The sequence below is a fragment of the Pelophylax lessonae genome (genome assembly GCF_965119305.1).
Source record: "Pelophylax lessonae genome assembly, chromosome: 5".
NCBI classification, from domain to species: domain Eukaryota; kingdom Metazoa; phylum Chordata; class Amphibia; order Anura; family Ranidae; genus Pelophylax; species Pelophylax lessonae.
Genome location: NC_138772.1, coordinates 321230874 through 321352769, shown reverse-complemented (window position 1 = coordinate 321352769; position 121896 = coordinate 321230874). Strand labels below are relative to the sequence as shown.

The 121896-nt window shown below is 44.1% G+C and overlaps 1 protein-coding gene across 1 annotated transcript; it reads right to left on the bottom strand.

The window, feature by feature from the left end:
- Positions 1-5253: 5253 nt before the first annotated feature.
- On the bottom strand, positions 5254-78591 carry RIPK1 (receptor interacting serine/threonine kinase 1). The gene is made up of 12 exons (XM_082258078.1): positions 78415-78591; positions 49382-49560; positions 37931-38087; positions 34470-34607; positions 32301-32541; positions 24402-24551; positions 20887-20963; positions 14703-14793; positions 12387-12947; positions 9713-9790; positions 7261-7401; positions 5254-6232 (listed from the first exon to the last, which is right to left on the bottom strand). Exons 2-12 carry the CDS (start codon positions 49558-49560, stop codon positions 5952-5954), a joined length of 2094 nt encoding a protein of 697 aa, XP_082114204.1. The 5' UTR covers positions 78415-78591; the 3' UTR covers positions 5254-5951.
- Between the last annotated feature and the right edge of the window lie 43305 nt (positions 78592-121896).

The following is a 121896-nucleotide window of genomic DNA, read 5'->3' as shown; positions in this document are numbered from 1 at the left end:
TTGGATACTGGGGTTGGTTTACTAAAGGCAAATAGGCACATTAACTTGGCAAGGGAAGTTGGACTGTGCGGAGGGATTTTCTCCAGAGCTTAGTGAATGTGGAGAAATTTTATTTTGAAAGGAAAATCAGGTGTAAGGCAAATAAAAAAATAAAAAAAGCATTTTTGCTTGCACATAACTGGATGGCATAAATCAAAAGAGCTTCACCTCATTCACTAAGCTGTGGGGAAAATTCCCTTGCAAAGCACAACTTCAATTGCAAATTGAAAAGCTATTTGCCTTCAGTAAATCAATCCTAGATCATTATAGAGATTACACAATACACAAACACACCAACAAAAATTTGGCAATTTAGATGGATCATTAGTACAGTACCTGGACAACGCAATAGTCCAAGACGAAATTTACACACAAGGCTGTTTGGTCATGTGATCTTAATGCAGTTGCACTGTAAAGCTGTAGGATATGTTGTGAACAGAGGGTTGGGGTTGACCTCCACACTTGCAGACCTTGTATTTAAAGTGGAAGTTCACCCTAATACTAAAAAACCTCTAAATCTAAATCTACAGGCATCAACAATCTAAGACTAACCTATCTAAAGAAGAAATCGCTATATATACCTTTACTGAAGCCGCTCTGGTCCAGTCTCCAGTGGTGGAAGCTCTGCTGAAGAGACAGCCCACAATGGCTGGCAAATGCCTACATCACCTGTAGAGTTACTATGGGGCTTCGGTTGTCAGCTGCCTCTTTTGCACACACCTAATCATTGAAACCGCCGCTGACAGCTCAGCTTTGGACTTCAGAAAAGGTATGTATAGCGATTTCTTCTTTACAGGGTTAGATAGGTTAGTCTAGATTGTGGATGCCAGCAGATTTAGAGATTTTAGTATTCGGGTGAACTTCTACTTTAACAAAAATCATCATTATAGTATTCCATTTGTCAGGTTTTCTTATATATTATGAAGATTAACATGATGCAATAATGTGGTGCATGACCTCGCTGGCCCTAGGTAGAAAAAGTTTCACTTTGGAGTGTACCTACATTCTGTAAAATTCTAATGTGATGACTCTCAGGCTTCAGTATTTTCTCAGTCACCGTTTCAGAATAAGTATGCAGAAAGCCAGAAGTCCTTATCTTGTTCAACGCCAGGCACTAAATGTACAGAAATAAAACAAGGAGTCAACCAGTATTTTAAAGCTGGCCATAGATGGATTGAATTACAATCCATTTATGGGCAGGCTGGTTGTACTGAAGTCGATCTATCAACTGTCTTTGGGACAACCAGCCTGTTGGTTTTATTTTGTGGGATCACTGTACAGCAGTGATCGTTGTATTTCGATGGCGGGGAAACCTCCCGCTGTCAGATTACAATAGCAAAGCGGGAGGGATTCCCCTATAAAAACTGACAGTGTTAATGGGGGAATCAAGCAATTTTCTTTCCTTCAACCAATGGTTGACGGAAAGAAAATTGCTTAATCTACGGTTAGCCAAAGGAAGAGGAGAGCAACAATGGTGACCTCCATGTTTTTCTCATACTATGTTTCTTTAAACTTGAGTACTCAATAATGCTCTACACACAGTATACAGTATACAGACCACCTCACAGGGTCAGTATAAAGGCAGTATATGTCCTGTAAATTACACCCGTTTGTTAGCAAGAAGATACATGAGGACCACAACCTCTGTTCTGTACAGTACATGGTCCTTCAACTTTCAGCCATTTCAATTGTATCTGTTTTACTAGCAAAAGACCTGCGTGCACATATTAAATAAAATATATTTTATCAGATTTTCCATGTTTCCATCAATCATAACAACAACATGGTTGATCTCATTACTATCAGTCTGAACAAATTCAGTCTCATTAAAAACAAGTAAAAACTTTTGGAGGGACTGTCTCTTCTTGAGACCAAATACCTCTGTCCCTTGTGCAGCCTCAGTTGTTTATCCTTTTGGTCTGAAGTGTACATCCCTTTACAAAATGTACAATTTTATCACCAAAAATGTTATGCTGCACTCAGCTTTTTATCCATGTTATTTTAAAAAAACAATATAAAAAATAAGGCACCTATGTGGTTTAGCCCATTGTTTTCTGTGTATTAGATCTTTGTGTTCTACGTAACGAGGGCTGTGTCATTTGCCCACATACCATGTGCTAAAACGTGTCCCTCGTTATCATTTCAGAAAATTGGGAGGTATGGTATTAATGCCAGAATAGCATGCTGCAAGATACTGGATGTTCTATATAATACTGTGGGAATTTTTTTACTGTGCAATAGTGGAAGTTTGAACTTCCAGTGATGCCATTTATTGGCTAAATAAATACATTATAGTCAAAGCTTTCAAAGCACACTGGTCTCTTCTTTAGGGCCCCTTCACATGGGATGTCCGATCAGGTCTGCCTGTCACTTTTTTAAGCTGACCTTATATGACCCTCTATTCATCCCTATGGAGCAGGGGATGACAGTGGTGACATGTCCTCTGACATCCGCTGCTATCCAATCCGATCCTGTCTGCAAAATCCAAATGGATGGTGGTCCTATTTTCCATCAGTCTGGCAGATCGGATTGGATAAGATCGGATGAAAACTGACATGCGATCTGTTTTTACCCGATCTCTCCATTAACCACTTGCCGACCGCCGAAAGAACATTTACTGCGGCAGTCAGCCCCGTACAGGCAAAGTGACGTAGTACTACGTCGCTCGCCTGCGAGCCTCTAGGGGGTAAGCGCTCATTCCCTGACATGTCCGCGCATGTGACCGTCGGACCCGATGTCCGCCGGTCACTGGCGATCTCCCGCCTGTCATTCTCCCTGATCTAACTGGAGAGATCATACGATCCTGCTATGTTGGATCGTATGTCTCTGTGGTTACATCACTAGCCACACCCCTTTACAGTAAGAAGCACGCCCCTAGGGACACACTTAACCCCTTGATAGCACTGATTACTGTAGTAATGTCTCTGGTACCCCCAAAAGTGTCAAAAATGTCAGTCAAGGGTCTGATCTGTCCGCCGCAATGTCGCAGTCCCGCAAAAAAAATTGCAGATCGCCGCCATTACTCGTTAAAAAAAAAAGCAATAAAAATGACAAAAATCTTTCCCTTAGTTAGTAAACGCAATAACTTTTGCACAAGCCAATCAAAATACACTTATTGCGATTTTTTTACCAAAAATATGTAGCAGAAAACAAATTGGCCTAAAATGTTAAAAAATTTTGATTTTTACATTTTTTTGGGGGGAATTTCATATAAAAAAATGTGAAAAATATTGTTATTTTTTCAAAATTGTAGCTGTTTTTTTGTTTATAGCGCAAAAAAGTAAAAATCGCACAGGTAATCAAATACCACCAAAAGAAAGCTGTTTGTGGGAAAAAAAGGACGTCAATTTCATTTGGGTACAGCATCACAAGACCGCGCAATTGTCCGTTAAAATCACGCAGTGCCGAATCGCAAAATAGGGCCTGGTCAGGAAGGGGGTAAAATCTTCCGGGGCTGAAGTGGTTAAGGAGTCCAGAACTGTGTCCGGCTGTGTCTGTGAGGGACCCGTCATCCACCTGCTCAGCAGGGATCAGTGGAGCAATCCCCCGCTGAGCAAGCGGATCCCTCAAAACAAAGGTGCCTGTGTGAAAGGAGCCTTAGGCATTTTTTCAAACTTCCTCTTTTGTTGATGACTAATACAGTACTGCACTCTGCTGCTGCTCCAATGCACAATAAAATAGAGCCTGGCTGTCTCACAGTAAGGACCTGGTCACATTGCTCCCACACTAAATTGAAGTTTTTTGCTGGCAGCTGGCAGTTTCAGCTGCAGTGAGCCATGGTGGGGGGGGACTATTATGTGCGTTTCAGCACATCAGTTCTTTTTTGTTTTTTACTTTCTTTTTTGTCAAATAGATTCGATGTGCACAAAGTGTCACTTCATTCATGTCCCCGCACAGCAGCGCAAAACACCGCACTGCTGTGCAATGACATTCAGTGCAATCCTTTGTGCTGCAATAAAATGCAGCATGTCTGCATTTTATTGCAGCTCACTGCACCGCATCTCTGGGCTGTGTTGTTTTCTATGTTCGTTAGTGGTGACTGGTGTTCTTCCAGTGCAGAAAAACACCAAATTACTGCATTATGTGTGAATGGGCCCTAAATACCTCCCACTCTCATTGATCAACATGATTTCTGATGCAATGGGGACTAGGGAAAACTAATACAAATTTAAAGTGTTGCAGAATTTAAAATGTGCATCAGGCTGTTACATAGTCAATTATACAACACTGAATGTTTTCTTAAGATCAGAGTAAAGATATGTACAAAAATAATATACAATTGCATTATTGCACATTAGCAGTCAATCCACCTAATAAAAATAGTTTTATTTTCAGTGGAGCATGGTGAACTGAGATAGCCATTGAATTCTTGGATACTTTAACAGTCAGATCTTCCTGGTCATTTCTGTTCAGTTGATAGATTGGAACACGCTGCTCTCTCATTTAATATTAAGCCGGTAAAAACGTTTACCTGCTTCTATTTGGTGACTTAAAGGAGAAGTACAGCCAAGCTCGTTTGGCTGTACTTCTCCTTTGGATCACAGGAGTGCAGTTCACTCTGCACTCCTGTAACCCATTTTTAGCTGATAGCACTCTGAAGTCCGCTGTCGGTTGATGTCACAGAGCCAGGACCATCCACCTAGGTAAATATGATTTTTTTTTTCAAAACCCAAACGCATACTTCCCTTTTAAACAGCTTCTCACATTTAAAAACAATACACTGTTCTGTTTCTAGAACTAGACATTCTTAAATATATGTGTATTTCAGTTACCTCATGTAATATAAAATTCACTGTAAGTTTACCACTATTAAAAAAATAAATTTGTCCAAATTACATACAAAAGGTAGAAGAAGAGGATCCAATTACAGTTTTATAAAAGGCAGATGGTCTAGGACCATAATGCATTAGTCAAATATAATGCTCTCTCAAAGATCTTTCTAGAATGGGTTCGGCTCAGTGATTAGTCAAACTTAGCTCAGCTTGTCCAAATATATTTAGCATTATGTGTATCTAGGTTATAGACACATGTGGCAGTTAGCTAGAGGACATTTTAACCTTTCCTTTAAAAGTCCTGAGTACGTTTCTAAAAGATATCTTGGAAAACCTTAAGGCTTTTATTAGATGTGCAGTTAAGCCAAGCCAAACCAATCCGCCCCCCCCCCCAGGCAGCGGATGGGGCGATTACATGACATAGTCATGATGCTTGGTAAAGTTTATCCAATATATAGCAATTGGCAAGCGGCATGCGTGCCGAATGCTACACATTCAAGCCAAGGGAAAACGCCGCACATGCCCCGCAAATGCCTGCAATGCACGTGGTTGCTGCACATTTGTCAGCAAAAATGGGGTTAAAACTGGCGGTGAGGATGCATCACATTGCTACCTTACCTCCTGTCAGTAGTCTCTGAAGCACAATCCAAATGCGGATTGGGCTTTAGGCTTTAGCGGAAAGGGAGATTTAGACGCACGTCTAAATCTCCTCCTACACCGTCAATGTTATAATATAAAATCTTTATTGGAACGTGATTGCAGATCTTGAAAGGATTTTTTTCAAGATCAGAAGACAACCAATTTGTGATTAAGATTCAACAGTCAAATGATATAATACCTAGAATAGTACTTAGAATTCCTAAAAACAGAGAATGCTGGCTTAAACTGACACAATCAAACTCACAGTCCGTTATAGTTCATTATGCATAGTAGGTATTTCATGTAAACGCATCTGGCCTTTCCATTCTCAATGCCTCATAATAAGTCATTTTGTTACAATTAGCCTCATTTTGTCTGCCTTTGCTGTTTGAGTTTTAGAAAAGTAATACGCTTGTTTGCCTTTTGTGATCCTTGTCAGGTTTTTCTTAAGATTCACAAACATTTAGTTCAAATTTGGCCTTCTGTAAGTGTTTACACAGTTTAGTTCAGCTGAATGAGTTGACTGAGAAGGTCTTCTTCTCCCAGATCAAATAGGGCTTCAGCAATCTTTCCAACTGTAACACTCCTAGATCCGACTTTCATTTTCCACTTGTATAACATTTGGAAAACTTTTTCTTTTAGTCCATCTCTTTCAAAATCATGGTCAATTTCGTCAATTTCTGGTTGTCGAAATCCAACTTTGCGTGCAAACTCCTTCCATTTCTTGGACAGGTTATCTCTCAAAAGCTGAAGCTGGTCATCTTTTGCTGATGAAGTGTTCTCTGAAACACACAAAAAAATCAACTTAGAGAAAACCTGAATAGGGAGGTGGTCACCACTGACCATCTCTCTTTCCAAAATTGCTAGTTGCCTGGATGTGTTGGTGACCCTTTGGCTTAAATAATTTCTGAATCATTGACTCAGAGCAGGTTGGTTATGTTGACTTGACTATGATCTAACTGGCTGTGTGCAAGTTTGGAATCAGTGACTTAAACTTTTATAGCCATAGACAGCCAGGCAACTAGAATTTTTGAAGGGAGGGTAATAATGACAGCAAACACATTTTTTGAAGTATGGGTTAAGTCAAACAAAACTGAGGTATCAACTCATATTTAATATACTGTACTGTGAAATCACAAACTCTGAAGTGCTGCAGTCTTAAGTGCATGTAATTGGACAAATAGGTGATGATGTGCCAAGGGCACTAACCCATTTCAGATTTTAGTTTAGTGACATTAGGTCAGTAGTGGATTATTTCTTATAGTCTGCTACAGGTACCGTACCTTCCCTATTAAAACATATTTGCAAACAAATTAGCATATTTCAGGCACACAGTGTGAAGACTAATTTCAACCAACCTTTAGCCCTGAGTCACACTGGGGCAATTTTAATGCAATTTGACAGTTCCAAATCACATGACAAGTCGCACACCATTGCCCGCAGTGGAAGCGTTCTAATCACCGTGACTCATGTCACAGAGACTTTGAAAAAGGTTCCTGCACTACTTTTATCTGATTTCATATGGACTTACATAGCCTTCTGTTTAATGAAGTCCCAAGCCGCAATAAAATCGGAAGTGAAAATCACACTGATCTTTGGCTTTGATTTCACACTGAAGTGGCAAGATTTCAAAGCCAGACTGGCTTAAAATTCAGTAATGAGATTATAACATACAATTGAGCCTCAACTACTTATAAAAATGTTGTCTTCAGTTCAGTAACCTGGCAGGTATTGCTTTGATCAATAAAATTAAGCAGAAAGGTGATACATTTGTGATGGGGGTTAAATCCATTAAACAACCAATACATACCAAACACATGTTGATACTGTTTGTAAGTCAAATTTTGAGCAACAGGCCTGCTTATTGCTCTTGGTTCCTCAACCGACATGTAATTACCGTTTCCAATCTGAATGGCTCTACTATTTGATATAGTCAGATTGACTGATTTATCTAAAGAAAGGCAAAACAAACAGAATAATAATCAGTAACATCTGCACAATTAGATGCAAATACTTGACAAAGTATAGATTTGTGTCTCAGTTTACACACCAGGATCCTGATAAAGGAAACCTTCTGAGAATCCTAGTGTTCTGACTCTATATGAACTCATTACAAGTCAATACAAGTCCTTCTAAATTGCCATTATAAGCAGCAATTGTATTGCATAGAGCGGGCCCTTACCTCCTCTTCTGGAGTCCCCCACCAGTGCGCTCCACTACTCTTCTTTTATGTATGCCCCCATAGCAAGCTGTGTGCTATGGGGGACACGTGCAGGCATGCTCCCAAGCTGGGCTGTGTGCGTCCACAGACAGACACAGTGCAGTTTCTTCCTCACAGGATTTGACTGACAGCAGCAGGAGCCAACGGCTTCTGCTGCTCTCAGAGCCTAATATGAGAGCAGGGAATAAAGAGAGAGTGCAGCTGGGCACAGCAATGAATTGACGGAGGACTCAGGTATACGTTTTGGGGGAGGGAGGGCATGCAGCAAGTGCGAAAACATTTTTTACCTTAACGCAGGGAATGTATAAGCCTAAAAAATGTTTTAACTTTAGAACCACTTTAATGGTTGGCAATACACATTCCTGTGTTCTAAGCCATTGAGAGTATGCCCCCACTTTGAGCTCTTTTACACAGGTTGTAATGCTTACAGCTTACAGGGTGATATAGAAGTGACTGGGACGTGTTCATAAGGCACTACTACTGTCTCCTGATGCCTGTTTTTTACTTTTTTAATTGCTGAACAGCAATTTTACATTGACCGGAGGCTAGTAATGTATTTGGAGTTAATAATGGGACACCATAAGGGTGATATATGTGTGTATACTTTTCAGGGTGAAGAATGGGTCTGGATATTGCCTATTGAGCCGGGAGCCAGGAAAAGAGAGAAGTCTATTTAAATGTTTGTACTGGAGAGTGAAGGGGCTTGCGTTATCTAGTTTGGTAATAGGTAGGTTTCTCTTCCATCTTCTGATACTGGTAGGCAATACCTATTGCTTGTGTATCATCCTGAACGATAGATCTGTATTATTAGGCACCAGTCCACCAGAAAGGATGCGGTGTATTTCCTGCACACACTGGATCCATTGTTCCCCCTAGAAGGTTCCATCAGTGTAGGATTATCCTACCACTAACGCGAGTAAGTACATATATGTTAGTCACTCCATGTGGGCAGAATGATGTCAGTTATTTGATAGTATCTATTGCCTAATATAGATGGTCCTTCCCATTTATATGGTGCCGGCGTCTGCCTCAGAGGGAACGCTTGGCGCATGTGATGGTCAGGTTCATGTTAATGTGCCCCTCCAATGTAGCTTTGTGCAATACACTATGATATACGTTTTGGTTGTAAAAATGATTGATGTATATATTCTTTTGTAGATAAATACTGAAAGGTCTGTTTAAAGCCCTGAAGAAGCCTGTGGCGAAACGCATCGGCTTTGAAGACTTACATCATAAACAGGGACCCTTTGTACTTATAATATTCCTATGTGGAATAAGACTGTGGTGAAACGCGTTGGATTTGAAGACCTACATCATAAACAGGGACCCTTTGTACTTATAATATTCCTATGTGGAATATTTATACCATATGTTTATATTTTGTATTCTGTGTAAATTATCTTTTTTATTCTTCATGGATGTAACAAAATGTGTTATTTTATATAATTGTGATCATCCCTCCTTTTGTGCCCCCTAAAATCCAACTTTTTCTTTTACGTTTTAGTCGGTATTCAAATATGGATGTTGGCCAATAGTTCACTGATTTTTTTGTGAAAGCAATTTTAAATTGCGGGACTGCGCTGCAATTGCAGGCCAAGTGTTTCGCTAGCAGTTGTGGTGCGGCCCAATTGATCTCAATGGGTGAGTTTGGCTGGCAGCACTGCCTGTAGCCTGAGTTAAAACTGCTGCATCCACACCATGTGTACTGCTCTGTCAGGCTGTAGTTTTAGAATCCTGATGGGCAGCTTGGGGGGCAGTAAAAACAGTTGCCAGTGTGAAAGAGCCCTGTCAGCTATAGCCAAGCACCTGAGAGGAAAGACGAGCAATGTAGAAATACATATGTGTCAGCCAGGTAGGAACAGCTGACAGCTGAAAAAACAGATGACAGAGTAAGTTGAAAAAATAAATAAAAGGAAAATAAAAATGCACCCAGACAAGGAAGATACAAGTAAGGATATATAATTCAGGGTTTTTACATTTAAATGTTATAGTTAATTTTAGAATCAGAATATATTATGTATGTGCTTCTCTTGGACCTTACCTGGAATGAAACTGTCCAGAGTATGACTGCCTGCATAGCCAAAGTTTCCCTTAGGGAAATGAGTATTCCCAGGTGTGCCTAAACAGAAAAAATATCATAAATGGGAAACATGAAAACAGAAACAATAAATAAATATATGAGGGTGCGCTTTAACCAAAAAAGAGTGATGGATGGGGGGTGGCTGCACTTGAACTCTAAGAACAATAGAGTGAGAAAATATATGAAAGAAAGATGCGCTCTACTTATTCTGGTATGTCCCTAGAGGCTATATAGGGACAAATTACAGAACCCCTGTGATAGGTGATTCAATTAAAAAATTGATACTTATTAGGAAGAATCCTTACAATGCAATTGCAAATCAATAAATATCAGCAAAATGTGAAAATAAATGTGGTGTGTACTCCAGTTACAGTTAAAAGTTCAGCAATGAAACAATCAATAAAACTGCAAGCAATATATACAAATGTGCAAATAGGGGTCTAGTATCAATCGATACACATACTCCACCCCTATTTGCACATTTGTATTTATTGCTTGCAGTTTTATTGATTGTTTCATTGCTGAACTTTTAACACAGCTCATCACCATGAATACACCATCCCCACTGTCAAACATGGTGGTGGCAGCATCATGGTTTGGGCCTGCTTTTCTTCAGCAGGGACAGGGAAGATGGTTAAAATTGATGGGAAGATGGATGGAGCCAAATCCAGGACCATTCTGGAAGAAAACCTGATGGAGTCTGCAAAAGACCTGAGACTGGGACCGAGATTTGTCTTCCAACAAGACAATGATCCAAAACATAAAGCAAAATCTACAATGGAATGGTTTACAAATAAACATATCCAGGTGTTAGAATGCCCAAGTCAAAGTCCAGACCTGAATCCAATCGAGAATCTGAGGAAAGAACTGAAAACTGCTGTTCACAAACGCTCTCCATCCAACCTCACTGAGCTCGAGCTGTTTTGCAAGGAGGAATGGGCAAAAATTTCAGTCTCTCGATGTGCAAAACAGATAGAGACATACCCCAAGCGACTTACAGCTGTAATCGCAGCAAAAGGTGGCGCTACAAAGTATTAACTTCAGGGGGCTGAATAATTTTTCAGTTTTTTATTTGTTAAAAAAGTTTGAAATATCCTATAAATTTCGTTCCACTTCATGATTGTGTCCCATTTGTTGTTGATTCTTCAAAAAAAATTACAGTTTTATATCTTTATGTTTGAAGACTGAAATGTGGCAAAAGGTCGAAAAGTTCAAGGGGGCCAAATACTTTCGCAATGCACTGTACCTAGTCCCAAAATGCCAACCAAATAGTCCTCTCCGTTCCTCCCAAAACCTCCTGATCTCTAGCTCCCTCGTCACCTCCAATTATACTTACCTTCAGGACTTCTCCCGAACCTCTACCATCCTTTCGAATTCCCTACCCCAATCTATCTGACTATCTCCAACACTATCCTCTTTTAGGCGATCCCTGAAAACGTTTCTCTTCAGAGAAGCCTATCCTGCCCCCACCTAACAACTGTTCTTTTATTATTTTCATCAGCTCCTCCCCCACAGTTATTACCTTTTGTATCACTTGACCCTCCCTCTTAGATTGTAAGCTATAACGAGCAGTATTAAATTGTCTTGTAACTGTACAATGCTGTACATCTGGCCTAACATTGTAAAGTGCTGTGCAAACTGTTGCCACTACATAAATCCTGTATAATAATTTATAACAGCCTACATGTTTCTCTCAGTACAGGTTTGCTCTTAAGAGGAAACTTTAGAGGCAGTTTAGGTCTCTTTGTCAGGAGTGATATAATACAAATCAAGTCTTTTAGAGACCTCAGTAATTTCAAAGTCTTAAAATGACAAGTTAAAAGTAATTTTACTTTAACTGTACAATACTACTACTTCTATTGATAGATAACTTGCTACAACAATGGCATACTGTACAACTTTTGCACTCTTTCAGGCTTAGGCCAGCCATACAGAGTTTGAATCTCGACCAGTTCCTGCTGAACTGGCCAAGATTAATGGGCAGGCTGAATGTACCAGTTGATCGATTGCTGCTATAGCCGCTAGAGATAATCACTGTTTTCTCCCAGTGGGAATGTCTTCCTCTGCCCTCCCCCAATTTGTGGTTGCAGGAAATAAATTTGTCTGTGTATGGCAGGACTTACTCTACAATTTGAAAAAAATGACAACATTGCTCTCAAGTGGCTGTTATGCTTTCTTAAAATCCCACTCATACATGTGTCCTTTTGATTGCCGTGCTGAAAAATTGCTAGAGGAATTGGAGCAAAGGGGCCCAAAAAGTTTTAGTGTACACAGTGCAAGTGCCCCAATTACCGTTTTTTTACACCTTTGTGTGGGGGTAAATACTACATTTAAGCTGGCCATTCACATTTGCTGTTGTTGGCTGGTTCCTAATGATCAAGCCAAGATTTTGGCCGTGAGTGGACCTACTGGCATCCTTTGACCTGAAAATTGAAAGAGCCGGGCAGAAATTGCCAGCCAAACAGTAACTGCACCTCATCAGCTGCAGTCACTCTTTGGGTATTTTGACATCCACATGTTCCAGCTGTCAGTATAAAATAGCCAGCAGCCAGAGATTATTTCATCTACACTGTTTAGAGTGGATTGGGAATTGATACATTTCTCTTGTTAATGCTGTAAGGGAAGCTGCAAACACACTTACCTGTGTAACTGACATTACTAGGATATGCATAGCTTGGGTTCTGTGGGTAAAGAATTGGCATTTCCGATTCTGCAACAGGAACTTTAGTAGAATCATATGGCATAAAACCATGTCCTTGCCAGCTATCAAGTTGCCCATGAGGATATGCCCCTGATTCAGGTGTAGTTGGTGGTATAGCTGAAACATGTGGACTGAACATTCGTTGGTGTTCATTAGGAATGTAGATGTAGCCTGGGTCCCCCTGAGTAGGTTGTTCAGGGCTATATAGTCCATTGGTAGGTATATAATTCCCTGGATTTTGTGGAAACACTTCACATGGTTCATTAAATACTTTACGACTTCTGAGCTCACTTAGAGCACCTTGGTTGGAAGGGTTAGTCAAGTTATCAATACGACTGCCAGTCTGATGATAATTAATTTCTTCTTGCAGTTTCCGCTGTAAGTCATCATGTTTTTCTTCCTCGCTCTCTTCTGGCTCATTGGAAGCCCTGAACAAATGCTCATTTATGTTTCTGTGTCCCAAGCCCAGGTTGCTATGAAGAGACTGGGGTGTATCTAGAAAAGGACAAAACATGTCAGACCTTCCAAAATAGTGAGCAAATAAAATTGTCCTATAATCAGAAATGTTGCCTAGCATGAACGATAGACATGAAAACAGATGAACACCAAAGACATGTTCCTAACCAAATTGTATCCTGCAGGCTGAGCAAAAAAAATCTGTTTATGACCAGCAAAAGTCTTCCTATCCAACACCTAAGAGGATACAAGTCCAACTGTAATTTATTAAATGCTTCTAAAACCTCCTTCAAGTAAGGCCTTTACACAAAAAAAAAAAAAAAAAAATTCCCATGTTCGGAGGTGATTAGACTCAATATGGTGAGTATTTTAAATTGAGTCCATGCCAGTCCAAACTTGTGGTTTAAAGCCACGGCAGCCCCTTTTATTAAAAAGGGAAAGAAAGTCTTAACACAAAGTTTCCCACATAGGGATTTCAGCTTCACACAGCAGAACAAGTAGCAGAAACAAAAATGTCATGCCACCTGGCTGTCCTATTAGTAGGACCACTGCACCTTACACTGGTCTCCCAGACCACAGGTTCTTCAGGCTCACCTAACCTTTATTCACAGCACCTTGCTGTACTGGCCCACTCCTGCCCTCTGGATAGGGTTTTTCAGCCCATCTAGCTTGGTCTCTATAGAGACTTCTAGATTCCCTCCATTCCCCTAGACCAGCTAGCCTCTTCAGCTTTCTTGGCCTCCAAGACCCACGTAGCTGTCTGGACTTTCCCAGTTCTTGGGCAAGGAATCCCCCTTGCAAGGGATGCAGTCTACAGCAGGAACTCCCAGTTCTCCTGATAGAGCTATGTCTGTGCACTTACACAGGCTTCACGTGTCTCGAAATTTCAGACACAGGATCGAAGGTTCCTTCCCACCCAAGACACTTCAGAACCTTCAAACTCAAGGCCCTGATCCAGGATTTCCAAACCTGGAGAAAGCTTGTGGTTGTAAAGGTTTAAAGTTTTTTTTTACTTTCCCTATGGATCACAGGAGTCCGTTCTGCACTCCTGTGACCCGTTTTCAGCAGACAGTGGGCTGAAGCATGCTGTCGGCTGAGGTCACAGTGCTGGTTCAGGCTCAGGAGACATGGCGACCATATGGTCGGAATCCGCCCACATGCCTAGACTGGCAGCTGGCTCAGCCTCTTAGCAAGCCACTCACAGCCTGAGTCGGCCGCTCCTGCCCCCTCCACAGCCCAGTGCACCAGTGAGTGTGGGGGGGCCAGAGCAGAGAGCGGTGACTGACAGTTCTCTGCTCAGGGAGCCCTGACAATCGAGCGATTGGCGGTGTTTGATAACTTCTTTTTTTTTTTTTTTTTGGTCCAATGCTGCATCCGCCTAGGTAAGTATAATTTAAAAAAAAAATCCCATACTTCTCTTTTAATATGACTTAAAAACAGTGCTTTATCCGCTTACAATCCACATGCTGAAGTTTCTCAGACTGAACCTTTGAGAATCCTTAGAGACCACAACATACAGGGGTATACGATGTACGGTTAAAAGCAAACACACACACACATCATAGGTTGAACTGGATGGACTGATGTCTTTTTTCAACCTCACTTACTATGTAACTATGTAATCCTGTGTAATCTCTGTACCAATTTTACTAAACTTATATCGTGGCAGGGCCTCGCCCTGTCACAATATGTGTATATACAGTATATACACACACAGCAATGTCATTGTATTAGGCTTCTAATGTTCCGAGGTCCTCTTTTATAAGGCTGTAATATATAGGAAAGGCAAAATACCTCTTGGTTGCATACTGGGAGGTTCTGCATCACAGTCTATCTGCAAAGATGCCATCCTTCGAACAAATGCTTCTGGCTCCGGGTAATCTTTCTAAATGTATGAAAGAAGTCTAATGAAATATCATTTACAGTATACTATACATGAGGAATCCTTAAATGGAGACACACAGTAACAAATTGTGAGGCAACAATTTCAAAATAAACCATAGGGTGTCCCAAAAAATGTATACACAAATTGATTGATTATAAAGTCAGTATAATACAGGTCACTTTTAATAATATTTTTAAACAGGATTTATATGTCGCCGACAATTTACGCAGCGCTTTGCTTTCAAATTTTCAAATAAAATACATAAATTTACTTTTTTATACTTAGCACCTGTTCTTAAAAGGATGACCATTCTGGTCCAGGCATTGCTGATATCTAATCATTCAGATTGTATATAAATTTTTGGGGCACTCTGTATTTTGCAGGCTTGCAAGAATGTTGAAACACCTTTTTTTTCCCTCACACTGCATTGTCAATTGCCAAAATATTCAGAAAAATACTGAGAAGCACATTATGCCTAGATTATGCACCCCAGCTCTAATAATGGAGCGTAGTAAACTTTTGGCCCACCAGCCATTAAGTTTGGCAGCTTTTTGCCTAGTCCAGTATTATTTGTATTCGGTCTATAACACTCTTGATCAGTGGCGGCTGGTGTATATGGAGTGCAGGGGCACCGCCCCCTATCCATGCATCCGGCCTCCTAATCTACATGCGGGGCACCAGACACATGGAGTTCAATGGGGATTTTTTTAACCATGTGATTAGAGCCAGAGGCTCTCACAGGGTAAAAAAAAGGGTCGGCCCACCCAGTTGTGTGACAATAGCGAATGAAAATTCGCTATTGTCACACGGATCCTACTCCTGGCCAATCAGGAAGCAGGTCATGAGGCCCGTTTCCCGATTGGCCAAAAGGAGAGGCCATGTTATTGGCCAAGGAGGAGGAGGAGGGAGGAGACGCCAGAGAAGCCGCCACCGTCACTGCCAGGGGAAGCAGCCGCCGGAGATGAAGCTGATGGGAGGCTTCTAATGGGGCCAGGCAGGAGTGTTCCAGGGCATCTTAACGATTTAATGTAAGTGAGCCGGTGATGGGGGGGCGGGGGGGGTTGCGACCTGGGGAGCTGGTGTGGTCCGGGGGGGGGGGGGGGTATGGTGTGGCCCCCCTGGCCCATGGAGCACCAGCCGCCACTGCTCTTGATAAAACCCTACTATGCACAGGATGTGTCTCTTTAACCTGTGATGCAACTCCTTTTTATAGTTACAAAAATACCACTCAGTCTGTAAAAGGGATTTCCCTGAAACAGAAACAGAAACAGAAACTAAACAAATATGCTACCTAACAAGTACGCAATTCTGAGTGACTGCACAGGGAACATAATATTGAACTGTGCAAAATAATTATACAGTAGCCAAAGTAAAGTACATAAAAAACTAAGCCATGGAAAAAGGGTCCACCAATGTTAACTGCATTTTAACACAGTTGTGTACCCTCATCTCCATTTAAAGAAATGCTGGTCAGTATTTTTAATATACAGGGTCTTAAGTTTTGCCCCTGAAATACCCAAAGGGCTGCACATAACATTAAATTCATTTAATAATACAGATAGCTGTCAGAGACTGCAGACCTGCTACAGGAGAAGGTCAGGTACTGTAGGAGATGGTCAGTTACTGTAGACATACTTTAGAAGTTGTTAAATCTGAGGACATGGTTATAGACTGGAGACATATATTCAAGAAAGCTAGAGATCACTGCTTTTACAGGCCTTTACAAATCAATTATTTCACATTTGTACTCCCTAAAACCGTAAAATCACTATAAAGATCAGACAAATAAAAAAAACTTAAAAAGAGAAAAGGGATACCCAAAAAAAAAAAAAAAAAATGTGTAAAAGAATTAAACCAAATCATTTAGGGCATAACTATACTTTTGTGGGGAAAATATAGCAAATTAAAAAAATATATAAAATATATATAATTACGACACAAGGCAAAATGAAGTTTAATGTTCTTACAAATTGCATTTTCTTTTTTAAATTTTCTGTAACATTCAAGGCAATTTGGCAATCTGGAGGTGTTCTGTAAACAGTTGGTGTACAGAACGCCTCCAGAAATATAATTTTCTGCCCATGTGATTGGCAGATTTTCCCTGAAGTCGGCACTGCAAGTCCGATTTAAGGCATTCTCTGCAACAAAAATTACATTTTTGGTGAGAGGCACCCAAAGGGTTGATCAATTCTAAGGGGTGCAGACCATGCAGCTTTCCTCATTACAGCACTACAAATGCATCGGCTGATCAATTATGAAAAAGTCACTCCCATCTAGAATCAGTATTCAAAAGACAGAAGAACAAACAGCTTTTTATTTATTTATATGTAAATTTCAACAACCTGGATTATGACCAGGTAGTGGCTATTGTGTGATCACTTTTTTATGGCTAGCAAGTTGATAGCCTCTCACTGGGTCTCACCTGATCCTCCTACCCTTGGGGACTGGATTTGAGAAATGGATAAACATGTAATGTTCGAGAAATATAGTTATGCTCCACGTAACACCTCTCAAAAGTAAAAAAAAAATAAGGAAAAATGGATAGATTCATCACGTTCTAATTTTAACTTGCAATAAAGTCTGGGTGTGCCTTTGGTATATTGGGTCACCCTGTCACAGAGAGTTTTTATATATTGTTAATAATACAGTATATCAGTTGCTCTGGAATATTTTTGAATATTTCTGAAAATATTTTGAATATCTTTGAAAAATTAGAAGATAATGATTTAAATGTATTAATGATGTTATTGCCCTGTCAGGCAAACTGCCTTCTGTTTAAATCTTTTTTTTTTTATGTTTATTTATTTATTTTTTGTGATTTGTTATCTTTTTTTCCTCTTTTTATTTTTATATATTTGTTGTAATGAAAACTTTAAAAATAAAATCAGATAAAAAAAAAATTATACAAGATGATGTTATGCCAAGGAAATGCATACCTGACATATTACAACCTTTAATGCTGCAGAAATTGTATCTGTACCCTTCCCCAGACCTGTGCCTCGATACAATCCTGAGGTCTACAGACAATTCCTTGGACTTCATGGTTTGGTTTGTGCTCTGACATGCACATGCACTGTGGGACCTTATATAGACAAGTGTGTGCCATTCCATTCCAAATCATGTCCAATCAACTGAATTTACCACAGGTGGACTCCAATCAAGTTGTAGAAACATCAAGGATGATCAGTGGAAACAGGATGCACCTGAGCTACATTTTGAGTATCATGGCAAAGGCTGTAAATACTTATGTACGTGTTTTGTTTTGTTTTTTGTTATAATTTGCAAAGATTTCAAACAGACTTCTTTCTTTTTAATCCATTTTGGAATAAGGCCGTAACATAACAAATTGTGGAAAAAATGAGGCGTAAAGAATTGACAGTGCTTCGCTTTTTCCACATTTTGTTATGTTACTGCCTTATACCAAAATGGATTAAATTCATTATTTTCCTTAAAATTTTACAAACAATACCCCATAATGACAACGTGAAAGAAGTTTGTTTGAAATTTTTGCAAATTATAACAAAAAATAAAAAAACAAAAAAAAAAACACATGATTTGGAATGGCACACACCTGTCTATATAAGGTCCCACAGTTGCATGTGCATGTCAGAGCACAAACCAAGCCATGAAGTCCAAGCAATTGTCTGTAGACCTCCGATACAGGATAGTATCGGGGGGAAGGTCTGGGGATAGGTACAGATAACATTTCTGCAGGACTGAAGATCCCAATTAGCACAGTGGCCTCCATCATCCATAAATGGAAGAAGTTTGTACCACCAGGACTCTTCCTAGAGCGGGCCGCCCGCCCAAACTGAGCCATCATGGGAGAAGGGCCTTAGTCAGGGAGGTAACCAAGAACCCGATGGTCACTCTGACAGAGCTTCAGCGTTTCTCTGTGGAGAGAGGAGAACCTTCCATAAGAACAAACACCTCTGCAGCACTCCACCAATCAGACCTGTATGGTAGAGTGGCCAGACAGAACCCACTCCTCGGTAAAAGGCACTTGACAGCCCATCTGGACTTTGCCAAAAGGCACCTGAAGGACTCTCAGACCATGAGAAACAAAATTCTCTAGTCTGATGAAACAAAGATTGAATTTGTTGGCTTGAATGTCAAGCATAATGTCTGGAGGAAACCAGGCACCGCTCATCACCTGGCCAATACTATCCCTACAGTAAAGCATGGTGGTGGCAGCATTATGCTGTGGGGATGTTTTTCAGTGGCAGGAACTGGGAGACTAGTCAGGTTCGAGGGAAAGATGAATGCAGCAATGTACAGAGACATCCTTGATGAAAACCCGCTCCAGAGCGCACTGAACCTCAGACTGGGGCGAAGGTTCATCTTCCAACAGGATGACAACACTAAGCACGCAGCCAAGATAACAAAGGAGTGGCTACAAGACAACTATGTGAACGTCCTTGAGTGGCCCAGTTAGAGCCCAGACTTGAACCCAATTAAACATCTCTGGAGAGATCTGAAAATGGCTGTGCACCTGAGACTCCCCATCCAACCTAATGAAGCTTGAGAGGTCCTGCAAAGAAGAATGGGAGAAACTGTCCAAAAATAGGTGTGCCAAGCTTGTAGCATAATACTCAAAAATACTTGAGGCTGTAATTGTTGCCAACTTATGTACATGTGATTTCTTTTCCTCTTTTTTTTTTTTTATAAATTTGCAAAGATTTCAAACAAACTTCTTTCACATTGTCAGTATGGGGTATTGTTTGTAGAATTTTGAGGAAAATAATGATTTTAATCCATTTTGGAATAAAGCTGTTACTTAACAAAATGTGGAAAAAGTGAAGCGCTGTGAATACTTTCCGGATGCACTGTATACCACTGAAGTATTAGCACAAATTTATTGCACTATCCCATAATAACTGCTTTAGCATTTGGATTTTACCATCTTAAAAAATTGGCATAAAGCTTAGACCTACATTTTGCACTCAGACACATTAGTATAAATTCCTCTATAGGAATGTTCTGCACTCAAATTTTTCTGCTCAGTACTGCAATGTACGCAGCATGTGAGCCAGGATGTGGGTACTAAACTACATTTTTAGGATGTTGAATCTTAACTGACTTGTGTTCTGTCTCAAACAGAACCTACCTATGCATTTCTCCCCCATCTAGAGCATTATACAGCTTAAAGACATAGTTCACCTTTTGCAAAAATGTAATCAATGCAAAGCAAGCAATACAGAGACTGTTCGACCAGCCCCACGTCTGTACAGAGATATGGACCCTCGGTTATGGGGCTGGAGGAAGAGATCACACCGTACCTGTGCCTCATTGAATTCTATAAATCTGTTTGCCACGGGGGGAAGATGAGACCTGTAGTCTTTTCATTGTCAAATCCTTGCAATTGTTTTGCAACCTTGCAATTTAGGCAAGTAGAGGTGCCTATATGAAGTTTGAGGGTGTATGTGAACATGCATTATGTTACACCCTTAATGTGGGTATAAAAGGACACATGGTCAGAAGTGTAGACCAGTGGTCTCCAAACTGCAGCCCTTTGCTTGCCTTTATCTAGCTCTTGGGGCACCATTCCTCCCACTGATACAAGGCAGTATTTCTCATACTGACACCAACAATGAGGCACCACTGATGCTAACAGTTGCACAAAATTCCTCCCACTTCCACTGACACCAACAATGGGACATAATTTCTCCCTTGACACCAATGACGGAATTCTATTCGTCTCACTGATACCAACAATGGGACACTATTCCTCCCACAGACAACAACGATAGGGCGCTATTCCTTATGGGTTACTCTTCCTCCACAGGTGCTATGTAATTTCCTTACTCCTAAGGCTGAGGCATTGTTGCTCCCACTGACACTTGGGCATTTTCTACTACCACTGGCAACAGTCTGGCCCCACTAAAGTCTGAGGACATTAAACTGGCCCTTTGTTTAGGAGACCCCTGGAGACTATGTTCTTTATATATATATATATATATATATATATATATATATATATATATATATATATATATATATATATATATATATATATATATATATATATATATATATATATATATATATATATATATACACACCCACACACACAAACAGTAATTTGACACTTACCTGCAATTTATCCACATCACATTCAACATCCTTCTCAAATTTTTCAGAATACACAGGCCGGAATCGTTTTTCACAGTCTGAAAAGTAAATTTACATAGAAGGAACATGTTTACCTAAAATTATATTATCGTTCACAAAAACGCCACTCCTTGCTTTCCTCCCATATTCATAATAAGGCTACAGACCTCACTGCAGATGTTGCATTGGTCTAGGTGACAGGTTCTCACAGCTCTCCAAGCTTTATTTATAGATTTTTTTTCCAGCTGGCTGGGATTAATATTTGTTTGTTGGGTTCATAGGATTCAGTTGACTAACTGTGGATCTGTCCAAGTATTGAAGTACGGGTAGCATATTAAAGTCTATAAAGCCAGTTAGTGCCTGTGTAAGTACTGTGCTCAGCTTGCTAAGAAGAAAAGAGCTGCACTTGTCTGCCATCTGGACCAATTATTCTAAACTGGTGTTTTTACTTGTTATTACTAACATTGTTGGCGGGTAAAGCGATGTGTTTGGAGAAAAAAAAAAAATCCAACTCAATTTAAAGATTTTATAATAGGGTTCACTAAATGGCGATCCGCGGTCCAGACACGGACCAAGCGACAGTTCTTTCAGGACCTTGGCCGTGCCACTTATCAGCCATGGTGTTCTTTCTTGGGTCCACCACTATCATAATCACAGCAGGTGGGGGAAGAAATTGCTGCAGATCAGGACAGAGAGTATTTTCATATTAACAAGCTGGTAATCATCTGCTTGTTAACAATAAGTTGGGCAGCCTTTGTCCTGTTCTTCAGCGCTTTCTGCCCCTCTGATTTTGAAAATGTATTGCAGAAGCAGAGCTACTGTTTCACTTCAATGCTGGCTTCACCAACTGCACATATTTACCTTTTTTTCACTCCCCTGTTGCTCAATTCAGCCAGAGGGAGTAAGGAGAGAGGAAGCCCAGTTTACACAGAGCTAAAGACTTTCAACTAGCCTCCATGTAACAACACTGGTTAATTAAACAGTCAACCACCAAGCTTCCCCATAACTGGAAGAACTTTTTTTTTTTTTTGCAACCAGAGTGGAATGTTATCAGAGTGATTTTATTTATTCTGCAATGCATTTTCAAAATCTGAGGATTATGAACACCCAGGGAAAATCTTTTATGTAGACTTGGTCGTTGGGGTTACCTACAAATGTGCTAATTCTTGCAATTCCCTAACCCTGCTCCAAGATGCTCAACTATCTCTCCTGGCCTGCACACACTGGCTCTCTGCTAAACAAGAAGGGTGAAGTGTGACAGGGTAATAGTTCGGGTCACCACAAAGATTAAAAATGGGGTTACTGTAAGGGAATGCCAGTACAACGACAAGAAATGAGCATAGGCACACCGCTTATAGGCATAAGAGCACACATGTGCATGCATGCGGAAGTGTGTTCACAGTTTTTGGCACCAGATGGGCTATTTAAGGGATGCTCTTACTCACTGTCAGTGCTGAGTGGTCTTCGGCTTTTCCTGTGTCCTGGGTATATTCTGTATCTCATTTCCATTTATGACTCGGCTTGTTACTGAACTGATCCTGGATTCTGCTTGTACCTATGCTCACCTGTTCCTGACCTTAGCTTTGTTCCTGACCATGCTTCCACCTACGCTTCCGTACCTGGTTGCACACCTGCTACTGACCTTGGCTACCCCTGTGACCTCGCTCCTGCTTCCAACTTGGCTTCATACTATTTCCGAGTGTCTGCTTTGGCTGTCCTTTATACCGCTCCAGTCATCGCAGTGTGTTCCTGCCTAAAGCCTGCTGAGAGCTTCGACAAGCCAGAACCTGCAGTGCATACGTAGTGCCCCTTTAAGCCCCATACACACGTACCGATTGTCTGCCGTAAATATTCGGCCGACAACCGATCGGCCGATTGTAGGCTTGTTAGTATGATGCTTCCGACAGCCGACAGCGCATTTTTGGCCAAACAGAATCTGTCGTGCAGGCATTAAAATTTTTGTTGGCCAACACCATAACGGCCGATTGTTCGCCAGTCAGTACAGATTTCGGCCGACAGACAGCAGATTAGCAAGACTGGGCATGCTCAGAAAAGAAAAAAGACAAGGAAAGTTAACAATCACATGACATCACTTCTGCAGTCGGCTGTTGTTGGCCGACATAATTCGCGTGCAGTCTTTTGCAGTTTTCAACAGACACGACAGCCCTGGACAAAAGACGGCCGATCGTTCGGCCGACATTCGGTACGTGTGTACGGGGCTTTATTCTCAGCTGGTCCAGCGTGCATCACATATGCTCCTAGCCTGATGTCATGACTGACTTCTCAACCCTGCTTCTCCTACTGCAAGCTCTGCTATCAACACCTGCCAGGTACTCGTGTTCCTCCTGTCCCTCAACACCATTTGTTCCAGCTTCAGTGGGGCCTGGGCTTGAGATACAAGAGAGGCCGACCTCACCAGTTCAGTCTCCTACCAGGTACATGACAGTAACACTACATTGTTGTTACCATATCGCCTTAAAGTACAATACTGGGAAGTCTAGCTGCCATGACCTTATGAGAGGACACATTAACCCAAACTGTTTTGGGAAAGCTCTACAAAAAAATATGAAAAACTGAAAAATGTCCACCCAAAATTAAAGCAGCTTTCCCGGAGTGGAGGGGGCCTTGGATAGAGTCAAACCTAAAGTGTAACTAAACCCACATCATAAAAAAACTATCAATAAATGGTGTATTACATTCTGTTCATACTCACTATGAGATTAGTTTTCTGTATTATGAAAAAAAAAACCTGGTTAATCCTGCTGCTCTTTCTACACCTTCTGTATATGTCCCCAATTCAGCTAGGGATTTTGTAGCTGTGGATGCAACATTGCACATGCTCAGTTTTCGGTGAGTTTTTATGCTGAGCATCTTTTCCCCATCTCATCTGTGCAGCCCACGTGCCTATAGACTCACACATGTGGGTGGTAAATGACAGCCCACCTACTCCCTCCTCCATGGTCACTAACCAGCTAAACACAATGCGGGCGGGATAATGCATGTAGACCAATTGAGGCTTCACCTCCTTCTTATGTCACAGTTTGAAAGGACGTGCCAGAACCCCACACACATACACAAACACAGACGTACACACACACAATGTTATTGCCACAAAATAATAAAGATTTGATTTCAAATATATGTTTGTATTACAATGTAAAACAGTTTGATAGAATTTATATATTTGCCTTTCTTTTTTTTTTTTTTTTTAGAACAGGAGACCAGTAGCAGAGGATTAGAAGCTCCTCCTGCTTATGTTTCCCTGCAGACCGTCTGGGAAAGAGCTGGGTCACGCGACAGCTGTATATCACAAAGAAAAAAGGAACTTAGATGTTTTCTTTAAATAAATAATTACAGTGCCATTATCCAGGGAGAGCATGTAAATAAAACAGTGAATAGTATCATTTTAAGCTATAATGCTTGAAAAAACGATAACCTTTTTTGCCTATTTTTATAGGGTAAACCATAAAAGGGTAATGATCTGTTATTTACTTTACCTTCAAAAGATGGTCTGGCTTCTGGATCATCCTTCCAGCATTCCTGCATGAGATTGGCTGCCTCTGCTAAGCTATTGTCCACATCTTCTGGGATACTTGGCCTTTGACCTTCTTTTACACATAATGACAGCTGTTCATTATTAATGACATCTAAAAAAAAACAACATAAAACAAATGAAAAACAAAGACACATATGAGTACATTTTATTCATACCATTCATTATATAATGTCATTTATATTGCACAATATCGTGAGACTTGCCAACACTTTTGGATTATGCAAATGTGCTTCATATTTAAAAAAAAGGAAATATTTAAAGCCCAACTTCAGCCAAATCTTTTTAGTTCCCATTAGAACAGCTGCCCTCCTTCCCGTAATCTTCGGGTTTGTGAAGTCTTTGTCAAAAGTCTGGGGTTCCCAAGCTATGGTGCAATTATAAACAGTTCTTCAAGCATGTACACCCTGTTTTGCTGTTAAATCCAAATAGAAAAACTTTATTGCAACTCACCAATTTTTAGATGCAATGGTTGGATTGTTTTTCATTTTTTATGCTTTTTTACTTTATTTTTCCAAGTATGACTGTTATTTTTCAACTTTCTTTAAAACTACTTCAGGTCTGCCCCATAGCAATTTTACTGCTACAGGGCGGCACCTGTGCACTGAAACACTTATATATACGTGATCCCGCTCTTCCGGGTAGGGCGTGGATACACGCACCACCGGCAGCTCGTTCCCGCTGTGATCAAACACAGTGGGAGCCCAGCGGCAGGTACCATGGGCTCGATGTCTGCCGACACCCGCCGATTGTTCAGTACACAGGCAGAACGGCGATCTGCATATGTAAACAAGGCAGATAGCCATTCTGTCAGTATAGAAGGCATTGATCCTGTGTTCCTGAAGGGACACGGATCTATGCCTTCCCTTAGTAAAAACACCCACAGTACACAAAATACCTAGCTAGGCACAGTTAACCCCTTGATCAACCCTGATGTTAACCCCTTAAGTGTCAAGTTAGTGTCTAAATTGTCCACCGCAATATTGCAGTCCCGCTATAAGACGCTGATTGCCGCCATTACTAGTAAAAAAAACCGAACAAAATACATAAAAATATACCATAGTTTGTAGACACTATAACTTTTGCACAAACGAATATACGCTTATTGGGCTTTTTTTTTTACCAAAAATATATAGCAGATTTATTTGATATTAAAACATTTTTTATTGGATATGTTTTATAGCAGAAAGTAAAAATGATTGTCTTTGTTTCAAAATTGTCTCTATTTTTTTTTATAGCGAAATAAAAAACTCTGAGGTGATCAAATACCACCAAAATAAAGCTCTTTTTGTGATAAAAAAAAGGACATACATTTTATTTGGGTACAGCGTCGTAGGACCACACAATTGTCAGTTAAAGTAATGCAGTGCCATATTGCAAAAAACATGCCGTGGTTAGGAAGGAGGGTAAAGCTTCCAGGCCAAGTGGTTAACAGGTCAAGCTGTCCAGCAAAAGCAGTAGTTAGATGGTTGAGACAAACCATTTAACACTGACAGGGGTGCCTTAAAAGGTCAGCTTTTAGTCAGCTATGTAAAAACTTTATCCAAAAAGTATAAAAAAAAACTTTTCCTGTAATTGCTTAAAAGCAGTGGTGGGATTCAAAAATTTTAGTAACCAGTTCCGACTTTCAGTAAAGGGGTCCGATCTGTTCGCCGAAAATGTCGCAGTCCCGCTAAAAAAAAAAAAAAATCGCAGATCGCCGCCATTACTAGTAAAGAAAAAAAAAAAAGACATAAATCTTTCCCGTAGTTAGTAGACATGATAATTTTGCGCAAACCAATCAAAATACGCTTATTGCGATTTTTTTTTTAACCAAAAAGATTTAACAGAAAACAAATTGGCCTAAAATGATAAAAAAAATTGATTTGTGTGAGTTTCACCTCAGGGGTCTCATCATCCCCGTTGGGCAGCAGTAGGTCCCCCAGAACCCCCTGTAGGGAAGGAGCTCCTGGTGGGAGATGGCCACGGAGAAGCCTTAAGGCGAGAAGGGGTCCCTGTCCAGCGCCCTGTCTCCAGGTCTCCAGGGAGAGAAGGGGTCCCTGTCTCCAGGGGGAGAAGGGGTCCCTGACTCCAAGGGGAGAAGGGGTCCCTGACTCCAAGGGGAGAAGGGGTCCCTGTCTCCAGGGGAGAAGGGGTCCCTGACTCTAGGGGAGAAGGGGTCCCTGACTCCAGGGGAGAAGGGGTCTCTGCCTCCAAGGGGAGAAGGGGTCTCTGCCTCCAAGGGGAGAAGGGGTCCCTGACTCCAAGGGGAGAAGGGGTCCCTGTCTCCAAGGGGAGAAGGGGTCCCTGTCTCCAGGGGAGAAGGGGTCCCTGCCTCCAAGGGGAGAAGGGGTCCCTGACTCCAAGGGGAGAAGGGGTCCCTGACTCCAGGGGAGAAGGGGTCCCTGCCTCCAAGGGGAGAAGGGGTCCCTGCCTCCAGGGGAGAAGGGGTCCCTGACTCCAGGGGAGAAGGGGTCCCTGTCTCCAGGGGAGAAGGGGTCACTGTCTCCAGGGCAGAAGGGGTCTCTGCCTCCAAGGGGAGAAGGGGTCCCTGACTCCAAGGGGAGAAGGGGTCCCTGACTCCAGGGGAGAAGTGGTCCCTGACTCCAAGGGGAGAAGGGGTCCCTGACTCCAAGGGGAGAAGGGGTCCCTGACTCCAGGGGAAAAGGGGTCCCTGACTCCAGGGGAGAAGGGGTCCCTGCCTCCAAGGGGAGAAGGGGTCCCTGTCTCCAGGGGAGAAGGGGTCCCTGTCTCCAGGGGAGAAGGGGTCCCTGACTCTAGGGGAGAAGGGGTCCCTGTCTCCAGGGGAGAAGGGGTCCCTGACTCCAGGGGAGAAGGGGTCCCTGTCTCTAGGGGAGAAGGGGTCCCTGACTCCAGGGGAGAAGGGGTCACTGCCTCCAGGGGAGAAGGGGTCCCTGTCTCCAGGGGAGAAGGGGTCCCTGACTCTAGGGGAGAAGGGGTCCCTGACTCCAGGGGAGAAGGGGTCTCTGCCTCCAAGGGGAGAAGGGGTCCCTGACTCCAAGGGGAGAAGGGGTCCCTGACTCCAAGGGGAGAAGGGGTCCCTGTCTCCAGGGGAGAAGGGGTCCCTGTCTCCAGGGAAGAAAGGGGTCCCTGCCTCCAAGGGGAGAAGGGGTCCCTGACTCCAGGGGAGAAGGGGTCCCTGCCTCCAAGGGAGAAGGGGTCCCTGCCTCCAAGGGGAGAAGGGGTCCCTGACTCCAGGGGAGAAGGGGTCCCTGCCTCCAAGGGGAGAAGGGGTCCCTGACTCCAGGGGAGAAGGGGTCCCTGTCTCCAGGGGAGAAGGGGTCCCTGTCTCCAGGGGAGAAGGGGTCCCTGCCTCCAAGGGGAGAAGGGGTCCCTGCCTCCAAGGGGAGAAGGGGTCCCTGACTCCAGGGGAGAAGGGGTCCCTGACTCTAGGGGAGAAGGGGTCACTGTCTCCAGGGGAGAAGGGGTCCCTGACTCCAGGGGAGAAGGGGTCCCTGACTCTAGGGGAGAAGGGGTCCCTGACTCTAGGGGAGAAGGGGTCACTGTCTCCAGGGGAGAAGGGGTCCCTGACTCCAGGGGAGAAGGGGTCACTGACTCCAGGGGAGAAGGGGTCCCTGTCCCCAGGGGAGATAGTGTGGGGTATGGGATGGTGTGTGGGGGATGGGGTCAGCTCACTCACATTTACCAAGCTGCAGGACACTCATCCACAGTCACCGACCTGGGCTTCTTCCAGCAGCAGCATGGATGGGCAATCAGCTCCGAGGGTGACCTGTGTTACTGTGTATGACAGGGTGGAGACATCCCTGCTGTGTCCTCCGGCTCTCTTAGTGCACCTGGCTGTGTACATTCACTTGAATTGCGCGGGAGCCGACTGGGGGGGAGGGAGAGGGGGAGTGAGGTCGGGACTCTGGCTGGGGAGGAGAGGAGACTGTGCTGCTTAGTGGAGCAGGAAGGGGGGGGGGACTCAAGACAAGGAGCAGCCAGCGCGGAGGTGAGCAGGAAGCTTTGCTGTCCACCCCCAGAGACGGCTCTTTAATTAGCAACTGCCTATTTAAAGAGCCGTCTCTGCCGCTGCTCTCGGCTTCCACCGGTTCCACGAACTTGTAAAATGTTAGTAACAGGTTCGGTGGAACCGGTGAGAACCGGCTGAATCCCACCACTGCTTAAAAGGTGTTAGCTGGAGTTTGACTTTAATTTGTTAGTTAGATCAATCTAAATCTGCTAGTGCATCTAACATTACCCTCTCCCTAAAATGGAAATGCTGCTATCCAAGGGTGTCTGAGTTGCTCCTCTATCCAGAGTGGAGACACCCTAAAACAGAAGTGTGTTACTGGCCAGATCATTAGGTAAGAATAAAGGAAAAAAGCCTAAAAAAAAGAAAAAACAAATACAGCCACCACATTTAAGGCTTGGTAAGCTGCAATATATTAAATGCTTGTTTTGCAATTTAATGCTGCTTTACATGTACATATTTAGGTTATGGAAGGTTTGGAGGAGGGGTTGATGACAGCTCACGACTCTCAAGAGAGATCAAAGGTTTTGTTGTCTACTACTTCAATCTTGATCTTTTCCTGCTGATGAGTAATGGCTATGTCATCAAATCTATGGTCAGCTTACAGCTTACACAGAAGCCCTAAAGCCCCGTACACACACACAGATCGTCGTCATACAAACGTCGGCGGACGAAAGATCTGCCGATTATACGCGTGTTAGTATGGTGCCTCCGACAGATGTCTGCACACAATCCGCAGACAAGAGTCTTTCTTGCAAACATGAAAATTTTTGTCTGCAGACACCAGAACGGACGATTGTTCGCCTGTCAGTACAGAAATCAGCCGACAGACCGCAGATTTGCAAGACTGGGCATGCTCAGAAAATAAAAAACACAGGGAAAGTTAACCATTACATGACATCACTTCTGCAGTCAGCTGAAGTCTGCGGACAAAATTCTTGTGCTGTCCTTGTGCTGTCTTTGCACTTTTCAACAGACACCGACATCCCGGGGAGAAAAGACGAACATTTGTATGACGACGATCTGTGTGTGTGTACGGGGCTTAAGACTTTAAAAAGTATGCAGACCCTAGCAATTAACTTTTCCAGTTAACTCCATTTTGGTCTGTCAAAAAAAAATTCTCCCTGCAAATTATTGTCATAATGTGCTAGTATGCATGACATACTAGCATATTATGAAAGTCTTACCTGAAAACGAAGCCCTCCAGCGGCGTGTTGACACGACTTCCATCTTCATCCGGTCTTCCTTCCAGGTTTGCAGGCAGCCACTGTTTGATTGGCCAAGCCGCAATGATGTCACTTCCACATGCAGAGTCACAGCCGTGGGACGGCTCTCTCTATGGACGGCACACACCGTCCATAGAGAGCGCAGTGCGCATACGCCGGTAACATCTCCACAGTGCACGTTTAGGAGATATTTACTGTACCTACAGGTAAGCCCTATCAGGCCTACCTGTGGGTATAAATTTAAAAAAAATATTTTACTACCACTTTAAATTTACAATTAAATGTGTTATGTTATACTTGTTCAAAAACATATTTTCTGATCCTGCCAGATGATCCAGTAGGCTCCATTGCTTGTAATGAGATGACAACGCTGCACTGAAATCTTAAACAATGTTATCTATCCTGCCCATATTCTCTCTGTGGACTACATAACGACTCCCCTATGTTTTGGCAATTAGATGAAGGGGGTGTTCTGTAGTTATAGCACACTTCTTGTCCTATGGTGACAACCCTGCACCTCTATAGATAAAGTACTGTGAGTGGGTTATGTTACTCTAAATCAGAAACTGCATTATTGGCAACATCAACAGGAGAAAATAAAGCAGTCATCACATGTAGGGACTACTAAACTTCAATATAAAACATTTTTTTTCTTGGGTTTGGCCACGCGGGGAGCCTTCCTGCTGTCCGTCGGCAGTAATTACATGTAAAAGATCTAACAGGTTGGCTGTACCTACCCTGTTTTCCTGAAAATAAGCCCTTCCCCGAAAAAAAGACCTAGCATGATTTTCTGGGATGGCTGCAATATAAACCCCAAAAATAAGCCCTAGTAAAATCCTTGATCTCAGCCCCTCCCTCTGCAGTATTCAGAGAGGGGAAAATAGAACTCAGAGGGTCACGTGTGTGCCCAGCGGCGCTGTAAATAAGGTATTTTCCACAATAAAGTTACAAAAAGGAGACACAGTGCACATTACATATTCTTTTTACGAAATCGATTACATAATTTTATAATTACTTTGACCAAGGTTTATTTTTGAGATTACAGAATGTCATAATGTTGACTCCTGAGCTGACAGGGAGAGAGGAAGAGAGAACTTTTTTTAACATTTTATTGTTTTATTAGGTTATATAGGTTTTTTAGAACATAGAGAGGGCTAAATGACACAGCACAAGCACTGTGCTGTTGATCATGCTTTAAAGCACAGGTGTCAAACACAAGGCCTGCGGTCCGAATGCGGTCCCCCAGGCCATTTCATCTGGCCTCTCATGCAGCTGTGGCAGCCCCCTTGTCTCTGCCCCCACCTTTTCTCTGTAGTTGGCAGCAGAGAGGACAGAACTCCTTTGCCAGATCCTGCTGTACTCTGTGCAGCTGCAGAAAGGCTCGTTTTTGCCTCCCCTCCTCAGTAGTCCACATCAGAGAGGAGGGCAGATCCTGCACCTCTCTGTGCAGCCGCAACACCACCTTGTCTCTGCCTACCCTGGTCTCAGCATTCAGCAGACTCTGGAAGCTGATTCCAGCCCTTCTCTGGTTCTCCTCCAGACCCTGCACTTCTTCCCAGATCCACCCTCTGGTAAGGGGGTGCATTGTGATTTAAGGGTGTAAGGGGGCGTGGGGTGCTCTGGACATCTAATCTTACAGATATAACCGGCCCTTTGAGGGAAACCATAATGCTGATGTGGCCCGCGATGGAAGTGGAGTTTGACACCTCTGCTTTAAAGGATCAGGATATTTATTTATTTTTGGGTTACAATCACTTTAAGATCGTCATTGTACATTCCGTAAATAAGACACCCCCCTAAAAAAAGCCTTAGTGTGTTTTTTGTAGCCAAAATTAATATAAGACCCTGTCTTATTTTCAGGGAAACATGGTAGATCGATGGATCTGCTTGGGTACAATCAGCCTGCCCATAATTGGATCAAAATTCGGCCAGTTTCTGATGAACCAGCCAAATCTGTATCCATGTATAGCCGGCTTAAATAGAGAGGGAGGACATGAATGGCGGTGTAGGGAGAGACTATTGTCACTGCTTATCTCAGGATGAAAAATGCCACAATCAGGTTTTTTATCCCGAAAAAAAAACAGGCATTCAGGAGGTGGAAGGATCGCCTCCTTGAACACCCAACAGCGGCTTTTTAGCAGCACTCTAAAAAGTGAACCACCAGGGATCACTTTTTAGAGAAGAGGCTAGTGTAAACCTAGCCTTAGAGCAGGCATCCAGTGGTCATTCTTAGGATTCATGGACACTTATCATTTGATCTAATTGAAAATTACCAGATAGGGTGACTTTCATCTTATCTGTAGCGCTAATTTTACAGTCAAGGGGCAGAAAGAGAAACACTGCCAAGCCGTGACAAAGAATACTGTAAATGACAGACACAAAAAAAAAAAATCAGCTCAAGCCTTCTAAGTCTCCAAAGAAAGGTCCAAAATAACCTTTGCTTAGGAAGAGATTCTCCATACAAATACTGTATTGGAATTCAGTGATTAAAAATGAGCATGCATATTTGTTTTATACCAAATATAATAAGCTTTGGTTAGCCAAGAAGATGAATAGGATTTATTCATCATTTTACTGAAATACTTCAATGTAAATATAAAAAAGCAGTTAGTATATGACAAAACAGATCGATAACACAACTTACTTTCATAGGGTTCCTTGTTGCTTAGTATCACCCAGATAACGATTGCAAAGCTGTACACATCTGATTTTTTAGTGGCTTTTTGGTTTATATTTTTGAAGTGCTCTGGTGCCATGTAGCTTAATGTCCCGCCACTGCCGGCCTTGGCTGTACTCATTGTTTTGATCCGACTCCTTTGGCGACTGGTTTCCTCTTTGGTCAAAGTGCTCCATTTCTGGAAGGCTGCAACACCAAGATCTGCAATCTGTGGAGACGTGTGTTAATTGTGGCAGCAAATTTTGATTTAGTTTTAGTTATAGTCTTCTGACTATAAATGCCATTTTAGGTTTAGTCGTATGTTAGTCTTTGACTAAAATGCCATTTTAGTTTTAGTCGTATTTTAGTCATATGAATTGTTTTACTTTTATTCGTATTTTAGTAGACTAAAATAGTGTTAATTTAGTCAACAAAAATATTTTAGTTGATGAAATTACCACTGGTGGAAGGAAACTGATTATGAAGGTTGTCGATGTATTCTATATTCCAAGCAGAAGTAAGTTTAAAAGGATGTATTCAAAGGGGCATAATTATGAAGCAGCAGGTTTGGCATTCACCAAACATTTATTGCATGTGAATCTTTTAAATGACAGAGATTAAAGGGGTTGTCCAGTCATCTGTTCAAAATTTAAAAGTCAGCAGCTACAAAAGTCTGTAGCTGCTGACTTAATATTAGGACACTCACCTGTCCCAGGATCCAGCGAAGTCCTCATCTGGCCGGTTTCTTCATTGGGCTTTGGTCCCTGGCCTAAAAACTGTGGGCAGCAGGCTATGACTGCTTGCGGCTTCACACTGAGCATGTGCAAGCCACGCTGCACTATTTGATTGGTCCCGCAGCTTTCTGGGACCTGTGACAGACCCCAGAAGGCTGCGGGGTTAGGAGAGGGGCTGTACTTTTGCTTAGATCGCCATGGCTATTTGGCAGAAGGGTGGAGCTAGGAGCGTCGGCGGGGGACCTGAGAAGATGAGGATCGGGGCTGCTTTGTGCAAAACTATATATAACAAGTATAACATGTTTGTTATTTAAAAAAAAAAAAAAACATTGACTTTATCTTCAATACAGTGCAGTTTCCCACCCCCCCCCCCCTTCCTGCCCAGGCCAATTTTCAGCTTTCAGCACTGTCACGCTTTGAATAACAATTGCGCAGTCATGCTACACTTTTAGAACACAAATACAGCTTTCTTTTGGTGGCATTTAATCACAGCTGGGTTTTTTATTTCTCACAAAAAAAATATTTGAAAATAAAAAGGTTTTCCTTTTTTTTGCGAGTAAATTTTGAAAATAAGTAATTTTTCTCCTTCACTGATGTGCACTGATGAGGCGGCACTGATGAGGTGGCACTTATGGGCACTGATGAGGTGGCACTGATGAGGAGGTACTAATATGCCACACTAATGGGCACTGACAGGCAGCACTGATGGGCATTGAAAGGCGGCGCTGATGGGCACTGATAGGCGGCACTGATGCACACTGACAGGCGGCACTGATGAGCACTGACAGGCAACCAGAAAAAAAAACAGGCATTTAGGAGGTGGAAGGATCGCCTCCTTGAACACCCAACAGCGGCACTGATGGAAACTGATGGGCAGCACAGATGAGCAGGCACTGACTGGCAACACTATTGGCACTGATTGTGGGCACTGTAGGCCCTGATGGTGGGCACTGTTTTTGAGCTTTTCTGTAATCAGGGCACTGATGATCAGTGCCCTGATTACCTTTTCTAGGTTCCCCTTTGAGGAGGAGCCGCCGATCGGCTCTCCTCGCCACACACTCTGACAGTGTGAGGCGAGGAGAGCCGATAAATGGCACTTCCTCATTTACATGTGACCCGCTGTGAGTGGACACACAGCCGATCACATGGGTAAAGAGCCAAGTCATTGGCTCTTTACCAAGATCGGGGTCGCACCGTGTCCTAGCAACACGGCGTGGCCATGATAGCCGCACTGCGCGTCCTCGCGGACGTGCGAGAGAGGCTGTTCTGGTGCGCCGTCATATGACGCGTCCCAGAACAATAGCCACACCGCTCCGCCGTCATTTGAAGTGGTTAATATTACTTTAACCACCAGTGAATGTTTGGTAAAATTCTCATTTACTGCTTTATAAATATGCCCCTGTGTTTTCTTTAAAAGACCTACCTTAATATGAAAATTATCATCTGCCAGAATGTTTTCTGGTTTCAGGTCCTTGTGGATCACTTTTTCGCTATGCAGATAGATCATTCCTTCGATAATTTCCAGGATAAAACGAGCTTTCACTGAAATGGGCACTTCAATCTAGATTTAAATATAAGACAGGAACCACAATTAATAACTAATTAACAAATAAATATCAGGCAACTCACTACAACTCTAGGGAAAGTGCATGACACCATAATTTGACTTTGCAGAGCTCACTACAGTACAGTTGGGTGGAACTGGTGGCTGCCCTGCCACTGCACTCCTTAAAATAATTAGCTAACTGTTCTTTCTGGGGGCTTCTAGTTAACCAAGAAGACCTGTTGTGAAGTTAACTTTTAAGTTAGGCAAACATTTTAGTCAACTTAAAGCGGTAGTATCATGTTTTTTTTTACTTTTACCTACAGGTAAGCCTATAATAAGGCTTACCTGTAGGTACAATTAATATCTCCTAAACCGGCACGGTTTAGGAGATATTTGCAGTGCATGCAGCCGCTCACGAGAGCGGCGCATGCGCTCTGAAGGTCCGGGGGGACCTTCAGTTTTACTTGCCGGGAGCTTGCCGGGAAATCACGTCATCGCGGCTCCGGCCAATCACAGCGCCGGAGCCGCCGAACCCGGAAGAGACGGCGAGGGATCATGGCAGTGCCCGCAGAGATGTCCGGGGGTCCGTGTCGGGGCTTCGTTCTAAGGTAAGTAATACATAATGAGCTAGTATGTGATGCATACTAGCTCATTATGCCTTTGTCTTGCAGTTTTTTTTTTGGGTTTGCAACCGCTTTAAGTCATTTGCACTTTTTGGCAGTTGCATAATTTATGGGGAGGATTGTAATGTATTTATTGATTAGTAAGTGTTCATTTATTAGTATATGGAGAATTCTTGGAAAAGTTTTAAAGACTTTGTTATCTTGTTGTCCAAAGAAGTTGAAAGTATATCTAAAGTCAAAACAGATTTTCCCCTGTTTTGTGAAGCTTAAGCCTGGTTAATAAAAACCGTCCGACATTTGGTCTGTGTGTACTGCACCCAGTCGGACAGAAGCCAGCCGAAGGGGCATGACCGAAAAAACCTTTGCCAATCGGCTCTTGATCAGCGCTCTGAACCTACAGTATGTCTGAGAGCACTAACCAGTGTTCTGGTGGGGAGGGGAGGGAGACTGTCTCCCTGTCAGAACACAATAGCAAAGCAGGAAAGATCGCTGTACTAACGTTGGATCATTAGTACAGCGGCTCCTACTGAGCTGTCATTTTTTTTGTTCAACCCACTGGGTTGAAAAAAAAAAACTAGTAGTGTTTGCTAGGCTTTAATCCCAACACTTGAACTATGCTGAGAGCTGCAGATCGCGTTGCCTTGCTTAGATCAGCAGTTATATCTGACAATATACTCTGCTTTCGCAATGCTCCCCTACCTTACTTTAAGGTTTTCCTATGCTGTATTTAACAGCTATATAAAACAAAAACATACATTTTGCTTGGAAATAGTATTTAACATTTAGCAATTCCACTGGATGTAATGACATGTGGTTTCCACTGAAGGTAACCTTTTCTTATGCCTTTTTTAAATCATATGCACAGTTTATTGTCCACCTTTGTGAAAGCTTTAGTTTAAAGTAAAACTTAAACCAAACTTTTTTTTCCGTTTTGGATCAAGTAAGGGGGAGGGGGGGTTGGAACCCCTATCAGTTTTTTTTTTTTTTTTTTGCCATCTGTGTCCCGTTACAGAGATCTCCCTTAACTTCCTGTCCCATAGTGAAAAAAAAGGAAGTGAGAGGAAAACTCTCCAAAGTGAGATAATTCCTGGTAGTCACCAGAACTAGTGTCCCCATTGGAAAGTTGCACCTCTATTTCTGTTCTAGGGTGAATCTCCCTAAAGGGGGCACAGGCAGCAATACAAATATGAAAGGTGTTCTAATCCCCCCTCCACTCAGAAACTTAAAAAAAAAATGTCTTTTGTTATTTAGAGATTATGAAAAATTTGGTTTGTGGGAACTCATTCACCCCATTCACACCTGATCGTGGTCATAATTGACGCGATTCCACCCGCGATTTCAAATCGCTGCAAAACGTGGGACAAGTTTGCGATGCCATTGCTTCTTAATGGCACCCCAATTACGGTGCAATTTTGCAATGAACCTATTTTGGGCAACAGCGTTTTCCGACTGCAGCATGATTTACCGCGCTACAATCGCGGCGTGATTGGGATGCCATTAAGAAGTAATGGCGTCCTAAACGCGTCTCATGATTTGCACAATTCGCGGCGATTAGGCCTGCGATCAGGTGTGAATGGAGCCTAAAGCCCCGTACACACGCATCGATTATTGGCCGGGAATTTTAGGCCAACGTCCGATCTGACGATTTTCGGCTTGTTAGTATGATGCTTCCGACAACCGACTCCGACTTTTCGGCCGAAAAAAATCTGGTGTGCAGGCTATAAAATTTTTTTGGGCCGTCAACACAACGGCCGATTTTCCGTCAGTCAGTACAGATTTCGGCAGACAAAAATCTGATGAGCAAGACTGGGCATGCTCAGAGAAGAAAAAACACACCTTATGCCTCGTACACACGCAACGATTATCGGCCGACCGATCGTCCGACTTTTGTCCAGAGTTGTGTTTTGTTGGTTGGAATGTGCCTAGACTGCACACAAATTTTCTCGGCCAACAAAAATCTACTTCAGAAGTGATGTCATGTGCTGGTTTACTTTCCGTGTGTTTTTTCTTCTCTGAGCATGCCCAGTCTTGCTCATCAGATTTTTGTCTGCCGAAATCTGTACTGACTGACGGAAAATCGGCCGTTGTGTTGACGGCCAACAAAAATTTTATAGCCTGCACACCAGATTTTTTTCGGCCAAAAAGTCGGAGTCGGTTGTCGGGAGCATCATACTAACAAGCCGAAAATCGGCCGATTGGACGTTGGCCGAAAATTCACAGCCAATTATCGACGCGTGTATACGGGGCTTTAGGCTGGGTTCACACTATTTGCGGAGTGGCCCGCAGCAGGTGGTCCGGTGCGTCCCTGTTCACAGTTTCAGGGGTGAATCAAGTCAAAATTTTTGCCTGAATTCGCACATGAAACGGAGCCAAAGACGCACAGGATCCTTCTGCAGTGCGTTTCGCAGGCCGCCCTGGAGATATGTGAACCAGCTTCATTGAGAGTCGGTCACACTCTCCTGTCATGTGAATTGGATGAGGGGAAACCCACATCCAATTCGGATAAGTGTGAACCCAGCCTTAAGATTCTCCAGCTACTGAAGATAGAAAAATAAATTAAAAACAATTCCAACTTATTACCATAATGATAACTTATGTGGTGACTTATTAAAGGTAAAACCAGCAATTTTGCAACAAAAATCCAATCATCTATTTATTTGCTTCAACTTATACTCTTATTGATAAGTAGAGGCGAATTACTCATCTGTGCCATACCTGCTGCTTTAGGACATTTAGTAAATTTCTCTTTGACATGTACTCAATCACCAAAGAGTAGTTGCCATCTTCCAAGATAACACCAAGCAGCTTTACAACTCGCTCATGATTCAGCTTACACATTATTTTTCCCTCTTGAATAAGATCATGTTTGTACCTAAAATACAACAGTATAATGCATAATTTCTCAAGTAGAAATGTAAACATGAACATCACAGGCAAACATAAAACACTGAGTATCTCTGTTCTGTTGCTGCATTTGTACTCCCCTGTTCCCTGTATATAATAATATTACAAATTCATTCAACAAAGTTATGATGTATTCAAAGTAATAACCTATGGCATCAAATTTTATTTCAGATTACTGTTTCCAGACCCTTTAATAGATTGAATTTCCACTTGTACAGTTAGCTCCAGTAATGTCATCAACAAAAGAATATACATCAGTCAAGACTGGAATGACAAAGAATGGTCTCTGAGAGATAAAACCTACGCATCCTAAAAAAAAAAAAAAAAAAAAAAAAAAAACCTACGCATCCTAAACCATCATTTGAATTAATTTTTCTTCTCAATTTACTATACTGGTCCGCTATGCACCATACCCATTCATATTTATATTTCCTTTTATAGTAGAACTAGAGGCAAAACCTTTTTTGATAGAGTAACAGAGGATTATAACCCCCGTAGGTTTATTTTTTTGCCAACTGTGTCCCATTGGGGAGATTTACCTTCACTTCCTGTCCTAAAGCCAAAACAGGAAGTGAAAGATAATCCCCCCAAACTTTCCACCAAATCACATACCTGTACGTCATTTCACTTCAAGCGGTTGTACCAAAGTGATGCCTGCAGCTGCTGTTTTTTTACCGTTTCTTAAAGCCGATGGTCGGCTCTCTTGTACTACCAACTGACACGGCTAAGCAGTTATTACAAGCCACAGGAGGCAACTTTGCCGCGCTGCCACCTTCTGCCACTCGTCTAGGCTCTCCTGTTCCACTGGAAGACCCGAGCGACAAGCCAACACATTCGCCGGCTGGCCGGAGACCCAAACAAAGCCAGAATCATCTTTGATCGGGTCTCGGATATAGTAACCCAGAAGTGACATCATGATATCACTTCCAGTTTACTTGATCACCAACAGTGTTAACCCCTTCCCTGCCAGTGTCATTATTACAGTAACAGTGCATATTTATAGCACTGATTACTGTAGTAATGTCACTGGTACCCCCAAAAGTGTCAAAAATGTCAGTCAGGGGTCCGATCTGTCCGCCGCAATGTCGCAGTCCCACAAAAAAAAAAAATCGCAGATAGCCACCATTACTAGTAAAAAAAATAAACAATAAAAATAACAAATCGTTCCCGTAGTTAGTAAACGCAATAACTTTTGCGCAAACCAATCAAAATACGATCATTGTGATTTTTTTAACAGAAAATATGTAGCAGAAAACAAATTAGCCTAAAATGTTAAAAAATGTTGATTTATACATTTTTTTTGGAGAATGTTATATATCAGAATGTAAAAAATATAGTTTTTTTGCTCAAAATTGTTGCTCTTTTTTTCAAAAATTAAAAATCGCACAGGTGATCAAATACCACCAAAAGAAAGCTCTATTTGTGGGGAAAAAAAGGACATACATTTAATATTGGTACAGCGTCGCATGACCACGCAATTGTCTGTTAAAATAACGCAGTGCCGAATCGCAAAATATAGCCTTGTCAGGAATGGGGAAAAATCTTCCGGTCTTAAAGTGGTTGAAATTACGCTCATTTAGAATTTTTTTGTCAAAGACATGTAGCTAAATACATTTTGGCCTAAACATATGACAAAAATTGAATATATTGGATATTTTTTAACTGTCAAAGTAGAAAATGTCAATTTTTTCACAAAATTTTCGCTCTTTTTTTATTAATATCGCAAAAAATGAAAAGCGCAGAGGTGATCAAATACCACCAAAAGAAAGCTCTGTTTGTGGGAAAAAAAGGACCTAAATTTCGCTTGGGTACGGCGTTGCATGACTGCGCAATTGTCAGTTAAAATCGCGCAGTGTCAAGTTGCAAAAAGTGGCCTGGACGTTAAGCAGGAAAATCCTCTGGTCCTAAAGTGCTTAATGCGGAGCTGACTGTCTTGGACTATTCCATTTATCTGTAAGAGGATTGGTGACAGTTGGGGAATCCTGACCTGCTGAGTTGTGAGGAAGTGGTTCACCCCTGGAGATAGATATCTATCAGTTGTGTATTCCTAGCGCTTTAACCACTTTACCACCGGAGGATTTTGCTGTCTTCCGTCCAGGCCACTTTTTGCGATTCGGCGCTGTGCGACTTTAACTGACAATTGCGCGGTCGTGCGACGCCGTACCCAAACAAAATTTACGTCCTTTTTTTCCCACAAACAGAGCTTTCTTTTGGTGGTATTTGATCACCTATGCGATTTTAACTTTTTGCGCTATAAACAAAAAAATAGCGTTTATTTTGAAAAAATAATCATATTTTTCACATTTTTTTATATGAAATTCCCCCCCAAAAAAATGTAAAAATCAAATGTTTTTAAAATTTTTGGCCAATTTGTTTTCAGCTACCTATGTTTGGTAAAAAAAATCACGATAAGCGTATTTTGATTGGTTTGCGCAAAAGTTATTGCGTTTACTAACTACGGGAAAGATTTCTGTCATTTTTTTTAACGTGTAATGGCGGCGATCTGCGATTTTTTTTGCGGGACTGCGACATTGCGGCGGACAGATCGGACCCTTGACTGACATTTTTGACACTTTTGGGGGTACCAGTGACATTACTGCAGTAATCAGTGCTATATATATGCACTGTTACTGTAAAAATGACACTGGCAGTGAAGGGGTTAATTTTATTGGAGAGGGAGGGGTTAATGTATGCCTGGTGCTTACTGACGTGTGGGGGGGGAGGTGACTTTGTGAGACAGGGACAGATCGGATGTCCAGCTATGCTGAACACTCCGATCTGTCACTCCCTGTCACTATGGAGATCCGCCCGCTGTGTTTACACACAGCGGGCGGATCTCCAGACTCGATCCCCGACGATCGGGTAAGAGCAGCGGCGATCGCCGCTGCTCCTCCCCTGGCCCGACTCCCGCTGTGAATGAAAACAGCGGGAGCGCGCCTACAGGGGGAGGAGTCCAGCGAAGTAGGTCTACGTCGCTGGACGGGATCGTGGCAAAGTGCCGCAGTAGCCTCCATGTGAGCGGAGGTAAAGTGGTTAAAAGCTACCTCTGGTGAGTGTCCATTACCACAGGGTGTGCATGGTGGTGAGGTGGAGGTGTTCTGTAGACTGCGGTGACATTGTGGTGAAGGAACTTTCTCAGATCAAAACTCTCCACAGAAGTTGTTACATCGGGTTTGTGCAATCTACTATTTGGTAGCACCTTTCCACCAACATTATAGCCTTTCGGCTCATAGGATTTACATGTTTATGAACTTTTTGTATAAACACGGTTCAGGGTGTATTTACATGATTTACATATTTATGAACTTTTTGCATTTACACGTTTTGAACTCTTTGCATATACACGTTTTAAAGTGTATTTCTTTAGCACAGCTAGTGTAAAATGTTGTTGTTCACATATTAATAGCATGTTACACCTATTTTTTATATATTCAGCCTGATCCACACTAACTATATGCAGCCAGCATCCACATCACTAACACATGCTGAATGCTTTACACTCAGCTTTGAATTATAACCCAACAGCAGCCAAAATGTTTCTGGTTTGGCTATAGTAGAGAATGATTTGGAATTGTGAGATTATTTCGCTGTGTCTAGAAAGGATAGATTCCCCCTCACCATTTATCCCTGTGACAAAAAAATAGGTGACAATAAAGCCTCCAATTTTTTCACTTCCTTACATGTAGAACATAGGAACATAACAAATGTCCATGAACATATTTCTGTTCTTGCAGCCACGAGTTCCCGTGTGCCACAGCAAAAAATTCAACACATCAGGAGAAGTCCCCGTTCCCCCTCTTCCTCTATGTCCCATAATTCCACTGTCACCTTTGCCACTGCACAGAAAGGACCATCAGTCCTCCCTGGCTGCATGTGCAGGTCAGCACAGGCAGAATCATAGCACAGGCTTGGAGTCTCTCTCTACTGGGAGAAAGCATGTGAGGGTGGCTCCATAGGACCCTGGAGGGCAAGGAGTCACTCTCACAACAGAAGCTGGCACCATCGTTCAGGAGAGAGAGTAAGGATAGGTTCACATCTATGCAGGTTGCGGTTGATGCGTTTTTCTGGCACGTTTTGCAATTTTGAACACCCAGTTTTGATGCATTTTTCTTATATTTTTTTTTGGCTAATAGAAAAGTATGACTGTTGCTGTAGTGCAACTTTGATGTGACTTTGATGCAACTTTTCACTCTCTGGCACTCAAGTAGCATCAAAGTAGCATTAAAGTAGTGCAGGAACCTTTATGTGTCCAAAGTCGCATGTTAGGGTTAGATGTTGAAGCTAGGGTAAAAGGCTAGGGTTGGGGCTATATGTTACGATTAAGGGCTAGAGTTAAATGTCGGGGTTAGAGGCTAGGGTTAAGGGCTAAGTTTAGGGTAAAGGGCTAGGGTTAGGGTTTAGGGCTAGGGTTAAATGTTACGGTTAGAGGCTAGGGTTAGGGTTACATTTTAAAGTTTATGTAAAGGACTAGAGTTAGGGATTATGGTTAAGGTTAGGGTTTGAGCTAGAGTTAGCGGTAATTGCTAGGGTTAGCATTCTAACCCTAACAATTACAGCTAACCCTAACATTTAACCCTAACCCTATCCTTAACCCTAACATGCAACTTTGGACACATAAAAGTTCCTGCACTGCATTGATGCGACCTTTATGCTACTTCAACTACTTTCCGCCCATAGGACGTCCATGGATTTTTCAGTAGTTATACCGGGATGAGGCCTGCACCTACAGGCCTCATCCCGGTATAGATCTTTTTAGCTGGCGAATCCCAGTAAGGCAGAAGGGATCAGAGTGGCTAATTAGCCTGTCCCAAAGCAGTGTAAAACATGAGGGGTGGGAACAGCGAAAACGAAATTGCCAAAGTTAAACTATAGCCCACCAGGTAAGCAGGAGATCAACCAAACCAACTGGAGCCCACCTGAAAAAAACAATACACCCTCAAAGAGGATCAGGTCCTTTTAAACAGCAGCCTGCAAAACCTTGCGGCCAAAAGAAGCATCCGCACATGCCAACACATCCACTTTATAGAACTTTGTGAAAGTGTGCACTGACGACCAGGTGGCCGCCTGGCAAACCTGGGTCACTGACGCCTGTTGACGGAAAGCCCAGGAGGCACTAAGCGCTCTAGTAGAGTGCGCTTGACAGGGAAAGGAAGACCTGACCCCTGATGGAATAGGCCTGAATCACCATCTGTCTGATTCATCTGGAAATGGTCGCAGAGGAAGCGGACAACCCTTTACAAGGTCCATCCGTGAGAAAAAATAGAGAGTCTGACTTCGTAGCTGTCAGGTACACCCTTATTGCCCGGACCACAGCCAAGGTATGCAAGGCAATTTCCTTTGGCTGTTTAGGCCTGGGACACAATGTCTTCACTCAAATGAAAAACGAAAGACAGCCTTTGAAAGGAATGACAGACAGGGGCGAAGAACCACCTTATCCCTGTGAATCACCAGGTAAGGTGAATGACAGGATAACGACACCATTTCCGACAACCTGCACGCAGAGGTGATAGCCACCAAAAAGGCCACCTTCTGGGACAGCGTAAGCAGGAGAATCTCCCGAAGAGTTTCAAAGGGAGATCCCAAGGCGGCAATGGATCCCCGCATTGGAGGAACCAATGTTGGACACCCTGAAGAAAGGTACGCACCAGGGAATGTGTGGCTAAAGGTCATTGGAAGAAGCTGACACCTGGCTCTTGATGGTACTCAAGGCCAATTTCTGTTCAACCCCCTTGTTGAAGGAAGGTCAAGATCCGAGCCACCGAGAAAAAGCTAGGATAAATCCCAAGAGACTCACACCACGCAATGTACAACTTCAATGTACGATGGTAGATCTTCCTAGAAGTAGATTTCCTAGCTTTCAACAGGGTAGGAATCACTGACTCAGATAAACCCCTATCCTTCAGCACCTGGCGTTCAACAGCCAAGCCATCAAAGCCAGCGACTGTAAAGCAGGATGGAAGATCGGTCCTTGGGACAGCAGATCCTCCCTGAGAGAAAGCTTCCAAGGAACGTCGGAGACCAGCTGCATCAGATCGGCATACCAAGCCCGGCGGGGCCAGTCCGGAGCCACTAAGATAACTAAAATCCCTTCTGCCTCGATCCTGCATAGAAGTCTTGGCAGAAGCTTGAGAGGAGGGAAGGCGTAAATCAGACGAAACTGACCCCACGGGGCCACATGCACATCTGTGCTGCCCGCCAGATTAATTGAGACACAAACCTCTGCATCTTTCTGTTGAGCTGAAACGCCAACAGATCCATCTCGGGGGTTCCCCAACGGAGACACAGTTGATGAAACCCTTCCGGATGAAGGGACCACTCCCCTTGGTTCAACGCCTGCCAACTGAGGTAATCCGCCTGCCAATTTTCCACCCCGGGAACGTGTACGGTGGAGAGGGTTGGAACAAACCGTTCTGCCCACCTTAGAATGCCGGCTACCTCCAGAGCCACCAGGGCACTTCTTGTGCCCCCTTGGTGATTGACATAAGCCACGGCCGTGGCATTGTCTGAATGTCTGAATGAATGTGCACTGGACAACCCTGAAGACGACCAGTCCAATGGTCCAGACACAGTCTGATCGCTCAGAGTTCCAATACATTGATCAGTAGTCTGGACTCTTCCAGAGTCCAGGTCCCCTGAGCAGAATGCTTGCCGAGGAAGCCTCCCCAGCCGGACAGGCTGGCATCTGTGGTGACCACTGTCCAATATAAGGGTAAGAAGGATTTGCCCAGCCGAAGCGCCGGAGAATGAAGCCATTATATCAAGTACTCCTTCGTTTCCTGACTCAGCCTGATCTGATATTCTAGAGACTGCACAGATTTGTCCCATTTGGTCAGAATCTCCCTTTCCAGGGACCTCGTATGGAACTGTGAAAACGGAACTGCCTCAAAAGGTAGACACCATCAGGCTCAGCACCCTCATGAAAGTGCGGAGGGATGACCATCTGCTGGACAGCAGGAGACGAATTGCAGTCTGCAATTTCTGGAGTTTGTCTAAAGGAGCACTCTGGCTAAGGCCGAGTCCAGAGTCAGGACCAGATAGTCCAGCTTTGTGGATGGAACCAGAGCAGACTTCTGAAAATTCAGAATCCAGCCGAACTTTCCCAGAGTTCGCAATGTGATCTCCAGGATTTCCACCAGAGCAGAAGAAGACTCCTCTCGTAGAAGGAGATTGTTCAAGTAGCCTAGTGCCACGATCCCCCGTTGGCGTAACAAGGTTAGCACCGGGGCTAACACTTTTGTGAAGACCCGAGAAGCAGAGTCGAGACCAAAGAGTAACGCCAAAAACTGATAATGTTCCTCTCTTACAGCAAAGTGGAGAAAACGCTAGTGACTGGCACATATTGGAATATGAAGGTAGGCATCCTTGATGTCAATAGAGGAGAGGAAATCCCCCTGATGCAGGGATGCCACCACTATTCGAATGGACTCCATTCTGAACTTTTGCACCCGCACAAAGCAGTTTAGCGCCTTGAGGTCCAAGATTAGACGCACTTCGCCTTCCTTCCTGGGAACTGTGAACAGGTTTGTGTAAAACCCCTGAAAATGTTCCTAGGTCGGAACCAGGACAATCACCCCTTGAAGTAACAGGTCGTGTACCGCCCCAAACAGGCCCTGCAAGCATGCCGGGACAGGCGTAAGTTGGAAGGAAAGAACCTTGCCAGGGGACATAAGCGAAACTCGATCTTGTAGCCAGACTGAATGACTTTGTGGACCCAGTTGTCTTGCACCAGGGCTCTCGGCTTGCCAGACCAGGTTCGTTTGGATCCTCCAGAGGAGGCCCTGAAAGGCTTTGAGCCCTTGTCAGTCAACCCTGAGGGACGAAAAAACTTCTTATGAGCCGAGAAGAAAGGCCCATGTCTACGATGAGGTTCCTTGCCCTTAGTAGCCTGCGGAAGAAAAGTACTCTTCCCCCCGTGAGACCTTTAATGATGTCATCCAGGATAGCTCCAACCAGGTGATTTCCTTGAAAGAGGAAGATCAGTCAAGGCTTTTTTGAAGTCTTCTCCGAAGACCAGCACTTGAGCCAAAAGACATTCCAAAGAACCACTGCCAAAACAGAGAGCCGAGCCACTAGGGGAGCCACATTCAAAGAGGCATCACAGATAAACTGCAGCCTCTGGACCAGCAGCCCCTGGCCATGGAAAACCACAGCAAAATGGCCACCGGACTACAAAAACATGGCCGCTGTGTATAGAAACACACAGGCTACAACAAAACGGCGGCACCATGAGGCTTACAGGGACCCAGGAGGGAACTCAGGCCTCAAGGACAGATTCAGGCAGGACAGGGGGTCCTGGCAGGAGCCCCCACCAGGTACAACACCCCCCGAACAGTCGATTGTCCGGTCACCTGCGGCGCACCCCCCCCCCCATCGCCAGCTGGCGCCCTGCCCTCCCCCTATTAGGTGGACCAGACAACCCAAACAGCCCCAGCATATGTGGAGGGGGGTAGAATGGGGGACACTGGAAAAGGGGGGGGGTGCCTGGCGGGAAGGAGGGGAACCGGGGGTCCGACCGTCCCAAGGAGGGGCCCCCGTCCACCCCAAAATCCTCCAGGGGGAGAGGGGGGACAGCTACTCACCATACCAGGAACCAGACGGGCACCACTCCAGACAGAGCCTCTCTCCACCGAAATGGGGGACTGTTGGCCAGGAGGAACGATGTGACTCGGACCGAGACCCAGTCATATGCGACTTCACGAGGCATTTAAACTTGCAGGCCAGCCCCCGTCTAGTGGGGCTAGGTTATGGCCGACCTAGTATGGAGCTGAGGTCTGTGCGCACTTGCTGGCCAGACTGGGGTGACCACTGGATCTAGATTATTCAGCCCATTGCCCAGTCCGGCAGTTGATTGCAGATCTCACAGGAAAAATCCTATCTAAAAAGAAATCTAAAAAGAAAAAAAATTTGCCAGGACCAAAGATCCCAGCAAGGAACTAGGTCCTTACTCCTGACTAGGCAGAAACAATAAAACTGAGTGTCTGTAGCAGAGAGAGGGAGTATACCCCCTGGGACTGCCCATGGGCATAGCCAACCTTTTTTTCTGCTTAGTGTCCTACTCGTGTAGGGGGCAGTATAACCCAATAATTAAGAATATCAGGAGCTGTGTCCGTCGATGAACGAAAGAGAAAAGCAGAGAGTGTAAAGTCACATCAAAGTCGCACTACATGAACAGAACAGTCATACTTTACTATTAACCAAAAAAAAACCTGCAAATACATCAAAAACGCAACACTTGCATTTTTGGTGCGGGTTTATTGAAGTCTATCACACGCAAAATGCAATCTGCTGAGGGAAAAAAAGTCCCTGACTCTTTCCAAAAAAAACACACTGGCTCAAAATGCACAGATGTGAATTAGATCTATGAGAAACCATGTTAAATGGACTGTAGTGCATTTTTGCAAAAAGCACTAAAAAACGCATAGATGTAAACAATTAGGCCAAGTTTAGATTTGCATCTTAACTGCCGTGCCTCTAAAAATTGTTTTGTGTTTGGATTACTTTTCAGAGGCATTTGCTTGGCAGTGAGGAGGTGATGGGACGCCTCCTTGTCACTTGTTTTAACTCTGTAATTACTGCATCAAGGTGCCGCAATCACATGCATTGCACGCGGTTGTGGGGCATTAGCAACACTTTCCCATTGGCTAGAATGGGTCGTATTTGGATGGCTTACTGCCCTCCAAACATGACAGGAGTGAAAGTTTTGTTTGCCAGGGGCACAAAGCATAGGATCATAACCACGGCATGTGAACACCACTGTTCGCTACCTTTGCAGTGCATTCTTAACTACTTCCGGTCCGCGCTATAGCCGAAAGACGGCTGCAGCGCGGACTCTAATTTTCGGGAGGCCGTTTTTAAACGGCCTCCCAGAGACAGGCTCCCCGCGCGCTCCCGAGAGCGCGCATCGGGGAAAATCTGTGTCGGCCGTGTTCATTGGACACAGCCAATCACAGATCGTGGTAAATGGCCAATCACAGCGGCCATTTACCACGTGATCGGCTCATGCAATGAGAGATGATCTCATATGTAAACATATGAGATCATGTCTCATCGCCAGCGCTCCTTCCTCACACGGAGACTGCAGTGTGAGGAAGGAGGAGAGCCGATCAGCCGCCGGGGACACAGTGGAATGTAATCAGGGCCCTGATTACACAAGGTAAAAAACATACACAAAGTGCCCACCATCAGTGCCCACAGTGACCGCCATCAGTGCCCCCCATTAGTGCCCACAATCAGTGCCCATAGTGCTGCCAGTCAGTGCCTGCTCATCTAGGCACTGATGAGCACTGACTGGCAGCACTATGGGCACTGAGTGTGGGCACTGATGGTGCTGCCCATCAGTGCTCATCAGTGCCGCCCATCAGTGCTCATCAGTGCCACCCGTCAGTGTCCATCAGTGCCCATCAGTGCCGCCTCTCAGTGCCCAGCAGTGCCACCTCTCAGTGCCCAGCAGTGACCCCTATCAGTGCTCATCAGTGCCGCCTATCAGTGCTCATCAGTGCCGCCTATCAGTGCCGCCTATCAGTGCTCATCAGTGCGGCATATTAGTACCTCCTCATCAGTGCCCATAAGTGCCACCTCATCAGTGCCCATAAGTGCCACCTCATCAGTGCCCATCAGTGCAGCCTATCAGTGCCCATCAGTGCCGCCTCATCAGCGCACATCAGTGAAGGAGAAAAATTTATTTATTTTCAAAATTTACTCGCAGAAAATAAGAAAAACTTTTTTTTTTCAAAATTTTCTGTCTTTTTTCTTTTTTTTTTGTAAAAAATAAAAAACCCAGAGGTGATTAAATACCACCAAAAGAAAGCTCTATTTGTGTGAAAAAAATGATAAAAATGTCATATGGGTACAGTGTAGCATGACCGCGCAATTGTCATTCAAAGTGTGAGAGCGCTGAAAGCTAAAAATTGGTCTGGATGGGAAGGGGGTTTAAGTGCACTGTAGGCAAGTGGTTAACACCCCAAACCGCAAATCTAAACAAGCTCTAATAAGAAGGATAGAAAAAATGGCAGAACAAGGTACAGACAATGTAAGTCCTACCCTGAGCATCCAAAAAATGGGGTTTAATATCACTTATAAAACAGGAAAAATATCTTTACAGGGGTTCTACATTTCCTGCTAAAAAAAATACAGAAAGGAAGCCCTTTTCTACTCTGTGCTTTAAATGATAAAACCATTTTGGATTATGTATTGAACATAAAAGGTACAGATTAGGGGAACACCTTTAATTTTTCAAATATAAAAACATGAGTTTTTACTTACGAATCTTGCTTACACCCCGTAAACACAGTTTTCAGGACAACCAGGCCATGCACCCTATGGCAGCAGAGGTACACTTTTCCAAAACCCCCACAGTCAAGTTCTCTCTTGTCCAATAGATCATCGGAGCGCATACGAATATCATCAAGAGACATCTCTGCAGAATTACCTGCCTTGTCCATCTAATAAATAAAACTTCTTTAACAACCTATTAAAAAAAACAGGAAAAATAAGGCTTTAAAAGTGTTATATGAGACCAAAGTCCATGAAAATACAGCTTACACATAGTCATTGCGCTATATAGCATTGAGAAATCAGTTGGATGTCATTTCAGGTCTAGGAGAATATCCATGACCATCAAACGCAGTGCATTTGCCCGCACCAGTTAGCGTGGTACAGAAGTACCATGTGATCCGGTTGCAGGAAGTTTTCAAAAGTAGTGCATGCACTACTTTTGATGCAGTGCAGTGCGATTACCGCCCATTCAAAATAAATGGGCTGAAACTGCTCCGTTTAGAACTGCATGTGAATTGCACAGGGATGCACAGCGCATTCCTGTGCGATTCTTGGTGTGAACCAGTCCGTAAAATGGGATTTTTGACTTACCGTATAATCAATTTCTCTGATGTTCATTGACAAACACAGCTCCTGGTATTCATAACCATTGGGTTATACTGCTCTCTACAGGAGTAAGACACTAGGCAGAAAAAAATTCTGGCTATACACATGGGCAGTCCCAGGGGGTATTCTCCCTCTCTCTGCTATAGCCACTCAGTTTTGTAACATGTGTGAGAAGAATAATAATTCCGCAGAGGGGTGGGTGCTGTGTCCATCAATGAACATCGGAGAAATTGGTTTTACGGTAAGTCAGAAATCCCATTTTCTCTTTCGTTCATTGACGGACACAGCTCCTGGTATTCATAACCATTGGGTTATACTGTAATATAATATAATGTTTAATGGCTGGCTTGCTGGCACCCTGTAGTGGGTGGCTGGCTGGCACCCTGTGGTGGGTGGGTGGGTGGCTGGCACAGGGGCTGTGGGTGGCTGGCTGGTACAGGGCCTGTGGGTGGCTGGCTGGCTGGTACAGTGCCTGTGGCTGGCTGGTACAGGGCCTGTGGGTGTGCGTGGCTGGCTGGCACCAGGCTGCTGTGGGTGGGTGTATGTACACTGTCGCGTTACTAGTCCCGACTCCAGACGAGGCTGTCTAAGGCGAGGGAGGCGGCCTAAGAAGGCAGAATCACATCACGAAAATATCGGCAATATCGGTAACTTCCAGGCCCGATACTGATATATCGGGGAAAATGCATATCGGCCCCTCGATATATCGGCCTTGCCGATAATCGGTCGATCCCTAGTGTGCGCCGATGACCAGGTGGCCGCCTTGCAAACCTGCGTCACTGATGCCTGATGATGGAAGACCCAGGAGGCACTAAGCGCCCTAGTAGAGTGTGCCTTGACAGGGAAAAGAGGAACCTGACCTCTGATGGAACAGGCCTGAACCACGTCTGTCTGATCCATCTGGAAATGGTCGCAGAGGAAGCGGACAACCCTTTTCGAGGTCCATCCCTCAGCACAAATAGAGAGTCTGACTTACTGAAAGACTCTGTAGCTGCCAGAAACACCTTAATTGCCCAGACCGCATCCAAGGCATGCAAGGCAATTTCCTTCGGATGTTTATGGCTGGGGCACAGGGAACACAACACAATTTTGCAGGGCTGTCTTTAAGGCAGGACAAAAGGGGCAGCTGCCCAGGGCCCAGTCATTGTTGTAGGGCCCAAAGTAGCTGCCCCTTGAGCCCACACTGCCTGTAAATAGTTGATAAGTGGATTTGGGGGGGCCCAAGAACTTGTTTGCCCAGGGTCAAATTGATATTAAAGATGGCCCTGCAATGTTGTCATTCAAATAAAAATCAGAGACAACCTTTGGAAGGAATGACAGTCAGAGACGAACAACCACCTTATCCCTGTGAATCACCAGGTAAGGTGAACGACAGGATAATGCCGCCAGTTCTGACACCCTGCGCGCAGAAGTGATAGCCACTAAAAAGGCCACCTTCTGAGACAAAGTAAGCAGGGGAATCCCCTGAATATTTTCAAAAGGAGGCTTCTGCAGAGCTGAAAGCCCCAAATTAAGATCCCAAGTGGGCAATGGAGCCCGCACTGGAGGAACCAAATGTCGGACACCTTGAAGAAAGGTACACACCAGGGAGTGTGTGGCCAAAGGTCGTTGGAAAAAGACCTCCAAAGCCGACACTTGGCCCTTGATGGTACCTCGCGAGGTGTTTAACTCACTGGCCAGCCCCCGTCCAGTGGGGCTATGTCATAGCCGACCTAGTGTGGAGCTGAGGTCTGTGCGCACTCAATGGCCAGAATGGGGTGACCATTGGATCAAGATTATCCAGCCCGTTGCCCAGTCCGGCAGTTGATTGCAGATCTCACAGGAAAAATCCTATCTAAAAAAAAATCTAAAAAGAAAAATAATTTGCCAGGAAACTTTGCCTTCCTTCCTGGGGACTGTGAACAGGTTTGAGTAAAAACCCTAAAAACGTTCCGAAGTCGGAACCGGGACAATCACCCCTTGAAAGAACAGGTCTTGTACCGCCTCAAACATGCCCTGTAAATAGTCTGGGGACAGGCACAAGTTGGAAGGAAAAAACCTTGCCGGGGGACAAGAGCGAAACTCGATCTTGTAGCCGGACCGAATTACTTCTCGGACAAACTTGTCTTGTACCAGGGAAGTCCATGGGTCCGGAAACCAGCGAAGACGTCCCCCACCCCCGATTCAGGTGAGGGCGCACCTTCATGCTCAAGGAGCCTTGTCCACGGGTCTGAAAAGGCTTGAGCTTGGCTTGCCAGACCAGGTTCATTTGGATCCTCCTGTAGAGGCCCTGAAAAGCTTTGAGCCCTTGTCAGTCGACCCAGAGGGACGAAAAAACTCCTTATGAGTTGAGAAGGAAGGCCCACGTCTATGACAAGGTTCCTTCCCCTTTGTAGTCTGCAGAAGAAAAAGTACTCCTCCCCCCTGTGAGACCTTTAATGATGTCATCCAGGGTAGCTCCAAACGGGCGATCTCCTTGGAAAGGAAGATCGGTTAAGGCCTTTTTTGAAGTCTGATCTGCAGACCAGCACTTGAGCCAAACGAGCCACATCCAAAGAGGCATCACAGATAAACTACAGCTCCTGGACCAGCTTGTCTGCCAGCAACACAAAGGCAGGGGGAGCTGTTCCCCCTCCAGGTCACGGCGTAAGAGCTTAGCCCACTCGGTCAGAGTTTGCGACACTAGTGCAATGCTGAATACCGACCTCATTGCCGAATCAGCCAGTGTGTACATATGGCGGGCCACAGCCTCGGCCTTCCAGTCAGCTGGATCCTTAAAGGCCAGGGACTCTTCAACCAGAATAATGGTTGCCTTGTTTAATCTGGAAACCGGAGGGACCACCACCGGTGGCCCAGTCCACTTCTTAAGAAGGGACTCATCATAGGGGCAACGCCTAGTAAAGCGCTTAGGGACCCCACGGGGATGCTTTGGTCGTCCCCACTCTTTAGCAACAATTCTGTCAAAACAGGCAGGAAAACACCTTTGCTCTGGATGGCTTGTGAGTGTCAAAGAGTACCTGCGCCTCCGTCGCAACTTCAGCTGCGTCCTCCATCTATAGGTCTCACGCATAGATACAATCAGTACATCCACCAGCGCCTTTTCGTGCGCAGTCGAAGATGTGGAGGAATCATCCTCACTATCAGAGCATTCCAGGCGCGTGGTTGCAGACCCAGCAGGGTGACCCACGTCCACGGCAGTGGAATCAGATTCAGGATCTGATGAGACAGGTGAGACAGGGGAGGGGGTGTGAGCATTTTGCTAGCCCCTCGCTCGCAAGCCACCCCCACCCGGGATACAAGGGACTCCAGGACCGCCATCAGTGCATGGATGGATCAGGTGGAGAAATGTGCTCCAAAGACTCCATAAGTCACCAGGGGGACCCCACAAAAAAGTGTAAAACACTGCTAAGGGACAACCCCCAACGCGCTGGCAGCACCACTCGGTCACCAGGCACAAAGTACCAAGTGATCCTCAGCAGAGAGGGAGAGGACCCCACCCGACTCCCCACCTGCAGGGAAAAGCCCCTGGACTACACGTGTGGCAATAAGGAATTAAAATAATCCAGGAGTCAGCACCAGGGGATGAGGAGGGGTCCCACCGCCGAAATCGCCACCCACAGGGCTCCACTGTCATGGCCACCACTAATTTCAATGGTAAACCACAGCAAAATGGCAGATTACACAAACATGGCCGCTGTGTATAAAACACACAGGCTACAACATAATGGCGGCACCACAAGGCATATAGGGACCCAGGATTGGGAGACTGGGCCTCAAGGACTGACCCAGGCAGGACAGGGGGCCCTGGCAGAAGCCCCCACCAGGTACAACCCCCCCCCCCCCTGCACAGTCGATTGTCCGGTCACCGGCGCCGCACCCCCCTGGCCCCCATCGCCAGTCAGCACCCTGCCCCAACCCCAGGAAAGTGGCCAGACCGCCCAAACAGCCCCAGTGTAGGGGGCGGGGCAGGAGGAGAGACTCGGCAAGGGGGCTGCCTGCGGGAAGAAGGGGAATCTGGGGGTCAGACCTTCCCAAGTCCACCCCAAAGCCCTCCAGGGGGAGAGGGGGGACAGCTACTCACCATACCAGGAACCAGGCGGGCACCACTCCAAACAGAACCCCTCTCAATCGAAATGGGGGGCTGTCGGCCAGGAGGAACGCTGCGACTCGGGCCGCAACCCGGTCGTATGCCACCTCGCGAGGCATTTTACCCGCAGGCCAGCCCCCGTCTAGTGGGGCTAGGTCATGGCCAACCTAGTATGGAGCTGAGGTCTGTGCGCACTTGCTGGCCAGACTGGGGTGACCACTGGATCTAGATTATTCAGCCCATTGCCCAGTTCGGCAGGTGATTGCAGATCTCACATGAAAAATCCAAGAGGAAAACATTTTCTATCTAAAAAATGTTGCCAGGACCGAAGAGTCCAGCAAGAAACTAGGTCCTTACTCCTGACTAGGCAGAAAAAACTGAGTGGTTATAGCAAAGAGAGGGAGTATACCCCCTAGGACTGCCCATGGGTGTAGCCAGATTTTTTTTTGCCTAGTGTCCTGCTCCTGTAGGGGGCAGTATAACCCAATGCTTTGTCCGTCAATGAACGAAAGAGAAAGGCATTTTTTTTTTAAATGCCACTGAACGCAACTCTATTTTAGCCAATGTGTCTATGTACGTGAAGATGTTCAGATTTGTATTTTAGAGTAGCATTCAGGAGCATACAAAAAATGTGTTCAGAGGGGAGCTTACTGGCATAATTTATGCACATACAGTAGGCATATAAGTGAGTGTAAGTGCGCACATATGCATGCAAACAAAATAAATATTATAAATAAAATATAATATAAAATATAATAAAGAAATATTATAAATAAATTATCTACCCATCGAATGAGGCTATGTGTATATGCTTCTAAATGCCATATGCCTGTAAACACACATAAACAGTGATTATGCAGCAAAAATACATTTTCAAGCTCGATTTTTCAGCCAACTCCTGGCAGTGAGGAGTCAGGTAAGTAGCCCAGCCTGGAAAATACTTTACCTCCCAAGTTTCTGAGATGTGAAAGAGGGACACCTATTAGCAAAATCGTTTAGGCAAAAGACGCACCCCTGCTACACCCTCACAACACCCCTGTTACATTGAGAATTAGTCCCCGTTCACACCGGTGCAGCTTTGAAATTGTGCTACTTCAGCATGATTTCAAAGCCACACATCAGTGTGATTGTACTTCCGATTTCACTGCATTGTGTGACTTCATTTAACAGAAGTCATTGCAAGTGGCAGTGAAATTGGAAAAAAGTACTGCAGGAACCTTTTTAAAGTGGCTGTGACACGAGCTGCGGCTTTTTGAACCGTTCCATTGCCAGCAATGAGGTGCGACTTGTTGTGCGATTTGGAACGGTCATGCAGTTCGTATCAATCCGACGGTCCCATAGAGGAGAGTGGGCTGTGTATGTGTCCGCTCTGCATAGCGGAGTGAACACGGACCTGTCATCGGTATACTCAGCAGGGATAAGTGGAGAGATCCCCCGTTGAGCAAGCAGACTCCACTTGGATGGATCCGCTCCATCTGAAAGGGGCTTTAGACTGCATTCTCATGTCATTTAGCCACACTGTGAATCTGTGTTACTAAACCCAGGACCCTGTATTCACTATATCGGATCTCCCACAGAACACAGAACATGGAAATGCAATTATTTCAGTAAATATAAACTAAATACCTTTTCTCATTAGCAGTATATAACAGTCTTGTGACTTCTATCAGCGTCCGGCCATGCACTAGCTAAAGCTTGTAGGAGGAGTATTCATTCTCCTATGACTGTCCTATGAGGCTGCATGACCCCTAACTCTCTGTCTGGACAGAGCTGATTGGCCCTGTGCTGATCACATGCACTCTCCAAAGAAAACAAAAAAACTCTCTAGTAATACACACCAAATTGAGCATGTGCAGAGAGACTCCAAGGCTCTGTACTATCGGGGGATGGATTGGGGACAGTGGAAGAAGGGGAGGATCAGAGAAGACAGGATCAAACAACCTTTGTACATAATGCAGAGGGTTAACCCCTTAGGTTCCACCTAATGTACATAATGTATGGACATACATCATGTACATTATAGGATGGATAGGATATCGTATAGGAATCAAAAGCGATTCCTGTACAAATGACATGCAATGCGATGACATACCGCATCAGTGTGCCTAAGGGCTCATTTAGGCTTCATTCAAGCGGTCGTTAAAACAACAAAAAAAAAACGCATATTCAAGTGTATTCTAGTTACAGGTCTGAATACATCTGCATTGTTTTCAATGGAGACATACACACAGGTGCGTAAACATGAACTTCTTTCAGATCCGTAACACAAAATCCAAAAACCTTAGTTATATTTGCCGGTGACGGTATTTCTAAGTGCCTTTCAGGACAGCACTTGGAGAGAGCGTAGCTCCACCCAATTTTCCCAGGAAAAACTGCAGCCTTTAAAATCCCTCTTCTTCCACCATGCCTTAAGTTATAAAAGTAGCCTCCGACATGCTGGAAAACAGAGCACAAAACAACAAACAACATAACAGGCTAATAAGACATATTTCAGAAAAAAAACCCAGGGAGGGTAGTAGCTGCTGTCCTGAAAAGGTTTTTAGAAATACCATCACCGGTAAGTCTAACTAAGGTTTTACCAAATCGCCTTTCAGGACAGCACCTGGAGAGGATAACCGAGAAACTTACCCTGGGGCGGGACCACTGCCTGCATCACTTTTCTACCAAAGGCCTGATCTGCAGCTGTCAGTAAGTATAGCCTATAGTGCCCAAGTAAAGTAGAAAAGCTGGACCAGGTAGCTGCCTTGCAGATTTGTTCAGGTGAAGCACCAGCCCTTTTGGCCCAGGAAGCTGCCACTAACCTTGTAGAGTGGGCAGCAATACCCTCAGAAGGTTCTTCCCCCTGGGCTATGTAGGCTTCTTTGATTGCCCTCTTAAGCCACCTTCCAAAAGTACTCTTGGAGACTTTTTCTCTTTTGCGTGATTCCGTGAAAATTATGAATCATTTGATTTCCTGAATTCTTTGGTTACGGATAGATATTGTAATAGGCATCTTCTTACATCCAAAGTATGAAAGGTCTCCTCCTTAGCGTTAGCTGGAGCCGAAGAAAAGGTAGGTAGTACTATTCCTGAGTACGATGAAAGGATGTAGAAACCTTAGGAAGAAAGGCCGGATCCGTTCTGCGAATTACTTGGTCCGTAAATATAACTGAAAAAGGATCTGCGACTGACAAGCCCTGAATTTCACTGATTCTTCGGGCCGACGTGATCGCTACCAGAAAAATCTTGAGAACTAAATTCTTCGGAGATGCTCCCTCTAAAGGTTCAAACTAAGTTTTGGTGAATCCTTGTAACACAAGACAAATCTCATTTGGGAAAAACTTTAAAGGCCATTGGCCTATTTCGGTCTAAAGCAATGAAAAACCTAATAATCAAAGCTTCTTGCGATAATGTTTTCTCAAAAAAACCTGAAAGAGCCGCCACTTGGGTTTTTAGGGTGCTGGCTGCCAGCCCTTTCTCCATTCCTTCATGGAAAACTGAAACTACATTTTTAACTTGCAATCTCTTGAAAGAACACCAGGTATTATATTTCTTCCACACTTTCATGTAGATAGCCCTGGTCACCTTTTTTTCTACTAAAAAGGGAGGTAATAAGTTCCTCTGAAAGACTCCTGGTAATAAGTTCCTCTGAAAGACTCCTGAAAGAGGTCTTCCTCATAAACCAAGCCGTCAATTGTAGACGATCGGATGGTTCAGGGTTCCCTACGCTAGTAGGGCTCTCCTGAGCGGAAGTTTCCAGGGGGGTTTCGTGGCTAGATTTAGAAGTTGTGCAAACCAAGGCCTCTTTGGCCAAAAGATCAAGATCAAATATGTGGATTCTTCCTTGAACTTCCTAAGGATTAGCAGTATCAGCTGGAAGGGGGGGGGGGGGAACGCGTAGCATAAGGGGAAGTCCCACGGATGAGCAAAGGCGTCTAGACCCCAGGCCTGATCCTCTCTGTGAAGAGAAAAGAATATTGGTGCTTGCTTTAGCGTTTTGCTGGTTCGCAAATAGATCGACCTGAGGATGGCCCCAGACTTCCACAAACATAAGGAGGACTTCCTGGTTTAGGCTCCATTCTGCTTCTACTATCTTTTTTCTGCTTAGGGGATCTGCCAGGAGGTTTTGGGAACCTTTCAGGTGAATTGCTGTTAAGAGAAGCCACATTGTTCTGCCCAGGTAAGCAGCTGCATGGCCAGATCCGAGAGGCTCCTGCTCCTCATTCCCCACTGTTTTGACACATAGGCTACCGCCGTCATGTTGTCCGACAGGGCCTAAACATGCTTGTTGAAAGAACAGGAGGCCCAGAAAGATAGCCTTCAACTCTCGGCAGTTGGACAACTTCCTGGTCTCTGTCTTTGACCACGACCCTTGTACAACATGGTCGTCTAGATGGGCCCCCCAGCCCAATGCACCTGCATCCGTGGTCAGCCGTTTGTTTAGAGGAAAAGACCACGTCAGGCCCTTTGTCAGATTGACAGGGTTTTGCCACCACCAGAGAGCTCTCTTTACCCTTGTGGCAATCCTGATTGGTTTCTCTAGGGGCTCTAGATGTGACCATTTCTGTAGACTGTCCATCTGGAGAGGGCGAGAATGCAGCCTGGCCCACTGGACGGCTGGTATAGATGCGGTGCCCAGCCCTAGTGCTGCCATACCTACCCTAACCATCACCGTGAGGTTGGTCTAAATCTGACCCACCATGGACTGGACCTTTATTATTTTTTCTTGAGGGAGAAAAACCTTCCGAAGTACTGACTTTATTGTGTACCCTAAAAAACAAATCTCCTGTGCTGGAATCAAGTTGGACTTTTCCAAAATTAGGAGCCACCCTAAGCTTTTGAGGTGGGACTGGGTCTCCTGAACGTTTGTTAACATCTGACTTCTGGAGTCTGCGAAGAGTAAGAGGTCGTCCAGATAAGGGACAATGGAGATCCCCCTCAATTTCTGCGGATCCAGTACTTCTGCCATCACTTTCGTGAACACTCTGGGGGAAGACAACAGACCGAAGGGAAGTGCCCTGAGATGAAGATGCCAAATCGATTCCCCCAAGTTGATAGCGAGCCAGAGAAACTTTTGACAAGACTGAGCTATTGGAATATGTAAATAAGCATCCCTCAGATCCAACAACGTCATGAAACACCCTGGGGACAGAAGCTTTGTCACAAGTAATTTTTGTCCATCCACAAGTGTTTGTACTAGGGCTGAACAATAGTCGATGTGATATCGACTATCGTTCTGCAGGCACGGGCGATATTCATATCGCCGAAGCCACGATATTCAGGCATTAGGCAGGGCGGGGAGAAGTCGGGACTCGAGGGGAGGAGGAGGACTCACAGTGATTGCATCCATCCCACACTTCCCTCCCAGCTCTGCCTTTAGTATCCAGCCGACCATTACTCCGCCCTGCTCCGCCCATTGTCTCTCCTGGCTGCATCGGGGGCGGGATCAGGCTGTAATGTTTTTCAATGGAGAGACAATGGGTGGAGCAGGGCGGAGTAATGGTCGGGTGTTGACTAAGAGGGAGAGCTGGGAGGGCTGGAGTACGGGGCGGATTGCATGGCGGCGGAGAGGCTACAGTGTTTGCAGCAGGAGAGGGGGGAGAGACGGAGCATGGCGGAGGAGCACCGCGGGACAAAGGCTGCTACCGACAGCCCGCTTCCTCTACACTCTGGCTCCGACACAAGGCTCGGGCGGGAGAAGTTCTATGAGTGTGGTGGATCCCCTGGCAGAAAGCTGAGCTCTGCTAACTGATCCCTCCTCCGGAGACTGTCTGGGAGAAATATCGCGATATATATAGTTAAAAACGAAATATCGCAATATACTTTTTTCCCCAATATCGTGCAGCCCTAGTTTGTACCGTATTGATTTGTTAAGAATCTTTAGGCTTAGGGTGATCCGATATTTGCCAGAAGGTTTTTTTACCAAAAAGATGTGTGAATAGAAGCCCGGCCTTCCTGTTCCTTGGGGACTTGGATTACAACTTCTTGCTGCATCAGCTCCTGTAAAAGAGACATAATTGTGGAAGCTTTTTCTTTGTCTATTGGGAGAGGGTTGACAAAGAACCTGGTTTGGGGTGTTTCCAAGAATTCCAGGTTGTAACCCCTGGCAAAGATGTCCAGACATTTTGATTGATTCTGCAGAAGCATCAGACATGTATTTGACTGCTTTTAACAGTACTGGAAAGGACTCAAGTAAATCTTTCCTAGATGTCCCAGACTCCACGTGCCCTTTAAGCTGTTCTAACCAGCACTCCAAATTCCTGGCAATCACAGTGGATGCCATAGCTAGCTTAAGACTGAACAAGGTGGAATCCGATGCCTTTTAAGGGGTGAATCTGCCCTCTTGTCCATTGCGCTCTTTAAGACACCCATATCCTCGAACGGCAAATCTGTGCAGCAAGAAACTTGAGAAAAGGCTGCGTCTACCCTGGGCCTTTTATTCCAAACATGGGTCTCATCATCTTCAAAAGGGAACTGTCAGCGAGTCTGTGGTAGTGAGCCCTTATAGATCCCCAGCTCAGGATTCCCCAGGGCGCGGAGTCTAAGCCCCAGCCTGCTTCTTCACCAGGGCCCCTGATGGTGGGGATGGACTTGCAGCAGACTGGAACCAGGTCGCGGCCCCCAGGTAGGACCAGCTGAGGATGTGGAGACCGCTGGCGTGTGCAGAGTAAGCAGGAGACTATAAGAATATCCAAGAGACAAGCCGAGGTCAGGACAGGCAGCAGACGAACATAGACTGAGAAACGAAGCCGGGTCGGTACACAGGAAATCAGATACAATAGCCAAGGGATACACGGATGGGAGCTCAGAGAACAGTGATGTTGCTCAAGCAAGGAGCAGTGCACTGAGCATGTGTATATATAGGGAAGCACACAGGGAGGTGACCCAGGAAGTAATAGACAGGAAAAGAATATAACCCACAGTGGAGCGGGCGACGCCCATAGGAGAACAGAGAAGCCAAATACCACATGTGAGGATAGCAGAAAGGAGGTAAGAGATACAAACAAACTACAGGCTGACTTGTGACAGGAACCTTCTCCTAAGGGTTTTAGAGAAGAAAAGTGCCCTCTCAGGATCTTTCCATTCTTTTTTAATTGTCTTTGACTGAACCGGGAATACCCTGTGTTCAGATTCATCCAGTCCCTGAGACATTCTGTCATGTACAGAGAGCTGAACCTTCTCTTCCTGGATCTCAAGAGTAGTATAGATTGCTTTGAGCAAATCATCTACTTCCTCTAAAGACAATTTGTATCTGGATGTTCTACTAATGTTTTCTTCTTCCTCCTCATCCGTATCCTTGAGTGAAAGAAGTGTATATGCCCCTTCTCCCTCCAATTCACTGGATCTGCTGACTGTGGGGTGGATGCCAAGGAGCTAGATAAAGTACTTTGCTGGGAATCTGTGTTGCTGGGACCTTGGCTAATAAGGAACGGACTGAGCTTAAAGTATCCATTTACTCCTTCACGGAATAAAACACATCTTTACATTGCTGTGAATATTCCTCTTTGACAAGATCTGCTATGCAGGTTTTGCACAACGGTTTCGGCCATGAATCTATCAGGGGATTTTTGCAAGAAGGACATTTTCTTGAAACTGAGGGAGATCTGGATTTACCTGCTGTAACCTGGAATCAAAACAAGAAAGGCCACCAATCATCTAACAGCTGGAGCGAACAACCCCCAAAGTGAACAGATACTAACACCTCAGAAAAAAAAGAAGGCCCCCTGTGCATTAACCAGCCAACACCAAAGGACAGAATCCCAGCTTAACTTCTTGCTATCCGCGCTATAGCCGATGTACGGCTACAGCGCGGACTCGAATTTCCGGAAGGCCGTATTTATACGGCCTCCCAGAGATAGTCTCCCCGCGCGCTCCGGCTAGCGCGCATCGGGGAAAATCTGTGTTGGCCGTGTCCCTTGGACACAGCCAATCACAGATCGTGGTAAATGACCAATCACAGCGGCCATTTACCACGTGATCGGCCCATGCAATGAGAGATGATCTCATATGTAAACATATGAGATCATCTCTCATCGCCAGCTCTCCTTCCTCACACAGAGACTGCGTGTGAGGAAGGAGGAGAACCGACCAGCCGTCGGGGACACAGTGGAATGTAATCAGGGCACTGATCACCAGTGCCCTGATTACTACAGAGGTAAAAAAAAAAAAACAATGTGCCCACCATCAGTGCCCACAATCAGTGCCCATAGTGCTGCCAGTCAGTGCCCATCAGTGCCTGCTCATCTAGCCACTGATGAGCACTGACTGGCAGCACTATGGGCACTGAGTGTGGGCACTGATGGTGCTGCCCATCAGTGCTCATCAGTGACGCCCATCAGTGCTCATCAGTGCCACCCACCAGTGCCCATCAGTGCCGCCCGTCAGTGCCGCCTCTCAGTGCCCAGCAGTGCCACCTCTGTGCCCAGCAGTGCCACCTCTCAGTGCCCAGCAGTGCCACCTATCAGTGCTCATCAGTGCCGCCTATCAGTGCCGCCTATCAGTGCTCATCAGTGCCGCCTATCAGTACCGCCTATCAGTGCTCATCAGTGCGGCATATTAGTACCTCCTCATCAGTGCCACCTCATCAGTGCCCATAAGTGCCACCTCATCAGTGCCCATAAGTGCCACCTCATCAGTGCCCATCAGTTCAGCCTATCAGTGCCCATCAGTGCCGCCTCATCAGCGCACATCAGTGAAGGAGAAAAATTTATTTATTTTCAAAATTTACTCACAGAAAATAAGAAAAACTTTTTTTTTTTCAAAATTTTCTGTCTTTTTTCTTTTTTTTTGTAAAAAATAAAAAACCCAGAGATGATTAAATACCACCAAAGAAAGCTCTATTTGTGTGAAAAAAATGATAAAAATGTCATATGGGTACAGTGTAGCATGACCGCGCAATTGTCATTCAAAGCGTGAGAGCACTGAAAGCTGAAAATTGGCCTGGATGGGAAGGGGGTGAAAGTGCGCGGTAGGCAAGTGGTTAAACTGCAAGGCTGAGAACAGTTTAGCACAGCACTCGCAGAGCAGGCTCCCAATGGAGGCCAGAAAAAGCACACAAATAAGGCCAATAGTAAAGATAGAGGCACTACTGTACCCCTCTTACCTGGGCCTGGCCGGTGCTTATGGCGCCTGCTTCCGCCGATGCTGCAGTACTCTCCTCCATATCATGCAGAGTGCACAGCTGAATAACATAGAAACTCCTGTGTTTTTAAATTGTTGCTTCCTGGCATCCCCATGCTCTGGGGACCGGAAGCGGAAGCACCGACCTCTGACTCGCAATTCGTTGCGTTCCAGCGACCAGAACCAAACCCGCTTTGCCTCCGTCGGAAGTCCCGCCAACCAGAACGACGTCACTCGCTGGCCAGGACCCGGGACCGACATGCGGGGACGGCCACAAGACGCGGCTCCCTGCCCGGACTGCCTACCAGCCCATAACCCACGGCTCCCGGGCACATAGGCTGGACATCCCGGTGAGGAACTGCTCCCGAGCTGGAAGGACCAGAGGGTCCGGAAACATCCCCCCCTCCAGTACAGAGATGGGGGTGGGGGTGCTGGGATGGTCAAATACAAAGCAAAAACCTAGAGGTAAGCCTACCCTTTCTCCATCGGGAGAGAGAGCAATCCCCCTAAATGGTTCCCTGCAGCGCTTCCACCATGGAGGAGGAAACACAATAACCGAAGGCATGGTGGAAAAGGAGGGAATTTAAAGGCTGCAGTGTTTTCTGGGAAAATTGGGTGGAGCTACGCTCTCTCCAGGTGCTGTCCTGAAAGGTGATTCTAAGAACATGTGCCACTACTTTATGTGTTTATGCATATAAACGCATGCATATGTGTTTGTAAGTAAGTAAACTATTTATAAACCAAGGGGACAAAAAAAAAAAATCATACAAACAAAATGATGTCCACATACGCATCTTTACGTGTTTTATTGTATCTATACGCAAGAATTTTACTGATCATTATGCGGGAACTTTTTTCCTAGTAAACACACTTGTAATAACATCAGAAACATTTTAAAGGCCATGTGAATGAGGCCTTACACTTCTGGCTGGAGGCAGTAAAAACATGCGGCTAAACTGCGTTTTAACAGCCCCCTCAACCACTCCTCCCTAAGCTGCAAAGGCACTGGACAGGGGCCATGGCAGAAAAAAAACCCTGTCACACTACTGCCTGCTGAATGCAACCCATTCAAGTGAATAGGGCTGCTCTGCAACCACCCAGCAACAGCGTGCAATCCACACAGCTGGTGAGCAGTAGTGCAGCCTTTAGGAGATTAAAACAGGCAGTGAGGAGGAAACATATTGCCTCTTCACTGCCTGTCAAATTCCTCTGAAAAGCAATCTGACCAAGGACCACTTTTCAGAGGCACAGTAGTGCTTGCCACTAGTGTAAACAAGGCCTAACTCCTACACCTCTATGATCCCAATTGTCCTTCAGTTAGAGGGCAAGTCCCTCTTTTGGGAACCAAATCCTGTTTTTTGGAGTGCAGAACTATGTATAAAACATGCACTATATTAATCCTTTAAAACTTCTCATCTAGTCTTCAATTGACCGATTTCATCTGTAAACCACTTGCCGACCGCCAGCAGTGCATATACTGCGGCAGGTCGGCTCTATTGCGTGAAATTACGTACCTGTACGTCGTTTCATGCAATAGCCACTGGGGGCGCACATGCTGATTGGTCAGAGGGGACTCTCTGGGGAGCCTGCCAACCGCAATCGCTCCCTAGAGAGACAGAACGGCGGTCTGCCGATGTAAACAAGGCAGACCGCCATTCTGTCAGAGATAAACACAGCGATCCTGTGTTCCTGCTATTCAGGAATGCAGATGTCTATGTTAATCTAGTGAGTCTATCCCCCACACAGTTAGAAAGCATCCCCTAGGGACACACTTAACCCTTTGAGCGCCCCTGGTGTTAACTCCTTCCCTGTCAGTGTCATTAGTACAGTAACAGTGCATATTTTTAGCACTGATTACTGTAGTAATGTCACTGGTTCCATCAAAAGTGTCAATTAGGTGTTTCGATCTGTCTGCCGCAATGTCGCTGATCACCACCATTACTAGTAAAAAAAATAAAATAAATAAAAATGCCATAAATGTATCCCTTTGTTTGTAGACAAGATAACTTTTGCACAAAACCAATCCATATACGCTTATTGGGATTTTTTTTTACCAAAAATATGTTGCAGAATACATATTGACCTAAATTGATGAAGAAGTTTGATATTTTCCATTTTTTTATTGGGTATGTTTTATAGCAGAAAGTAACATATTGTTTGTTTTTTTCAAAATAGTTGGTCTTTTTTTGTTTCTAGCGCAAAAAATAAAAACCGCAGAGGTGATCAAATACCACTAAAAGAAAGCTCTATTTGTGGGAGAATAAAAAAAAGGACATCAATTTTATTTGGGTACAGCATCGCACGACCCGGCAGTTGTCAGTTAAAGTAACGCAGTGCCGTATCGCAAAAAAATGGCCTGGTCACTAAGGGGGTAAAAACCTTCCAGTCCAGAAGTGGTAAAAATATAACTAAAGTAGAGCTGAAACAACTAATCGATTATGAAAATAGTTGTCAACTCCAACTGACCCATCCCTAGGCAATACTTTACATGACCTGAGACATGACCTACGTCAACTCCTTCTAGCACAACACGACAAAATATTTCGCAAACTCAAAACAACATACTACGCTCACGCTAATAAGCCAGGGAAAGCACTGGCTAATAGAATCAAAGCCAAACAAACCAAATCCAAAATTTCCCACGTGACCAACCCTCAGACAAACACTAAATTTACCCATCCTCAAGACATAGCAAGTGAATTTGCAAACTACTATCACTCATTATACAATCTTGACCAAGACAGCACCACTCACACCCCGACTCTATCTGAAATATCTGCCTTTTTGGATAAACTAGACTTAAGGCCCGTACACACGTGCAGATTGTCGGCCGAAAAGATTCGGCCGACGACAGATCGGCCGATTTTCGGCTTGTTAGTATGATGCTTGCGACAGCCGACAGCGCACTTTCGGCCGAACAGAATCTGTCGTGCAAGCATTAAAATTTTTGTATGCCGACACCAGAACGGCCGATTGTTCGCCAGTCAGTACAGAATTCGGCCAAGAGACAGCAGATTTGCAAGACTGGGCATGCTCAGAAAAGAAAAAACACAGGGAAAGTTAACCATCACATGACATCACTTCTGCAGTCGGCTGTTGTTGGCCGACAAAATTCGTGTGCAGTCTTTTGCACTTTTCAGCGGACACGACAGCCCGGGGACAAAAGACGGCCGATCGTTCGGCCGACGATCGGTACGTGTGTACGGGGCTTTACCGTCCCTTACCGAACAACAATTGTCTACACTTTACGCGAGACAAAATTAGAAAAACCATAAACTCCCTTCCCAATGGTAAATCCCCTGGACCCGACGGATTCCCGAGCGAATATTATAAATTGTATAGCGATATTCTAATACCACATTTACTGGATGTTTACACTAAAGCTGCAACTGAGACTAGTTTTCCTGCAGATATGCTGGGAGCATACATTGTTACCATACCAAAACCAGGGAAGGACCCATCTCTCCCTGGCAACTACCACCCTATATCTCTGTTGAATACAGACATAACATTTTTTGCCAAAATGCTTGCAGGGCACCTTCAGGAGATGGTTCCCTCCCTAATAGGTAAAGATCAAATGGGATTCATACCGGGTCGCCAAACTTCTGACGCCACTAGGCGTATAGTGGATGTGCTACACATGGCCAGAAAAAGTCAAACGCCTTCTCTCCTCCTTTCCCTGGATGCAGAGAAGGTGTTTGACAGAGTTAACTGGAGTTATATGACGGCCACCCTACACAAATTTGGCCTCCGAGGCAATATTTTTTCTGCCATTATAGCCCTTTATTCACAACCTTCTGCCAGGGTTTTTGCTTCAGGTGCATTGTCCAAACCGATCACTATATCTAATGGTACCAGGCAGGGATGCCCCTTGTCCCCAACAGTCTTCAATCTAGTTATAGATTGTTCATGGATTTAACACTGGTAGTTATGATCATAAAATAAATTTATTTTCAGGTGACATTATATTAATGCTGACAAAACCCGAAATCTCATTACCCGCTGCATACCAAATTTTAACTGAATTCAGTAAAATTTCATTCTATAAAATTAACACCACAAAATCGATAATCCTTGACCTAGGAATACCCCCAGAAATTAAACAAACTTTAACCAACACCTGCCCCTTCCCCTGGACTACGGACAAGATCTCGTACTTAGGAATTTTTTTACCTCTAAAACCACAGACCTTGTCAAGAACAATTTAGGCCCCCTTAGACAAAAACTGAAAACCGACTTGGAAAGGATAGCTTCCCTGAACTTATCATGGGGGGGCTAGAATCTCGGCGATTAAGATGAACATCCTACCACAAATCCTCCACTTATTCCGGGCTCTCCCTGTCCCGTTTACCAAAACACAATTACACACTCTTGTAACCACACTGAGGAAATTCCTATGGCTGGGAAAAAAAGCAAGAGTTGCATACAATATTCTCACGAACCACAAATACCTAGGAGGAGCGGAACTACCCGATATCTCTGCCTATTACTGGGCCACTAGACTCGATCAGCTTAAACACTGGACCCCCCATGCTGACGCCCCCCTTTGGTCAGAAATTGAAGAACACCTAGTACCTACCTCCAACCTTAACCTCATGCTTCTGAGAGATCTTTGGATCCCATGGAACTTAGCTAAGCTCCCACCTACGGTTAAGGCTTCCCTCCAAGCCTGGAGAACGGTCAATAAAAAAGAACCAAGGGCCATACCTACTGATATTCACAACCTACCACTATCCACCCTCACGACTATATACAGCAACCTGAACATCTCCAAATTGAAATCCCTAGGCCTAACACACATCTCACAACTCCAGTCACCTTTAGGTCTCAAAAGTAGAGAAGACATAATGTCAGAATTTAACCTACCGCCCGACACATCGTTAACTTTATCAAGAATACTTATTCTTCTTGGAAAACACTCCCTAATCTCTACCCATGTCAATTTAACCACATGGAACTTCCTGATATCAACCCCCTGGCTAATAAAGGCATATCTATTTTCTACAATATCCTATCAGGGGATACACCCTCCCAGAAAACGGTAAATATGCTTAAATGGGAGAAAGATCTCAAAATAACTTTCACTTTCAAACAGTGGCATGAAGCACTGCGCTCTATATACAAATTTTCTAAATGCACTTACCACTGGGAGACTACAGTTAAAGTTGTCAATAGATGGTATTACACTCCCTACAGGCTTGCCAAAATGTCACCATTAATACCCTCACTTTGTTGGAGGGAATGCGGCAAAACGGGAACTTTGCAACACATTTTGTGGGATTGCGCATCACTCACGAGCCTTTGGCATAAAGTCTTCCAGTGTATCTCCTCCTGCACAGGAGTACTTATACCCCCAAACCCGGAATTGGCTATATTAAATATTAACATTGACCTATATCCTCACAACTATAGACAAATGATAACTCACATATTGTTAGCAGCCAGGACCCTTATTCTCCGTAATTGGAGATCTACTACCACTCTCAATCTATCTGAGCTTATATCTCTAGTGAATGACAACTGTCTCCTAGAGAAATCTCTGGCAATCAACTCTTTGTCATATAGGAAATTCTAGGAGTCCTGGAAGTGCTGGCCCTATCTGAATCAGGCACTAATGCTCTCTTAACCACTTTACCACCGGAGCATTTTGCTGTCTTACGTCCAGGCCACTTTTTGCGATTTGGAGCTGTGCAACTTTAACTGACAATTGCGCGGTCGTGCGATGCCGTACCCAAACAAACAGAGCTTTCTTTTGGTGGTATTTGATCACCTGTGCGATTTTTACTTTTTGCGCTATAAACAAAAAAAGAGCGTTTATTTTGAAAAAATAACAATATTTTTAACTTTTTTTATATGAAATTCCCCCCCAAAAAAAATGTAAAAATCAAAATTTTTTAAAATTTTTGGCCAATTTGTTTTCTGCTACCTATGTTTGGTAAAAAAAAATCACAATAAGCGTATTTTGATTGGTTTGCGCAAAAGTTATTGAGTTTACTAACTAAGGGAAAGATTTCTGTCATTTTTGGTGTTTTTTTTTTTAACGAGTAATGGTGGAGATCTGCGATTTTTGTTGCGGCGGACAGATCGGACCCTTGACTGACATTTTTGACACTTTTGGGGGTACCAGTGACATTACTGCAGTAATCAGTGCTATATATATGCACTGTTACTGTAAAGATGACACTGGCAGGGAAGGGGTTAATTTTATTGGAGAGGGAGGGGTTAATGTATGCCTGGTGCTTACTGACGTGTGTGGGGGGAGGTGACTGAGTGAGTCAGGGACAGATGGCATGTTCAGCTATGCTGAACACTGCAATCTGTCACTCCCTGTCACTTAGGAGATCCGCCCGCTCTGTTTACAAAGGCGGGCGGATCTCCAAACTAGATTCCCCGACGATCGGGGAAGAGCAGTGGCGATCGCCGCCGCTCCTCCCCTGGCCCGACTCCCGCTGTGAATGAATACAGCGGCAGCGTGCCTCCGGCGGCGCGCAAGCGCCGCCTACAGGGGGAGGAGTCCAGCGACGTAGTACTACGTCGCTGGACGATAGCGAACCACTTTGCCGCAGTAGAGCTCGAGTGAGCGGTCGGCAAGTGGTTAAAATAATAGTACCTTCCTGTCGATCCCAGTGACAGTGGGGGAGCTCCCTCAGCCTGGACCTAGTGACAATGCTCCTTAGGGTTCTGGGTCCGGGATGGCTGAGACTCCAGCTCCCGCACTATATCCAAGCACGAGCATTACTAATATCAATATAATGTTACATAGTGCTACTTCTTATCATTTGCCATACCTCTTTATAACCTGTATTGTTTTGGTTACTTCCTGACACTTCTGATTGTCTAATACTGTACCAATCATCAGTTTTATGTATCTGTGTACATGCATTGGAACATGTTGAAAATTTGAAACCTCTGTTATATTTGTTCTGATATATATATTTTCTTATATAAAACTCAATAAAAATATATTGAATGAAAAAAAAGAATATTAACTAAATTATACACCAAGTTGCAGCCCTAAACTAAAGGCAAAGGTTTTTTTTCATAGTTTTGGATAGAATGGGGGAGGAATTAGAAAACACCCTGGAATGTCCCAAGAAAAGTAATAGAGGGGAAATCTTTCAATGTGGACGCTAGTTCTGGTGACCCTGGTGACAACCAGAGATTCCCTCACATTGGAAGGATTTTCTCTCACTTCCTGTTTGGGCTATGGAACAAGAAGTAAAGGTAAATCTCCCCAATGGGACAAAAATAGCAAAAAAAAAAAAAAAAAAGGGTAATAGCCCCTCTTACGCTTTAAAAAATAGAAAAATAAAAAAGTTTTGCCTTTAGTTCTACTTTTTCCCATTGCCGACCACTCACTGTAGCTTCATTTCTACAGTGCGGGACGGCTGCACAGCATCACGTGTATATATGCGTCATTCTGCTTTTCCGGGTAGGGGGCGCACACCCACCTGGCTGTACTGTCATTTATCACAGCACATGCCGATCACCGAGTCCCGGCCAATGAGTGACTGCCAGCAACTGGTAAAGGGGCTCTGAGCTCCTCCGAACACAGCTCTGTGAATGTAAACAACACAGAGCGGTGTTCAGCGGCAGGGGATCTCAAGGAATGAAAACAACTAGATCCCCAGGAAGGCTACATTCACATGTCAGCGTAGCGATCGCAGGCAAAATCACCGCGATTCTGCTCGCGATCCGGAAATCGATGCAAATCGCGGGACGTCTGTGCGTTGCCCATGATTTGCAATAGCACCCCAAACGATGTGCGATGTTGCCGCGATTTCCGCCTGCCGAAACGTGGTAACATCGCGCAAAAAAATTGTGGGACGCATGACGCCCAATAAAGGTACAAGAGCTTCTTTGGGGCGTCATGCGTCCCGTAATTTTTTTTGCACGATGGTACCCTGATTTGGCAGGCGGAAATCGCGGCAATATCACACAGCATTTGGGGTGCTGTTGCAAATCACGGGCAACGCACAGGCGTCCCGCTATTTGCAATGATTTCCGGATCGCGGGCAGAATCGCGGTGATTCTGCCCGCGATCTCTACGATGACATGTGAACGGAGCTTTAAAGCTGCACACAGTACACGCTTAAACGATTGTTAGACACACATTTAACCCCTTGATTGCCCTAGATGTTAACCCCTTCCTGCCCAGTGTCATTAGTACAGTGACAGTGCATAGTATTAGCACTGGTTACTGTAATATTAATATCATTATTATTATTATATTATACAGAATTTATATAGCACCAACAGATTGCGCAGCGCTTTAAAAAAATAAAGGCAGACATTACAGTTACAATACGATCTGGTACAAGAGGAATCAAAGGGCCCTGCTCATTAGAGCTTACAATCAAAGAGAGAGGGTCAAGTGATGCAAAAGGTTCTAACTGTGGGGATGCGCTAATGGAGAAAGTAAAAAACACAGTGTATTAGTCAGAAGCAGGATAGGCTTCTTTATAGAGAAGGGTTTTCAGGGATCATCTAAAGATGGATAGATTAGGTGACAGAGGTCTCCAAACTATGGCCCTCCAGTTGTTCAGGAACTACAATTCCCATCATGCCTAGTCATGTCTGTGAATGTCAGTGTTTTACAATGCCTCATGGGATGTGTAGTTCCGCAACAGCTGGAGGGCCGTAGTTTGAGGATCACTGGATTAGGAGATCGTCGGACAGATTGAGGTAGGGAGTTCCAAAGGATGGGAGAAGCTCAGGAGAAGTACTGGAGGCAAGGGAGGAGGTGACAAGAGAGCTGGAGAGCAGGAGGTCTTGGGAGGGCCGAAGACAGTGCTTTGGTTGATATTTTGAGACCAAGTTAGTGATGCAGTTTGGTGATCTAATACCACCAAAAAAGAAAGCTCTATTTGTGTGAAATAAATTATATAGATTTACTCAGCATTGCGCAATTGTCAGTTAAAGTAGTGCAGTGCCGCATAGCAAAAAACAGCCTGGTCATGAACGGGGGTAAAACTTTCTGGAGATGAAGTGGTTAATTTAAACACTAGAGCAAAGGAATAGTAGCATTGAAAGAAGCACCAGTGTGCGTGCCGAGATACGTCGCGTCATAGGGCGTGGCCTTTGTCTAAGTATTTTACCCCAAAGGATTTCCTTCTTTCCCATCTAAGAAGGTCAGGCGGTGTGCAATGATTTCCCAGCAATGGCCATCATTCTATTAAAGGGCAGTGACATAGTTTCAGTTTCACTTCCAGTAATTTCAGTATTTTGTTCCTGGTAGACCGAGTTTATAAAGAGTAGAACATAGTTTTGCCATATCACCTGGACTATCACCTTGACTATGAATGTCCAGTCACCTGTTGTGCACATTATTCGCAGTACCGCGCTTTAGATTGTTAAACCAGCTTTTTACACAAGGGTCCTATACAAAAAGGCATCCCCGGCTTCCCTCTAGATGAGCATGCTTCTTTTCACGAAGAAACTTGTCCAGCGGAGCTGAAAGAAAATACTAATTGTCTGGCTGACATGACATATTTTCCTGTTCTGCATCTTTCCTCTGGGTCATGGATATCTACACTCACCGGCCACTTTATAAGGTACTCCTTGCTAGTACCAGGTTGGACCCTCTTTTACCTTCAGAACCGCCTTGATTCTTTGTGGCATAGATTCAAAAAGGTGTAGGAAACATTCTTTAGAGATTTTGGTCCATAGTGACATGATGGCATCACGCAGTTGCTGCAGATTTGTCGGCTGCACATCAATGATGTGAATCTCCTGTTCCACCACATCCCAAAGGTGCTCTATTGGATTGAGATCTGATGACTGTGGAGACCATTGGAGTACAGTCACCTCATTGTCATGTTCATGAAACCAGTGGTGAGATGATCTGAGCTTTGTGACATGGAGCATTATCCTGCTGGAAGGAGCCATCAGAAGATGGGTACACCGCAGTCATAAAGGGATGGACATGGTCAGCAACAATACTCAATTGGTACTAAGGAGCCCAAAGTGTGCCAAGAAAATATCCCCCACACCATAACACCACCAGCCTAAACCGTTGATATAAGGCAGGATGAATCCATGCTTTCATGTTGTTTACAGCAAATTCTGACCCTACCATCTGAATGTCGCTGCTGAAGTCAAGACTCAACAGATCAGGCAACGTTTTTCCAATCTTCTATTGTCCAATTTTAGTGAGCCTGTGCGAATTGTAGCCTCAGTTTTCTGTTCTTAGATGACAGGAGTGGCACCTGGTGTGGTCTTCTGCTGCTTCAAGGTTCGATGTGTTGTGCGTTTAGGGATTGTATATTGCATATGCATAGTTACCAACATTTGAAAAAAAATTCCAGGGACACTTTGCAGCACAGCTATTCATTTCTTACCACACCCACCCCTGAAGCTCCGCCCACTCCACATGATTAAGCTCCGCCTACTTATTATCAGATTATAGGGTCTACTCAATAAAGAGAGAATTACAGGAAATTGGAAAGGGAATTTCAAACTTAAGGCCAAAGTAGCAGAGTTGGAATAATTCTCCCATTCAGCTGCACTACTTCTAAAATTCTCATCACAATTTCCTGCAATTCTAAAGTGTGAAATGTGCTCAGCTGTGACCATACAAAAAATGGAATATGGAAATATAAATAAAGTGCAAGGGACAATGTAAATTACCTGGGACAGGCTCCTATTTGCTGGGACTGTCCCTGCAAAAACAGGACAGTTGGCAAGTATGCATATGTTGGTTGTAACAAGTGGTTATTTTGAGTTACTGTTGCCTTTCTATCATCTCAAACCTGCCCATTCTCCTCTGACATCAACAAGGCATTTTTTATCCACACAGCTGCCATTCACTTAAAATTTTCGGTCCATTCTCTGTAAACCATAGAGGTGCTTGTGCGTGAAAATCCCACTAGATCAACTGTTTTTGAAATACTCAGACCAGCCCGTCTGGCACTAACAACCCTGCCACATTCAAGGTCAATTAAATTCCCATTTTTTTCCCCATTCTGATGCTCAGTTTGAACTTCAGCACGTCCTATTCACCACGTCTAGATGCCTACATGCATTAAGTTGCTGCCGTGTTATTGGCTGATTAGCAATTTGAGTTATTAAGCAATTGAACAGATGTACCTAATAAAATGGCCGGCGAGTGTGTCAGGCTGGGTTCACACATATGTGAATTGGATTCGGGTTTCTCCGCATCCAATTCACATGACAGGTTCTCAATGGAGTCGGTTCACACAGGTCCGGCTGGCATCGGTCCGCATTAAAAAGGGGTCCTGTGCGTCTTCTGGTCCGATTCAGGTGCGAATTCAGGCAAAAATTCAGACCTGATTCACACCTGAACCAGTGAACAGGGACCCCGTGCTGGGAACCCGCAGCCGCATATGTGTGAACCCCTCTATCCCCCTCGATTTGTCCCCCATGTAGCATGGAGGACAAACCGGTCAACAACCTGGAGCATGAGGAAGAAAGAGAATAAATGGGTTTGCTAGAATCAGTTTGTGTATTTTTCTAGGTAAAACGCCTACCCTATAATGACAGGTCGCTGGCAGCTACTAGTATTCATGGCAGTTCTCTTCTCCGGTCCCTCTTCTGTGATCCTGGCCCTTCCCTCCTGTTTAGTGCCCTCACAGCAAGCAGCTTGCTATGGGGGCACCCGAAAAAAGTCACAGCTCTGTGTTCATTCAGACATGGAGCCACAACCCGGCCAAGCCCCCTCTCTCTCCTGATTGGCTGAATAACTTTGATTGACAACAGTGGGACCTAACCAATCTGCGCTGCTGTCTTAGCCAAATGGGGGGGGGGGAGCTGAGACACTCCTGCAACATCACTGGATAGGGCTCAGGTAAGTATTAGAGGGGCTGCTGCACAAAGAAGGTTTTTTTAATCTTTCTGCAGTAAGAAAAAAAAAAACCTTCTGCCTTTACAGTCCCTTTAAATATGGTGGCTGCATTTTTTTCTTTTTTAAGTTTTAATTTCTTTTTTCACTTGATGATCTGGCCAGTAATACACTGGCCAGTATACAAGCTAAGTAACACTGGTGATTGGGGGGTCAAAACCAAAGCAGTTGAGCTGCATTACACCCCCCCCCCCCATAGCTGAAATGGCAGAGGCCAGGGGTGTACATATGTGACAGCCTTGGCAAGAATTATACCCTCAGTCATGTATGGGGGGTGGGGGTGGTAATGCTTATTAAATGCAACCTTTTCAATAGAATGGGGCTGGGCTGCAACCATGTGCAAGGCATGAATGTGATTGTTTTAGGCAATTGGTCTAAGGCTGGCCATACACTATACAATTTTCTTGTGCAACTTTCCTTTAGATTTACCAAAAACCATGTAATATAGGGTCAAACCTACAAACTTTCAATTTGTATGCAATCAGGCAGGCCCTTGCACTACATAGTTTAAGGTAAATCTAAAGGAAATTGAATAAGAAAATTGTATAGTGTATGGCCAGCCTAACAGACCAAATACAGTGCTTGCTGTAAACACTAATAATAAATATAAATCATCGATTCTGGTGAATATAAAGTGCAACAGTGTTAGATTAAAATTAATACATCCCACAAAATATATATTATTATTACTCAAATATAGATATATAAATAACCTTGGTATAAAAGTTCAATTTCCAGTGAATATAAAGTGCATCAGTGTTGAATAAATTTATAATAAATAAAATAATAATTTCAGAATAAGACAGTAACTTTGGTGATCAAGTGTAATTTAAGCAAAATGTCCTTGGTGAAAGTGATTATCCAAAGTTCATACAAAAGTGCTCGTGCTCAGGCTTGATAGATATAATCTCGGCTGTTTCTTATCCCAAGTAGGTAATTAGTTGGGTCACTTACCAAATGAAGTGGGTACTGAATGCCATACGGCACCAGAACCAATCAAGCTTTGTAAGCCCACTGGGCTAAGTGGATCTCCTCGAGATGTTATCCCATGGGCTGGCAACGGCCCCTCAGGCTCCCGTAGCGTGCGGTCCAATTCAATAAGGGGGAGAAAGAATGCTCCAGATAGTGTAGTAATTATAATTAGAGCAGTTTATTTACCCTCTTAAAGGGTTTTCAGCATTAAAAAAACTTGCAGACAGTAACATTGGTGGTCAGCGGTGCGGGCTGCACGTCCTCTCAGAACTAGCTTCCGGCTTCCGGCTTGCGCTCCACCAACGTAACGTACCGACGCTATGCGTTCCAAGCTGACGCGTTTCGTCACTTCCGGTGACGTCTTCAGAGCTCTGAGCACGAGCACTTTTGTATGAACTTTGGATAATCACTTTCACCAAGGACATTTTGCTTAAGGCTCCGTTCACATGTAGGCGTTTTTGGGGCGTTTTTGGGGCGTTTTTGGGGAGTTTTTCTGCTCTAGGATCAGCTCTCAAAACGCCCAACAAGACAAATCCCATTCATTTCAATGGCCCCTGTTCACATCTGAGCGTTTTGACGCTGTGAGCAAAACGCCCAACGCTCAAAAAAGTACATGAGCTTCTTTTTGGGCAGATTACAGGCGTTTTCCATTGGTTTCTATTCAATCTAAAAACGCCTGCACAAAAAATGCCTGTAAAAACGCCTGTAAATCGCGGTAAAAAACGCGCGAAAACGCTACGCTCAGGTGTGAATGTAGCCTAAATTACACTTGATCACTAAAGTCACTGTCTTATTCTGAAATTATTATTTTATTTATTATAAATTTATTCAACACTGATGCACTTTATATTCACTGGAAATTGACCTTTTATACCAAGGTTATTTATATATCTATATTTGAGTAATAATAATATATATTGTGTGTGATGTATTAATTTTAATCTAACACTGTTGCATTTTATATTCACCAGAATCGATGATTTATATTTATTATTAGTGTTTACAGCAAGCGCTGTATTTGGTCTGTTAGACAAATTGCCTAAAACTATCTCAATAATTCCTACAGCAGCTGCTACCTCACATATTTATTTATCTATTTATTTATTAAATTATAATCATTAATAGATTGCACACTATACCACGTTCACCCTTTTCCAGTGGCGCGTGGAAATATACTAGTATATTTTTCTTCAGCATGAATGTGATTGTGAAAGTGATTGTAAAGTCTAGTTTTTTAAAAAAAATAAAAAAACAAACATGTTATACTTACCTCCTCTGTGCAGTTGGTTTTGCACAGAGCAGCCTGGATCCTCCTCTTCTCGGGTCCCTCGTTGCTGCTCCTGGCCCCTCCCTCCATCCAAGTGCCCCCACAGCAAGCAGCTTGCTATGGGGGCACCCAAGCCGAGCTGCAGCTCCATGTGTCCATTCAGACAAGGAGCTGCCATTCAGCCCCATCCCCTCTCTCTCCTGATTGGCTAACTGACATTGATTGACAGTTGTGGGAGCCAATGGTGTGGCGTCTGTGTCCCAGCCAATCAGGAGGGAGAGTCCTGAACAGCCAAGGGACTCGTGGACATCGCTGGACAGAGAAGGACCTCAGGTCAGTATTAGGGGGGTGCTCAGGGGCTGCCACACACAGAAGGCTTTTTATCTTAATGCAAAAAATGCATTAAGATAAAAAACACACTCTGACTTTACAACCCCTTTAATTGACTAACAAATTAAAGCTGAACTCCAGCTCACACTTTTTCCTTTTGGGATAAAGGTTTTACATAAATGCACAAAAGCTGATCTAACTGACACTTTGTCTGGACACCTTCGACTGTTCAAGGAAGTTGAACAACAACAGGCAGTATCTCCAGGGGAAAAAAAGAAAAAAGTCTAAGGCCCCTTTTGCAACTTGTCCTGCGATTCGGGGCTGCAAAGTCGCATGACAAGTCGCACTCCATGGTTTCCAATGAGTACCGTTCATATCTGTGCGACTTCAAGTTGCAACAACTTCAAAGTAGTCCCTTCACTACTTTGGCCTGACTTCAATGCATTTTGAGGTCCATAGACATAAGCATTGCTCCAAGTCGAGTCAAAACCGTGGCAAAATCACGTGACTTTTAGGTTGCACAAGTGTGAAAGGGGCATAAAAGAGAAAACGAATGCAACTACCACATCTAAGAATCAGTAAGCTGCACTAGAGATTACATTTTTAGTTTAAATACGCTTCAACTTTGAGAGGTGATTGGGAGATTGCGCCCCCAGATCTGAGCTGGTCCAATCTATATATTCAGCAGGGCACAGCGGTGTACATCAGCCACTGATAAAGGAGAAATGAGGAAGGTGGAACGTCTAAAGGGACGCAGGGGATTCCCCTTCCCTTCTACACTTACCAAAGCCTCCTCTTCTGTCACAAGCTGTCAAACATACCTGCAGAAAGAAGTCCTCTGTGCTTGGAGCTTCTCCTACATTGTGTGACAAGTCTCATTACACATCAGCCATAAGATTAATCTTCTCTCTTCTTTCACGGCCTCCAAAATTGTCAGCAAAGCCCATCATAATAATCAGGAAGTATTCTCTACTTCTTGTGAACAGTCCATCTGCAGCTTCCTGTGGGAAGGAGTATCTAATCTCTCCTCCCCTTTAAGAGTATATTCTAATGGCTTCTGGCCTGAGTTCCTGTACATACATGTATGACGTGTGTACGGGCTTTCCCCCTCGCCTTCCCTTCTCATCAATAGAAAACAAACACAAAGTTGTCCTATATGTAGCAACGCTTATGTCTGGGGTTGTCCTCCGTCCTGCTGAAAATAAAAAAGGGAGGTTATCAGTACATGGAATGTTTACAGCTATGACAAGGCACGTCTACGGCCGTGGCCAAAAGTTTTGAGAATGACACAAATATTCATTTTCACAAAGTCGGCTGCCTCTGTTTTTATGATGGCAATTTGCATATACTCCAGAATGTTATCAAGAATAATTGCTTATGGGCCATACACACTGAAGACTTTTTCCTTCAGACTTACCAAAACCATATAATATGAGGTCAAACCTAAACACTTTAAATTTTTATGCAATCTGGCAGGTCCTTGCACTACTTAGAAAAGGTAAATCTGAAGGAAATCTAACCACAAAAGTTGGATAGTGTGTATCCAGCTTAAAGCGGAGTTCCGGGCACAGAAACATTTTTTCAGTGAACATACCCCAGTCAGGGCTAGTACATTCCACAATGGATAGCCTCTGATCTGTCCCGGTTCGCACTTACCTGCAAGAAGAAATACTCACTTATAAGATTTCTTCTCCAGCGTTGCCATCTCTGTTGTAGGCAGCTGAAGCCGGCGCGATCCTCTTCTGCGTCCTCTTCCGTGTCTTCTTCTCCCAGAATGCGCCTGCACCGGCCCCTCTCGTCACTTCTGGTGCGGCGCCGCATTCCTCCACAGCTTCTGGGCATGCCCAGAAGCTGTTTAGCAGGGAATGCGGCGTCGCCCCGGAAGTGACGAGCGGGGCCGGTGCCGTCGCATTGATTCCTGGGAGCGATGACGTTCAGCTCCCAGTAATCATCGCAAAGAGGAAGTGACGACGGAGCTGCGGCACAGAGGGAGGAAGTGGAGAATAGGTGAGTATATTCTATCTACAATTACAAAGTGAGTAGAAAAAATAAATATACCTAACTATCCAATTCCTTTTCAGGTGAAGAAGATCCAGCAGATGGGCACAAAATCGATTAGGTCAATTTTGTGCCCGGAACTCCACTTTAAAGCGGAGTTCCACCCTGGATTTGTTTTTTTTTTTTTTAATACCCCCGGGACAGTCAGGGCTAGTGCATTCCACAATGGCTAGCCTCTGATCTGTCCCGGGTTGCACTTACCTGCAAGACGAAATACTTACCTTGCAAACGTCTTGTCCAGCGCTGCCATCTCAGATGTGGGCAGCTTGAAGCCAGCGCGTCCTCTTCGGCGTCTTCTTCCGCCTTCTGTGGTCCCACGATGCTCTGCGCCGGCCCCGACGTCACTTCCGGGTCGCGCGCGTCACCCCTCCACAGCTTCTGGGCATGCCCAGAAGCTGTTTAGAAGGGGATGACGCGCGCGACCCGGAACTGACGTCGGGGCCGGTGCAGGCGCAATGATTCCTAGGAGCTATGACGTCCAGCTCCCAGGAATCATTGCAGAGCCAGGAAGTGACGACGGGCCGCGGCCGAGGAAGGAGGAAGAAGGAAGTAAGGTAAGTATATTTTCTTCGCTACGAGGTAAGTAAAAAAAAAAAAAATATGCGATTATCCATTTCTTTTTCAGGTGACCCGGAGCGAGAAGATGGAGGTAAGTATAAAAATAGGGTGGAACTCCACTTTAAGTCCCTCTTTGTGATGAAAATGAACCTAATCCCATAAAAAAACATTCCCACTGCATTTGTGAAGAAGGCTTTATGGTGCCTAAAAAAGTCCAGCACATGCCGGGACCGTCTCCTACAGTTGGTTCAGCCGTGGGATCAGGGCACCACCAGTGCAAAGCTTGCTCAGGAATGGCAGCAGGCAGGTGTGGGTGCATCTGCACGCCCAGTGAGAAGACTTTTGGAGAATGGCTTGGTGTCAAGAAGGGCAGTAAAAAAGCCACTTCTCTAAGGGACAGACTGATATTCTGCAAAAAGTATATGGATTGGACTGCTAAGGACTGGGGTAAAGTACATTTCTCTGATTAATCCCCTTTCCAATTGTTTTGGGCATCCAGAAAAAACCTTGTCCAGAGAAGAAAAGATGAGCTCTACCATCAGTCCTGTGTCATGCCAACAGTAAAGCATCCTGAGACCATTCATATGTGGGGTTGCTTCTCAGCCAAGGGAGTGGGCTCACTCACAATTTTGCCTAGGAACACTATCATGAATAAAGAATGGTACAAAAACATCCCCCGAGAGCAACTTCTCCCATCCATCCAAGAACAGTTTGGTGACGAACCTTTTCCAGCATGATAGAGCACCTTGCCATAAGGCAAAAGTGATAATGAAGTGGCCTGGAGAACAAAACATTGAGGTTTGGGTCCATGGCCAGGAAACTCCCCAGATCTTAATCACATTGAGAACTTGTGGTCAATCCTCAAGAGGCAGGTGAAAAAAAACCCCCCACAAATTCTGACAAACTCCAAGCATTGATTATGCAAGAATGGGCTGCCATCAGTCAGGATGTGGCCAGGAAGATGATTAAAAGCATGCCAGGGTGAATTGCAGAGGTCTTGAAAAAGAAGGGTCAGCACTGCAAATATTGACTCTTTGCATAAACTTAATGTAATTGTTAATAAAAGCCTTTGGCACTTATGAAATGCTTGTAATTATACTTCAGTGAACCATAGGAACATCTGACGAAAAGATCTAAAAACACGTAGGCTATATTCACATGTGAGCGTAGCGGATCACGAGCAGAATCGCTGTGATTCTGCCCGCGATCCAGAATCATTGCAAATCGAGGGACACCTGTGCGAAGCCAGTGATTTGCAATGGCACCCCAAACGCTGTGCGATATTGCCTCGATTTTCGCCAGCTGAATCGCAATAACATCGCGCAAACAGAATCACAAGACGCCTTACGCCCAAAAGAAGTTCTTGTACCTTTTTTGGGTGACAGGCTTCCCGCAATTCTGTTTGTGCGATGTTACCGCGATTCGGCAGTGTGAAATCGCGGCAACATCGCAGAGCGTTTGGGGTGCTATTGCAAATCACGGGCATCGCACAGGCGTCCCGCGATTTGCAATGATTCGGGATCGCGGGCAGAATCACAGCGATTCTGCCCGTGATCCGCTGCGCCCACATGTGAACGTAGCCTGAAGCAGCAGACTTTGTGAACATTAATATTTGTATCATTTTTACAACTTTTGTCCACCGCTGTACTCACTTAGCATGCTACATAAACCCTTTTGCAGTATGGGGGACATTTAATAATTTGGTCGCACTGCAAGGTAATGTAAAACAGTAGAGATGAGATCATATGCTGTAATAAGACACTTTGATTCAAATAATGATCCTTTTGTTGCTATAAGGCCAGGTTCACACATATGAGGCCGCAGGTTCGTGCCTGGGGTCCGGTGCATCCCAGTTCACCAGTTCGAACTTTTCCCTGAAGTTGTACCTGAATCAGAGCCAAAGACGCACAGGACCTTTGCTTCACACCACAACTCACCAATCACTTCACCTCCCCCTCTTTTATCCATATGCACTTGGTGACTTCACTTATCTTTATATATATCATCACTATATTTCTATGTAGTGTCTTTCCTCATGGAATGTTTCCCCTACTTCCAGAGTTATTATCGCTCCACCTTCATGAGACAGTTGGGACATTTTAGTGACTGACTTGGTCCCCTTTTCTCCCCCCCCCCTCCACTACTCCCAGAGAGGATGGTACAGGCCTATTTTTGCTGCGTTTGTACCCACTTCTGTGAGGTTTATGCCATAGGCTACCCCTTTTTGACCAAGTATGGATTCAAATTGAATATTTTGTCTCAACTGTAACTATCTTTGTACTTTGTGTATCAAACCCAGAATGCAGCTATTGTTTTTGTTTTTTTTATCTTATAACAGCCTAGTCTCTGTTTTCAGATATTTAGAGCGGAGTTACACCCTAAAAAAATTTTTTACCTAAAAATACCCCCGGGACAGTCAGGGCTAGTGCATTTAAGCAACGATAGCCTCTGAACTGTCCCGTTTCACTTACCTGTAAGAAGAAATACTTACCTTGAAAATGTCTTGTACAGCGCTGCCATCTCAGGTGTGGGCAAATGAAGCCAGGGCGTCCCTCTTTGTGTCCTCTTCCATGATGTCGGAGTCACAGAATGCCTTGCTCGTCACATCCGGGGCAGGCGCGTCATTCCTGAACAGCTTCTGGGCATGCCCAGAAGCTGTTCAGCAGGGAATGACGGGCATGCACCGGAAGTGACGAGTGACACCGGTACAGGCGCATTGACTGCTGGGATTGATTACGCTCATCTCCCAGGTGTCAATGCAAGGAGGAAGTGACATTGTGGGCCATGTCCGCAGAGGGAGGAAGAGGAAGGAAGGTAAGTATATTTTCATTAAAAACAAGGTAAGTGAAAAAAAAAAAAAAAACTATTTGAATTATTCAATTCTTTTTCAGGTTTTTTAAAGCAAGCGGACGGTGGAAAGATAATTTTTAGGGTGGAACTCCGCTTTAAATATATATTTCTCCTGAGGAAGCGAGTGCTATCTCATGAAACGTGTCGAGATTCAATTTACAGACATCTGTTCCGTGGATCACCAGTTATGTCATTATTTAAATATAGTTTCCTTATATGTATACACTTGGAAAATATGTCCTAAAACTTTTTAATGTGACTGCAAAAATGTTTCTAGATTTTGTATCTGAATAATAAACTATACCTTTTTTTTTATAAAATTTGGTTTGTAACTTCTTAAGTCCCATGGGCACACTTGAACTATATTTGAACATACATACAGGGACTGAGACACATTCATGCCTGACACATACAGCCAGTATACAGTATATATAACAAAGACGTACAGGACCCTTTTTAAATGCGGACCACGGCCGCCCTGGGCCTGTGTGAACCATCTCCAGTAAGAGCCGGTCACACTAACCTGTCATGCGAATTGGATGCGGGAAAATCCGCATCCATTTCACATATGTGTGAACCCAGCCTAAAGGAACACACTGACATAAAAAAGCAGCCCCTTCTGCCTTCTTTAAGGTATGTTTAGAAGTGCGGCTAACATTACCAAACCCCTGAAAAGCAATAGGCAGTGGATTGCTTGTCAGAAGCATTTACCAGGCACTGAGGAAGCAATATAACTTCTCCCCACTGCCTATTTTACCACCCACTCTCCAGAAGATTCACCCCCCCCTTCATGACCAGGCCATTTTTAGCGTTACGGCACTGCGTTATTTTAACTGACAATTGTGCAGTCAAGCGACATTGCACCCAAATAAAAGTTATGTCCTTTCTTTTCCCCACAAATAAAGCTTTATTTTGGTGGTATTTTATCACCTCTGTGTTTTTTATTTTTTGCACTATAAAAAAAAAAAAAACAATTAAAAAAAAAAACAAAAAACATTTTTTACTCTCTGCTATAAAACATATCCAATAAAAAAACTTAAAAAATCGAATTTCTTCATCAACTCAAAAAATTCCCATTTATTTATTTTGTTTTTCCTGGTAACGGCAGCGACCAGCAATTTATAGCTGGACTGCCATATTGCAGCGGACAAATCAGACACTAACTGGGACTTTTGACACTTTTTGGGGACCAGTGACATTATTACAGTAATCAGTGCTAAAAATATGCACTGTCACTGTACTAATGACACTGGCAGGCAAAGGGTTAAAATCAGGGGCAAACAAAGGGTTAACTGTGTGCCTAGCCAGTGTTTGTGACTGTGTGGGAGGAGGTGCTTTTACTAGGGGTAGGCATGTATTTATGCCTTCCCTATTGACAGAACAGCGATCTGCCTTGTTTTCATAGGCAGATCGCCGTTCTGGCTCTCTGCCTAATGATCAGTGGTTGTCGGTGAACATGGAGTTCGTGGTACCTGCAGATCAGCTCCCGCTGTATATAACCATAGTGGGAGCGGGTTGCCGGTTGCACGCATGCGCATCCCACACCCAGAAGTGCAGGATCACGTGTGTTTGAAAGTCTGGCTGTCATGCTGCTCCTTGACTTGCTGGACTTTATTTACCACCTGAGAAGACATTGCTGGTACTGATCCAGAGAGAAAGCAATGCTAATGAATGGCTCAGATGTAGAAAAATTGGGGACTCCTAGGCATTTCCGTGTGGAGCAGTTCGAGGATACTTACCATTATCTGTGATCCAGTAACGCTGCTGAGGTTCCTACCATTTGGTACCGAGGACATCTACACATTCAGCTTGTATGACCCATTTGATGTACAGTATTTTGGGTCCATACCATCTAGTGAGCATATCCTTATTCCTTTAGGCCCCGTACACACGTACCGATTGTCGGCCGTAAATATTCGGCCGACGTCCGATCGGCCGATTGTAGGCTTGTTAGTATGATGCTTCCGAAAGCCGACAGCGCATTTTCGGCCGAACAGAATCTGTCGTGCAGGCATTAAAATTTTTGTTGACCAACACCAGAACGGCCGATTGTTCGCCAGTCAGTACAGATTTCGTCCCACAGACAGCAGATTTGCAAGACTGAGCATGCTCAGAAAAGAAAAAAGACAAGGAAAGTTAACCATCACATGACATCACTTCTGCAGTCGGCTGTTGTTGGCCGACAAAATTCGTGTGCAGTCTTTTGCAGTTTTCAACAGACACGACAGCCCTGGACAAAAGACGGCCGATCGTTCGGCCGACGATCGGTACATGTGTACGGGGCTTAAGTGTGGGATCTATCACTTGTTCCAGTCATAATTTTTTATGTGGGATTCATCACCCTTTCAAGTCACATTTTATACCTTTATGGACTTATTGGACTTTTTTTCTTTTTGAATAATTGTCTTTATTCATTCATGCATAATTTGTGCACATTTCATTCACATATTTAGCGCTGCACTATTTACATATTATTTGGTCACGTGTGTCTAGGTAGGTGATCTTGTGCAGCAGAGCCGCCTTCCTGCTGTATACAGTATCTCACAAAAGTGAGTACACCCCTCACATTTTTGTAAATATTTTATTATATCTTTTCATGTGACAACACTGAAGAAATTACACTTTGCTACAATGTAAAGTAGAGAGTGTACAGCTAGGGATTGTATAACAGTGTAAATTTGCTGTCCCCTCAAAATAACTCAACACACAGCCATTAATGTCTAAACCACTGGCAACAAAAGTGAGTACACCCCTAAGTGAAAATGTTCAAATTGGGCCCAATTAGTCATTTTCTCTACCCGGTGTTATGTGACTCGTTAGTGTTACAAGGTCTCAGGTGTGAATGGGGAGCAGGTATGTTAAATTTGGTGTTATAACTCTCACTCTTATACTGGTCATTGGAAGCTCAATATGACACCTCAAGGCAAAGAACTCTTTGAGGATCTGAAAAAAAAGAATTATTGCTCTACATAAAGATGGCCTAGGATATAAGAAGATTGCCAAGACCCTGAAACTGAGCTGCAGCCCGGTGGCCAAGACCATACAGCGGTTTGACAGGACAGGTTCCACTCAGAACAGGCCTCGCCATGGTCGACCAAAGAAGTTGAGTGCATGTGCTCAGCGTCATATCCAGAGGTTGTCTTTGGAAAATAGACGTATGAGTGCTGCCAGCATTGCTGCAGAGTTTGAAGGGCGGGGGGTAAGCCTCTCAGTGCTCAAACCATACGCTGTACACTGCATCAAATTGGTTTGCATGGCTGTCCTCCCTCTACTAAAGTTCATGCACAAGAAAGCCCACAAACAGTTTGCTGAAGATAAGAAGACTAAGGACATGGATTACTGGAATCATGTCCTGTGGTATAATGAGACCAAGATAAACTTATTTGGTTCAGATGGTGTCAAGCGTGTGTGGCGGCAACCAGGTGAGGAGTACAAAGACAAGTGTGTCTTACCTACAGTCAAGCATGGTGGTGGAAGTGTCATGGTCTGGGGCTGCAAATGGGGAGCTACAGTTCAATGAGGGAACCATGAAAGCCAACATGTACTGTGACATACAGAGCAGCAGAATCATCCCCTTCCTTCGGAGACTGGGCCACAGGTCAGTATTCTAACATGATAACGACCCCAAATACACCTCCAAGACAACCACTGCCTTGCTAAAGAAGCTGAGGGTAAAGGTGATTTATTGGCCAAGCATGTCTCCAGACCGAAACCCTATTGAGTATCTGTGGGGCATTCTCAAATGGAAGGTGGAGGAGCACAAGGTCCCTAACTTCCACCAGCTCTGTGATATCCTCCAGTGGCAACCTGTGAAGCTCTGGTGAACTCCATGCCCAAGAGGGTTAAGGCAGTGCTGGAAAATAATTGTGGCCATGCAAAATATTGACACTTTGGGCCCAATTTGGACATTTTCAGTTAAGGGTGTACTCACTTTTGTTGCCAGCGGTTTAGACATTAATGGCTGTGTGTTGAGTTATTTTGAGGGGACAGAAAATGTACAGTGTTATACAAGCTGTACACCCACTACTTTACATTGTAGCAAAGTGTCATTTCTTCAGTGTTGTCACATGAAAAGATATAATAAAATACATACAAAAATGTGAGGGTGTTCTCACTTTTGTGAGATACTGTATGTACGTTATACAGCCAGCAAGCTGTTAAACTTGTAAATGATTTTAAAAATAATGAATCCTGCGAGCAACCTTGAGGTCCTAGATTAATAAGCTATCTGCTGCAGACACTCCACTTGTCATAACAGTGTAAATAGCTTAAATAAATAAATAGTGCTGCGCGGATATATAATCATTCACTACACTGCGTATATCAAAACAGTGTATAATAAGCAATATTAAAGTGCCAATAGTGCCAATAAATATGTATATATAAACGTGAGTATATAAAAGTGAAAAAAATGAAAAAAAAATGTATATAAAAGTGTCCAGTATAAAAATAGTAGTAAATAACCGTGCTGAAAATTGATAAATAGATATAATCCAAACAACCATAAAAGTGATCTGTGCTCCCAAAGATGAGTAACCAGAGTGTCACAGTAGACAGTCAAACCGTGCACCCCCTTGTGAATGGATGCTCACCTCAGCTATATAGAGAGAGGGAAATACAGTATATAGAGAGAGGTAATTACAGTATATAGAGGGAAATCTAGTATATAGAGAAATGGAAATCCAGCATATAGAGAGGGAGATACAGTATATAGAGGGAAATATAGTATATAGTAAGAGAGGGAGATACAGTGTATAGAGAGAGGGAAATATAATATATAGAGAGGGGGGAAATACAGTATATAGAGAGTGAGAAGTATAGTATATAGAGCGTGAGATACAGTATATATATAGAGAGAGATACAATATATAGAGAAAGAGAGATACTGTATATAGAAAAAGGAAAATACAGTTTATAGAGAGGGAAATATAGTATACAGAGAAAGGGAAATAAAGTATATAGAGAGAAGGAAATACAGTATATAGAGACAGAAAGATACAGTATAGAGAGAGGGAAATAGAGTATATAGAGGGAAATACAGTATATAGAGAAAGAGAAATATAGTATATAAAGAGAAGGAAATACAGTATATAGAGACAGAAAGATACAGTATAGAGAGAGGGAGATACAGTATATAGAGGGAAATACAGTATATAGAGAGAGGGAGATACAGTATATAGAGGGAAATACAGTATATAGAGAAAGAGAAATATAGTATATAAAGAGAAGGAAATACAGTATATAGAAAGAGCTAAATACAGTATATAGAGATATGCATTGAAAATGTTTTTCTCTATCTTATCTTCTTAAGGCATTTGTTACCCCCAAAAAAAGTAAAGATCCTGTTCCTTTAAAGCGGGTTATAAAGCACAGTGCTTGTGCTGTGTAATTTGGCTGCTTCTATCACCTAAAAAACCTGGCTGATCCTGCCAGTTTCTGCCCTCCCCTCTGTACACTGACCACGGTTTATCACGGCTGCTGAGCCCTAACACCGTGTGAGCCGCAGCTCTCCTGTCCTCCTCTGTCTCCCTCTGTCTTCCTCTCCCCTCCCCTTTCTGCTTTCTGGTCCTGTGTCAGGTGCCCGCCTTCTCCCCTCCTGCTGCTAAAAAAACTTTTTTTTATATCTCATATAATTATCTTTCTTTCCCAATGCTAGGTGCGCCTGTCAATGTGTTTTATTAACCACTTCTGGACCCGAAGGATTTACCCCCTTAATGACCAGGCCATTTTTTGTGATTCGGCACTGGGTTACTTTAACTGACAATTGTGCAGTCGTGCGACGCTGTACCAAAATAAAATTGATGTCCTTTTTTTGCCACAAATAGAGCTTTCTTTTGGTGGAATTTGATCACCTGTGCGGTTTTTTTTTTTTTTGTTGCACTATAAACAAAACATTTTTCAGCATTTTAGGCCAATATGTATTCTGCTAAATATTTTTGGTAAAAAAAAATCCTAATAAGTGTATATTGATTGGTTTGCACAAAAGGTATTGCGTCTACAAACTAGGGGAAAGATTTATTTAATTTTTATTTATTTATTTATTTTTTTACTAGTAATGGCGATCAGCGATTGTTAGCGGGACTGCAACATTGCTCAGGACAGTTCGGACACTTAACTATCATTTTTTACTCTTTTGGGAGGACCAGTGACATTACTACAGTATTCAGTGCTAAAAATATGCACTGTTACTGTACTAATGACACTGAAAGGGAAGGGGTTAACACCAGGGGTGATCAAAGGGTTAAATGTGTCCCTAGGGGGTGCTTTCTAACTGTGGGGGAGGGATGGGCTTGCTGAATGAACACAATAAGAGGAACACAGGATCCCTGTGTTTATTACTGACAGCACACCACCAATCTGTCTCTCTGGGACCGCAGGTGCCTGGAGGACATCGCAGCCGGACCAGCTGATCGTCTCTCTCTCTGGCGAAAGGTACATCAGCAAGTGGTTAAAAAATGCCATTTCTACCTGTTTTCAGAGCGCTGCTCGGCTGTCACGTGACCCGTTGCCTCTCTCCTCCTGACTGACGTCAGTGGTGGATTCTCGGCCCCACCCACTGCAGCTGTCAGATGGGGAGAGGAGAGGGGCGGTGGGTCATGTGACTGCCGATCGGCACTCTGAAAGCAGGTAGAAAACTGCATTTTTTTAATAAAATACAGTGACAGGAGCACCTAGCATTGAGAAAGAACGAGGATTATATACTGTACATTTAGCAGCGTGGGTTAACAACCACTTTAACATTTGGTAATCCCAAAAAATTCTAAGAACTATAATTTGTTTAATCTCATGGGGTGAAATGTATGAAATAATGTACTGTATATATTATACAATCATTCCATAATTACATACCACATTCACTGCATACTGCATATCATTTGAGAAAAATATGCTTATAAAACAGTTTTCCATATGCAAATTTAAAAAAATATGTCCCCGGATTTCATTTTAAAATCTGGTCACCTTATGTTATACAGACAGCAGTATAACATAACCTCTTAGCTTTAGGACCTTGAAATAATAAATTCACAGCAGTAAGGGTTTTTTTCTGCGGTAGTATATGTGTTGAAATGATAGTTTCAGTATGTTGCTCAATGTCTCAATGAATACTTGCGTTGTTTGTACTTCCTGAGACTACTGCTGACAAAGCCCTTTGCTTCAGAATTTTAAAGAATTTAATTTTTTTTTTTCTTACCAAAGAGGTGAGCTGTGTCACTCAGATACTACTTGATACTTTTTGTGTTGCTTGGATTTCTGAAATATTGTAAAATACAGTATATGGAGAGAAGGATTGGATCTATGATCATTAATTGTCCATTGCTTAAAGAATATTTACTGTGTCACATATGGCTGGGAATTGTGGACCCTCCATGCAGCCTGCACCATGGATGCTCTTAGACTCTGTTCACAGTAGTGTGGGCCGTGCGTTACGGTTGCTGGTGCAGAAATCACATCATTTCCCACACCCTAAAACCACCCAAAGCCAAATCGCACTTCTTTTCCGCGATGCATGGGGCTGCCATTCATTCTGAATGGTATCCCTATGCATATCAGCCCGCAGTGCTATTGCGAGTGCGGGAACCCTATGGTCAAAAAGACCATGCGTTTTCCCTGCAGCCTTGTTTTAAAAAAGGTGTATGCACCTTTTTTGTGCATTTCAGGTGGTATAGCAGCTTATTCAAAGTAATGGGCTGCCGTGCCCGAGCAAACATAGGACGAAGGGCCTGCACTAGTGTGAACCGAGCCTTAGTGTGTGCGTCCATGGAGGCTGCAGATGATCAGGTACAGGGAAGCAAAAAAAAATGAAGATCTGTAAAAGCATGGACTCACACAAATGGCTGGAATATAGTGGAGCACCGGGGTGCTGGCTTTACAGGCAGGCAGGAGAACAGGGGTATCTTACAGCACTACAGGTAAAAAGAAACAAAAAAGGGCACACCGACCAAGCGCATTATCCTCAACATGTAAAATGGCTACTCACAAACAAAGGTAGAAAATAGTCATATCAAGCTCAATCCCTCCAATGTTAGGAATAGTCCATGCATTAGTCCATAATCCTGTTAAGATGACGGCTGACGCGTTTCGAGGCTCAGCCTCTTCCTCAGAGCCACGTGTGGTCGGGGAGCTTGGATTCTAAGCGCAGGAGAGAGGTGGTATCACCGTATTGTTTTGTATCTTACAGCAGTATGATGCTAGGTTTATAGGAGGGCTTTGCATTGAGGGTCCAGTACATCACTTCCGGCTTGCGGGAATCTGAAGCATGGAACGCAGAGTGAATACTGCCTAGCAGTTCCCACTGATCTTTATTCATTGCCTGCTATAAGTGTCTTAAGAGGTACTTTAAAATGTGAGTTTCTTTCTTTATTTAATTTTATCTTTAATAAAAATGACTGCACCATGAGTACTTCTCCATGTGTTTTTTGAGCGGCCTGGGATTTGAGCTACCCATATAGGAGAATACTGGGATAGAGATACCCCTGAATCTTCACCTAGGAGGAGGGTGTCGCTGCAAGATCTTAAAGCTCTACTTGCACTATAGGTCCTCAGAGGCCTTAGTGCTTCTGGTAAGTGACCTCAGCTCACTGGGTAAAGGATCAGACATTCCTACGTCACTTGTATATCTCACTGAGAGAAGAAGCACAGAGAAAAAAACACAAGATTTGTCACTACCTCAATTGGGATTTTTTACATCTTATATGGACATTCTTGCAATTTTTAATCAATTAATTTTATTGTGTGTCACTTCTATTATATATATTTGTGTTTAAAGAAAGAGGAGTTTCTACAGGCACTATAGATCCCAGAGGCCTGAGTGATTCTGGTGAGTGGCGGAGGATCAGAGATCTGCTGCACCATTGATTTGCACCAAGGGAAGAAGGATAACACACCTTTTTTGCACAAACTTCCATGGACACTATATTTTGTTAATATATGAATTTTTGTCTTCGCACACTATTTTGACCACTTGCCAACCGCCGAAAGTAGATATACTGCGGCGGTCAGCCCCGTGCAGGCAAAGTGACGTATGGGTACGTCACTCGCCCCCGAGCCAATAGGGGGCGAGTGCGCGCCGCCGGTGGCACGCTCCCGCCCCCGCTCATTCACTGTTATCCCCGCGCATGTGACCGGCGACCCGATGTCCGCCGGTCACTCGCGATCGTCCATTACAGAGGGAGAAAGGCAGGTGGCTAATGTAAACAAAGCCGCCTGTCATTCTCCCTTGTGTAAGTGCAGAGATCATACAGTCCTGCTATGTAGGATCGTATATCTCTGTAGTTACACAACAAGCCACATCCCTTTACAGTTAGAAGCGCGCCCCTAGGGACACACTTAACCCCTCCTTCTCCAATAAAGTTAACCCCTTCCCTGCCAGTGTCATTTTTACAGTAATAGTGCATATGTATAGCACTGATTACTGTAGTAATGTCACTGGTACCCCCAAAAGTGTAAAAAATGTCAATCAAGGGTCCGATCTGTCCGCTGCAATGTCGCAGTCCCGCAAAAAAAATCGCAGATCGCCGCCATTACTCATTAAAAAAAAAAAACAATAATAATGACAAAAATCTTTCCCTTAGTTAGTAAACGCAATAACTTTTGCGCAAATCAATCAAAATACGTTTATTGCGATTTTTTTTTACCAAACATTTGTAGCAGAAAACAAATTGGCCTAAAATGTTAAAAAATTTAGATTTTTACATTTTTTTTGAGAATTTCATATAAAAAAATGTGAAAAATATTGTTATTTTAGAAAAATTGTCGCTCTCTTTTTGTTTATAGCGCATGGTCAAAAAATCGCACAGGTGATCAAATACCCCCAAAAGAAAGCTGTAAACATTGGTTTACATATGAGAGCTTCTGTCTAGAACCTTTATTAGTGTCAATATCGGTTCTCTGGCACCTGTAATGTGCATGACACTATTTATTTAAAGTGATTTGTTAATTCATCACACATATTGGGATACAGCACGTATTGAGATATCAGCACGGATTGTCACAAGCACTTTATTATTTACAATTAATTATTCATTTATTATAATTGTTATTTATTCATGTCACATTCGAGTGGAAAAGTCATGTTCACCCCAACACGAGAGTTGTAGTCACTTATCTAAATATGACTGCATAAGTGTATATCCTCTATAACCATACGCACTTGCTTGTAGTAATTAATTTGTAGCAGCGCCTCGAAATATAACTCACTTCCCATTTAAGTATTACTACTTAAATTGAATGCAGCTCTACACAATACATTGCAATTCCATCAGGGGAGGCGCCATACTCCTTACTTCTCCCAATAAAGACCTGAGGTGACTGGGTGGAGCCTGAACTCTAGGAAAAGGCTAGGCTGGGGCACATCCAACTGAGGAGAGTCAGCGGTTACAAGAGTTGTCCTTCCCCAGCATTCCTGTATCATCATGGCCACAGATCCTTTTTCCAGAGGTCAGGCTCACTGGCTGCTTCCTTTTCTTATGGTGAGACTGTTCCCTCAATTCCTACTCCTGCTAACCATCCCATGCCACATTCTTCCAGGGTTATTGGATGCAATTTCCCTCCATTCAGACTGAGCCCACGCCCTACTAGCACTGAGGGCACTAGCTGCACTCCTCTGCCAGTCCCTCACTCTGCTCACATCCCCCTGAGCTCTTCACGCCACAGCCGTGTCTCTAATACAGCATCTGCCCCTGTTAATGGACACCGCCTGCCCCATTCTAGGATTCCCAGAGCACTGCCATCACATGGGAACAGACCTCAGATGCCTGCAGCATCTCCTTCCCTGGGTTCTGTCAGTGAGACTCAGCTCCCTGTGTCCTGATGTATAATGTCACTATGTCAGCTCTCATCCCCTCCAGCATTTCATTCAGCTTCTCTCACTGACTGTGTGAGGGATCATGTTTGAAGTACAGTAGGAGGCTTTCATCATTAACTCTTTTCACCCCTGCCCTCAGCCAGCATTCCAGTCAGCTCTCTTTCTTCATCAGCAACAGGTGATTTCCAGTGGCGGCTGGTGCATGATAATTTTCAGGGGGCGGCAAAACCCACATCCCCCGTGGGACGGACGGCCAGCCGGCAGGTAAATCCACCCCTTACCCCAGCGGGTCGGACGGACAGCCAGCCAGCGTTCTTACCTCCTTCCCGGATGGCTGTTATTCTCCTCCAGCCGACCGTGCGTCTCCTCCCTCTTCCTGGCCAATGGCCAGTAAAATCGCTTCTCTTTTCAGCCAACTGGGAAAGGGGTCTCACCACTCACTTCCTGATTGGCTGGGAGGAGAATCAGTGTGATAATAGCGAATATTCATTTGCTATTGTCATACAACTGGGTGGGTTCAGGGTGCAGTGCTCTGCGCCCCAAGCCCACCCTTTTTTTAAGTCTATTAGAGCCACTGGCTCTAATCACGTGCTTCAAAAAAAAAAAAAACGCATTGGAATCAATGCATCTGGCATCCTGCATGTAGATTAGGGGGCCAGATGCATGGATGGGGGGGTGGTGCCCCTTCGCCCCCAATGGACAGGCCGCCACTGGTGATTTCAGTGTTACAGCCTCCCCAAGAGACCTTGCCTCAGATTCTCTGACAGGGCTTCTGTGTCACTTGAGGCAGGAGGTTCCTTATTAACCCTGCATGTCCCAGCGCAACCTCTGACACACAGGGTCAACGCCTGGACTCCAGACTCTCCCTCCAGCTCTTTCTGAAGGCTTGTAAGATTCTGGTACCTTCGGTACCCTTCCAGCCCATTTCTTCTGCATTGCGTCCCACCTTTTCAGCTAGGTGGAACGCATATACTTGCCTATCTCTTTAAGCCGGAATGACGTCATCACTAGGCTCCGCTCTGAGCGGCTATTTCAATCGCCGGCTTTCACTCACAAGGTGTTCGTGCAAACCGTTTGTTATACAGCCTTGTCTGACGCTGCCGAAGCCTCCAGCTATTTCCTGTATCTCGCTACTGATCCTGTATCTCGCTACCTGATCCTTATCTCATTACCGGACCCTTCATCTCTCTAAGCCAACTAGTGATAAGTACCCCACAGAGGATTCCTTCCTATCAACTTACACTATCCACTCTTGCATACTAAAGACTGTTGCTATCTATGCATTACTATTTCTATCATCTGCACTGTTACATAGATTGCTAGCTCTTGAGTCTACTACCATCTATATCCTTGCACTGAGTTAGCAATTCCTGTACACTTCATCTGCTGTCCCCTACCACCTGTTATTTGTACATGATTGCTAACCTATCTGCATACTATCTATCACCATCTGCTAACACTCCTGAACATTACTATTGAGTGCCTATCATTGCTATCACTACTCACGCCTGTCCTTTCAGCACATCACCTCTATACTATCGTATACAACCTATCACTCCAGGAACATCTTATCTGAGTGTCTGTATATTTGCATGCTGAGGCAGGCTGGGCCACAATGATGAGTCTGGAGAGTTGGATATGGTGATTCAACACATCTCTACACGACTACTGAGTGGAAATTCTGCAGCTGCAAATCCAGTTCACTAAACAAACGCCGGAGCGTTACAGATTGCACGAACCAGAAAAAAAAAATGGATTCAGCAGAATTAGCCACTCATGTGATACAACTAACACAAAAGGTAGATGCATTAATCCTTTCCCTTGCCGAAGTGAAAAATGAAAATCAGACTTTGAGACAGCAGATAGCCCGTGTTTCACAGCTCACTGCTGCTCAACCTCGCGAGCCCAAAATAAACCCTCCTCTAGTGTTTACAGGTGATCGGAAAAAATTTTGTGAATTTAAAAACGCATGTCAATTGCTTTTTAATTTAAAACCTCGTACTTACACTACAGACCAAATTAAAGTCTGCACCACTATCTCATATTTGTCGGGTGATCCACGGGCTTGGGCAGACTTTCTCTTTGAGAAAGATGACCCTCTTCTTAACTCCTATCCTTTATTCTTAGCAGAACTCGCTAGCTTATATGAAGACCCAAATAGGCAGAGTACTGCTGACAGCCAATTGAGGGCTTTAAAACAAGGAAGGAGACCTGTTGAAGACTTTGTAGCAGAGTTCAAAAGATGGACCCTTGATTCAGGGTGGAATGATGCATCTTTGCGAACCCAGTTCAGACTCGGGTTATCAGAAGCCGTTAAAGACGAGCTCGCCCGAGCGGATTTACCTGGCACTTTGGATGCCTTAATACAACTCAGCATTAATATTGACAGGCGACTGCGAGAAAGAAAGGCTGAGAAAATGGGAGTACCATTATCCAATCCTTCTCGGGTTTCGCCCGTTGACCCTACTCCTATGGAGGTAGGAACCATACGCCCACCATTATCGTCTACTGAACGAGCCAGGAGAAGATCTGAAAATCTCTGCATGTACTGCGCCTCCCCGGATTATTTGATAAGCGTCTGTCCCCTTGTCCGCAAAAAAGAGGGTGAGTGTTCACATGTCTTGCTGGGGGGATTAACGACTTCTTTTTCTAATCCCTATCTTTTTATTCATTTGACCTTACAGTGGGACCACAATAGGATCACCACCAAGGCTATGATCGACACAGGATCTTGTGGGAACTACATTGACACTAGTTTTGTTGCTTTAAATAAAATACCTATTATTTCAAAATCTAAACCTGTCTCTGTTAGTTTTATTAACGGTATTCCGTTATCTTCTGGTCCAATTACCAATCAGACACAAGCACTCCTTGCTACTGCTAACGAGTCTCATGCTGAGACCACCACTTTTGATGTATTACCATCACCACATTTCCCCATTATTTTGGGACTTCCCTGGTTACACATACATCAACCAACCATCGATTGGAAAACACGGACTCTAACCTTCCCCTCTCACTACTGCGAGACCACGTGTAACCTTCAATCATATAAAAAAATCCTGTCCATGGTGTCAGATGAAATTTCACCACCACCGTGTTATCAGGATCTATCAGAAGTCTTCCTTGAGAAAAATGCTCAAGTATTGCCTCCCCATAGGGACTACGATTGTTCTATTGATCTACTCCCTAATAGTAAACTACCTTTCGGTCATGTTTATCCTCTTTCTCAGGATGAACTTTCTCATCTCAAGGAATACTTGGATGAGAATTTAGCGAAAGGGTTTATTAGACCCTCTACTTCTTCCACAGCTGCAGGACTTTTCTTTGTCCGCAATAAGGATTTTAGTCTCTGGCCTATTATTGACTATAGGCAATTAAATACCATTACGATAAAGGATCGCTATCCTTTACCCCTCATTCCCGAACTCATTGAACAAGTGCGCGGAGCTACCTACTTTTCAAAATTGGACCTAAAAGGGGCATACAACCTCATCCGAATCCGTAATGGGGATGAGTGGAAGACGGCATTCAGAACCAGATACGGATTATTTGAATATCTAGTGATGCCTTTTGGGTTGTGTAATGCTCCCGCAGCATTTCAGCGATTCATAAATGACATCTTCAGAGACTTACTTGATGTTTGTGTTGTGGTATATCTGGATGATATACTCATTTATTCTCAGTCCTTGTCCGAACATGTAAGACATGTAAGACTTGTGCTATCCAGATTACTCGCACACAATTTATACGTAAAATTGAAAAAATGCCTATTTCATAAGGAAGAAGTACTATTCCTAGGATACATCATATCCAAGAACGGTATCAAGATGGATATGAGCAAGATATTGTGTATACAGGATTGGCCTGTACCAACAACTCGTAAGGCATTACAACGATTCCTTGGATTTTCAAACTTCTATAGGAAGTTCATCAAGAACTTCTCTTCTATTGTGAGACCGCTCACACAACTTACAAGTGTAAAGAAACCATTCAAATGGTCTGAAGAAGCAAATAAAGCTTTCCGCTTGTTAAAATCAAGCTTCACTTCTGCTTCCATACTACGCCATCCAGACCCATCCCTCCAATACATCCTGGAGGTAGATGCGTCAAATATGGCTGTAGGAGCAGTTCTTTCCCAACGACCAACGAATACTTCACCACACTGCTGTATTTTGGCCTAGGCCGACAAGGCCTAGGCCTAGGGCGGCACTTTGCGGGGGGCGGCAAAAAAGCCGCCCCCCCGCATAAAAAAACCCGATCTGAGACATGTCTGCAGTGCTCCAGGAGTCCGGTCATCTTGTGTGCGAGTCGCGCCGCCTTGTCAGCTCCTGTCACTCACCTGGTTCTTGCCTGCCTCCCGCCGCCTCCCACACACACAGTCCGGCTTTCAGTAGGGGCGTACTTGCAAGGGAGGCAGGAACTCGCGCCCCCATAGAGCCGCAGTCAGTGGCCAAACCTGCTGCACTTCAATCAGTGGGTGGGGGCGGAGCCTAATGCTCCGCCTACCCTCCTCCGTTCGGCCTGTGGGATACTAGCTTCCCCCTGCGGCGGGGCGTGGTCTATGTCGAGGAGGAGGAGGAGGAGGAGAGCGAGGAGGACAAGGGAACCCCCGGCCAGGCCGACCAGACAGCAGGTAGGAACGATTATAGGTTACCACCACCACTGCTATATTGGCAATTGCAATAAATAACATTTAATTTTTGCAGCAAATATATGTTCAACAACAAAAATATGGAGCAGTTTGCAGTACAGTACATGAACTTTCACTCCATGAGAACTGTTAAATGAGTTTACATTGGTTTCAGCATATGCAAAGTGCTCCATACATGCTGAAATCAATGCAAACTCATTTAACAGTTCACATGCAGTGAAAGTTCATGTACTGTACTGCAAACTGCTCCAAGCTTTAACCACTTCTTGACTGGAAGATTTTCCCCCTTAATGACCAGGCCATTTTTTGCAATTCAGGACTGCATTACTTTAACTGACAATTGCGTGGTCGTGCGACACTGTACCCTAAAAAAATGTATGTCCTTTTTTTTCACACAAATAGCTTTTTTTGGTGGTATTTGATAACCTGTGCGATTTTTATTTATTGAGCTATAAACAAAAAAAAGTGCAACAATTTTTTTTCACATTCTGCTATATAACATTCCCAAAAAAAATTTAAAAATCTAAATTTTTCATCCTTTTAGACCAATTTGTTTTCTGCTACATATTTTTGATAAAAAAAAAATCCTTATGAGCATATTCTGATTGGTTTGTGCAAAAGTTATCGCGTCTACAAACTAGGGGAAAGATTTATGTCATTTTTATTTATTTAATTTTTTTTACTAGTAATGGCGGCGATCTGCGATTTTTAGTGGGACTGCAACATTGCGGCGGACAGATCGGACACCTGACTGACATTTTTGACACTTTTGGGGGTACCAGTGACATTACTACACTAATCAGTGCTAAAAATATGCACTGTCCCTGTAATAATGACACTGGCAGGGAAGGGGCTAACCCAGGGGCGATCAAAGGGTTAAGTGTGAGCCTAGGGAGTGTTTCTAACTGTATCGGGGAGGGACTTGTGAAATTACCATAGAGACCTGTGATCCTATATAGAAGGATCACAGGCACTCTGTGATCATTCCAGAGAGAAGAACGGTCAGCTGTGTTTACAACATCTGACCATTCTTCTCTCTCAGCGGGGAGCAATTGGGGCCACCGGCCCTATGGATTGGCATCCCCGCTGCCTAGTGAGGGCCCACTTGCCGACTGCCTGCTGCAGTTTTACTGCGGCAAGCTGGCTCAGCTGTGCGAACCGATGTAGTACTACGTCGGTCGTGCGCTTGATTCTAGGGGGCCGCCCACACTAGGCAGCGGGAACTGCGATGCACAGGGCCGGTCTCAAAAAAGAAGAATTTTCCCCTGTTGGTGGGATTTTTTAGGCACTCATGTCTACACAAGTTTTGTTCAAAAAGTATTTAATATTTTATTGAAATAACAAAATTAACAAAGTAATAAAAGGCAAGTAAAGTAGAAATACATCACATATGCACTTGAATAAGGCACCAATTGCAGGGTGAGGACTCCAGACCCGACTAGTTTCGGAGTTATACAACTACTCCTTCTTCAAGGGGACAAAATAGGAGACCCTGAATGGTGGTCTGTAGGTAATTGATCAAACAAAAGTCAATCAAATGTGAATAATGATACAGATATTCATACAGTACATAAGTTTGTATAAGAAGATTTGAAGTATAATCACAACTTACATTCTGTGCGGTGATGGATAAAACTATATACCTGCCGGTATATGTTAAAAACAGGTGCTCTTTGCGCTCTGCCAAAAACACGGGTTGATTGTGTGGTTGATGAAATCCAACAAAATGAAGCCCTCATAGGCTTGTGTTGTAGGGAAAGATTATGCCCATATATGTGGAGAATCCCAGGAAGACATCAAGTCAGAACAACTGGATCCCAATAATTGGCCGATCAGCTACAGAAGAGAAATATAGGATCATAAAAGTATGTTGGTCCCATAATATAAGCTGGCCATATTGTTTGAAAAGGGGACAATAAGAAAGGCTCGGAGATGGAATGATAAGTTCCATCTCAGTGCCAGAGTGACAGCATATATTTTGGAAAGAAAGCTAACAATCCCATTCCTATATAGGTGGGGAGGAGAGAAAGCCAATAAGGGATTGGTGAATACCCATGATTATCCCTTAAGAACAATTGTATGTTCGTTTCCCCTAATCAACAAATAAGGGCCGGATAAAGCACAGTTACCCCCATCATCTATAAAAAGATTTGGTGAGGTATCAATAAAAAAGTTACCTTTTGCACGATGTTTAGACAGACTGGATTAGATCAGGTCCTCACAGTGTTCTCAGCAAGCGAACAATGAATTCACTGCTGAGAAGAGGGTATATGTGTGGAGTCAATTGGACTTCACACCTGTGTATACTTAACTGGCTTGGTTCACTTCTCCCTGTGCTGATTGCCTAATGGGGTCCCTGGTGCGGAGGGGCCGGGCGTTCCTCCGCTCCATTGGCCCGGAGAGCGATACAGCGGAAGTTCGGCCGGCTCCTGCGTTCCACCGGCACGTCACCTAACCCGTCAGCGTGGAACGCAGGCGGGGTATGGTATGCGTCACCGTCTGTGGGTCTCGCGATGCGAGACCTTAACATGACAGAAGACGCAGAATGCGGCTCGCCACTAGGTGGCGGCCGCCTTCCGTGCCGGGTTGTCTGCTTGATAGAGATTCACTGGCGACCAATACCACATTTTTCTGTCCTAGGCGGACAGAGACTGACAGGCATTAAATAAAAAATTGTCTCATTATAACGAAGAAGTATGTTTTGAAGGAAAATAGTGTATTATAGCCCCATTGAGGCTATCATCGCCGATCTTTTACTATCCTTGTAAAAATGCAAGGGAAGAAAGAAAGGCATGAAAAAAAGAGACAAAAATACAAAGATTTTTCTTATCATTTTGACTTCAACCCATAAAGGTTCTGGATGAGCGCAGGAGCATCTGTTGAGAGAACAGAAACCAGAAATGGAATTATATGCAAGCATTGAACATAAGATGTATTAGAGAAAATAATGGTATTGCCAAAACTGACCCCTATTGATGACAGATTAGGATAACAAGATGGTTCATATTTGGAAATAATATGGAAGTTTGTCAGCAAAGGGGAAGGAGGGCTTATTTCTCCATTCCTCCCGAACTGAAACCTTCTAGGAAAGGTTTAAAAGATACCATCTCGTTTAACCCTGGGGGTTCAGTAGCTTTGAGGAGATAGATCCACCGTAGTTCCATTTGCAGGAGGACCTTGTTCCAGTCTCCTCCTCTGGAACTAGGGTGGATCCTATCTAAAATCAAAATTTTGATTTTGGGACATTTCCCTGGATGAACAAGTGCCGCATGTCGTCCGAGGGGGAGATCAGGGTCACAGGTCTTAATACTTTTTATGTGTCTGTTGGCACGTTTAAAGAAATCTAACTTGGTCTTGCCGACGTAGAAACAGCCGCACTCACAGAGCAGTAAGTATACCACTCCGTGAGTGCGGCAGTTAGCGAAATGTTTGGGCCTAAATACCTGGCCATTCGGCAGGGTGGGGTTTTTTGATGTCAGCATAAAACCACAGTATCTGCAACTGCCACAAATATAAGTGCCCTTATATTTGCACGGGTCATGTTTTTCTTGATCTTTAAATTCGCTCTGAACAAGTTTGTCTTTAAGCGCCGGTACCTTACGATAGGTAAAATGGGGTTGTTCTGGGACGTATTTTCCCACAATGGGGTCCAAAGCGAGCACATGCCAGTATTTGGATACTATTTTTTTAATTGTTAAATGTTGTTCCGAATATGTTGTTATTATTCTTAAAACTGGATCATCCTCTTTCTTCTCTTTGGGGGACAGTAGTTTACTCCTTTCACTGGAAATTGCTTTTTTGTAAGCTTTTTTCAGGATTGTTTTTGTGTACCCCCTGGCCAGGAGTCTAGTTCTAAGATCATCCGCTGCTTTGCGGAAGCCTTCTAGATCTTTGCAATTACGTCTGGCTCTCAGATATTCCCCATATGGTATGGAGTGTACCAGAGACCGAGGATGAAAACTGGATGCATGGAGGATGGTGTTCCCCGCAGTGGGCTTCCGAAAAAGGTCACTGTGGAGAGCACCATCCTCCCCCCTCGTTACTTCCACATCCAAGAATGTGACCACGTCCTTACTTGCATTCATGGTAAAGGTTAGGTTAAAGTCATTTCGATTCATCCTGTCTATACAATTATCAAGAAGTTCAGATGAACCCTGCCAAATCATAAAGATGTCGTCTATGTATCGTAACCACATACTGATGTGGTCCGTATACATAGAGGTAGTTTCATTTGTAAGAAAGAATTGCTCCCACTCCCCCAGATACAGATTGGCGTAGGATGGGGCACAACAAGTGCCCATCGCTACGCCCTGTATCTGGAGGTAGTGGGAGCCATTAAAGGTAAATACATTGTGATGTAAAATATATTGTAAGATAGACAGGATGAATTCTCCGTAGGCGTCGAGGGTATAGTTAGATGTTATGGCGTGTTGTACAGCTGCCATCCAGTTTTTAGAACTGGTTCATCAGAGAGCCCCGACTTTCACACCAATGACACAATAAAAACCCCTACACCTCACCTTTCTATGGGCCCCACCACTAATTCGGCACAAATGGACTTGTCAGTCATTAACTTGTCTGACTATGAGCTATCCTCAGATGAAATCGAGGTTTTATCCAAAGGTCTCAGCTTTTGTCCAAATACCTCCCTTAAAAAATTTGATCTTATTAAAGATCTTCACCTTTTCGCTCGTAAGTTGAATTTCAAGGCCGCATATGACAAAACCAACATATCCAATGTACCCAAGTCCAAAAAGGACTCCATTTTAGATACTCTGATATCTTTATTGGAAGAGAACGATGATTTGATCGACAAAATTGATTTGCCATCACTCCTTGAGGGTGTAGACCCCAAACAACCAAATCCGATTCACAAGACCGAATCTTTGAGGAAAAAATCTGACAAATTCCCTATTTCCACTAATGCCAACGTTTCCGCCTTTGTTAAGCTTGTAACAAAAGAGGTCGAAAAAATTAATATTCGGCCATCCAAAACATCAAACATCACGACCAGCCAAAGATTGGCTATCAATAAATTATCACAAAATCATTTAATCACAATTAAACAGGCTGACAAGGGCGGAAACGTTGTCATTATGAACAACTCACAATATACAGCCATGTGTTACAAAATTCTTAGAAATCAGAATTGGTACCGCAAAATTACGTCAAACATAGTGATCAAGTATCAACAAGAATTTTATCAATTAATTGATACAGCATATTTGAATAACGTGATTCCGAAGCATACATGGGAATTCATACGTATACCATTCCCTGTCACTCCAACGTTTTATTCACTCCCTAAAATTCATAAAAATGCTACTGATCCACCCGGACGGCCAATTATATCAGGTCGGGGCTCCATCTCCGACAGTGCCAGCAAACTGGTAGATGCTTTCCTCAAACCCTTGGTAACGGCCTTACCCTCACACATCCGTGACACGTTACACTTTTTGCAACAAATTGAAGACATACAAATTCCACAAGATAGTTTACTCGTCACCGTTGACGTCGAGGCCTTGTACAGCTCTATCCCCCATGAACGAGGGATGGCAGCTGTACAACACGCCATAACATCTAACTATACCCTCGACGCCTACGGAGAATTCATCCTGTCTATCTTACAATATATTTTACATCACAATGTATTTACCTTTAATGGCTCCCACTACCTCCAGATACAGGGCGTAGCGATGGGCACTTGTTGTGCCCCATCCTACGCCAATCTGTATCTGGGGGAGTGGGAGCAATTCTTTCTTACAAATGAAACTACCTCTATGTATACGGACCACATCAGTATGTGGTTACGATACATAGACGACATCTTTATGATTTGGCAGGGTTCATCTGAACTTCTTGATAATTGTATAGACAGGATGAATCGAAATGACTTTAACCTAACCTTTACCATGAATGCAAGTAAGGACGTGGTCACATTCTTGGATGTGGAAGTAACGAGGGGGGAGGATGGTGCTCTCCACAGTGACCTTTTTCGGAAGCCCACTGCGGGGAACACCATCCTCCATGCATCCAGTTTTCATCCTCGGTCTCTGGTACACTCCATACCATATGGGGAATATCTGAGAGCCAGACGTAATTGCAAAGATCTAGAAGGCTTCCGCAAAGCAGCGGATGATCTTAGAACTAGACTCCTGGCCAGGGGGTACACAAAAACAATCCTGAAAAAAGCTTACAAAAAAGCAATTTCCAGTGAAAGGAGTAAACTACTGTCCCCCAAAGAGAAGAAAGAGGATGATCCAGTTTTAAGAATAATAACAACATATTCGGAACAACATTTAACAATTAAAAAAATAGTATCCAAATACTGGCATGTGCTCGCTTTGGACCCCATTGTGGGAAAATACGTCCCAGAACAACCCCATTTTACCTATCGTAAGGTACCGGCGCTTAAAGACAAACTTGTTCAGAGCGAATTTAAAGATCAAGAAAAACATGACCCGTGCAAATATAAGGGCACTTATATTTGTGGCAGTTGCAGATACTGTGGTTTTATGCTGACATCAAAAAACCCCCCCTGCCGAATGGCCAGGTATTTAGGCCCAAACATTTCGCTAACTGCCGCACTCACGGAGTGGTATACTTACTGCTCTGTGAGTGCGGCTGTTTCTACGTCGGCAAGACCAAGTTAGATTTCTTTAAACGTGCCAACAGACACATAAAAAGTATTAAGACCTGTGACCCTGATCTCCCCCTCGGACGACATGCGGCACTTGTTCATCCAGGGAAATGTCCCAAAATCAAAATTTTGATTTTAGATAGGATCCACCCTAGTTCCAGAGGAGGAGACTGGAACAAGGTCCTCCTGCAAATGGAACTACGGTGGATCTATCTCCTCAAAGCTACTGAACCCCCAGGGTTAAACGAGATGGTATCTTTTAAACCTTTCCTAGAAGGTTTCAGTTCGGGAGGAATGGAGAAATAAGCCCTCCTTCCCCTTTGCTGACAAACTTCCATATTATTTCCAAATATGAACCATCTTGTTATCCTAATCTGTCATCAATAGGGGTCAGTTTTGGCAATACCATTATTTTCTCTAATACATCTTATGTTCAATGCTTGCATATAATTCCATTTCTGGTTTCTGTTCTCTCAACAGATGCTCCTGCGCTCATCCAGAACCTTTATGGGTTGAAGTCAAAATGATAAGAAAAATCTTTGTATTTTTGTCTCTTTTTTTCATGCCTTTCTTTCTTCCCTTGCATTTTTACAAGGATAGTAAAAGATCGGCGATGATAGCCTCAATGGGGCTATAATACACTATTTTCCTTCAAAACATACTTCTTCGTTATAATGAGACAATTTTTTATTTAATGCCTGTCAGTCTCTGTCCGCCTAGGACAGAAAAATGTGGTATTGGTCGCCAGTGAATCTCTATCAAGCAGACAACCCGGCACGGAAGGCGGCCGCCACCTAGTGGCGAGCCGCATTCTGCGTCTTCTGTCATGTTAAGGTCTCGCATCGCGAGACCCACAGACGGTGACGCATACCATACCCCGCCTGCGTTCCACGCTGACGGGTTAGGTGACGTGCCGGTGGAACGCAGGAGCCGGCCGAACTTCCGCTGTATCGCTCTCCGGGCCAATGGAGCGGAGGAACGCCCGGCCCCTCCGCACCAGGGACCCCATTAGGCAATCAGCACAGGGAGAAGTGAACCAAGCCAGTTAAGTATACACAGGTGTGAAGTCCAATTGACTCCACACATATACCCTCTTCTCAGCAGTGAATTCATTGTTCGCTTGCTGAGAACACTGTGAGGACCTGATCTAATCCAGTCTGTCTAAACATCGTGCAAAAGGTAACTTTTTTATTGATACCTCACCAAATCTTTTTATAGATGATGGGGGTAACTGTGCTTTATCCGGCCCTTATTTGTTGATTAGGGGAAACGAACATACAATTGTTCTTAAGGGATAATCATGGGTATTCACCAATCCCTTATTGGCTTTCTCTCCTCCCCACCTATATAGGAATGGGATTGTTAGCTTTCTTTCCAAAATATATGCTGTCACTCTGGCACTGAGATGGAACTTATCATTCCATCTCCGAGCCTTTCTTATTGTCCCCTTTTCAAACAATATGGCCAGCTTATATTATGGGACCAACATACTTTTATGATCCTATATTTCTCTTCTGTAGCTGATCGGCCAATTATTGGGATCCAGTTGTTCTGACTTGATGTCTTCCTGGGATTCTCCACATATATGGGCATAATCTTTCCCTACAACACAAGCCTATGAGGGCTTCATTTTGTTGGATTTCATCAACCACACAATCAACCCGTGTTTTTGGCAGAGCGCAAAGAGCACCTGTTTTTAACATATACCGGCAGGTATATAGTTTTACCCATCACCGCACAGAATGTAAGTTGTGATTATACTTCAAATCTTCTTATACAAACTTATGTACTGTATGAATATCTGTATCATTATTCACATTTGATTGACTTTTGTTTGATCAATTACCTACAGACCACCATTCAGGGTCTCCTATTTTGTCCCCTTGAAGAAGGAGTAGTTGTATAACTCCGAAACTAGTCGGGTCTGGAGTCCTCACCCTGCAATTGGTGCCTTATTCAAGTGCATATGTGATGTATTTCTACTTTACTTGCCTTTTATTACTTTGTTAATTTTGTTATTTCAATAAAATATTAAATACTTTTTGAACAAAACTTGTGTAGACATGAGTGCCTAAAAAATCCCACCAACAGGGGAAAATTCTTCTTTTTTGAGACTATATTGGGATGTGGCACCACCTCTAGCACCCAACACAGGTCATCCCCCATTTGCACAGGGCCGGTGGCCACAATTGCTCCCTGCTGAGAGAGAAGGACGGTCGGATGTTGTAAACACAGCCGACCGTTCTTCTCTCTGGAATTATCATAGAGCGCCTGTGATCCTTCTATATAGGAACACAGGTCTCTATGGTAATTTCAAAAGCCCCCCCCCCCACAGTTAGTAAACACTCCCCTAGGCTTACATTTAACCCCTTGATCACCCACTACGTTAACCCCTTCCCTGCCAGTGTCATTAGTACAGTGAGAGTGCATATGTATAGCACTGATTACTGTAGTAATGTCACTGGTACCCCCAAAAGTGTCAAAAATGTCAGTTAGGGGTCCGATCTGTCCGCCGCAATGTACAATGTAATATAATACAATACAATGTACAAATATACAAGTGGGCACTTTGTACCCACCTTTAAAGAGGAAGTAAACCCTCCTCTACAACTTGTACCTATAGGTAAGCCTATGATAAGGCTTACCTATAGGTACTGTAAATATCTCCTAAACACGTACCATTTAGGAGATATTTACCTTACATGCAGCCAGTGACGTCACTAGCGCATGCGCTCTGAAGGAACTGCCGCTCGTGCCGTTCCTTCAGAGCCCCGTGCCGTGACTGTCAGCTCTCGCGCGCGTGCGCGGGAGTGACGTCACCGCGGCTCCGGCCAATCAGATGGCCGGATGCCGCGATCCCGGAAGACGGGCGACTGGACATGTCGCCCGTCATAGAGGTGAGTGAGCGGCACGGCGGGGGCTCGTTCTAAGGTAAGTATTGCATAATGAGCTAGTATGCGATGCATACTAGCTCATTATGTCTTTCTCTTGCAGGGTGAAAAAAAGATAAAAAAAAAAATTTGAGTTTACAACCTCTTTAATGTACAGAGAGGAAGAGGTGGAGATCTAAGAGGAAGAGGTGGAGCCTAAAGAGGAAGGAGAGTGGTTTACTGATGACAGGGCGGGACTGAAACAGGTAGGGGTGTGGCCTTGAAAGGAAAGGGTGGGTCGTAGTTAAATTAGGGGGTGCACAAAGGTAGTCTGGCCTAGGGCAGCACAAAACCTAAATACACCACTGCTTCACCACTCCACCCAGTTGCTTTTTTCTCTAAATCACTAAGTAGCCCAGAGGTGAATTACCCAGTGGGTGAAAAAGAGCTGCTTGCCATAAAACTGGCACTAGAAAATTGGCGACATTTACTTGAAGGTACTCGATTGCCAATACTCATATATACAGATCATAAGAATCTCCAATACCTTCAGACCAACAAGACTCTTTCCCACCGGCAGGTACGTTGGTCATTATTCTTCCTAAGATTCAACTTCCTAGTGACCTACACGCCTGCAGACAAAAACAAGAAAGCGGATGCGCTATCACGGCTAACCGAAGATAACTGCGCCGAAATCCCTTCACTTCCTATAATACCCCATGACCGTATTATTGGTGTTGTTCGTTCCTTGAAGGAAGAGATTCTGCACAGTATAGGATTCACCACCACCACAACTAAGTGCTGATGCAGAAGGCTTCCTCTACTTTAACGACAAACTCTACATACCTCCTGGTATGCGTACCAAGATCTTGGAATTATCACATGACGTACCCATGGCAGGACATATGGGTATGACTAAGACATTCAATTTGCTCACCAGGCAATTTTGGTGGCCTGATATGAAGACGTCTGTACAAAAATTTGTTTCCTCATGTGACATCTGTGCAAGGTCCAAAATTGACACTACAAAACCATCTGGTCTACTTTGCAGTCTACCAATACCCAAAGTTCCATGGGAAGTTGTGTCCTTAGACTTTATAGTAGAATTACCACCTTCCAAAGGATTTACTACCATTCTAGTGTCAGTGGACCATCTGACAAAGATGGCACATTTCATTTCTATTCGCAGACTACCTTCATCTAAGGAAACAGCGGAATTACTAGTGAAACATGTGTTCAAGCTACATGGAATTCCAAAGACTCTTTTATCTGACCGAGGTTCACAGTTCATCTCCAAGTTTTGGCAAGCTCTATGTCATATACTACGAATTGAGCGAAAACTTACTTCTCCCTACCACCCTCAGACCAATGGACAAACTGAAAGAGTCAACCAGTGCATTGAACAATATTTGCGTTGCTACACCTCATACCTACAGGATGATTGGGTGGACCTCCTCCCTCTGGCAGAATTTGCTTACAATAACGCAACCCACAGTACTACTAAGCAAAGTCCATTCTACCTAAACTATGGGTTTCATCCCACACTTCTTCCACCACGCATCCTGCCATCAATTAACCCAGTAGCCTCTGACTATCTTACCCAAATAAAAGACTCTCTGGGTTTACTTAACACCACCATCTCACATGCTCATAGCCAACAAAAAAGGTACTACGACCTCCGTAGAAGACCTTCTCCTCAATATGCTATTGGGGATCTCGTTTGGCTATCTACGAAAAACTTAAGGTTAAAGATCCCCAGTAAGAAGCTTGGGCCTTTGTTTCTAGGACCTTTCCCAATTGAGAAGCTCATTGGGAGAGCTGCAGTTCAACTCACCTTACCGGCAGATCTTAAAATACACCCCATCTTTCACGTGTCGCTACTGAAACCACATGTTCCCAACCAAGGAATAAGACCTACCATCTCGCCTCCACCTCTAGTACAAGTTGAGGGCGGAGAAGAATTTGAGATTAAGGAGATTTTGGATTCTCGTATCCACAGAGGGAAACTCCAATATCTCATAAGATGGAAAAACTATGGACCCCAAGACGACACCTGGTTGGATAATTCTGACGTTCGCGCTCCCAGGCTTATACGAAGGTTCCACTCCAAATACCCGGAGAGACCAGTGCTATAGGCCTTCCGGAGCCGGCCTTAAGGGGGGGGTACTGTAAGATTCTGGTACCTTCGGTACCCTTCCAGCCCATTTCTTCTGCATTGCGTCCCACCTTTTCAGCTAGGTGGAACGCATATACCTGCCTATCTATTTAAGCCGGAATGACGTCATCACTAGGCGCCGCTCTGAGCGGCTATTTCAATCGCCGGCTTTCACTCACAAGGTGTTCGTGCAAACCGTTTGTTATACAGCCTTGTCTGACGCTGCCGAAGCCTCCAGCTATTTCCTGTATCTCGCTACTGATCCTGTATCTCGCTACCTGATCCTTATCTCATTACCGGACCCTTCATCTCTCTAAACCAACTAGTGATAAGTACCCCACAGGGGATTCCTTCCTATCAACTTACACTATCCACTCTTGCATACTAAAGACTGTTGCTATCTATGCATTACTATTTCTATCATCTGCACTGTTACGTAGATTGCTAGCTCTTGAGTCTACTACCATCTATATCCTTGCACTGAGTTAGCAATTCCTGTACACTTCATCTGCTGTCCCCTACCACCTGTTATTTGTACATGATTGCTAACCTATCTGCATACTATCTATCACCATCTGCTAACACTCCTGAACATTACTATTGAGTGCCTATCATTGCTATCACTACTCACGCCTGTCCTTTCAGCACATCACCTCTATACTATCGTATACAACCTATCACTCCAGGAACATCTTATCTGAGTGTCTGTATATTTGCATGCTGAGGCAGGCTGGGCCACAATGATGAGTCTGGAGAGTTGGATATGGTGATTCAACACATCTCTACACGACTACTGAGTGGAAATTCTGCAGCTGCAAATCCAGTTCACTAAACAAACGCCGGAGCGTTACAAGGCTATTGTCAGTCCTCCTACTCGACCTTCACTGGGAGAGTATAAATATGAAATGGTCTGGGGTAGGTCAAGTGTAGCTGTTTTAGTGCCACTGATGCATTTTTTTCAGTTTTTACTTCATTTGGGTGTCACGCCAGCTGTCACACCCACCCCACCCCCAGTGTCTTTTTCTCACCTGGTGCCATCTTAGGAGCATTAAAGTGCCCCGGGCAATGCAGTACACTGGGGCCCTGCCTACACAATCACCCACGAGAATAAAAATGCTAATTATCGATAAGGCGATATTTATTGGTACAGCAGGGCCAGGCTAATGACAGCTTCCAAGTTCGGCAGCTGGGTCCGGTGAACACACACACGGACGGAAGTCAGACTCAACTGCCCTGTGTGTGCCTGTTCCTGTGGAGGCAGACAGGCATTCCTGCAGTTGTGGGCTCCCCCCTATGGCCCAAGTGGTCTGACAGCAGCGCTAGGGCTGTCAGGCACTTGCCACCTGCTAAGTTCGGCATCAGGATGCACATGGGAATCGGGACTAATGCTTGGCTGGGGCTGGAGCTGGGTCGTTGGGCAGGTGGGGCCCCCTGCACAAGAGGGGCCCCTGGGCAACTGCCCAGCGTGCCCATTCGGTAAGATGGTGCTGTTCTATGGTCGATTTTCCCTGTCAATTTGGAATCAGCACAGGGAATTAAATAAATAAATACATTTTAAAATTGGCATTGCGAGTTTATTGATGTACTGACGCTAATGCCTTTAGCTACACATACAGTTCACAAATTTAAACATATTGATGGTAATACTGAGGGAGAAAAATCAATGCAGCTACCTTGTACATTTGCTAACTGGCCGCAGGGTTTCTGTGCCTATGCAGGGGTGCTCTGTAAAAAAGTTTCCAGAATTAGCCCCTTCCCTGTTCAGTTATGTGGATCTCATTTGGGAGACCAACAAAATATATGGAGAGCAGTGCGGTTTATTTTTGATACCCAGTTTTGCCTAAAAATTACTGCCTAGAAAGAACTGCATTTTCACTGCCGAAATGTTAGTCTATGGTATATGTATATTGACCTGCGTTGCTAGCTGTCAACTTTATTTACTTTAGCGCTGACATTTACTTTGCATATGGTTATTACTTATGTGCCTGCATAAGTGGTCTTCCTTTCAGTCACCTGCACAGAGCGTCAGGGGTATACAGATAGACAACCGCTAGCTGTTTAACAAGATCCACTGTGAGTGGTACACCGCATTTCACTTTAATCATGACTGTTCCCTTTGCAGTGGTGCCCAACCATCGGTCGACTCTTTCTGAATGGGGAATATACCAACTGCCAAAGTCGACCCTAATTCAGAGGACACCAGTGAAAGTCCCAAGGATGTTGCACTGGCTAGACCAGTACCCTCTCAATAGGGAGGCTTGGATCTTACAATAGGGATTCGATCAGGAATTTTGGATCGCTTTCATGTCATCAAACAAACCTACTATGTCCGCTAATTTTAAAATCCGATCTACAGTTTGAATCAGTAGTATCTGAAAAAACGGAGAAAGAATTGGACATAGGTTACATTGCAGGCCCATTTGGTCTACCTCCCTAACACTCCTTGCAAATTTCCTCACTTGGTGTGGTACCCAAAAAAGAACAAAACAAAACAAAAACAATTCCAACTTATACTTTTCTTTCCTTGCAGGCTTGTCAGTTAATGATGACACTAATCAGGAGAAATCCTGGGACAAATACTCCACTTTTGATACAGCACTTTCTTTGCTTTGACTTCTGCCGATGCTTCTACCCTTCTGGTGAAGGCTGAGATTGCGTCTGCCTTTCACCTCCTTCCTGTACTTGACTGTTCCACCCAACTCCACGGAAGGTCCTGCCCATCTTCTGTCCTTTGGTATTGAAATTTACATTGTGGAGATCGTCTGTTAACTTCCTGGAGTTAAATTAGCATCTGCCCCAGGTTAAATGCGCAAAAGACTTTAGGAAGCTCCGGGTGTAGCAGCTTCCATCTTTTTTGGGCCATCTTGTTTTCACATTCCGCATACATCTGATGGGCAGCGCCTTCTGTGGGCATCTATCGTGGGCTATGAAATGTATATCAGATACACGTCATCACGTACAATTTATTAGACCTATGCGTGATGACTTGGAAGTGGGGTTGTCCTTCTTGCTCTCCTCTAATGGCCATTCTTGTTGATAAATGGAGGAATTGCTGAACTCACAGCTGGAGTTTTACATGGATGCATTGGGCTCCTGTAGCTTTGGTATTTTCTTCCAGAGTGACTGGCATGCTAAGCCTTGGCTGGCCTCATGGGTCCAACTCCATTTGTTGTGTACCGTGATGCTGTTAGTGCTCTTTCTTTTTGCGGCGATAGTGGAATTATTGGTGGAAAAATTGCAGAATAGGCGAGTGGGTTTTTTGAACAGATAATGAGTATGCTACAAGTGGTTAGCTAGTTCTCTGCACGCTCTCCACCTTTGTTCTCCTGGTTGGGTTTTTCTGCTGCTTGGATGTCTTCAGTTGACTGTTTAGTTTCAGGTGTAGCTAATTCCATTGCTGATTTGTCCTCTTGTTCACAGTTCAACTGTATCTGTTCTTTGGCTTTGACAGCTGTGGGTCTTCCTTGTCCAAGGTTTTTGTGGACTTGTTTCTGACTTCTGTTGGACCCCTTGTGCCTCCTCTCTCTGAACTCTTGGGTAGACTGCTGGCAAGTTTGGGATAAATGGGTGCCGGCACTTGGCGAGGAGTTCTCCCTTTCCTCCCCAGGACAGGCGCCAAGCTCTTTTCTCCTACCTCCTCTCCCTACAGGATAAAATTCTGGCTGGTTCAACGATGGGTACGGCCCTCTGCTGTATTGTTTTGGTTTAGACTATTCAGCTGGGAGGACATCTTCAAAGTTTTCTTATTCAGAGGGTTTTGAAGGATTGGAAACATCTGACTTGCTTCCCTGATTCTCGGCACCTGTTTTCTGTGCACAAGGTAACCGACATCCTCTCCATTTTTCTCTCTGTTTCTAGATTTAGGGTCCTCTTGTTTTGAGTTGCCTTTTCCTCGGGCATTCTTTGGCACCTTTAGGATTAGTCAACTTGTCCCCAAGGACGAACGCTCATTGGTGGCAACTCGGAAGAGGATGTGCTGATAAAAGAATCCTTTGTTTTAATCTCACGCTGATTCTTCCAACCTTTCTTTTCTTCCAATTTTTACGGGTCTTCCACCTTTTCCTTTTACAGCTGGTCTTACCTCCTACAGATTTTTACCACATACACTTTCCTCATTGGCGCAGCCATTGCTGTCCATGGTATGGGTTTTTTTCGGATGAAAGATATGGCATTTCGGTAGATGGGAATCATTTCATTTTTTGCTATATGTTTGTCCTCACATTTTGCTCCTCTGCATTAAGGTAAAAAAAAACAAAAACCTTCCATGATCTGCTCTCCCCAGCCCTCCCAAGTACTTACCTGAGCCAGATCTCGATCCAGCACTGTGCCGAAGAGCAACAGCACTGCTCTCTCTCCCTCTCTCACAGACACAGAGACAGCAGCAGGAGCAAATTGCTCCTGCTGCTGTCAAATCCTTTGGGCAGAGAGTGGGGGAGGGGCCGAGCCACGCTGTGTATGTCTGTGGACATACAGTACATAGTCTGGCTTGGGAGCAAGCCCACGTGTCTGCCCCTATAGCAAAAGGCTCTCTATGGGGGCAGACACAGAAAAGGAAGAGCGGATAGCGCCAGCAGGGGACCCCAGAAGACGTTGAAGGCCCCTTTAAGCAATACTATTGCACAGAGCAGGTAAGTATGACATGTTTATTATCCACTTCCTGACCGCCCCATAGCAGATATGCTGCTACAGGGCAGCTGTTCTGTGCAGAATCACACACATATATATATATATATATATATATATATATATATATATATAATATATATATATATATATATATATATATATATATATATAAATAATATATATATACACACACATATATATGTAATTCTGCACTTCCGCCAAGGAAAGGAAACTGCCGGCTTGATGCTTTTGCTGGGATTACTTACAGCAGAAGCCAATTTCAGGGTTCCAGGCAATGGATGTCCTCGGGCATCCGTGGATCGACAGGCAGAGATGGGGAAAGTGATGGATTTTGTGTCCTTGCAAACATTGCCCTAGATGTTTAACCCCTTCCCAGCCAGTGTCATTAGTACAGTGACAGTGCATATTTTTAGCACTGATCACTGTATTGGTGTCACTGGTTCCCACAAAGTGTCAAAAGTGTCTGTTAGTTTTCGATTGTCCACCGCAATATCGCAGTCCTGCTATAAGTCATTGTTTGCCGCCATTACTAGTATAAAAATAAATAAATTATTAAAACTTCTGTATATATCCCATAGTTTGTACATGCTATAACTTTTACGCAAACCAATCACTATACTCTTTTGGGGATTTTTTTTATTACCAAAAATATGTAGCAGAATACAGGGCTCAAAATTAAAAGTCCTGAGCTACTAGCCAGGCCTTAAGGGTTACTCGCCACCAGTTGCCCCACCCAACTCCTACCCTGCCCCGCCCCTAATTCTGCCCCTAAACACGCCCTCATAAATTATCTCCTAAAATTACACTGTTAAATGTTCTTGCTTTAATGCAGAAGTTACAAAAATAAATATTAATAACAACGTTTTCAGTGACCATCAGTGCAGCCTATCAGTGACCATCAGTGCAGCATCATCAATAAAGCTTATCAGTGCGGCCTCAACAGAGCCCATCAGTGAAACCTAAACAGTGCCCATCAGTGCCTATCAATGCAGCCTCCCCTGTGCCCATCAATGCAGTCTCCGCTGTGCCCATCAAAGCAGTCTCACCCATGCCCATCAAAGCAGTCTCACCCATGCCCATCAAAGCAGTCTCGCCCGTGTATGTCAATGCAGCCTCGCAGTGCATGTCAATGCAACCTCACATCAGAAGGATGCACGTGTCACATGGCTCAATCCATTGCAGACCCCGCATGTGACACAATGGGGCATGCACATGTTGGGGAGCAGGCCAGCCCTATACCAGGACATATAGTGCCAAAGTAGTATAATACCCAGTGACAAACGATAGCGATTGTAAACAGCATCCAGCCCCAATATATATGTGGCTGGGATGAAGAAAAGCCAGGGAAGGAAAAGCAAAGCATATATCCGTCCCCAAATATTGGAGGTGGATCCATAGAGGACAAAAATAAAGGAAACAAAAATGAGATGGGTAAAAAATAATAGGAATAAATAGTAAAGTGAAAGTGAGCACGAGTAAATATCGGCAGACTAACTCTCTTACATCTTTACAGATACCAGGCAGATATATTTCCAGCAAGAGAAAACATGGTATCGATACAGAGGACATATACAGATACATTGGGGTGTATATAAAAATGTATACAACATGATGCATGAATATACATGAATCATAGACAAGCTTTCGATTAAACCAAAAAGAAGGAAGTGAGAATTGGGAAAACCAAGAGAGAAGAAAGGAAGTGCAATCATAGGTTCACCTCAGAACCTGGCCGGATAATGACAGAGCGGCGGATCATCCCACTGTTACAGTTGTAATTGTAATTGCCGGGCGCTCGGTGACCCGCACAGTCCCGCCTCCTAGCCCGGCTTCTTTGATAGACAGAACACCTGGCCAACCAGGACGTGAAGCGTCTATCAAAGAAGCCGGGCTAGGAGGCGGGACTGTGTGTGTCACCGAGCGCCCGGCAATTACAATTACAACTGTCCATTTACATAGATGCATCAGACAGAAGCTCCTGGGCATGAGAGGATGTATCGATCATAGATTCACCTCAGAACCTGGCCGGATAATGACAGAGCGGCGGATCATCCCGCTGTAACAGTTGTAATTGTAATTGCCGGGCGCTCGGTGACACACACAGTCCCGCCTCCTAGCCCGGCTTCTTTGATAGACGTCTCACGTCCTGGTTGGCCAGGTGTTCTGTCTATCAAAGAAGCCGGGCTAGAAGGCGGGACTGTGTGTGTCACCGAGCGCCCGGCAATTACAATTACAACTGTAACAGTGGGATGATCGGCCGCTCTGTCATTATCCGGCCAGGTTCTGAGGTGAATCTATGATCGATACATCCTCTCATGCCCAGGAGCTTCTGTCTGATGCATCGGCTGGGCTGGCCGGCTTTCCTCCTCTCCACTCTTCACCTGATCGGCTCCCGGAGCAGCCCCACGCTCGCTCGCCATAAATAATTTTCCATTCGCAAAATGCGAGCAGGCGAGTGGAAAATTTGAGGGCTGGCAGAATACATATTGGCCTAAATTTATGAAGAAATTTACATTTTAAATTTTTTTTATTAGATATGTTTCAAAGCAGAAAGTAAAAAATATTGTTGTTTTTTTTTTCATAATGGTCAGGTTTTATTTTTGTTTATAGAGCAAAAAATAGAAAACCCAGTGGTAATCAAATACCACCAAAAGAAAGCACTATATTAGGGAAAAAAGGGACTTAACGTGGAGTTCCGGCCTCAAATACCTTTTTTAACTAAAAATACCCATATAATACTAATCCATCGCCCTTTACAGAACCATTATTCTCATACTTACAAGGTGTACGGTATTGGATTTTAGTCAAAATCTTACTTTTAAAAACGCTGTCTGGGCGTGGCCATCTTGGCTGTGGGCATCTGAAGCCGCAGTGTAATCTGCTGTGTCCTTCTTCCTGATTCCAAGGAGTGTTCTGGGAGTTCTTCCTGATTCCAGCCTCCTGGGAGTGATGACAAACAGCTCCCAGGATGCAATGCAAAGGCGGAAGTGATGTAGGTGGCTGCGGCCACAGAGGGGGGAGAAGGAGGAAGTACAATAAAAATGCCCTGAAAATAAGGTAAGGGACCCCCAAAAATTTTTTAAAATGCCCAATTGTTGATCAGCGTAGCGAGCACTCCAGGAATCACAAAATAGGCCGGAACTCCACTTTAAATTTTATTTGGGTGCAGCGTTGTATGACCATGCAATTGTCAGGTAAAGTATCGCAGTGGCCTTGTCAGGAAGGGAGGTAAGCCTTCTGGAGGTCAAGTGTTTTTTTTTTAAAAGAGAAGTATGGGATCCCACAAAAACAAACACTTATACTTACCTAAATGGCTGCAGCATCTAACACATAGGCCTATCCAACAAATGTGTTTAACATTGCCTGGAGCACCAGCGGGGGACCCGAGAAGCAGAGGATCGGGGATGCTCTGTGCAAAACCACTGCACAGAGCAGGTAAGTATGACATGTCTTTTGTTCTTTAAAAAAAAAAAAGCGCGTCTTTACCATCAATTTTAACGTAAAAAAGCACATTGATACCATATTTCACCTGACATCTATTATTTTTCCAATGCATAGAGAACAGCCTTTATTTGTGCCTTTATAAATGCACATGAGCACTCCATATTCAATGGCATCACTAGAGGGGGGCCAGAGGGAGCCATGTCCCCCCCAACATTACACTGTGCCCCCCCAATTAAAATGCAACATTTAAGGCAGGGGTGGGGAACCTTTTTTCTGCCAAGGGCCATTTGGGTATTTATAAAACCATTCGGGGGCCGTACAAAATTATCACCTTAAAAATTAGCCTGTTATATTTGGTCAAACATTTAATTAACTGACCCCTAATGTGATGGCTGCAACTGCTTCTCTTTGATGAGGTGTGTGATGTTAGCTGGTATTGATGATGTTGCTACTCGCAGCAGGTTTTCCAGGTTTGAATCGGTCAGTCTGGAGCGCAGACGACTTTTTTGTGGTGGTAAGTTTTGAAAAGAACTACTGACAGGTACTGCTGGTGGGTATAGCTGGCTGGTACTGCTGTGGGTACTGCTGGCTCAGGCTGGTTCTGCTGGCTTGTACTGTGCTGTGAGTACTGCTGGATGGTACTGCTGGTTCAGGCTGATACTGCTGTGGGTACTGCTGGCTGGTACTGCTGTGGGTACTGCTGACTCAGGCTGGCACTGTGCTGTAGGTACTGCTGGCTGGTACTGCTGGCTCAGGCTGGTACTGTGCTGTGGGTACTGCTGGCTCAGGCTGGTACTGCTGGCATGTACTGCTGGCTGGTACTGTGCTGTAGGTACTTCTGGCTGGTACTGTTGTAGGTACTGCTGACTCTGGCTGGTACTGCTGGCTCTGCTGTGGGTACTGCTGGTTCTGGCTGGTACTGCTGTGTGTACTGCTGGTACTGCTGTGTGTACTGCTGGTACTGTTGCGAGTACTGCTGGCTCTGGCTGGTACTGCTGGCTCTGGCTGGTACTGCTGTGTGTGCTGCTGGCGGGAAATTCTGGCTAGGAGAAGTGTAGCAGCGCCACGCTGGAGGAATAGGTGATGTTTCCTGTATTGGTCACAGGCGGAGTGCATTTAATATCACTCCGCCTGTGACTCCCTCAGACAGTCATAACGGAGCAGGAACTATACAGAAAGCATCGGCTCCATTCTGACAGATCGGTTTAGAGACACAGACTCAGCTGCATGGAGGGCCAGACCAGATCACTTCGGGGGCCGCATACGGCCCCCGAACCATAGGTTCCCCACCCCTGATTTAAGGCAAGGCCAAAGCACCGCCGCGGCGCCTATACAATGAGGGACAGGTCAGCAACAGGGAGGGCGTTCCTCCTGATGGAAGCGTGCCAGCGGCATGTCGTCCTGAAAGCGAGACGCGGCAAAGAGAGAGTGCGTGTGCCAATTTTACAGCTGAACACGGCAAACATGTATAATACGTGTCAGTAAGTTTGCTATGCACAGCTGTAGAATTCTGTCAGGAATATTTCATGTCTATGCGTTTGATGCCCATTGTCAAGAAACAATTGGCATCAAACGCATAATCATGAAATATCCATGACAAAGGGCATTAGTCAGGAATATTTCATATTTATGCGTTTGATGCCCATTGTCAGGAATTTTTCATAATTATGCGTTTGATGCCCACAGTCAGAAAGATTTCATGTTTATGCGTTTGATGCCCTTTTTTTCTTGACAATGGGCATCAAATGCATAAACATGAAATATTCCTGACAATGAGCATCTAACGAACAAACATGAAATATTCCTGACAAATTCTTAGGAATATTTCATGTTTATGCGTTTGATACCCATTGTCAGGAATATTTTATGTTTATGCCTTTAAACCCCATAGTTTCTTGACAGTGGGCATTAAATGCATAAACATGAAATATTTGTGACAATGGGCATCAAAAGCATAATCGTGAAATATTCCTGACAATGGGAATCTAACGAATAAACATGAAATATTCCTGGAAAATTCTTAGAAATATTTCATGTTTATGCCTTTGATGCCCATTGTCAGGAATATTTCATAATTATGTGTTTGATGCCCACGGTCAGGAATATTTAATGTTTATGCGTTTGATGCCCATTGTTTCTTGACAATGGGCATCAAATGCATAAACATGAAATATTCCTGACAATGGACATCTAACGAATAAACATGAAATATTCCTGACAACGGGAATCAGTCAGGAATATTTAATGTTTATGCGTTTGATGCCCATTGTCATGAATATTTCATGTTTATGCGTTTAATGCCCTTTCTCAGGAATCAATGGGCATCAAACGCATAAACATGAAATATTTCTGACAATGGTCATCAAACGCATATACATGAAATATTCCTGACAATGAGCATCAAATGCATAAACATAAAATATTCCTGACAATTGGGAGTCAAACGAATAAATATGATAAATATATATATAAAATTGCTATTTATAGTTGGCCCCCTACTTTTGTCCCTGTCTCCCCATGTGCTCCCCTAAATATGAAAGCTGGAGACGCCACTATTCATATTCACTATAACACGTCAATGAGATTTTACTCCATGTCAGTGTTTATACTGAATATTTTCATGGAGCAAATCTTTTAGTATGTCATAACTAGATTGCAACAGCCTCTGTTCCAATTTAAAGCAGAGTTCCGGCCTCAAATACCTTTTTTAACTAAAAATACCCCTATAATACTAATCCATCGCCCTTTACAGAACCGCTATTCTCATACTTACACGGTATACTGTATTGGATTTTAGTCAAAATCTTACTTTTAAAAACGCTGTCTGGGCGTGGCCATCTTGGATGTGGGCATCTGAAGCCGCAATGTAATCTGCTGTGTCCTTCTTCCTGATTCCAGGGAGTGTTCTGGGAGTTCTTCCTGATTCCAGCCTCCTGGGAGTGATGACAAACAGCTCCCAGGAGGCAATGCAAAGGCAGAAGTGATGTTGGTGGCCGTGGCCACAGAGGGGGGAGAAGTAGGAAGTACAATCAAAAATGCCCTGAAAATAAGGTAAGGGACCCCCGAAAAAAATTGAAAATGCCCAATTGTTGATCAGCATAGCGAGCACTCCAGGAATCACTAAAGTTGCAAAATAGGCGGAACTCCGCTTTAACAAATACTTTAGTCTTTTCCCAGTCTATAGTTTAAAACTGAAGTTTAGCTGTGGTACTTTTTACATAGGTACATTGGCCCAGCTTGGAGCAGTGTAAATATGTATGTGCCATACCTTTAGGATCCATCTGGAAGCTGGAAATCACTGTACTAGGCACTACTACAGTAGTAGGTCTACTTCAGTGATTTCCAGCTTCCATGGGGATCCCACAGGTATAGCACATGCATACTTACACTGATCCAAGCTGGACCAACCTAACTATGTAAAAATTACCATAACTAACCTGCTTTAAAGTGGTTCTAAAGGCTCAAGGTTTTTCTCTACCTTCATGCATTCTATACATGAAGGTAAAAAATCTTTACTGTGCAGCAGCAGCCATACTTACCTGAGCCTGATATTCCTCCAGTGCTGTGCACAAGAGACATTGGCTCCCACTGCTGTCAATCACAGCCAGTAAGCCAATGAGGAG

What these genes read in the sequence shown, in the direction of transcription:
- RIPK1 (XM_082258078.1), bottom strand. Translation starts at nt 49,560, where the DNA reads ATGGACAAGGCAGGTAATTCTGCAGAGATGTCTCTTGATGATATTCGT. An exon ending in AGCCAGACCATCTTTTGAAG is followed by an intron (nt 20,964 to 24,401) that starts GTAAAGTAAATA and finishes TTTACTTTTCAG; the next exon opens with ACTGTGAAAAACGATTCCGG. An exon ending in ACAGTATCAACATGTGTTTG is followed by an intron (nt 6,233 to 7,260) that starts GTATGTATTGGT and finishes TGTGTGTTTCAG; the next exon opens with AGAACACTTCATCAGCAAAA.